This window comes from Eleutherodactylus coqui, unplaced genomic scaffold, assembly GCF_035609145.1.
Source record: "Eleutherodactylus coqui strain aEleCoq1 unplaced genomic scaffold, aEleCoq1.hap1 HAP1_SCAFFOLD_53, whole genome shotgun sequence".
Classification (NCBI taxonomy): domain Eukaryota; kingdom Metazoa; phylum Chordata; class Amphibia; order Anura; family Eleutherodactylidae; genus Eleutherodactylus; species Eleutherodactylus coqui.
Genome location: NW_027101708.1, coordinates 766,883 through 911,061, shown reverse-complemented (window position 1 = coordinate 911,061; position 144,179 = coordinate 766,883). Strand labels below are relative to the sequence as shown.

Sequence of the window (144,179 nt, the reverse complement as noted above, 5' to 3'; positions counted from 1 at the left end):
TATGGTAAATAAAATGTTGACCAGATTAATTATGTTTATTACAATTAAAAGTGATTTATAAGTTATACTAGAGACGCCTTATAGGGACTAGTCGACCAATAGGACCTACCTCGACTATGACTTTTCAAAATAGAATGGCACTAGGTACGATTTTAGCCAAAAAAGGGAGTGTCTGTAAGATGATAGGAGAGACTTGTACCTACATTCCAGACAAAACGTGACCCGCAGGTAAAGACGCAGTTGCCATTAAGAAGCTGACCGTACTAACTAAAAAGAGCTAACCTTAGTCTGTTTTCCTCAGTAAGGTACCTAACGGGAGAAGGAAAAAATATATAAAATAAGTTTTGAAACATTGTGTATTTAGAACACTGTGATAGGTTTTCGCTAAGATTTTGCTTTATTTTATCTGCAGTGCACTCGGCTTATGTCCACGCAACATACCGGTGTTACAACGCCCCTGGTCCTGTTACCTTGCTGCCTCTGGAAAAGGGAAGTGGAAATAATCACCTTGAAGCTCTTTCCAGATTGATATATATGATCATGCACTTACTAATGAGACAGGGGTTTAGTCATATTGATCAGTAATTAGATAGTTCTGATTTTGCACTCTTGTTGATGAATCGAGGTAACGTCAAGAAGGCGGGGTTCTATACAAGTTATGCAGTGTTTACCTGAAATAGTAAAAGTCGCACCTCTCCTAACCTAATTATGTTTGTCACCTTTATAGTCATCCTAATTTCTGTTTGTTGTTGCATACAGTGTATTCCGACCCTGATGACTGCCTGGTCCACCTGTCCCACTACGATGTCCAACAAAAAGCCCACTATCAGCGCAAACGTCGTCATCATGGATCCAGAATACGATGATGTCGAACCATCCTATACCCCCATGACAGCAATAGCTCCAGTGTACAACACAATGCGAGTCTAGGGTCAGCGGTGGGGGTGGGACGGAGCAGGGCGAGTTTAGTGAAACAGATAGTTTCAAGGGGGGTCTGTGGTGGAAGCCCAGTATATATCTATATGGATCGGTGGGCCTTGGCAGTAGACAGTTGTCAATTTAACATTCTGTATACATATTTGCTTTCTGTCTTGCTACAAATATAATGTTCTTACAGTTATGCAATAGGTACTTCCGCTCATATGAAAATATCTGTTTTATAACTCTGCTGACATGGGGAAGCCAACATGAAACTTCTGTTCTCAAAACGCTGACAAGATAATATATAGTATAAACACGTTACATTTTCCATCTGTTTTGCAATTTTGGAAGACAGTTAACTCAGACATGGACAACCGCAGTCTGAAACAGCTACCGCAGAAATTACCCAAGCAATTTTACTGGAAACGTATGCAAATAACATGGGAGGTTTGTGCAATTTATAGTTCATGATTAGAGATGAGCGAACGCGTTCGTCCGAGCTTGATATTCGTGCGAATATTAGGGTGTTCGGGATGTTCGTTATTCGTGACGAACACCATGCGGTGTTCTGGTTACTTTCACTTCCTTCCCTGAGACGTTAGCGCGCTTTTCTGGCCAATTGAAAGACAGGGAAGGCATTACAACTTCCCCCTGCAACGTTTAAGCCCTATACCACCCCCCTGCTGTGAGTGGCTGGCGAGATCAGGTGTTCGCCTAATATAAAAGTCGGCCCCTCCCGCGGCTCGCCTCAGATGCGGTGTGAGTTAGATGAGGGACAGTGCTGTTTATACCGGAGCTGCTGTAGGGAAAGAATTGGTAGTTAGTGTAGGCTTCAAGACCCCCCAAAGGTCCTTATTAGGGCCACTGATAGCTGTGTGTTGGCTGCTGTTAGCAGTGGGATTTTTTTTTCTTTCTCAAAATCGCCTCTGCAGACCGTTGCACCTGGCATTAGGGACAGAAGTGCTGCATAGGCAGGGAGAGTGTTAGGAGTGAGTGTAGCCTTCAAGAACCTCAACGGTCCTTTCTAGGGCCATATTTATCCGTGTGCAGTACTGTCCAGGCTGCTGTTGGCTGTGCTGCATTTTTTTTGGGCTTCTCAAAATCGCCTCTGCAGAGCATTGCACCCTCCATTGATACTGCAGGGAAAGAATTGTATAGGCAGGGCCACAACACAGTTATTATTCATAGAATATACGCAGTGCTGCCTGTTGGTGGGAAAAAACTGAAAAGAAATCTATTTGTCCAGCCTGTGTCCGTCCTTACGCCTGTGGAGACGTGTGAGCTGCGTGAAAAACATTGCTAAATCATACGCAGCCAGCTACGCTTTACTGCTGGGTTCGCCATTTGCTTTCCTTAATTGGGGAAAAAAATACCTGCTCTCCAAGAGTTATAATAACTCTGCTACCCTCACGTTCTGTGACACATAAGCAGGGACACAGCGCAGTTATTAAACTTCGCAGGTTCATTGAATATACGCAGTGCTGCCTGTTGGTGGGAAAAAACTGAAAACAAATCTATTTGTCCAGCCTGTGTCCGTCCTTACGCCTGTGGAGACGTGTGAGCTGCGTGAAAAACATTGCTAAATCATACGCAGCCAGCTACGCTTTACTGCTGGGTTCGCCATTTGCTTTCCTTAATTGGGAAAAAAAATACCTGCTCTCCAAGAGTTATAATAACTCTGCTACCCTCACGTTCTGTGACACATAAGCAGGGACACAGCGCAGTTATTAAACTTCGCAGGTTCATTGAATATACGCAGTGCTGCCTGTTGGTGGGAAAAAACTGAAAAGAAATCTATTTGTCCAGCCTGTGTCCGTCCTTACGCCTGTGTAGACGTGTGAGCTGCGTGAAAAACATTGCTAAATCATACGCAGCCAGCTACGCTTTACTGCTGGGTTCGCCATTTGCTTTCCTTAATTGGGGAAAAAAATACCTGCTCTCCAAGAGTTATAATAACTCTGCTACCCTCACGTTCTGTGACACATAAGCAGGGACACAGCGCAGTTATTAAACTTCGCAGGTTCATTGAATATACGCAGTGCTGCCTGTTGGTGGGAAAAAACTGAAAACAAATCTATTTGTCCAGCCTGTGTCCGTCCTTACGCCTGTGTAGACGTGTGAGCTGCGTGAAAAACATTGCTAAATCATACGCAGCCAGCTACGCTTTACTGCTGGGTTCGCCATTTGCTTTCCTTAATTGGGAAAAAAAATACCTGCTCTCCAAGAGTTATAATAACTCTGCTACCCTCACGTTCTGTGACACATAAGCAGGGACACAGCGCAGTTATTAAACTTCGCAGGTTCATTGAATATACGCAGTGCTGCCTGTTGGTGGGAAAAAACTGAAAAGAAATCTATTTGTCCAGCCTGTGTCCGTCCTTACGCCTGTGGAGACGTGTGAGCTGCGTGAAAAACATTGCTAAATCATACGCAGCCAGCTACGCTTTACTGCTGGGTTCGCCATTTGCTTTCCTTAATTGGGGAAAAAAATACCTGCTCTCCAAGAGTTATAATAACTCTGCTACCCTCACGTTCTGTGACACATAAGCAGGGACACAGCGCAGTTATTAAACTTCGCAGGTTCATTGAATATACGCAGTGCTGCCTGTTGGTGGGAAAAAACTGAAAACAAATCTATTTGTCCAGCCTGTGTCCGTCCTTACGCCTGTGTAGACGTGTGAGCTGCGTGAAAAACATTGCTAAATCATACGCAGCCAGCTACGCTTTACTGCTGGGTTCGCCATTTGCTTTCCTTAATTGGGAAAAAAAATACCTGCTCTCCAAGAGTTATAATAACTCTGCTACCCTCACGTTCTGTGACACATAAGCAGGGACACAGCGCAGTTATTAAACTTCGCAGGTTCATTGAATATACGCAGTGCTGCCTGTTGGTGGGAAAAAACTGAAAACAAATCTATTTGTCCAGCCTGTGTCCGTCCTTACGCCTGTGGAGACGTGTGAGCTGCGTGAAAAACATTGCTAAATCATACGCAGCCAGCTACGCTTTACTGCTGGGTTCGCCATTTGCTTTCCTTAATTGGGAAAAAAAATACCTGCTCTCCAAGAGTTATAATAACTCTGCTACCCTCACGTTCTGTGACACATAAGCAGGGACACAGCGCAGTTATTAAACTTCGCAGGTTCATTGAATATACGCAGTGCTGCCTGTTGGTGGGAAAAAACTGAAAAGAAATCTATTTGTCCAGCCTGTGTCCGTCCTTACGCCTGTGTAGACGTGTGAGCTGCGTGAAAAACATTGCTAAATCATACGCAGCCAGCTACGCTTTACTGCTGGGTTCGCCATTTGCTTTCCTTAATTGGGGAAAAAAATACCTGCTCTCCAAGAGTTATAATAACTCTGCTACCCTCACGTTCTGTGACACATAAGCAGGGACACAGCGCAGTTATTAAACTTCGCAGGTTCATTGAATATACGCAGTGCTGCCTGTTGGTGGGAAAAAACTGAAAACAAATCTATTTGTCCAGCCTGTGTCCGTCCTTACGCCTGTGTAGACGTGTGAGCTGCGTGAAAAACATTGCTAAATCATACGCAGCCAGCTACGCTTTACTGCTGGGTTCGCCATTTGCTTTCCTTAATTGGGAAAAAAAATACCTGCTCTCCAAGAGTTATAATAACTCTGCTACCCTCACGTTCTGTGACACATAAGCAGGGACACAGCGCAGTTATTAAACTTCGCAGGTTCATTGAATATACGCAGTGCTGCCTGTTGGTGGGAAAAAACTGAAAACAAATCTATTTGTCCAGCCTGTGTCCGTCCTTACGCCTGTGTAGACGTGTGAGCTGCGTGAAAAACATTGCTAAATCATACGCAGCCAGCTACGCTTTACTGCTGGGTTCGCCATTTGCTTTCCTTAATTGGGAAAAAAAATACCTGCTCTCCAAGAGTTATAATAACTCTGCTACCCTCACGTTCTGTGACACATAAGCAGGGACACAGCGCAGTTATTAAACTTCGCAGGTTCATTGAATATACGCAGTGCTGCCTGTTGGTGGGAAAAAACTGAAAACAAATCTATTTGTCCAGCCTGTGTCCGTCCTTACGCCTGTGGAGACGTGTGAGCTGCGTGAAAAACATTGCTAAATCATACGCAGCCAGCTACGCTTTACTGCTGGGTTCGCCATTTGCTTTCCTTAATTGGGAAAAAAAATACCTGCTCTCCAAGAGTTATAATAACTCTGCTACCCTCACGTTCTGTGACACATAAGCAGGGACACAGCGCAGTTATTAAACTTCGCAGGTTCATTGAATATACGCAGTGCTGCCTGTTGGTGGGAAAAAACTGAAAACAAATCTATTTGTCCAGCCTGTGTCCGTCCTTACGCCTGTGTAGACGTGTGAGCTGCGTGAAAAACATTGCTAAATCATACGCAGCCAGCTACGCTTTACTGCTGGGTTCGCCATTTGCTTTCCTTAATTGGGAAAAAAAATACCTGCTCTCCAAGAGTTATAATAACTCTGCTACCCTCACGTTCTGTGACACATAAGCAGGGACACAGCGCAGTTATTAAACTTCGCAGGTTCATTGAATATACGCAGTGCTGCCTGTTGGTGGGAAAAAACTGAAAACAAATCTATTTGTCCAGCCTGTGTCCGTCCTTACGCCTGTGGAGACGTGTGAGCTGCGTGAAAAACATTGCTAAATCATACGCAGCCAGCTACGCTTTACTGCTGGGTTCGCCATTTGCTTTCCTTAATTGGGAAAAAAAATACCTGCTCTCCAAGAGTTATAATAACTCTGCTACCCTCACGTTCTGTGACACATAAGCAGGGACACAGCGCAGTTATTAAACTTCGCAGGTTCATTGAATATACGCAGTGCTGCCTGTTGGTGGGAAAAAACTGAAAACAAATCTATTTGTCCAGCCTGTGTCCGTCCTTACGCCTGTGTAGACGTGTGAGCTGCGTGAAAAACATTGCTAAATCATACGCAGCCAGCTACGCTTTACTGCTGGGTTCGCCATTTGCTTTCCTTAATTGGGGAAAAAAATACCTGCTCTCCAAGAGTTATAATAACTCTGCTACCCTCACGTTCTGTGACACATAAGCAGGGACACAGCGCAGTTATTAAACTTCGCAGGTTCATTGAATATACGCAGTGCTGCCTGTTGGTGGGAAAAAACTGAAAACAAATCTATTTGTCCAGCCTGTGTCCGTCCTTACGCCTGTGTAGACGTGTGAGCTGCGTGAAAAACATTGCTAAATCATACGCAGCCAGCTACGCTTTACTGCTGGGTTCGCCATTTGCTTTCCTTAATTGGGAAAAAAAATACCTGCTCTCCAAGAGTTATAATAACTCTGCTACCCTCACGTTCTGTGACACATAAGCAGGGACACAGCGCAGTTATTAAACTTCGCAGGTTCATTGAATATACGCAGTGCTGCCTGTTGGTGGGAAAAAACTGAAAACAAATCTATTTGTCCAGCCTGTGTCCGTCCTTACGCCTGTGGAGACGTGTGAGCTGCGTGAAAAACATTGCTAAATCATACGCAGCCAGCTACGCTTTACTGCTGGGTTCGCCATTTGCTTTCCTTAATTGGGAAAAAAAATACCTGCTCTGCCACAGTTAATAACTCTGCTACCCTCACGTTCTGTGACACATAAGCAGGGACACAGCACAGTTATTAAACTTAGATAATTCATTCACTAGAGGCAGTGGGGCCTTTCGTTTTCCAAAAAGGGCAAAAATTATATTTGGCCTGCAGTCTTGCGCCAATTTATTTCCTGCCTGGGAAATCTAATCACTGGTAATACAGCATGCTGAGGGGTAGGGGTAAGCCTAGAGGACGTGGACGTGGACGTGGCCGAGGACGCGGAGGGCCAAGTCAGGGTGTGGGCACAGGCCAAGCTCCTGATCCAGGTGTGTCGCAGCCGACTGCTGCGCGATTAGGAGAGAGGCACGTTTCTGGCGTCCCCACATTCATCGCCCAATTAATGGGTCCACGCGGGAGACGGTTATTAGAAAATGAGCAGTGTGAGCAGGTCCTGTCCTGGATGGCAGAAAGTGCTTCGAGCAACCTATCGTCTACCCGCAGTTCTGCGCCGTCCACTGCTGCCAATCCGAATCCTCTGTCTGCTGCTCCTCCTTCCTCCCAGCCTCCTCACTCCACTACAATAACACCTGCTCAGGAGCGGGAGCACTCCCAGGAACTGTTCTCGGGCCCCTGCTTAGATTGGGCAGCAGCGGTTCCTCTCCCACCAGAGGAGTTTATCGTCACTGATGCCCAACCATTCGAAAGTTCCCGGGGTCCGGGGGAAGAGGCTGGGGACTTCCGCCAACTGTCTCAACAACTTTCTGTGGGTGAGGAGGACGATGACGATCAGACACAGTTGTCTTGCAGTGAGGTAGTAGTAAGGGCAGTAAGTCCCAGGGAGCAGCGCACAGAGGATTCGGAGGAAGAGCAGCAGGACGATGAGGTGACTGACCCCACCTGGTGTGCAACGCTTACTCAGGAGGACAGGTCTTCAGAGGGGGAGTCAAGGGCATCAGCAGGGCAGGTTGCAAGAGGCAGTGCAGTGGCCAGGGGTAGAGGCAGGGCCAGACCGAATAATCCACCAAGTGTTTCCCAAAGCGCCCCCTCGCGCCATGCCACCCTGCGGAGGCCGAGGTGCTCTAAGGTCTGGCAGTTTTTCACAGAGACGCCTGACGACCGACGAACAGTGGTGTGCAACCTTTGTCGCGCAAAGCTCAGCCGGGGAGCCAACACCAACAGCCTCACCACCACCAGCATGCGCAGACATATGATGGCCAAGCACCCCACAAGGTGGGACGAAGGCCGTTCACCGCCTCCGGTTTGCACCCCTGCCTCTCCCCCTGTGCCCCAACCTGCCACTGAGATGCAACCCCCCTCTCAGGACACAGGCACTACCGCCTCATGGCCTGCACCCACACCCTCATCTCCGCTGTCCTCGGCCCCATCCAGCAGTGTAGTTCAGCGCACCGTTCAGCCGTCGCTTGCGCAAGTGTTCGAGCGCAAGCGCAAGTACGCCGCCACGCACCCGCACGCTCAAACGTTAACCGTCCGCATCGCAAAATTCATCAGCCTTGAGATGCTGCCGTATAGGGTTGTGGAAACGGAGTCCTTCAAAAGTATCATGGAGGCGGCGGCCCCGCGCTACTCAGTTCCCAGTCGCCACTACTTTTCCCGATGTGCCGTCCCAGCCCTGCACGACCACGTCTCCCGCAACATTGTGCGCGCCCTCACCAACGCGGTTACTGCCACGGTCCACTTAACTACGGACACGTGGACAAGCACAGGCGGGCAGGGCCACTACATCTCCCTGACGGCACATTGGGTGAATTTAGTGGAGGCTGGGACAGAGTCAGAGCCTGGGACCGCTCACGTCCTACCCACCCCCAGAATTGCGGGCCCCAGCTCGGTGCTGGTATCTGCGGAGGTCTATGCTTCCTCCACTAAAGCACCCTCCTCCTCCTCCTCCTCCTCTGTCTCACAATCAAGATGTGTTAGCAGCAGCATGTCGCCAGCAGTCGGTGTCGCGCGGTGTGGCAGCACAGCGGTGGGCAAGCGTCAGCAGGCCGTGCTGAAACTACTCAGCTTAGGCGATAAGAGGCACACGGCCCACGAACTGCTGCAGGGTCTGACACAGCAGACGGACCGCTGGCTTGCGCCGCTGAGCCTCCAACCGGGCATGGTCGTGTGTGACAACGGCCGTAACCTGGTGGCGGCTCTGCAGCTCGGCAGCCTCACGCACGTGCCATGCCTGGCCCACGTATTTAATTTGGTGGTTCAGCGCTTTCTGAAAAGCTACCCACGCTTGTCAGACCTGCTCGTAAAGGCGCGCCGGCTCTGCGCACATTTCCGCAAGTCCCACACGGACGCTGCCACCCTGCGCACCCTGCAACATCACTTTAAGCTGCCAGTGCACCGACTGCTGTGCGACGTGCCCACACGGTGGAACTCTACGCTCCACATGTTGGCCAGGCTCTATGAACAGCGTAGAGCTATAGTCGAATACCAACTCCAACATGGGCGGCGCAGTGGGAGTCAGCCTCCTCAATTCCTTTCAGAAGAGTGGGCCTGGTTGGCAGACATCTGCCATGTCCTTGGTAATTTTGAGGAGTCTACCCAGGTGGTGAGCGGCGATGCTACAATCATTAGCGTCACCATTCCTCTGCTATGCATCTTGAGAAATTCCCTGCAAACCATAAAGGCAGCTGCTTTGCGCTCGGAAACGGGGGCGGGGGAAGACAGTATGCCGCTGGATAGTCAGGGCACCCTCCTGTCTATTTCTCAGCGCGTACAGGAGGAGGAGGAGGAGCATGAGGAGGATGAGGAGGAGGGGGAAGAGACAGCTTGGCCCGCTGCTGACGGTACACCGGCTGATTGCCTGTCATCCTTTCAGCGTGTATGGCCTGAGGAGGAGGAGGAGGAGGAGGAGGATCCTGAAAGTGATCTTCCTAGTGAAGACAGCCATGTGTTGCGTACAGGTACCCTGGCACACATGGCTGACTTCATGTTAGGATGCCTTTCTCGTGACCCTCGCGTTGCACGCATTCTGGCCACTACGGATTACTGGGTGTACACACTGCTCGATCCACGGTATAAGGAGAACCTGCCCACTCTGATTCCCGAAGAGGAAAGGGGTTCGAGAGTGTTGCTATACCACAGGACCCTTGCGGACAAGCTGATGGTAAAATTCCCAGCCGACAGCGCTAGTGGCAGAAGGCGCAGTTCCGAGGGCCATGTTGCAGGGGATGTGCGTAGATCGAGCAGCATGTACATCCCAGGCAGTGCAACAGTCTTTAAGGGCCTGGCCAGCTTTATGGCTCCCCACCAAGACTGTGTCACCGCTCCCCAGTCACGGCTGAGTCGGCGGGAGCACTGCAAAAGGATGGTGAGGGAGTACGTAGCGGATCGCACGACCATCCTTGGTGACGCCTCTGCCCCCTACAACTACTGGGTGTCGAAGCTGGACACGTGGCCTGAACTAGCCCTGTATGCCCTTGAGGTGCTTGCTTGTCCTGCGGCTAGCGTCTTGTCGGAGAGGGTGTTTAGTGCGGCTGGGGGAATCATCACCGATAAGCGTAGCCGCTTGTCAACCGACAGTGCCGACAGGCTAACACTCATCAAGATGAACAAAGGCTGGATTTCCCCAGACTTCTGTTCTCCACCAGCGGACAGCAGCGATACGTAAGCAATACGTAGGCTGCACCCGCGGATGGAAGCTACGTTCTCTCTCACCATCCAAAACGGGGACATTTCTGCTTCATCAATCTGTGTCTAATATTCCTCCTCCTCCTCCTCCTGCTCCTCCTCCTGAAACCTCACGTAATCACGCTGAACGGGCAATTTTTCTTAGGGCCACAAGGCTCACTCAAATAATTTTTCTGAACAATTTTTCTAAGTTTCAATTAGCTTAAAAGCGTTGGAACTTTAACTTGAACCAATTTTTCGTTACACTGGGCTGCCTCCAGGCCTAGTTACCACTTAAGCCACATTAACCAAAGCGATTCACCTGCCATCTTGATTGGGCATGGCCAATTTTTACTGAGGTACATTAGTACTGTTGGTACACCAATTTTTTGGGGCCCTCACCTACAGTGTAATCATAGTAATTTCTATGTTCTTCGCCTGCACTCATGGTACAGAAAGGTGTGTGGGGTTGGCCTACAGTTTAGCTACATAAATGTCACTTGTGCCTTGGCTATACTAAGGCTACTGAAATGGAACGAAGACTGCGCTCCCGCTATACTGCTGCTTCAGAATTGTTACTGGGGCCTGTCTTGAGTGCTACTATTGCTTACATGGAACGAAGACTGCGCTCCCGCTATACTGCTGCTTCAGAATTGTTACTGGGGCCTGTCTTGAGTGCTACTATTGCTTACATGGAACGAAGACTGCGCTCCCGCTATACTGCTGCTTCAGAATTGTTACTGGGGCCTGTCTTGAGTGCTACTATTGCTTACATGGAACGAAGACTGCGCTCCCGCTATACTGCTGCTTCAGAATTGTTACTGGGGCCTGTCTTGAGTGCTACTATTGCTTACATGGAACGAAGACTGCGCTCCCGCTATACTGCTGCTTCAGAATTGTTACTGGGGCCTGTCTTGAGTGCTACTATTGCTTACATGGAACGGACACGTGGAGAGGACACGTAGTGCCTCAAAAACATCCCCCTCCTCCTCCAACAGGGAAAACATTGTTGGCAAATGCCTTTGCATTGGTTCGTCTGGCGGCAGTCCAAGAATTTCACCTTTACCGACACTACTAGAGAGCCCCCCCACCATCCCCCCGCCACGGCCCACTTAATCCTGGCCACATTCCGAAAACCAACAAAATACAACCGTGGTACTAGGTCCGCAGTCACCACCACATTACCACCAACGCGGTTACTGTTAAGGTGCATATAACCACGGACACGTGGAGAGGACACGTAGTGCCTCAAAAACATCCCCCTCCTCCTCCAACAGGGAAAACATTGTTGGCAAATGCCTTTGCATTGGTTCGTCTGGCGGCAGTCCAAGAATTTCACCTTTACCGACACTACTAGAGAGCCCCCCCACCATCCCCCCACCACGGCCCACTTAATCCTGGCCACATTCCGAAAACCAACAAAATACAACCGTGGTACTAGGTCCGCAGTCACCACCACATTACCACCAACGCGGTTACTGTTAAGGTGCATATAACCACGGACACGTGGAGAGGACACGTAGTGCCTCAAAAACATCCCCCTCCTCCTCCAACAGGGAAAACATTCTTGGCAAATGTCTTTGCATTGCTTCGTCTGGTGGCAGTCCAAGAATTTCACCTTTACCGACACAACGAGAGCCCCCACACCATCCCCCCGCCACGGCCCACTTAATCCTGGCCGCATTCCGAAAACCAACAAAATACAACCGTGGTACTAGGTCCGCAGTCACCACCACATTACCACCAACGCGGTTACTGTTAAGGTGCATATAACCAGTCTGACTGGGGCATGCAGACACCTTGACAGAATGAATAGTGTGTGGCACATAGGTTCCCCATTGCTATGCCCACGTGTGCAGCTCCTGATGGCGGTGGCACAGGATTGTATTTCTCATTGCTTCTGTACAGCATTGTGGGCTATCGCCCCGCCCCTATTAAAGAGGGTCGCTACCTAGCCGTGCCAACCCTGTGCAGTGTGTGCCTGCGGTCCCTCGTCGTGGCAGACGCACTTCTAAATAGACGTGAGGGTGGTGTGGCATGAGGGCAGCTGAAGGCTGCGCAGGGACAGTTTGGTGTGCGCTGTGGGGGGGAGGGGGTGCGGTTGGGCAGCATGTAACTCAGGAGAAGTGGCAGTGGAGTGTCATGCAGGCAGTGATTGTGCTTTGTTGGAGGTAGTGTGGTGCTTAGCAAAGGTATGCCATGCTAATGAGCGCTTTTCAGAAGTAAAAGTTGTTGGGAGGGGGGGGGGGCCCACTCTTGCCGCTATTGTGGCTTAATAGTGGGACCTGTGAACTTAGGATGCAGCCCAACATGTAGCCCCTCGCCTGCCCTATCCGTCACTGTGTCATTCCCATCACTTTCCTGAATTGCCCAGATTTTCACACATGAAAACCTTAGCGAGCATCGGCGAAATACAAAAATGTTCCGGTCGCCCATTGACTTCAATGGGGTTCGTTGTTCGAAACGAACCCTCGAGCATCACGGGAAGTTCGTTACGAATAACGAACACCCGAACATTTTGGTGTTCGCTCATCTCTATTCATGATGTAACATCCAATCATATCGAAGGAACCACACGTGGCTCCAAGACAACCCACTCATTTCATCCACCACCTGATGGCCAATCACAGATGACCGGAGGATGGAAGAATTGCAAGATGCTTATCCAATAATTAAACAATACTTTGTATCTATGTAATCTTTGACCTGCCCAGATGGGCGGATATGTTAAACTCTTAAAACAGGCTACACGCCGATCATTAAAGTTAGAATTGAGGAAGCTATGCATGCTGAACCTTGTGTCAGTGTGAAAACTTCTTATGCGCATTATCAATTCAGAATTAATATGGAAGGGTGTAAACATTCCAAATTGAGTAAGCCGTGGTTCCGCAAAGGAGGGTTCCGCGACACTACAGGAATGTTACTGGGGTCTGCTTATACTACTGCTACTTAAATGTTACAGGGGTCTGGCCATACTTCTGCCACGTAAATGTTACAGGGGTCTGCCTATACTTCTGCTACAAGAATGTTACAGGGGTCTGCCTATACTGCTGCCACGCAAAATGTTACAGGGGTCTGCCTATACTTCTGCTACAAGAATGTTACAGAGGTCTGCCTATACTGCTGCCACGTTAATGTTACAGGGGTCTGCCTATACTTCTACTACAAGAATGTTACAGGGGTCTGCCTATACTGCTGCCACGCAAAATATTACAGGGGTCTGCCTATACTGCTGCTACAAGAATGTTACAGGGGTCTGCCGATACTTCTGCCACATAAATGTTACAGGGGTCTGCCTATATTTCTGCCACTTAAATGCTACAGGGGTCTGCCTATACTTCTGCCACTTAAATGATATAGGGGTCTGCCAATACTGCTGCTACAAAAATGTTACAGGGGTCTGCCTATACTGCTGCTTAAGGAATGTTACTGGGGTCTGCCTATACTGCTGCCACTTAAATGTTACAGGGGTCTGCCTATACTTCTGCTGCCACTTAAATGTTACAGGGGTCTGCCTATACTGCTGCTACAAAAATGTTACAGGGGTCTGCCTATACTTCTGCTACAAGAATGTTACTGGGGTCTGCCTATACTGCTGCCACGTAAATGTTACAGGGGTCTGCCTATACTGCTGCCACTTAAATGTTACAGGGGTCTGCCTATACTGCTGCTACAAGAATGTTACTGAGGTCTGCCTATACTGCTGCTACAAAAATGTTACAGGGGTCTGCCTATACTTCTGCTACAATAATGTTACAGGGGTCTGCCTATACTGCTGCCACTTAAATGTTACAGGGGTCTGCCTATACTTCTATTAAAGAAATGGTACTGGGGTCTGCTTATACTAATGCAACCGAAATGTTACTGGGGTCTGCCTATACTGCTGCCACTTAAATGTTACAGGGGTCTGCCTATACTGCTGCTACAAGAATGTTACTGAGGTCTGCCTATACTGCTGCTACAAAAATGTTACAGGGGTCTGCCTATACTTCTGCTACAATAATGTTACAGGGGTCTGCCTATACTGCTGCCACTTAAATGTTACAGGGGTCTGCCTATACTTCTATTAAAGAAATGGTACTGGGGTCTGCTTATACTAATGCAACCAAAATGTTACTGGGGTCTGCTTATACCTTTTCTACTGGAATGTTACAGGGGTCTGTTTATACTATGGGTGCACACAGACTTCCCATTGCGGTGTTTTACCTATCAGGCCCAAAAACACTCACTGACTAGGGCACGAATTGTGGGCCGAGGCCAATATGTATTTTCTCTCGTGTTACCTGAGTTATCTGTGAAACTCGTTTGGGCCACTGAAGAGGAGCGTTACTGGCTAAATGTGACGTTCACAGCTGTACTAGCACCGGAGTCCGCTCTATGCCCGCATTTGCTGAGGGTGTGTGCAGTGGCCTATGTCCTCGGCGGAGTGAAAGTCTGCCATGTTTGGGCACTGTAATTTTTTCATGTTTATTACTTTTTGGGGGGGTTCCTTTTGCTCGCCTATGCTGTGGGTGCACAAAGACTTCCGATTGCGATGTTTTACCTGTTAGGCACAAAGTCACTGACTGACTTGGGTAGGGTGCAGAGTGCAGATGGCTTTCCCCTTGCGGTGTCGATTGAGCTATCTGACACCAACACAGAATGAATAGTGTGAGGGGACCCGGATTGCCCATTGCTATGTAACTCGCGGCACCTTGGGTCACACAGTGTGTTTGCTGGGACCGAGCCTGACCAAGGGCCCACTCACATACTTCCCACACAGGCTACAGCGGGTCCTGGTCATGGTTTTTTGGCCTTGTAGGGCCACCTCTTCCTCCTGCTTGGGGTCAGGGGATCAGCACTGGGCATCATGCATTTGCTGTTGTGTTACCACAGTTGTCTGATACACTGGTTCGGGCAAAAGAAGAGGAGCGTTACTGCATTAACCCTTTGCAATCCAATTTTAGATTCAGGGTTTTCTAGGGGGCTTTCTCTTTCTGCCATTATACAATGGCGCCATCTGCTGGCTAGAGCCAGTACTGTGGTATGGGACATGCTGGAGAGGCCCCCGACAACAGAGCAGCCAGTAATATACAGTAAGAATACCCTGCTGGGCGTCTTCCGACATCGGAGCTGTACAGCCTTCAATCAGAATGTCTTTAGATGTCAGACAGTGGATTGGAAAGGGTTAATGAGACGTTCAATGCTGTGCTAGCATCGGGGTCCGCTTCATGCCTACGATTGCTGAAGCTGTTGGCCGAGGCCTAGGTCCCGGGGAAACTGCAAGTACACCAGGTTGGGCCTGTGGAACTTTTTCCTGGCTAATCCAGTCATTGGAGCGGTGAAAGAAAACGTAACTGATTTAATGAGCCTGTCGCAGATGAACTAGCATCGAAGTCCGCTTCATGCCTACGATTGCTGGAGCTGTTGGCCGATTCCTAGGTCCTCACCCGCAGAAAATAGAGCATGCTGCGGGTGAGGACGGGAGAAATCGCGGTGCGTAATTCCGCGCTGGAATTACGCATCGTGAGCATTGTGCTATTAGGTTCAATAGAACCTAATAGCTGCGGGCAACGCAGCGGATTTTCGCCGCGAATTACGCGGCGGAAATCCGTTCGTGGGAAGGAGGCCTAAATGGCTGAGTCATAACAATACTCAGACTGACCGGTCTATTACTGTTTATGGACAGTGGTATCAATATATTTTTATCGGTTCCATGGGTTTTCCTGGATCTAGATTTATGTGTGTATGTTCTTCCTTTTAGTTATTTCTTTAATAAAAGCTATATTTTATTATATTTTTCGGTCAAGGGTCCACATAGTCAGTTCCAGTCATTGGAGCGGTGAAAGCAAATGTAACTGATTTAATGAGCCTGTCGCAGATGAACTAGTATCGAAGTCCACTTCATGCCTACGATTGCTGAAGCTGTTGGCCGAGGCCTACGTCCGGGGGAACTGCAAGTACGCCAGGTTGGGCCTGTGGAACATTTTCCTGGCTAATCCAGTCATTGGAGCGGTGAAAGAAAACGTAAGTGATGTACTGAGACCTTTCGCAGCTGAACTAGCATCGAAGTCCGCTTCATGTCCTCGATTGCTGAGGGTTTGTGCAGAGGCCTATGTCCTCGGCGCAGTGAAAGTCTGCCATGTTTGGGCACTCTGATTTCTTCATGGTTCATGTCTTGTGTCTCCTAGGACCCACCTATGCTGTGTGTGCACACAGACTTCCCATTGCGGTGATTTACCTGTCTGGCACAAAGGCACTGACTGACTTGGGTAGGGGGCAGAGTGCAAATGGCTTTCCCCTTGCGGTGTCGATTGAGCTATCCGACACCTAGACAGAATGAATACTGTGTGGGCACATGGATTCCCAATAGCTATGTAACTCATGCCCACGTTTGCAGCTCCTGACGGAGGTTGGCACTTTATTGGAATAAAGATCGAACGTCAGTTTCTCATTGATTCTCAACTGCATTGTGGGCTGTCGCCCCCCTTTTTACAGAAGGTCGCTACCTGGCCCTGCCAACCCTCTGCAGTGTGTGCCTCCGGTTCCTCCTCATGGCAGACGCACTTGGAAATAGACATGAGGGTGGTGTGACTATGAAGCGAGCGTGTGGCATGAGGGCAGCTGAAGGCTGCGCAGGGACACTTTTGTGTGCGCTGTGGACGCTGGGTCGCGTGGGGGGTTGGGCAGCATGTAACCCAGGAGAAGAGGCAGAGGTGTGACCCGCCGGCAGTGATTGTGCTTGGTTGGAGGTAGTGTGGTGTTTAGCTAAGGTGTGCCTTGCTAATGAGGGTTTGTCCGAAGTAAAAATTGTTAGGGGGGGGTGGGGGCACACTCTTGCCGCTATTGTGGCTTAATAGTGAGACCTGGTAGCCTGAGATACAGCCCTGCATGTTGCCCCTCGCCTGCCCTATCCGTTTCTGTGGCGTTTCCATCACTTTCGTAGGTTTTCCAGATTTTCACAAGTGAAAACCTAAGCGGAGCACCTGTCATATACAAAAATGCTCGAGTCGCCCATTGACTTCAATGGGGTTCGTTACTCGAAACGAACCCTTGAGCATCTCGGAAAGTTCTACTCGAGCAACGAGCACCCGAGCATTTTGGTGCTCGCTCATCTCTAATACATATATTAAAAGGAAATGAGAGAAATATTCTTTTTTTTTTTTGCTAATAGTTTGTCTGAGGTATATTGTAGACTGTGGTAATTTTGAATTTATGATATTCTTTTTTGTTTTGTTGTTTTATAATGAAATATATATATCTATATATATAAAATTGAATGTATGTCTGCGTGTCTGTTTGTCCTTTATGCGCTACTACACCATTCATCCGATCGCCATGAAACTTTGGGAAGTTGTTGAGTACACTCCTGGGAAGATTATAGGCATAGTACAACTATCCTATGATAAATGGCGCACTTGCGAGCGTCGTCGACAGTTACGCCCCCCCACGTAGATCGTTCGATTTCCATCATTGCCACTAATTCTCTCCCTTCCCGATGTTGTAGAAACATGATATTTGGCACAAGCATTGATTATGTCATAAATAGGAAAAGCTAATGGGTCCCAACTCGATTATTCAATTCTAAGCGCAAAAGAATTAGCGTCCAAATTTTACGTACGGAATCTAATTTTCTCACATAGAAACTTGAAATTTGGCACGGGCATTGAATATGTCATAAATAGGAAAAGGTAATGGGTCCCAACTCGATTATTCAATTCTATGCGCCAAAGAATTAGCGTCCAAATTTTACGTACGGAATCAAATTCTCTCGCTTCTTAATGTAATAGAAACTTGAAATTTGGCACGAGCATTGATTGTGTCAAAAATAGGAAAAGTTAATGGGTCCCAACTCGATTATTCAATTTTATGCGCAAAAGAATTAGCGTCCAAATTTTACGTACGGAATCTAATTTTCTCACTTTCCGGTGTCATAGAAACTTGAAATTTGGCACGAGCATTGATTATGTCATAAATAGGAAAAGTTAATGGGTCCCAACTCGATTATTCAACTCTATGCGCAAAAGAATTAGCGTCCAAATTTTACGTACGGAATCTAATTTTCTCACTTTCCGGTGTCATAGAAACTTGAAATTTGGCACGAGCATTGATTATGTCATAAATAGGAAAAGTTAATGGGTCCCAACTCGATTATTCAACTCTATGCGCAAAAGAATTAGCGTCCAAATTTTACGTACGGAATCTAATTTTCTCACTTTCCAGTGTCATAGAAACTTGAAATTTGGCACGAGCATTGATTATGTCATAAATAGGAAAAGCTAATGGGTCCCAACTCGATTATTCAATTCTATGCGCAAAAGAGTTAGCGTCCAAATTTTGCGTACGGAATGTAATTTTCTCACATAGAAACTTGAAATTTGGCACGGGCATTGAATATGTCACAAATAGGAAACGCTAATGGGTCCCAACTCGATTATTCAATTCTATGCGCAAAAGAATTAGCGTCCAAATTTTACGTATGGAATCTAATTTTCTCGCTTCCCAATGTCATAGAAACTCGAAATTTGGCATGAGCATTGAATATGTCATAAATAGGAAAAGCTAATCGGTCCCAACTCGATTATTCAATTTTATGCGCAAAAGAATTAGCGTCCAAATTTTACGTACGGAATCGAATTCTCTTGCTTCCCAATGTAATAGAAACTCGAAATTTGACGCGAGCATTGATTATGTCATAAAGAAGAAAAGTTTATGGGTCCCAACTCGATTATTCAATTCTAGGCGCAAAAGAATTAGCGTCCAAATTTTACGTACGGAATGTAGTTTTCTCGCTTCCCAATGTCATAGAAACTTGAAATTTGGCACGAGCATTGATTATGTCATAAATAGGAAAAGTTAATGGGAAGTTGTTGAGTACACTCCTGGGAAGATTACTGGCATAGTACATCTATCCTAGGATAGGTGGTGTGCGTGCGAGCGTCGTCGACAGTTATGCCCCCCAGACAAAGATCGTTTGATTTCCATCTCAAGCACAAAAGCAAAAGGCATTACGAGCAACGGGATGCGTGTTCAACTACAAAATGATGCATCCGCCGAACGTTTCGCAAGACAATTCCTGGATATTGAGAATGCTGAGGTAAAATGAAAGCTGTGCTGTGATTGGTTGCAATTTCTTATACTGCTGAGGTAAAATGAAAGCTGTGCTCTGATTGGTTGCTATTTCTTATACTGCTGAGGTAACATGAAAGCTGTGCTGTGATTGGTTGCTATATATTATACCGCTGAGGTAACACGAAAGCTGTGCTGTGATTGGTCGCTATATATTATACTGCTGAGGTAACATGAAAGCTGCTGTGCTGTGATTGTTTGTTATTAGAGATGAGCGAACACCAAAATGTTCGGGTGCTCGTTATTCGGAACGAACTTCCCGCGATGCTCGAGGGTTCGTTTCGAACAACGAACCCCATTGAAGTCAATGGGCGACCAGAGCATTTTTGTATTTCGCCGATGCTCGCTAAGGTTTTCATGTGTGAAAATCTGGGCAATTCAAGAAAGTGATGGGAATGACACAGAAACGGATAGGGCAGGCGAGGGGCTACATGTTGGGCTGCATCTCAAGTTCACAGGTCCCACTATTAAGCCACAATACCGGCAAGAGTGCCCCCCCCTCCCAACAACTTTTACTTCTGAAAAGCCCTCATTAGCATGGCATACCTTTGCTAAGCACCACACTAGCTACAACAAAGCACAATCACTGCCTGGATGACACTCCGCTGCCACTTCTCCTGGGTTACATGCTGACCAACCGCCCCCCCTCCCCCCCACAGCGCACACCAAAGTGTCCCTGCGCAGCCTTCAGCTGCCCTCATGCCACACCACCCTCATGTCTATTTAGAAGTGCGTCTGCCATGAGGAGGAACCGCAGGCACACACTGCAGAGGGTTGGCACGGCTAGGCAGCGACCCTCTTTAAAAGTGGTGAGTCGATAGCCCACAAAGCTGTACAGAAGCAATGAGAAATAGAATCCTGTGCCACCGCCATCAGGAGCTGCACACGTAGGCATAGCAATGGGGAACCTATGTGCCACACACTATTCATTCTGTCAAGGTGTCTGCATGCCCCAGTTAGACCGGGCTTTTTAATTCATAGACACAGGCAGGTACAACTCCCTATTGTGAAGTCCCTGTGGACCGACAGCATGGGTGGGTGCCAGGAAGCCACCGGCGGTACATAGAAATATCCCATTGCATTGCCCAACACAGCTGAGGTAGTAATGTCGTGCGTAATACAGGTGGGCTTCGGCCCACACTGCATGCCCCAGTCAGACTGGTGTTCTTTAGAAGTGGACACATGTAGGTTAAACTCCCTGTGGACCCACTGCCTGGGTGGGTGCCAGGAAGCCACCGGCGGTACATAGAAATATCCCATTGCATTGCCCAACACAGCTGAGGTAGTAATGTTGTGTGTAATACAGGTGGGCTTCGGCCCACACTGCATGCCCCAGTCAGACTGGGGTTCTTTAGAAGTGGACACATGTAGGTTAAACTCCCTGTGGACCCACTGCCTGGGTGGGTGCCAGGAAGCCACCGGCGGTACATAGAAATATCCCATTGCATTGCCCAACACAGCTGAGGTAGTAATGTCGTGCGTAATACAGGTGGGCTTTGGCCCACACTGCATGCCCCAGTCAGACTGGGGTTCTTTACAAGTGTACAGATGTGTTAAAAACTCAGTGTGCACCTACAGCATGGGTGGCTCCCTGGAACCCACCGGCGGTACACAAAAATATCCCATTGCATTGCCCAACACAGCTGAGGTAGTAATGTCGTGCATAATGCAGGTGGGCTTCGGCCCACACTGCATGCCCCAGTCAGACTGGGGTTCTTTACAAGTGGACACATGTAGGTTAAACTCCCTGTGGACCCACTGCCTGGGTGGGTGCCAGGAAGCCACCGGCGGTACATAGAAATATCCCATTGCATTGCCCAACACAGCTGAGGTAGTAATGTCGTGCGTAATACAGGTGGGCTTCGGCCCACACTGCATGCCCCAGTCAGACTGGTGTTCTTTAGAAGTGGACACATGTAGGTTAAACTCCCTGTGGACCCACTGCCTGGGTGGGTGCCAGGAAGCCACCGGCGGTACATAGAAATATCCCATTGCATTGCCCAACACAGCTGAGGTAGTAATGTCGTGCGTAATACAGGTGGGCTTCGGCCCACACTGCATGCCCCAGTCAGACTGGGGTTCTTTACAAGTGTACAGATGTGTTAAAAACTCTGTGTGCACCTACAGCATGGGTGGCTCCCTGGAACCCACCGGCGGTACACAAAAATATCCCATTGCATTGCCCAACACAGCTGAGGTAGTAATGTCGTGCATAATGCAGGTGGGCTTCGGCCCACACTGCATGCCCCAGTCAGACTGGGGTTCTTTAGAAGTGGACACATGTAGGTTAAACTCCCTGTGGACCCACTGCCTGGGTGGGTGCCAGGAAGCCACCGGCGGTACATAGAAATATCCCATTGCATTGCCCAACACAGCTGAGGTAGTAATGTCGTGCATAATGCAGGTGGGCTTCGGCCCACACTGCATGCCCCAGTCAGACTGGGGTTCTTTAGAAGTGGACACATGTAGGTTAAACTCCCTGTGGACCCACTGCCTGTGTGGGTGCCAGGAAGCCACCGGCGGTACATAGAAATATCCCATTGCATTGCCCAACACAGCTGAGGTAGTAATGTCGTGCGTAATACAGGTGGGCTTCGGCCCACACTACATGCCCCAGTCAGACTGGGGTTCTTTACAAGTGTACAGATGTGTTAAAAACTCCGTGTGCACCTACAGCATGGGTGGCTCCCTGGAACCCACCGGCGGTACATAAAAATATCCCATTGCATTGCCCAACACAGCTGAGGTAATGTCAGCTGGAATGCAGGTGGGCTAAAAATTAATTTGATTACACTGTAGGCGAGGGCCCACAAAAATTGCTGTATCAACAGTACTAATGTACATCCCAAAAATTGGCCATGGCCAGCCAAGAGGGCAGGTGAAACCCATTAATCGCTTTGGTTAATGTGGCTTAAGTGGTAACTAGGCCTGGAGGCAGCCCAGTGTAACGGAAAATTGGTTCAAGTTACAGTTCCAACGCTTTTAAGCGCATTGAAACTTATAAAAATTGTTCAGAAAAATTATTTGAGTGAGCCTTGTGGCCCTAAGAAAAATTGCCCGTTCAGCGTGATTACGTGAGGTTTCAGGAGGAGGAGCAGGAGGAGGAGGAGGAATATTAGACACAGATTGATGAAGCAGAAATGTCCCCGTTTTGGATGGTGAGAGAGAACGTAGCTTCCATCCGCGGGTGCAGCCTACGTATTGCTTACGTATCGCTGCTGTCCGCTGCTGGAGAACAGAAGTCTGGGGAAATCCAGCCTTTGTTCATCTTGATGAGTGTTAGCCTGTCGGCACTGTCGGTTGACAAGCGGCTACGCTTATCTGTGATGATTCCCCCAGCCGCACTAAACACCCTCTCCGACAAGACGCTAGCCGCAGGACAAGCAAGCACCTCCAGGGCATACAGCGCTAGTTCAGGCCACGTGTCCAGCTTCGACACCCAGTAGTTGTAGGGGGCAGAGGCGTCACCAAGGATGGTCGTGCGATCCGCTACGTACTCCCTCACCATCCTTTTACAGTGCTCCCGCCGACTCAGCCGTGACTGGGGAGCGGTGACACAGTCTTGGTGGGGAGCCATAAAGCTGGCCAGGCCCTTAAAGACTGTTGCACTGCCTGGGATGTACATGCTGCTCGATCTACGCACATCCCCTGCTACCTTGCCCTCGGTACTGCGCCTTCTGCCACTAGCGCTGTCGGCTGGGAATTTTACCATCAGCTTGTCCGCAAGGGTCCTGTGGTATAGCAACACTCTCGAACCCCTTTCCTCTTCGGGAATCAGAGTGGGCAGGTTCTCCTTATACCGTGGATGGAGCAGTGTGTACACCCAGTAATCCGTCGTGGCCAGAATGCGTGCAACGCGAGGGTCACGAGAAAGGCATCCTAACATGAAGTCAGCCATGTGTGCCAGGGTACCTGTACACAACACATGGCTGTCTTCACTAGGAAGATCACTTTCAGGATCCTCCTCCTCCTCCTCAGGCCATACACGCTGAAAGGATGACAGGCAATCAGCCGGTGTACCGTCAGCAGCGGCCCAAGCTGTCTCTTCCCCCTCCTCCTCATCCTCCTCATGCTCCTCCTCCTCCTCCTGTACGCGCTGAGAAATAGACAGGAGGGTGCCCTGACTATCCAGCGGCATACTGTCTTCCCCCGCCCCCGTTTCCGAGCGCAAAGCAGCTGCCTTTATGGTTTGCAGGGAATTTCTCAAGATGCATAGCAGAGGAATGGTGACGCTAATGATTGTAGCATCGCCGCTCACCACCTGGGTAGACTCCTCAAAATTACCAAGGACATGGCAGATGTCTGCCAACCAGGCCCACTCTTCTGTAAAGAATTGAGGAGGCTGACTCCCACTGCGCCGCCCATGTTGGAGTTGGTATTCCACTATAGCTCTACGTTCATAGAGCCTGGCCAACATGTGGAGCGTAGAGTTCCACCGTGTGGGCACGTCGCACAGCAGTCGGTGCACTGGCAGCTTAAAGTGATGTTGCAGGGTGCGCAGGGTGGCAGCGTCCGTGTGGGACTTGCGAAAATGTGCGCAGAGTCGGCGCGCCTTTCCGAGCAGGTCTGACAAGCATGGGTAGCTTTTCAGAAACCGCTGAACCACCAAATTAAAGACGTGGGCCAGGCATGGCACGTGCGTGAGGCTGCAGAGCCGCCACCAGGTTACAGCCGTTGTCACACACGACCATGCCCGGTTGGAGGCTCAGCGGTGCAAGCCAGCGGTCGGTCTGCTGTGTCAGACCCTGCAGCAGTTCGTGGGCCGTGTGCCTCTTATCGCCTAAGCTGAGTAGTTTCAGCACGGCCTGCTGACGCTTGCCCACCGCTGTGCTGCCACACCGCACGACACCGACTGCTGGCGACATGCTGCTGCTAACACATCTTGATAGCGAGACAGAGGAGGAGGAGGAGGAGGGTGCTTTAGTGGAGGAAGCATACACCTCCGCAGATACCACCACCGAGCTGGGGCCCGCAATTCTGGGGGTGGGTAGGACGTGAGCGGTCCCAGGCTCTGACTCTGTCCCAGCCTCCACTAAATTCACCCAATGTGCCGTCAGGGAGATATAGTGGCCCTGCCCGCCTGTGCTTGTCCACGTGTCCGTAGTTAAGTGGACCGTGGCAGTAACCGCGTTGGTGAGGGCGCGTACAATGTTGCGGGAGACGTGGTCGTGCAGGGCTGGGACGGCACATCGGGAAAAGTAGTGGCGACTGGGAACTGAGTAGCGCGGGGCCGCCGCCTCCATGATACTTTTGAAGGACTCCGTTTCCACAACCCTATACGGCAGCATCTCAAGGCTGATGAATTTTGCTATGCGGACGGTTAACGTTTGAGCGTGCGGGTGCGTGGCGGCGCACTTGCGCTTGCGCTCCAACAGTTGCGCAAGCGACGGCTGGACGGTGCGCTGAACTACACTGCTGGATGGGGCCGAGGACAGCGGAGGTGAGGGTGTGGGTGCAGGCCAGGAGACGGTAGTGCCTGTGTCCTGAGAGGGGGGTTGCATCTCAGTGGCAGGTTGGGGCACAGGGGGAGAGGCAGGGGTGCAAACCGGAGGCGCTGAACGGCCTTCGTCCCACCTTGCGGGGTGCTTGGCCATCATATGTCTGCGCATGGTGGTGGTGGTGAGGCTGTTGGTGTTGCCTCCCCGGCTGAGCTTTGCGCGACAAAGGTTGCACACCACTGTTTGTCGGTCGTCAGGCGTCTCTGTGAAAAACTGCCAGACCTTAGAGCACCTCGGCCTCTGCAGGGTGGCATGGCGCGAGGGGGCGCTTTGGGAAACACTTGGTGGATTATTCGGTCTGGCCCTGCCTCTACCCCTGGCCACCGCACTGCCTCTTGCAACCTGCCCTGCTGATGCCCTTGACTCCCCCTCTGAAGACCTGTCCTCCTGAGTAAGCGTTGCACACCAGGTGGGGTCAGTCACCTCATCGTCCTGCTGCTCTTCCTCCGAATCCTCTGTGCGCTGCTCCCTCGGACTTACTGCCCTTACTACTACCTCACTGCAAGACAACTGTGTCTGATCGTCATCGTCCTCCTCACCCACAGAAAGTTGTTGAGACAGTTGGCGGAAGTCCCCAGCCTCTTCCCCCGGACCCCGGGAACTTTCGAATGGTTGGGCATCAGTGACGATAAACTCCTCTGGTGGGAGAGGAACCGCTGCTGCCCAATCTAAGCAGGGGCCCGAGAACAGTTCCTGGGAGTGTTCCCGCTCCAGAGCAGGTGTTATTGTAGTGGAGTGAGGAGGCTGGGAGGAAGGAGGAGCAGCAGACAGAGGATTCGGATTGGCAGCAGTGGACGGCGCAGAACTGCGGATAGACGATAGGTTGCTCGAAGCACTTTCTGCCATCCAAGACAGGACCTGCTCACACTGCTCATTTTCTAATAACCGTCTCCCGCGTGGACCCATTAATTGGGCGATGAATGTGGGGACACCAGAAACGTGCCTCTCTCCTAATCGCGCAGCAGTCGGCTGCGACACACCTGGATCAGGAGCTTGGCCTGTGCACTCACCCTGACTTGGCCCTCCGCGTCCTCGGCCGCGTCCACGTCCTCTAGGCCTACCCCTACCCCTCAGCATGCTGTATTACCAGTGATTTGATTTCACAGGCAGGAAATAAATTGGCGCAAGACTGCAGGCCAAATATAATTTTTTCCCTTTTTTGAAAACGAAAGGCCCCACTGCCTCTAGTGAATGAATAATCTAAGTTTAATAACTGTGCTGTTTTCCTGCTAATGTGTCACAGAACGTGAGGGTAGCAGAGTTATTAACTGTGGCAGAGCAGGTATTTTTTTTCCCAATTAAGGAAAGCAAATGGCAAAGCCAGGAGTAAAACGTAGCTGGGTGCGTATGATTTTTACAGGTTGCACACGCAGCCGACACGTGTCCACCGGCGCTAGGATGGACAGAGGCAGGACAAATAGAATTATTTTCCGTTTTTTTGCACCAAAAGGCAGCACTGCGTATATTCTATGAACATGAGAAGTTTAATAACTGTGCTGTTTTCCTGCTAATGTGTCACAGAACGTGAGGGTAGCAGAGTTATTAACTGTGGCAGAGCAGGTATTTTTTTTCCCAATTAAGGAAAGCAAATGGCGAAGCCAGGAGTAAAACGTAGCTGGGTGCGTATGATTTTTACAGGTTGCAGACGCAGCCGACACGTGTCCACCGGCGTTAGGACGGACAGAGGCTGGACAAATAGAATTATTTTCACTTGTTTTACAAGCAAAAGGCAGCACTGCGTATATTCTATGAACATGAGAAGTTTAATAACTGTGCTGTTTTCCTGCTAATGTGTCACAGAACGTGAGGGTAGCAGAGTTATTAACTGTGGCAGAGCAGGTTTTTTTTTTTCCCAATTAAGGAAAGCAAATGGCGAAGCCAGGAGTAAAACGTAGCTGGGTGCGTATGATTTTTACAGGTTGCACACGCAGCCGACACGTGTCCACCGGCGTTAGGACGGACAGAGGCAGTACAAATAGAATTATTTTCACTTGTTTTACAAGCAAAAGGCAGCACTGCATATATTCAATGAATAATAACTGTGTTGTGGCCCTGCGTATACAATTCTTTCCCTGCAGTATCAATGGAGGGTGGAATGCTCTGCAGAGGCGATTTTGAGAAGCAAAAAAAAATGCAGCACAGCTAACAGCAGCCTGGACAGTACTGCACACGGATAAATATGGCCCTAGAAAGGACCGTTGAGGTTCTTGAAGGCTACACTCACTCCTAACACTCTCCCTGCCTATGCAGCACTTCTGTCCCTAATGCCGGGTGCAACACTCTGCAGAGCCGATTTTGAGAAAAAAAAATGGCACTGCTAACAGCAGCCAACACACAGCTATCAGTGGCCCTAATAAGGACCTTTGGGGGGTCTTGAAGCCTACACTAACTACCAATTCTTTCCCTACAGCAGCTCCGGTACAAACAGCACTGTCCCTCATCTAACTCACACGGCATCTGAGCCGAACCGCGGGAGGGGCCGACTTTTATGTTCAGGTGACACCTGATCTTCCCAGCCACTCACAGCAGGGGGGTGGTATTGGGCTTGAACGTCACAGGGGGAAGTTGTAATGCCTTCCCTGTCTTTCAATTGGCCAAAAAAAGCACGCTAACGTCTCAGGGAAGGAAGTGAAAGTAACCAGAACACCGCATGGTGTTAGTTACGAATAACGAACATCCCGAACACCCTAATATTCGCACGAATATCAAGCTCGGAAGAACATGTTCGCTCATCTCTATTTGTTATATATTATACCGCTGAGGTAACTTGAAAGCTGCGCTGTGATTGGTTGTTATCTAGATATATAAAAACTATTGTATGTATGTATGTCTGTCTTCGCAGCAACGCGCGACAGGTACGCTAGTTTGGTATAAAAACTAATCAGACCTGTCATTATAATATGCAGCCCTTGTACAGGACAACCTAACTACATAACAGATCTGCTTTAATATCAAAGAATAGTATATTTAATTCTAAGAATGAGGAAAATTACTGTATTTCTGGCTTATGAACAGAAAAGTGCTTCTTGTTACAAAGACTGATACCGGTCATCAACAGGTGATTGTGATATGGCGATCTGTGGAGCAGTCAATTGCATCATTGAACCTCTTATGTACGTCATACTTAGCAAAGCAAATATGCTTTCTCCAGACGGGATATGTAAACCATTTTCCAACAAAGCTGATGGATATGGAAGAGGAGAAGGATGTGGTGTTGTTCTCTTAAAAGCTTTAAAAAAGGTACGATGTCTTACATTCAGTAAAGTGAACGAGTTATTTTACGGAGTTACATCTTGTAATACAGATCTAGCAAAGTTTAGTTTGACACTTAATATGTGAAATAACTGTGACACGGATCTTTTGCTCTTCCAATAGCTTTTCTTGTGTAAATGTTACTTGTTGCAGCAAGTTATCAGCATTGGGTTAAATTTGTTACATTTATAACTACTCAAAAGTTATTTCATCTCAGCATGAACCAACAGACAAGATCCAAATGTTCTGTGGAGCCAAATCATTTTGCCATCCAGTAGATAGCCTTGTGTGAAGGCAAACAGAAGTGATGCCAGGACTTCTGAACATGTAGCACAGAGGAAGGGCTCTTTCACACAGGGGGCTAGGCGTGCAAAAATCACGCACGTAAAGAACACGTGGCTATTAGAACCAATGGTTTCCTATGGGAACATTCATATGAAAGAATCTGAACATTCCCATAGGAAACCATTGGTTCTAATAGCTGCATGTTTTTTAAGCACTTGATTTTTGCATGCCTAGCTCCCCATGTGAATGAGCCCTAAGGATTGCACTCAGGTGTATTTACACAATACGCAAAGAATAGAACCCATTGGTTCAATGGGTTAGTTCACATGTTCGTGTTTTGTACATACATTTCAGTCGTGCTGGAAAAAAAAACTGCAGCATGCTCTAACTTCGTGTGACAAAAGCCCCATAGAGGTCCATAGGGATGCGCAAATGTGCACGCAATACATAAGAAGATTCAAGATTTGCGGCGGAATTCCACTGAAATACAACACATCTGGAATTCATTAGACTAATTAGCCATTTCAATTGGTGCATCTGCCTCTAGCAAATTAACATCTTTAAAAATACCTGGAGAACAGGAGAAATCCCAGAAGATAGGGATAACATTTGCCCTTTCCCAATCTTTTTTAAAAAAGGTAAGAAGGTGGATCCAATAAACTACAGGCCTGTGAGCCTGACTTCTATACCAGGAAAGATCCTTGAGCAAATTTTTAGAAGGCATGTATGCAAGTACTTGGATAAAAATGGAGTAATTAACCGGAGCCAGCATGTGTTTGCAACAAACACGTCATGCCAGACTAATCTAATTTCCCTCTATGATAGAATCACCAACTGGATTGATCAGGGAAATGCGGTGGATATAGTATATCTTGATTTAAGTAAAGCATTTGACAAAGTATCTCATAGCATACTTATTGAAAAAATGACCAAATATGGGATTCACAAGGCAACTGCTAGGTGGATTCCCAACTGCCTGAGTGATCGTATGTAAAGGAGCGGTCATAAATGGCTGCACATCCAAGTGGAAGAATGTATCAAGTGGGGTACCACAAGACTCTGCCTAGGCCCAGTGTTCTTTAACATTTTTTTAAATGATTTGCAGGAGGGAATTGATAGGAAATAGAGATGAGCGAGCACCAAAGTGCTCGGGTGCTCGTTACTCGAGATGAACTTTTCGCGATGCTCGAGGGTTCGTTTCGAATAACGAACCCCATTGAAGTCAATGGGCGACCCGAGCATTTTTGTATATCGCCGATGCTCGCTAAGGTTTTCATTTGTGAAAATCTGGGCAATTCAAGAAAGTGATGGGAACGACACAGCAACGGATAGGGCAGACGAGGGGCAACATGTTGGGCTGCATCTCAAGTTCACAGGTCCCACTATTAAGCCACAATAGCGGCAAGAGTGCCCCCCCCCAACAACTTTTACTTCTGAAAAGCCCTCATTAGCAATGGATACCTTAGCTAAGCACCACACTACCTCCAACAAAGCACAATCACTGCCTGCATGACACTCCGCTGCCACTTCTCCTGGGTTACATGCTGACCAACCACCCCCCCCACGACCCAGTGTCCACAGCGCACACCAAACTGTCCCTACCCAGCCTTCAGCTGCCCTCATGCCACGCCACCCTCATGTCTATTTATAAGTGCGTCTGCCATGAGGAGGAACCGCAGGCACACACTGCAGAGGGTTGGCATGGCTAGGCAGCGACCCTCTTTAAAAGGGGCGGGGCAATAGCCCACAATGCTGTGCAGAAGCAATGAGAAATCCAATCCTGTGCCACCTCCATCTGGAGCTGCACACGTGGGCATAGCAATGGGGAACCTATGTGCCACACACTATTCATTCTGTCAAGGTGTCTGCATGCCCCAGTCAGACCGCGGTTTTTTATAAATAGTCACAGGCAGGTACAACTCCGCAATGGGAATTCCGTGTGCACCCACAGCATGGGTGGCTCCCTGGAACCCAACCGCTGTACATAAATGTATCCCATTGCAGTGCCCTGGACAGCAGAGCTAACATCAGATGAAATGCAGGTGGGCTTCGCCCCACACTGCATGCCCCAGTCAGACTGGGGTTCTTTAGAAGTGGACACATGTAGTTACAACTCCGTGTGGACCCACAGCATGGGTGGCTCCCTGGAACCCACCGGCGGTACATAAAAATATCCCATTGCATTGCCCATCACAGCTGAGGTAATAATGTCATGTTTAATGCAGGTGAGCTTCGGCCCACACTGCATGCCCCAGTCAGACTGGGGTTCTTTAGAAGTGGACACAGATGCATTTACAACTCCCTGTGGACCCACAGCATGGGTGGCTCCCTGGAACCCACCGGCGGTACATAAAAATATCCCATTGCATTGCCCATCACAGCTGAGGTAATAATGTCATGTTTAATGCAGGTGGGCTTCGGCCCACACTGTATGCCCCAGTCAGACTGGGGTTCTTTAGAAGTGGACACAGATGCATTTACAACTCCCTGTGGACCCACAGCATGGGTGGCTCCCTGGAACCCACCGGCGGTACATAAAAATCTCCCATTGCATTGCCCATCACCGCTGATGTTACGTCAGCTGTAATGCAGGTGGGCAAAAAAATAATTGGATTACACTGTAGGCGAGGGCCCACAAAAATTGGTGTACCAACAGTACTAATGTACCTGAGAAAAATTACCCATGCCCAACCGAGAGGGCAGGTGAAACCCATTAATCGCTTTGGTTAATGTGGCTTAATTGGTAACTAGGCCTGGAGACAGCCCAGTTAAAATAAAAATTGGTTCAGGTGAAAGTTTCAACGCTTTAATGAGCATTGAAACGTATAAAAATTGTTTAGAAAAATTATATGACTGAGCCTTGTGGGCCTAAGAAAAATTGCATGTTCGGCGTGATTACGTCAGGTTTCAGGAGGAGGAGCAGGAGGAGGAGGATGAATATTATACACAGATTGATGAAGCAAAAAGGTCCCCGTTTTGGAAGGTGATAGAGAACGATGCTTCCATCTGCGGGTGCAGCCTACGTATTGTTTAGGTATCGCTGCTGTCCGCTGGTGAAGAAGAGAAGTCTGGGGAAATCCAGGCTTTGTTCATCTTGATGAGTGTAAGCCTGTCGGCACTGTCGGTTGACAGGTGGGTACGCTTATCCGTGATGATTCCCCCAGCCACACTAAACACACTCTCTGACAAGACGCTAGCCGCAGGACAAGCAATCACCTCCAGAACATACAGCGCGAGTTCAGGCCACGTGTCCAGCTTCAACACCCAGTAGTTGTAGGGGGCAGAGGCGTCACCGAGGACGGTCGTGCGATCGGCTACGTACTCCCTCACCATCCTTTTACAGTGCTCCCGCCAACTCAGCCTTGACTGGGGACCGGTGACACAGTCTTGCTGGGGAGCCATAAAGCTGTCAAAGGCCTTAGAGAGTGTTCCCCTGCCTGCGCTGTACATGCTGCCTGATCTCTGCACCTCCCCTGCTACCTGGGCCGCGGAAATGCGCCTTCGGCCACTAGCGCTGTCGGATGGGAAGTTTACCATCAGTTTGTCCACCAGCGCCCTGTGGTATAGCATCATTCTCGAACCCCTTTCCTCTTCGGGAATGAGAATGGAAAGGCTCTCCTTATACCGTGGGTCGAGAATGCGTGTAACGCGAGGGTCACGAAAAAGGCATCCTAGCATGAAGTCAGCCATGTGTGCCAGGGTACCTGTACGCAACACATGGCTCTCCTCACTAGGAAGATCACTTTCAGGATCCTCCTCCTCTAGCCATACTTGCTGAAAGGATGACAGGCAAGCTGCATCTGTACCCTCAGCAGTGGGCCAAGCTGTCTCTTCCTCCTCCTCCTCCTCCTCTGGCCATACACGCTGAAAGGATGACAGGCAAGCAGCATCTGTACCCTCAGCAGTGGGCCAAGCTGTCTCTTCCCCCTCCTCCTCATCCTCCTCCCCCTCCTCCTCAACGCGCTGAGATATAGACATGAGGTTGCTCTGACTATCCAGCGACATACTGTCTTCCCCCGCCTCCGTTTCTGATTCCAAAGCGTCTGCCCTTATGCTTTGCAGGGAACTTCTCAAGAGGCATAGCAGAGGAATGGTGACGCTAATGATTGCAGCATCCCCGCTCACCATCTGGGTAGACTCCTCAAAGTTTCCAAGGACCTGGCAGATGGCTGCCAACCAGGCCCACTCTTCTGTAAATAATTGAGGAGGCTGACTCCCACTGCGCCGCCCATGTTGGAGTTGGTATTCCACTATAGCTCTATGCAGCTCATAGAGTCTGGCCAACATGTGGAGCGTAGAGTTCCACTGTGTGGGCACGTCGCACAGCAGTCGGTGCACTGGCAGATTAAACCGATGTTGTAGTGTCCGCAGGGTGGCAGCGTGCGTGTGGGATTTGCGGAAATATGCGCAGAGCTGGCGCACCTTTCCGAGCAGGTATGACAAGTGGGGGTAGCTTTTCAGAAAGTGCTGAACCACCAAATTAAAGACATGGGCCAGGCATGGAACGTGCGTGAGGCTGCCGAGCTGCAGAGCCGCCACCAGGTTACGGCCGTTGTCACACACGACCATGCCCGGTTGGAGGCTCAGCGGCGCAAGCCAGCGGTCGGTCTGCTCTGTCAGACCCTGCAGCAGTTCGTGGGCCGTGTGCCTCTTCTCTCCTAAGCTAAGTAGTTTCAGCACGGCCTGCTGACGCTTGCCCACCGCTGTGCTGCCACGCCGCGTGACACCGACTGCTGGCGACGTGCTGCTGCTGACACATCTTGATTGCGAGACAGAGGTTGCGTAGGAGGAGGAGGGTGGTTTAGTGGAGGAAGCATACACCCCCGCAGATACCACCACCGAGCTGGGGCACGCAATTCGGGGGGTGGGTAGGACGTGAGCGGTCCCAGGCTCTGACTCTGTCCCAGCCTCCACTAAATTCACCCAATGTGCCGTCAGGGAGATGTAGTGGCCCTGCCCGTCTGTGCTTGTCCACGTGTCCGTTGTTAAGTGGACCTTCCCAGTAACCGCGTTGGTGAGGGCGCGTAACAATGTTGCGGGAGACGTGGTCGTGCAGGGCTGGGACGGCACATCGGGAAAAGTAGTGGCGACTGGGAACCAAGTAGCGTGGGGCCGCCGCCGCCATCATACTTTTGAAGGACTCCGTTTCCACAACCCTATACGGCAGCATCTCAAGGCTGATAAATTTGGCTATGTGGACGGTTAACGCTTCAGCATGCGGGTTCGTGGCGGCGTACTTGCGCTTGCGCTCCAACACTTGCGCTAGCGACGGCTGGACGGTGCGCTGACAGACATTGGTAGATGGGGCTGAGGACAGCGTGAGGGTGTGGGTGCAGGCCAGAAGACGGTAGTGCCTGTGTCCTGAGAGGGGGGTTGTATCTCAATGGCAGGTTAGGGCACAGGGGGAGAGGCAGCGGTGCAAACCGGAGGCGGTGAACGGCCTTCGTCCCACCTTGTGGGGTGCTTGGCCATCATATGTCTGCGCATGCTGGTGGTGGTGAGGCTGTTGGTGGTGGCTCCCCGGCTGATCTTGGCGCGACAAAGGTTGCACACCACTGTTCGTCGGTCGTCAGGCGTCTCAGTGAAAAACTGCCAGACCTTAGAGCACCTTGGCCTCTGCAGGGTGGCATGGCGCGAGGGTGCGCTTTGGGAAACAGTTGGTGGATTCTTCGGTCTGGCCCTGCCTCTACCCCTGGCCACCGCACTGCCTCTTGCAACCTGCCCTGCTGCTGCCCTTGCCTCCCCCTCTGAAGACCTGTCCTGAGCAGGCGTTGAAAACCAGGTGGGGTCAGTCACCTCATCGTCCTGCTGCTCTTCCTCCGAATCCTCTGTGCGCTCCTCCCTCGGACTTACTGCCCTCACTACTACCTGACTGCAAGACAACTGTGTCTGATCGTCATCGTCCTCCTCACCCACTGAAAGGTCTTGAGACAGTTGCCGGAAGTCCCCAGCCTCATCCCCCGGACCCCGGGAACTTTGCAATGGTTGGCCATCAGTGACGATAAACTCCTCTGGTGGGAGAGGAACCACTGCTGCCCAATCTGAGCAGGGGCCCGAGAACAGTTCCTGGGAGTCTTCCCGCTGCTGAGCATGTGTCATTGTAGTGGAGTGAGGAGGCTGGGAGGAAGGAGGAGCAGCAGACAGAGGATTCGGATTTGCAGCAGTGGACGGCGCAGAACTGTGGGTGGACGATAGGTTGCTCGAAGCACTTTCTGCCATCCACGACAGGACCTGCTCACACTGCTCATTTTCTAATAAAGGTCTACCGCGTGGACCCATGAATTGTGCGATGAATGTCGGTACGCCAGAAACGTGCCTCTCTCCTAATCGCGCAGCAGTCGGCTGCGATACACCTGGATCAGGAGTTCGGCCTGTGCCCACACCCTCACTTGGCCCTCCGCGTCCTCGGCTGCGTCCACGTCCTCTAGGCCTACCCCTACCCCTCAGCGTGCTGTATTACCAGTGATTTGATTTCCCAGGCAGGAAATAAATTGGCGCAAGCCTGCAGGCTGATAAGGGCCAAGAGGGGCTGTAAAGAAAGTAATAAATGTCGCTTATCAAAAATGAGTACCGTATATATGCTTATCAATCTATTTTAGCAAAAAGAATATTTTAGCAATATATTGTATGTGTAACAGAAGTCATGACTGTTTTAAGGAAGTACGTCTGATCTAAGTGGAATCAGGAAGTTAAGAGCAGATGTTGATAAATTTAGCAAAGATGGCCTAACCGCAAAGAAGATTATCAGCAATTTCTTAAAGATGTGTTTGTCTGAGTCATATGAAATCAGCTATTTCTTAAAAGTCATATATCAAGCCTAAATGTCATAAGTTTATTGTCAGATATAGAAGTCATGAGTTTAAGATGTATGGAAATCATGAGGTTATTCCTTGTATTACCAGAGGTCGCATCCCTGCGTGGGCGATCTTCTATATAAACTGAGACTATGCCAATAAAGACTTAGAGTTCATTACTTCACCATATACCGTGTGTAATGGTCAGTACTTTGACTCTCAAAGGAGCGCTCCTCCTGCTTAGGTCAATTTGGAACCGACAACATAACTGACCAGTCTGTTTGAACAAATTAACCCTCGACAGTTCTTGGCGCCCAATGTGGGGCGGGGCTTACCTTTACGGGACATCGCAACCAGTAGACTGAAACAAACTCCTGGCCCGTTGACGTGGATCCTGGATTCGGAGACCCCAGACTAAAACACCGGTGTACAGGTAAGAGCTTATCTTACTATTATACAGTCTGGATTCTTTTGATCTGTGTCTCTAACGGACTAGAGGTATGTTGTTGCCTGTTTCCTATATTTTCTGCCCCGTCCATATTTTAGAGTGAATAAGTTCATTTAACTGTCCTAGACGGAAGAACTCACTCATTGGGACTTAAAGAGTCATGTTGTCTGTATTGGAGATTGAAATAATTGTTATTGTTATAGTCTCATTTCTGGCAGTCATATTCTTACTCTGGATCTGTTATAATATTACTAAAAGTTCCCTAAGAGGCGAAGTCTGGTCTCCCCTGAATCCTAGTGTTTGAAGTTGACCACGTTTTAGTTCTGTAAATCTATTCCGGGACAGGGAACTGTGTGTTCCCAGATAGTCTCAGTGATTATCTTAGTTTACTGTGTGAAATATACGTCCTGTATACTTAGTGAAGAATAGTCGGAAGTGGTCAAGATGGGGTCTGAACAATCTAAGATATATCAGACTCCTATTGAGATAATTAAAGATAGAGAAGGGGAGGACATTTGCAGACAAGCCTATAAAGTTTACAAACGTATAGGCCTTAAGAAGGCGGGAACATTCAATTATGAATTTTGGTCACAATATGAGGATAAGCATAGAAAGGAAATAAGAAATAAGGGTTTGGAAAAAGGCATGAAGGCCATTCTGGACTGCTCTAAAACAGCAGAAGACGAACACTGGGACTCCGAGTCCCGAGGCGAGGGCATTTTAGTTTATTGTCCTATGCCCCGGCCACCAATAGACGTTCCCATGGAAACCCCTACGGTTCCATTAGTCTCTCCTGTCGTCCCGGCCGCTCCACCAATGTCTCCTAATAATCCCTTTAATTCTCTGTATCCCAATTTGCCACCCTTGCCTCCTACGTATCCACAGGCTACTGCCCAGATGGATACACCTCCATACAGCCCTCAATCAAGATCCCCGGGCCCTGAAGTAAATAGAGGTCCGGCTTGGGATTGTCCACGTTGTGGTCAACAGAATGCCTGTTTTAAAGAACTCTGTACAGTATGTGGGACTCCACGTCCCAGGGATCAGTGTAGACAACCGATTCCCTTATTCCCAGTTACAACCTCCACTACCCATTATAGAGAACCAAACCGACCGAGTCCACCATTGGGCACGGTCAGACAAGAGGACACTGACAGACCATCGTCTTCTAATGACAGACCTACGGACGCACATAGACCAACTCTCGGGTCTACAGTCACTACATGGCGACCCTGGAGCGCCACAGACCAGATGGCACTGTGTCAGCAACTGCCCGATCCCCAGACAGAGCCAGCAGCTTTCCATAGAAAGTTGGAAGTCATACAGAAAAACTACTCTGCCACTTGGACAGATATGGAATGTCTTATGAATGTAAAATGTCCTCTGGGCCTTTACAATAGTATTGCTCAATTTTGTGGTCTTGAAGATCGCCCAGATGACCCCCAGACATTACTTAGTGGTACTCAATATGTTGACAAGGTTAAAGCCTGGTTTAAGGACAAAGCCCAAGAGAGACGTACAGCCCTAACCCAGTGTAGACAGAACAAGGACGAGTCTATTGAATGTTACTTTGGCCGTTTAGAAGAAGTTGGCAGAGATCTGGGTTTATATGATTGTCCAAAAGCAATACGTAATACTGCTTTTTGTGAAGCCTTTATGCAAGGAATAGATAAGCGCCTGTCCGAACGCGTTAAAGCATGTACCCCCGATTGGCGACAGGCCAAACCGCGTGATCTATATAAGAAAGCTGTAGGATTTGTCATGGACACAGAAAACCACGCAAAGGGTGTTATGGTTAAACATTACACCATGGAGGGGGACACAGCCCGACTTAACGACCCCAGGCGGGAGACCCGTAAGTGTTATAACTGCGGGAAAACTGGACACTTGGCCCGTAATTGTAGAGCCCCTAAACGCCCTAGACAGAACATGTCAGACGAAAGGGGGCAACAGGGAAGTACGGCCACTACCACATCATCCCGCCCACAGGGAAACAACGGGTATACCAATTACCAATGAAGGTCTGGCACTCCTTCCCCCGTGTCCCTTATAGTTACTGACGCACGTGGGCCACAAATTTTTCAGCCTCTAAAAATCCAGGGGAAGGAGGTGCCCTTTTTAATTGACACAGGGGCTACTAAATCATGTGTCAGTACCTCACAAGTCAATGACCTTAGTATTCCCCTCTCAGACTCCATAGCCATAGCCGTTGGAGTGTCCGGTGAACCAACACCCATGCGTGAGACCGAGCCCATAGAAGTCTCCTTTCAAGGGTCACGAGTCCTCACTCGCTTCCTGGTGTCACCCGCTGGGGATTGCATCATGGGAACCGATGTGATGGGACCCCTGGGGTGCTGTATTCAGCTCCATCCTTCCGGTGAGGCTCATGTCAGTACCTCTGCGGCCGACCACCAAGTATTCTGTCTCATGGCAGCAGACTTGGTCACTCCGCCTCCTTCTTGTACTGTATATGTGTTGACCCCAGAAGATACACAGGTTCTCTCAGCAGTGCCAGAGACCCTATGGGCAAAAGGGAAGACAGACTTGGGCCATCTCCACGTACCCCCAGTCATGGTATATCTCAAAGATGGGGAAAAAGCCCCCATGATTCGCCAGTATCCCCTAGCCATGGCACAGGAAGACGCAATAGCCTCCACTATTACAGAGTTATGTGCCTTGAATGCTTTAAAACCTTGCGTCTCACCCGCTAACACGCCACTCTTCCCAGTTAAAAAGAAAGGGAAGAAAGGCGAACCTGATACCTACCGGATGGTTCACGATCTAAGAGAAATCAATAAGGTGACCATCCTAGAAACACCTTTGGTCCCCAACCCTTACACTCTGTTGTCCACCATACCATCCGGAACCTGTTGGTACACTCTGATCGATTTAGCCAATGCATTTATGTCCGTCCCGATCCACCCCGATTGCCAGTACCTGTTCGCCTTCACGTTCCGAGGAAAACAGTACTGCTGGACTGTCCTACCACAAGGGGCACAAAACAGCCCAAATCAATTCACCCGATGTATGAGGCTTGTACTTGATGCATGGACGGTCCCACCAGGTGTGGCCCTGCTTCAGTATGTTGATGATCTCCTACTGTGTGCACCGGACAGACCTACCTGCGTTGCGGCCTCACTCAGCCTCCTTTGTTTTCTTGCAGACAATGGGTGTAAAGCCAGTAAAGACAAATTACAGTTTTGCAAATCTCATGTTGTGTTTCTTGGTCACTGCCTAGGTCCTGGTACAAAACACCTCACGCCAGAACGTACCAAGGTGGTGGAGGACATGCCACTCCCTACCTCCCATGCTCAGTTGCGGACATTTCTGGGGTTAGTTTCATATTGTCGGCCGTGGATTCGCTCTGCCTCCATGACCATGCAGCCTCTGTACGACTGCCTGAGTTCCAAGCCATTTGCTTTGTCTCCGGAAGCCGAGTCAGCTTTCCATCAGCTGAAAATACAGATTACCAGTGCTCCAGCACTGGGTCTGCCAGACTATGATAAACCCTTCCAGATGTTCGTGACTGAGATGGCGGGACATGCTACTGCCGTCCTCACACAAGAGCATGGTGACAAAAAGCGCCCTGTAGCATACTACAGTGCACATCTTGATGCAGTAGCCAGGGGTTCACCCTCCTGTGTAAGAGCAGTTCTGGCTGTACAAGCACTACTTGAGAAAGCTTCTGAGGTGGTCCTAGACTACCCTCTTGTGGTCCTCACGCCCCATGACGTACATGGAATTCTGACACAGGTGAGCCGTAGACATCTTTCTCTTGCTAGACAGGTAAAATGGAACTTGCAGTACACTCTTCATCCAATGTCTCATTTCAACGTTGCACAACTTTGAATCCGGCCACCTTACTGCCATTAGGTGACACTGATTCAAAAGGGGGAGTAAGCACAGGGGATCAACTTTTTGTCAATTCCCTAGGCGAAGAGGAAGCTTTTGACACCGAGCACCAGCATGACTGTGCTGCTCTGATGGAGCAGGAGACAGCTGGATTTGCTCATGTCACAGATAAGCCTCTCCTGAACCCCCACCTTGAAATGTTTGTGGATGAATCACGATACCAGAATGAGATGGGCAGATTTGTGACAGGGTTTGCTGTAGTATCAATGAATGAAGTACTGATAGGCCGCGCCATGCCCCCACATATGTCAGCACAGGAAGCGGAGCTGTGCGCTCTGACCGAGGCCTGCAAGTTAGCCCGGGGAGTCACTGCTAATATCTACACGGACTCCAGGTACGCGTTTGGCGTTGCGCATGACTATGGGCCGATTTGGCGCGCGCGGAGCTTCCTAACAGCTCAAGGCAGACCGATAAAGAATGGTGAGGCAGTAAGTAGTTTAATGTCAGCTATCATGCTCCCGAAGCAGGTAGCCATAATAAAGGTAAAGGCACACACCCAAGGGGACTCCTTGGAAAGCAGAGGCAACGAGAAGGCAGACAGAGCAGCTAAGGCTGCAGCCCTGCTGGACTGGAGGGCACCCGTGTGCAGAGTTCAGACCAGATCCTGCCCAGCGGAGGAGGATCCTGATCCCCCTGCCGAGGACCAGACCCTCTCTGTCCCACCACAGAAGGAGGTGGACCTACTCCCCTCAGGGCAAGAGCAGGAGCGCTGGGCAAGTGCAGGGGCAGTAAAAGGAAATGAAGGTTGGATGATGGGTTCCCGTATGTGTTTACCTGCGGCTGCCTATCCTAGTATGGCCCTTTTGGCTCATGGAAAGGTGCACGCTTCTCGTAATGCCATGGTAGCCCTGGTGGAGAAAATGTGGTACGCTCCGGGATTTGACAGGATGGCAAAGGCATACGTCAAGGCTTGTGAAATCTGTGCACTACACAACCCCGGTCAAGTAGTAAAGACCCCTCGGAAGTGCACTCCGCGACCTTTGTACCCCTTCCAGAGACTACAGATAGATTACATCCAGCTGCCCAGATCAGGAAGGTATGAGTATGTCTTGGTATGCATTGACCTCTTTTCTGGGTGGGCTGAGGCCTACCCGGTCACGAAGGCCACTGCCCAGGCCACTGCAAAGAAACTTGTGTCAGAGTTAGTGTGCAGATTTGGGGTACCAGAGACCATTGAGAGCGACCGTGGTACTCACTTCACTGGTGAGGTGATGAAGGAAGTCATGTCCGCCTTAGGAGTAGAGCAGGCCTTTCACACCCCCTATCATCCGCAGAGCTCCGGAAAAGTAAAAAGACTCAATGGCACCCTCAAACTTAAGATACAGAAAGCCATGGTTGAAACAGGAAAACCTTGGCCCGAGTGCCTACCTCTGGCACTCTACTCAGTACGAACCACACCAAATAGGAAAACAGGACTGTCTCCTTATGAGATTCTCTTTGGCTCCGTGCCTAGGTTAGGACTGTATCACCCCCAAGCTCTATCCCTGGGTCATGATAAAGTTACTTCCTTTGTGCAGGACTTATGCAACAGGCTAAAAATAACGCACGACCTAGTCTTCTCTTCTATTTCAGACCCTGATAGTTTGGAAGGATCCCACTCTCTGAATCCCGGAGATTGGGTGGTGGTAAAGAGACACGTCAGAAAGACTTTGGAACCTCGCTTTGACGGACCATACCAAGTGCTGTTAACCACTCCCACCTCGGTCAAGCTAGAAGGCAAACCCACTTGGATCCATGCCTCACACTGCAAGAAAGTTCCAACGCCTCAGCACCACGAGGGGGGTGGAGAGTAAGCCCAACCCAGGGTGGGGGAGGAGGATGGCAACCTGGACACCAGCATTGATAGTCTGGATAGGTGTATTATTTACCCTTTGTTTTCTTGGACTACTCTCTTTTCGGGACAATTCTTCATCAACTGTCGATGTAAGAAGAAGATGGACTGTTTGGGCGGAAGGACACCCCAACATGTGGGAATACTTTGCAAAAGACGTACTGAATATTTCCCACATGTGCATGCCCAACCTTCGGAGTGGGGAAGATATTTTAGGGACTTGCTTACTGTCTATCCCCACCCCAGTAAAGACACTTCGCGATATATATTCAATAGTGCATAACGATAGTGATGTAGAGGAGAGCAATGTTATTCAGGAAAATACCTTTCTTAATGTATATGAATATTGTCCCCACTGTGATGCGGTCAAACATACACTTTATGTTTCACATAAATGATAAGAGATTTGTTTAGATTCATGAAAACAATAATACATTTTAAAAAGTCAGATGTCGGCTGTGATCTTGGGACTTGTTCCGATCGCCATATTTGGGGTCAGGAAGGAATTTTTCCCTTTTATACAAGAATAATTGGCTTTTTCCTAAAAGGGTTTTCGCCTTCCTCTGGATCAACTCAGCCTCAAAATTCCCCATAATTGTCATTCCTGTGTGTGACTTCCTGATGTCCAAAATGGGGGAATGATAAGGGCCAAGAGGGGCTGTAAAGAAAGTAATAAATGTCGCTTATCAAAAATGAGTACCGTATATATGCTTATCAATCTATTTTAGCAAAAAGAATATTTTAGCAATATATTGTATGTGTAACAGAAGTCATGACTGTTTTAAGGAAGTACGTCTGATCTAAGTGGAATCAGGAAGTTAAGAGCAGATGTTGATAAATTTAGCAAAGATGGCCTAACCGCAAAGAAGATTATCAGCAATTTCTTAAAGATGTGTTTGTCTGAGTCATATGAAATCAGCTATTTCTTAAAAGTCATATATCAAGCCTAAATGTCATAAGTTTATTGTCAGATATAGAAGTCATGAGTTTAAGATGTATGGAAATCATGAGGTTATTCCTTGTATTACCAGAGGTCGCATCCCTGCGTGGGCGATCTTCTATATAAACTGAGACTATGCCAATAAAGACTTAGAGTTCATTACTTCACCATATACCGTGTGTAATGGTCAGTACTTTGACTCTCAAAGGAGCGCTCCTCCTGCTTAGGTCAATTTGGAACCGACAACATAACTGACCAGTCTGTTTGAACAAATTAACCCTTGACAAGGCCAAATATACTTTTTTCCCTTTTTTTTAAAAGGAAAGGCCCACTGCGTCTATTCAATGAATAATAAGTTTAATAACTGTGTTGTGCCCCTGCAAATGTGTCACAGAACTTTAGTGTTGCAGAGTTATTAACTACAGCTGAGCAAGGAATTTCACAGGCAGGAAAGAAAGTGGCGCAAGCCTGCTGTAAAACGTAGCTGGTTGCGTCTGATTTTTTTACGTTCTCCACGCAGCACACACGTACCCAGAACGCTGAGGACTGACAGAGGCAGGCCAAATATACTTTTTTCCCTTTTTTTTTTAAAGGAAAGGCCCACTGCGTCTATTCAATGAATAATATATGTCTTCTGGCCCTGCCTAATCAATTCTGTCCCTGTAGTATTAATGCAGGGTGCAATGCTCTGCACAGCCGATTTTGAAAAAAAAAAAATGCAACACAGCTAACAGCAGCCTGCACAGTACTCCACACAGTTAAATGTGGCCCTAGAAAGGACCGTTGGGGTTCTTGAAGCCTACGCTCACTCCTAACACTCTCCCTGCCTAACCACCACTTCTGTCCCTAATACAGGGTGCAATGCTCTGCACAGCCGATTTTGAAAAAAAAAAAAATATATATACACTGCTAACAGCAGCCTGCACACGGGTAGATGTGGCCCTAAGAAGGACCGTTGGGGTTCTTGAAGCCTACACTCACTACAAACACTCTCCCTACAGCAGCACCAGCAGCAGCACTTTCCCTCAGCTAACTCACAAGGCATCTGAGGCGAGCCGCGGGAGGGGCCGATTTTTATACTCGGGTGACATCTGATCTCCCCAGCCACTCACAGCAGGGGGGTGGTATAGGGCTGGAACAACACAGGAGGAAGTTGTAATGCCTTCCCTGTCTTTCAATTGGCCAGAAAAGCGCGCTAACGTCTCAGAGATGAAAGTGAAAGTAACCCGAACATCGTGTGGTACTCGTTACGAGTAACGAGCATCCCGAACACGCTAATATTCGCCCGAGCATCAAGCTCGGACGAGTACGTTCGCTCATCTCTACATTTAACCCCTCCAGTGCTCGGGTAACACTACCATCTGGTGCAGCATTATTAGGAATGAAAGTACAACAACAACATCCTCCAATCATTTTACAAAACCTCTCCTTTTTCTGCTAGCAACATATCAAGAGACATTTTATTTTGCCATGAATGAGTGAGGTAGGTCCTAGTTGCTCTGCTGAGCCCTTGATTGCATTTCTTGTAAAATTAACGAATCTCTGTTGGTTATAGTATATGTAATTAATCCAGTCTACATATTTATTCACTGTTACCCACCATGCAAGAAAAGACTCAAACACCACAGTTATCTGATTCCTCGCCTCATACATGTTCAGTACCCCCTTTGGGCCCCCCAATTGCATCAATGTAAACATTGGCATCAAAGGAACCTTAGGGAGAGGTGTTCCTAGTTCTCCTGACAGGCCCTCGCTGAGGTCATGAGGTGCACAGGCATTATGAGCATAAAAGAACCGACGTCGACCATAATCAGACAAAAATTCCAATTTGACAATATATGTCATGCAACACTGCGCAAGTAATTTATTTAATTGAATGCCCTTGTAAACTACAATATATCGGCAGAATCATCAATAAATTAAAAACATGCATCAACAACCATCGGTTAAATAAAAAGAATAATCTGCGAACAAATAGTTTGGCGAAACACTTTACATGCAAGTGTCATTTTAAACAATCGTTAATCTACATCATTAGAGTGTGTTACAGGAGGTTTGTAAAGTGCCGTGCCTTTGTCTTTTTTGACAGCTCTGAATAAAGTTTCATTTGAATATATGGAACGCTTATTGCGTTCCATGTGTCGTCCCTTTACGCTGACGTCGATTTCGACGTCTGCATTCCATTGGGAGGAGCTCTCCTGCTCCCCATTCTAATCACTGCTGATTGTCTCCGGCGTGTATGAAGCTGGTCGCAGCATGTGAGTAAGCTGTATGTCTTCTATAAATGTATGTTTGTATTTCATTTTTGCAACTGAGCTTGAAAAAGGTGACTGTTGTTTGCCGAAACATGTCGCTCTTTGAATATTAATAAATTTGGTTAAAGTTACTTTTCTTTTTTCCCGACGAGCGCAAAGCGTTTTTTTCTTTTTACCGTGAAACTAGCAAATAAGGTATCTGTGTAGTTGCAGGTTATGTAACCTCGCCTCGAAGAGGGGAATATAAGTTGCAACTAAGCAGAACTCATATGGCCCTTCTACCAGAAGGGTGTAGAATTACAGTTAACAACAATTAACTTGATAGTCAAACGTGGCCTGAGCGGTCAGGCCCCATCACAGACGCGAAAATCGGATGCGTTCTAACAAACATTAGAGAGTAAAACATTACGGTATCAAGAAAATATCAGAAGATTAAGGTATATAATAGCAAACAACAATTCAAAGGTTTCAGGTTTCAACCGATAGAGCTTTTCAGTCCTTCAGGTGTCCTCCTACAGTGCTCCATCCTTGTTTTTCTTCTTCCTTCCGGGGATTTGGAATTCCCCGGTAGCTGCCCGGCCTCTGTGGAGGGTAACAGGGGGAAATTAGGGAGTTCGGGCAGCGGGAACCAGCAAGGTATGTCAATCGGTTCCATTTTGAGTTGATGCCAGCATTTTTGTAGGTCCTCCGGGGAGCGGATGTTGAGTCTAAGGCCTCTAAGATTTATCCCCAGTCCAAAGGGGAATAGCCAGGCGTATTTGATGTCCTTAGCTCTCAAGGCTTTGAACAAGGGCCGCAGCATGCGGTGTTTGGCTAGTGTTGCCGGAGCAAGATCTTGATAAAATTGTATGGCCACGCCGTCATATTGTAAATCTTCTTTGTTTCTGTCCGCTTCCATATTGCCAGGGAGTCTAGGAATGCTAGAAGCTTGCAAACTACATCCCTTGGGGGGTCAGACCCAGAGGGGGGAGATCTCAGAGCTCTGTGAATACGCTTGATGGAGATGTGAGAGGCTCTTTCAGGGCCCAGAAGGAGGGTGAACAGTTCTGTGGCTATCTTGGGCAGAGCTTCCAGTGCCCATGTCTCTGGAAGGCCTTTAATCCTCACATTATTACGCCTGTTGCGATTTTCAAGGTCTTCTTGCATAATCAGAGTATGGTTCAACTGGAAATGGTGGTCTTTAACTGCTTGCGCTAATTCTGTTGCATGTGTAATGATATTAGCTGAAGAGGATTCAAGGTCATCAATTCTCTTCCCCATGAATCTGATTTCCTCTTTAATTTCAGACAGGTACGACATAATCGGGTGCAGCACCCTAGTGATCAAGTCTCTCATAAAACTCTTAGAGATTTGCTCATTATCTTCCCTGTCTGACGAGGCATCTTCGTCTCTCTCTACGCTGTGAGATGTCGTTGCTGTTAGGTTCAATGTCTTCTTGCTGTTGGGGGGATCTGTAAACTCTTTCTTTAAGAAACCTTTGCATGTCAGATTGCCCCTTTACAGGCCGGGGTGTGCTCAATATGTAACTCCTCTTGTCCCTACTGGTGTTTCCCATAAAGCGCAATTGTTTGCTTCAACTTTAATCATGCGATGGGGCCCTACCGGCAGTGCTTCCTTTTCAGGGGGCCATCAAGTGCCATCGCCCGGCGTTGCTACTAGAGTCACTCTATTGAATGGGGAAGAGTTTGATGGCATCTAGTCGCGGCGAGGGAAGGTTCGCTTTTTTCTTTTTTAGCGGGATATGTGTAAGGCACAAATGGTAAAATAGCTTATTAGAGCTCCGTTGTAGGGATTCCAGAAAAATTCAGGAAAGACCTGTGAAAATTGCCAGACCGCTTGACTTGCCCGTACAATTGCGTTCTTGGCTCAGTAGTAAAGGTAGAGGGCAGAGTTCCTCACTCCTAACTCAATTTAGGCTTCACTCCTTTTAGATTATAGGTTGAGATCTGGGAGGCTTAAAGCGTGTGTGAGGGGATTGACAATGTGGTTGCAGTTATTAAATGGCGATCAAGTCCATTGGGGGTGGGTGGGGACAGCGTGAGATGGAGGAGCTGTATAAGATGTTAAATGAATCGGCCATCCAGTACAAGCCAGTGGCAAGCCTTGTTCCAGGCAGATATTTCTTGCACTGCGCAGAGAGGGCTCCTCTGAACTCTCTCTCTGCACTTCAGTGCGGGCCTTTTCCTCTCTCCCTGTTTTCGATTGCTGAAGAGGCTGCAGTCGCTGTGCTGCTTGATATCTCCCAGTCCAAGCACCCCCTAGTCCAACCTTGTAAAGGGGCTCTCCTAAAGTGTCCTTGGCTGCTGCTTCGTGATCGCGGCAGGCAGGGCTCCGATTGCAGCACACTTCCGGTCTGGTGCAGGAATCGAGGTCCCCATCTACCGCGGCCAAACGGAGCCTGGAACCTCTCTACACGGTCCCCGTCCTGCAGAGGAGCTAAAGCTTATGATGAACGGATTTTCCAAGGGCCGAGATCGCCGGTAGCCCGGTTTCTCTGCTATGGTTGCAGGAGCCCAGTCTCCATGCATCCGCTCCCTCTGCAGGTTAGGCCATGCACCCGGGGTTTCTTTTAACCAGGTTTCAGCAGCGGATAATCCATAGTTCTGCTGATTTTCAGCTGATTTTGTCCGTATTTGATCACATAACTCTTTACAACTAGGGACTTATTTATTTTTAAATCCATATTTATTTTCCCACTTGGCACAATATTTAACATAGTCAGGATTTAATTTGTGCATGTACTTCTTAACTCCTTCAAGGACTTACTGACATTGATGATAACAACAGAGACATGCACAAGAGAATGCCTTACAGTTTGTATTTCCAATTGTTAGTAATTATGTTCTTGACGTTCATTTAAAAGACAAACAACATAAGGCCTCATGTCCACGGGGAAAATCAGGCCCGCTACGGATTCTCCATGGAGAATCCGTAGCGGGTCCCTCCTGCCCCGCGAACATGAGGGCTGAAAATAACAATAAATAAGAATAAACTTACCTCCTGCCCGCTCCGGATACTTCCTTCGCTGCGGCGCCATCTTCTCTGCGTCGCAGCCGGATCTTCTTTCTTCGGCCCGGCGGATGCGCATGATGACGTCGGTGACGTGCCCCGTGCATGCGCCTGACCGAAGAAAAAAGATCCGGCCGCGACGGAGAGAAGATGGCGTCGCGGCGAAGAGAAGAACCGGAGCGTGTGAGTAAAATCTGATTTTTGTCTCCCGCGGATCCGGACTGCTTACATAGGCTTCAATAGAAGCCCGCGGGAGCTGTCCCTGCGGGAGACCCGCACGAAAATGGAGCATGGTCCAGTTTTTTTCATGCTCCATTTTATTAAAAATCACTTTTATTGACCATCCGCGGGTATTTATCTACCCCGCGGGTGGTCAATGCATCCCTATGGGGTGCGGATCCGCGGGCAGGAGAAGAGTTAAAATCTGCTGCGGATTTTAATTCTTCTTTTGCCCGTGGACATGAGCCCTAAAATGAGCTTTGGATGATGAAACATACAGCAGAACCACAAAAGGTCCTAACCAGAATCAGTGCTTCACAATATACACAAAAACTCCTTCTTACCTTTCCAAGTAGGGCCTGTGAACATCGAACACAATCAAGGGTCTTGTCTAGAGATGAGCGAGCACCAAAATGCTCGGGTGCTCGTTACTCGGGACGAAATTATCGCGATGCTCGAGGGTTCGTTTCGAGTAACGAACCCCATTGAAGTCAATGGGCGACCCGAGCATTTTTCTATATCGCCGATGATCGCTAAGGTTTTCGTTTGTGAAAATCTGGGCAATTCAAGAAAGTGATGGGAACGACACAGAAACGAATAGAGCAGGCGAGGGGCTACATGTTGGGCTGCATCTCAAGTTCTCAGGTCCCACTATTAAGCCACAATAGCGGCAACAGTGGGCCCACCCCAACAACTTTTACATCTGAAAAGCCCTCATTAGCAATGCATACCTTAGCTAACCACCACACTACCTCCAACAAAGCACAATCACTGCCTGCATGACACTCCGCTGCCACTTCTCCTGGGTTACATGCTGCCCAACCCCCCCCCCCACGACCCAGTGTCCACAGCGCACACCAAACTGTCCCTGCCCAGCCTTCAGCTACCCTCATGCCACGCCACCCTCATGTCTATTTATAAGTGCGTCTGCCAGAGGAAAAGCAGGCACACACTGCAGAGGGTTGGCACGGCTAGGCAGCGACCCTCTTTAAAAGGGGCGGGGCGATAGTCCACAATGCTGTACAGAAGAAATGAGAAATGCAATCCTGTGCCACCTCCATATGGAGCTGCGCACGTGGGCATAGCAATGGGGAACCTATGTGCCACACACTATTCATTCTGTCAAGGTGTCTGCATGCACCAGTCAGACCGTGGTTTTTTATAAATAGTCACAGGCAGGTACAACTCCGCAATGGGAATTCCGTGTGCACCCACAGCATGGGTGGCTCCCTGGAACCCACCGGCTGTACATAAATATATCCCATTGCATTGCCCATCACAGCTGAGGTAATAATGTCACATTTAATACAGGTGGGCTTCGCCCCACACTGCATGCCCCAGTCAGACCGGGGTTCTTTAGAAGTGGACAGATGCATTTACAACTCCCTGTGGACCCACAGCATGGGTGGGTGCCAGGAAGCCACCGGCGGTACATGAATATATCCCATTGCAGTGCCCAACACAGCTGATGTAATGTCGTGCTTAATACAGGTGGGCTTCGCCCCACACTGCATGCCCCAGTCAGACCGGGGTTCTTTAGAAGTGGACAGATGCATTTACAACTCCCTGTGGACCCACAGCATGGGTGGGTGCCAGGAAGCCACCGGCGGTACATAAATATATCCCATTGCAGTGCCCAACACAGCTGATGTAATGTCGTGCTTAATGCAGGTGGGCTTCGGCCCACACTGCATGCCCCAGTCAGACCGGGGTTCTTTAGAAGTGGACAGATGCATTTAAAACTCCCTGTGGACCCACAGCATGGGTGGCTCCCTGGAACCCTCCGACGGTACATAAATATATCCCATTGCAGTGCCCAACACAGCTGATGTAATGCCGTGCTTAATGCAGGTGGGCTTCGGCCCACACTGCATGCCCCAGTCAGACTGGGGTTCTTTAGAAGTGGACAGATGCATTTACAACTCCCTGTGGACCCACAGCATGGGTGGCTCCCTGGAACCCACCGGCGGTACATAAATATATCCCATTGCAGTGCCCAACACAGCTGATGTAATGTCGTGCTTAATGCAGGTGGGCTTCGGCCCACACTGCATGCCCCAGTCAGACCGGGGTTCTTTAGAAGTGGACAGATGCATTTACAACTCCCTGTGGACCCACAGCATTGGTGGGTGCCAGGAAGCCACCGGCGGTACATAAATATATCCCATTGCAGTGCCCAACACAGCTGATGTTACGTCAGCTGTAATGCAGGTGGGCCAAAAGTTAATTGGATTACACTGTAGGCGTAGGCCCGCAAAAATTGGTGTACCAACAGTACTAATGTACCTGAGAAAAATTGCCCATGCCCAACCAAGAGGGCAGGTGAAACCCATTAATCGCTTTGGTTAATGTGGCTTAATTGGTAACTAGGCCTGGAGGCAGCCCAGTAAAAATAAAAATTGGTTGAGGTGAAAGTTTCAACGCTTTAATGAGCATTGAAACGTATAAAAATTGTTTAGAAAAATTATATGACTGAGCCTTGTGGGCCTAAGAAAAATTGCCCGTTCGGCGTGATTATGTGTGGTTTCAGGAGGAGGAGCAGGAGGAGGAGGAGGAATATTATACACAGATTGATGAAGCCAAAAGGTCCCCGTTTTTGATGGGGATAGAGAACGATGCTTCCATCCGCGGGTGCAGCCTACGTATTGCTTAGGTATCGCTGCTGTCCGCTGGTGGAGAAGAGAAGGGCCTTAAAGAGTGTTGCCCTGCCTGTGCTGTACATGCTGCCTGAACTACGCGCCTCCCCTGCTACCTCGCCCTCGGAACTGTGCCTTCGGCCACTAGCGCTGTCGTATGGGAATTTCACCATCAGTTTGTCCGCCAGGGTCCTGTGGTATAGCAACACTCTCGAACCCCTTTCCTCTTTGGGTATGAGAGTGGAAAGGTTCTCCTTATACCGTGGGTCAAGCAGTGTGTACACCCAGTAATCCGTAGTGGCCAGAATGCGTGTAACGCGGGGGTCACGAGAAAGGCATCCTAACATGAAGTCAGCCATGTGTGCCAGGGTACCTGTACACAACACATGGCTGTCCTCACTAGGAAGATCACTTTCAGGATCCTCCTCCTCCTCCTCCTCAGGCCATACACGCTGAAAGGATGACAGGCAAGCAGCATCTGTACCCTCAGCAGTGGGCCAAGCTGTCTCTTCCCCCTCCTCCTCATCTTCCTCCTCCTCCTCCTCACCGCGCTGAGATATAGACAGGAGGGTGCTCTGACTATCCAGCGACATACTGTCTTCCCCCGGCTCTGTTTCCGAGCGCAAAGCGTATGCCTTTATGCTTTGCAGGGAACTTCTCAAGAGGCATAGCAGAGGAATGGTGACGCTAATGATTGCAGCATCGCCGCTCACCACCTGGGTAGACTCCTCAAACTTTCCAAGGACCTGGCAGATGTCTGCCAACCAGGCCCACTCTTCTGAAAAGAATTGAGGAGGCTGACTCCCACTGCGCCGCCCATGTTGGAGTTGGTATTCCACTATAGCTCTACTCTGCTCATAGAGCCTGGCCAACATGTGGAGCGTAGAGTTCCACCGAGTGGGCACGTTGCACAGCAGTCGGTGCACTGGCAGATGAAACCGATGTTGCAGGGTGCGCAGGGTGGCAGCGTCCGTGTGGGACTTGCGGAAATATGCGCAGAGCCGGCGCACCTTTCCGAGCAGGTCTGACAAGCGTGGGTAGCTTTTCAGAAAGCGCTGAACCACCAAATTAAAGACGTGGGCCAGGCATGGCACGTGCGTGAGGCTGCCGAGCTGCAGAGCCGCCACCAAGTTACGGCCGTTGTCACACACGACCATGCCCGGTTGGAGGCTCAGTGGCGCAAAACAGCGGTCGGTCTGCTCTGTCAGACCCTGCAGCAGTTCGTGGGCCGTGTGCCTCTTATCTCCTAAGCTGAGTAGTTTCATCACGGCCTGCTGACGCTTGCCCACCGCTGTGCTGCCACGCCGTGCGACACCGACTGCTGCCGACGTGCTGCTTCTGCTGACACATCTTGATTGCGAGACAGAGGTTGCGTTGGAGGAGGAGGAGGAGGAGGAGGGTGCTTTAGTGGAGGAAGCATACACCTCCGCAGATACCACCACCGAGCTGGGGCCCGCAATTCTGGGGGTGGGTAGGACGTGAGCGGTCCCAGGCTCTGACTCTGTCCCAGCCTCCACTAAATTCACCCAATGTGCCGTCAGGGAGATATAGTGGCCCTGCCCACCTGTGCTTGTCCACGTGTCCGTTGTTAGGTGGACCTTGCCAGTAACCGCGTTGGTGAGGGCGCGTACAATGTTGCGGGAGACGTGGTCGTGCAGGGCTGGGACGGCACATCGGGAAAAATAGTGTCGACTGGGAACTGAGTAGCGCGGGGCCGCCGCCGCCATCATACTTTTGAAGGACTCCGTTTCCACCACCCTATACGGCAGCATCTCCAGGCTGATAAATTTGGCTACATGCACGTTTAACACTTGAGCGTGCGGGTGCGTGGCAGTGTACTTGCGCTTGCGCTCAAACACTTGCGCTAGCGACGGCTGGACGCTGCGCTGACAGACATTGCTGGATGGGGCCGAGGACAGCGGAGGTGAGGGTATGGGTGCAGGCCAGGAGACGGTAGTGCCTGTGTCCTCAGAGCGGGGATGGATCTCAGTGGCAGGTTGGGGCACAGGGGGAGAGGCAGCGGTGCAAACCGGAGGCGGTGAACGGCCTTCACCCCACCTTGTGGGGTGCTTGGCCATCATATGCCTGCGCATGCTGGTGGTGGTGAGGCTGGTGGTGTTGGCTCCCCGGCTGATCTTGGCGCGACAAAGGTTGCACACCACTGTTCGTCGGTCGTCTGCACTCTCAGTGAAAAGCTGCCAGACCTTTGAGCACCTCGGCCTCTGCAGGGTGGCATGGCGCGAGGGGGCGCTTTGGGAAACAGTTGGTGGATTCTTCAGTCTGGCCCTGCCTCTACCCCTGGACACCGCACTGCCTCTTGCAACCAGCCCTGCTGCTGCCCTTGCCTGCCCCTCTGAAGACCTGTCCTCAGTAGGCGTAGCAAACCAGGTGGGGTCAGTCACCTCATTGTCCTGCTGCTCTTCCTCTGAATCCTCTGTGCGCTCCTCCCTCGGACTTACTGGCCTTACTATTACCTCACTGATAGACAACTGTGTCTCATCGTCATCGGCCTCCTCACCCACTGAAAGGTCTTGAGACAGTTGCCGGAAGTCCCCAGCCTCATCCCCCGGACCCCGGGAACTTTCCAATGCTTGGCCATCAGTCACGATAAACTCCTCTGGTGGGAGAGGAACCACTGCTGCCCAATCTGAGCAGGGGCCCGAGAACAGTTCCTGGGAGTCTGCCCGCTCCTCAGAATGTCTCATTTTCATGGAGTGAGGAGGCTGGGAGGAAGGAGGAGCAGCAGCCAGAGGATTCTGAGCTGCAGCAGTGGACGGCGCAGAACTGTGGGTGGACGATAGATTGCTGGACGCACTTTCTGCCATCCACGACAGGACCTGCTCACACTGCTCATTTTCTAATAAAGGTCTACCGCGTGGACCCATTAATTGTGCGATGAATGTGGGGACGCCAGAAACGTGCCTCTCTCCTAATCCCACAGCTGACGGCTGCGATACACCTGGATCAGGAGCTCGGCCTGTGCCCACACCCTGACTTGGGCCTCCGCATTCTCGGCCGCGTCCACGTCCTCTAGGCCTACCCCTACCTTTCAGTATGCTGTATTACCAGTAGTGCAGAAACCGAACGCTGTAATTAAATGTGCCGCTTATTTGCCTGTGGTTGGAGGCTAACTTCGCTTACGGAACGCCAGGAAATAATTTGGCGCAAGCCTGCTGTAACACTTAGCTGGCTGCGTATGATTTTGTAGAACTACTACAGCCAGCACACACAGACCCAGAACACTGAGCACAGTGACAGGCAGGCCAAATAGATTTTTTGCCCAAATTTTTTTAGCAAAGGACCACTGCCTATATTCAATCAATAATATTTATATGTCTTCTGTCCCTGCCTAACCACCACTTCTGTCCCTGGAGTATTACTGCAGGGCGCAATGCTCTGCATGGCCGAGATACCAAAAAAAAAATTTGCACCACTGCAAAAAGCAGCCTCCACAGTACTGCACACGGTTAGATGTGGCCCTAAGAAGGACCGTTGGGGTTCTTGAAGCCTACAATCACTCCTATCACTCTCTCTATACCAGCTCCAACACAATAGCACTTTCCCTCAGCTAAGTCAGAACGCATCTGTGGCGAGCCGCGGGAGGGGCCGATTTTTATACTCGGGTGACACCTGATCTCGCCAGCCACTCACTGCAGGGGGGTGGTATAGGGCTTGAACGTCGCAGGGGGAAGTTGTAATGCCTTCCCTGTCTTTCAATTGGCCAGAAAAGCGCGCTAACGTCTCAGAGAGGAAAGTGAAAGTAACCCGAACATCGCGTGATACTCGTTACGAGTAACGAGCATCTCAAACACACTAATACTCGAACGAGTATCAAGCTCGGACGAGTACGTTCGCTCATCTCTAGTCTTGTCCCAAAACAACTCACACACTGAGGCTGGTCCTTAATGTATCCAAGAGGTCAGTGCCCACGTATTGGCTTATCTTAATCACTCACACACAAGCTTCATGCAGTATAACACAGCAATACAAATATTACAATATGTTAGTAGGTCGCCACCCTCTTTGTATATTCTTAGTTACTCTATAACAAAAGAAAAAGAAGTGTTAGGAAGACAATAAGTGTAGTTCCTGACCCCCGTGTGACCCTTGACGTCATTTAACCTCTTCTTTCATGTGCTGCATGGAGTTATTGTTTCCTGTAGCCTTATCACCATGTCTATGGTCTCCTATAGACTACTGCTATTGTCCCTGACAACCAATTCATCTATATTCCCTTCTCTTTTTTAATACACTTTGTAAAATCTACTAACACTAAAGTATACAGAAGAAGAGAAAAGATGAGGTTAACCATCATTATACTTACTACACGTTATCTGGAAGGCTTCTAAATTCTCAGGCTAGTTCAGAAAAAATGTCTCTGTTTCGGACAGAATGCCCAACTGGCTTCTAATGACGTCTAAGCAAGATGGAGGTCTTTTAATGATCGGAGAGTGCTTCAGACCCACCTATTCACAGTCAGACTGTCCTTTCCCTCTGCAGTGAGTTTTTCTGGCTCAAAAGCCTAAAATGTAAGGAGAATTTGTGTGTTTACCAAAGAGAAGACAATCTCAGATCTTGTGTAGAAGCATAGGCCCATAAGAGAAATACAAATCACACCAGCCTGTTGCAGTATTAAATGATTTCTAATGTTTGCAAAGTTGCATGTGGTTCATATATCATAAATGGCATCACAGAAAAAAGTAAAAAAGTATATCCTCCAAACTAATAAGAATACATGATAGGGGGAGGGGCTAGCCAGCAAGACGGCTGGACTTGTTTGAGCTGAGCTTCCACAGACAGACACTAAAAGAAACTGGTAAAGCCATCTGAAAGGCAAATTAGACCAACCTCTGCATACCCTCTCTCCTCCGATCAAAGCCGCCTGTGGGCTCCGGAGGCGGCTTTGATCGGAGGAGAGAGACGCCGGGCTCAGTGTGGTGCCACGATCAGTGTCCTCGGGAGACATGGGCTGCGCTGAAGCAGGGACACTGCTGCCGTTGGACAGAGTTCCGCTGGCTCTCCCCAGTGCTTGCCGAGGGGAAGTCTGCAGAAGTGGCTGAGGAGAGCAGAGAGGCTGAAAGGACAGAGTGAAAGAGCCCCCTGCAGTGCCGGGTACTGGAGCAGCTGAAGTGCGGGAGCTGGTGAGCAGGGAGGTAAAGGAGGAAGGGGTGCTTATGGGGACTGCAGCCCCTGTACGGCCGCAGCTGTCACATACAGAGCAAAGGGAGAACGGGGGAGGACCGTGTAAAGCGCGGACGTTAACCCTGCGCCACGTGGAGCCGCCATTTTCTTTAAACACTAACCGCTGTTTAGAGCTGCCAGAGACAACAAAGCAGCCAGTAGAACACAGTAAATACCAGTCCCAAAGATAAAGGGCTGAAAGCAAGATTCAATTAGCATATCAGAAGGGTTCCTGCAATAAGTGCACTCCCTCCAGCGAATAAAAGCAGTACCTTCTTCTGCATACTGCTGTTGAGCTGAGATTTGCAGAGCCACACGGAGACAGCATGTACACAGCAGGAGAGTGGCAGAGAGACACATCACCTGACGGAGGGCCCTCTCCCTAGACACGGGGTTTTAGCAGACACCACAGACTCTGAGTGGTGAGCGGAGACTGCGGGGAGACACCATAAGCCCTATTATTAAAAGCGGAGGCTACCCCAGCGGGGCACAGTTACAGAGCCACCTGAGAAGGCTGCTACGGCAAAACGCTCATTAGAAGAAAGCCTCGGCTCCAAAAAAGAAAAAACACTGCCTCACGCCTAAGACAAATCTCCTCACCTAAACATATTATATCCAACATCTCCACACTTTTGAGAACTAGTTTATTACTCTATTTTACGGCGGAGTGGCTCAATTCTCTCAGTAATACTATAAATGGACTCTCACTCCATCTAGTGGCAGATTATAATATAACCACCTACTACAGTCTCTCAAAAACAAGATCAGAAAACGCTGTGACCTTAAAACGCGACATGTGAATACCACCTCATCCCACTCCTCCCAGCGTAATTATATCAAGACAGACAAAATGGGGAAACTCACAAAACCTATAGTTAACAGCAACGCCAAGGACCTCAAGACTCCCAAAAGACCTCAAGCTCTAGCGAAAAACTTTGGGATCTCCTCCCAAGACACTCCTTCTACAATCCGTTCCAAACAGATGTCTTTAGAAGAAGATAACCCAAATCACACCACCTCCTTGCAAGGCTCAGACAGCGAATCAGAAGAGGACTCACTAATAACCTCCAACTCCGATATAAAAGAATACATCAAGGTGTTGCCCACCAAGGAATGCATCAAAGACCTTTTTAAAGAATTCACCCAAATGGTGAAGGAGGAGATCTCGAATTTAAAGAAAGATGTCAAAGAAGTACATACCAGAATCAATACCCTTGAGGACTCTTGCTCAAAGATGATTAATCACGCAGAAAAAGTTAGATATCCTAATCGACAAACATAAAGAATTATATCTCCAACGAATACATATAGACGATCTGGAGAACAGCTCTAGACGCAACAATATCCGAATCCCAGAAACTGTTCCTGATAAAGAGATATCCATCAGCCTCCATTGGATCTTCAACAGCCTCTTGGAGAGAGACGAAGACGCAGAACTCGGTCTGGAAAGGGCCCACAGGGTTTTCAGGCCCAGATCTGTAAAATCAGACAGACCCCGGTACGTCCTCTGCTGCCTACAAAGTTTTAAAACCAAAGAAGAAATCCCCAACAAAGCCAGATCAGCAAAAAAATTGAATATGATAACAGCGAAATCCAAATCTATCAAGATCTCTCCAAACTCACACTAGACCTGAAGATACAACTACAACCTCTTACAAGAGAACTGAGAGATAAAAGCGTTCCATACAAATGGCTTTTCCCGTTCGGTTTGGCAATTTCTAGTCTGAACAGAACCTGGGTTATAAAAACTCCAGAGGATCTCCCTCTGGTTCTAACTAAGCTAAATCTCTCCCACATTCAAATTTTAGATTGGACATCAGTGGAGGATTCACTAGCTCTACCTGCTCTTCCCAGGATGGACTCTTGGAGCCAAGTTACCCCAAACAAGCCCAGAAAGTCAAGAAGAATGGAGCGGGATCCCACCAGGTCCCCCAGAAGAGGCCTTCCACCTGACGTCACCTAACAAGATGGAACTTTTCATACTGTATTATCTCCCTATTCTCCTGTGAGGAGATAAGTATGAGTCTTTTGTTACTTTCCAATTGCATGTTGTCTGCTCATTTTCATGTTTTTTCAAACTATTTTTAATTAAGCTGGGAGATCTGAAGGGAACAAACCCGTTTTGGTCCAGTCAGTTTTTCCCACCGTCACATGTTAGTGCGGGATACTATTTGATCCCCTCTTGGTTTGCGGGCACCCCCACAAACTTTGATTGTTTGCTTTTGAACCTGAGGGTGAGTGGCCATTGCCCATATACTCCCGCTCAACTGCAAAACGTTACCAGTTTTCTGTTTCTCAATCTCTTTTTGTGTTTTTTTGGTTTTTTTTAAGGATGAAATACTGTTTTGCTTATCCCCTTGTTACCCCCCCTACTCTAAATAATTTTGCTGATCCTACCATACGCCATATAGCCTCCCTCATAGAACCTAATGGCTAAACTACAAATCACCACCTTTAATGTTAAAGGTATCAAAGTTCCCCATAAGAGATCCCAAATTCTCCATTATCTAGAAAAAAAACAAAACAGATATAGCTTTCCTTCAGGAAACACATTTCAGGTAAAGCTATACTCCACTGTCCAAAAATAAAACTTTCACCAAATAGTACAACGCTTCTTCTCCACTCAAAAGACATAGAGGAGTTGCAATCGTCCTAAATAAAAATCTACCTTTCCAACCCATCAACGTCCAACCAGATCCTGAGGGAAGATACATTTACCTTAAAAGCACACTGTATGACAATATATATATATTAGCCAATAAATATGCGCCAAATAATAACCAAGTTAATTTCTTCCTCTCGGTTTTTGACCAACTAGAAAAATTTAAAGAGGGCCAGTTAATTGTAGACGGGAATTTTAATGTTCCTCTCCAACCCTCAATCGATACCTCAAACGGCTCTTCCTCAATCTCCTACTCCAAACTAAAAAAAATTAAAAGATGTCTGGTCTCAATTTGGTTGACCCTTGGAGGATACGCAATCCCGCCACAAAAGATTTCTTTTTCTACTCACCTGTGCATAAAAAATATTCCAGAATTGATTACTTATACATTCCACACCATTTACTCAGCTCAGTGACTATGTCCGCTTATGATGTAATTCTTTTCTCAGACCAAGCTCCCCTTTCCCTTGAACTGTACCTCACAACAAAGAAAAGATGTCCAACCAACTGGGTACTAAACAACAGCCTACTTCTCAACAAGGAGGACGTCGCCACTATTAAGCAGGATATCCAGTTATACTTCAATGACAATGCTCACTACTCCACAAAACCTGCAGTTTTATGGGAAGCACACAAGGCAGTTATCCGAGGTCTTCTCATACAAATAGGCTCTAGAAGGAAAAAAGAGAGGGAGAAAGAGAAAGTCGACCTCATTGAACAAATCAAAATATACCATTGGAACAGTCATAAATATGTGAAAACATCAAAATAGTCTAAATATGATGATTCTCAAAAAGAGGGAAATAAAGTAAATAGAGGTGTCACACAGTGCTCGCCTAGTGCAGTGCAAAACTGAGAAGAAAAAAAAGACAAGAGTATCCAAAAATATATACATCATGAAAGGGATACATAGTGAAAAAACAATAGGTGAGTAAAGGGCTGAATGCCCATCTTAAAACAAGTCAAACAATCCATTAGATGTTGCATTTGGTTCATCACCTGGAAGATAGAAAACATATACCACAGGGTGATAGTTTCATGTATATCAAAAATAAGGGAAGAAAAAAAAATTGAACGAGACAAAGAATACAATTGACTAAATTGGAGCAACATGACCAATTCAGTAATACACAAACAGTTTAAAAAAGTTATAGAAATTTTAAAAAGCTATTGTATAGAGATGAGCGAGCGCACTCGTCTGAGCTTGATGCTCGTTCGAGTATTAGGGTGTTCGAGATGCTCGTTACTCGAGACGAGCACCACGCGATGTTCGAGTTACTTTCACTTTCATCTCTGAGACGTTAGCGCGCTTTTCTGGCCAATAGAAAGACAGGGAAGGCATTACAACTTCCTCCTGTGACGTTCCAGCACTATCCCACCCCCCTGCAGTGAGTGGCTGGCGAGATCAGGTGTCACCCGAGTATTTAAATCAGCCCAGCCTGTGGCCTGCCACAGACACACACTGGGAGAGATCAGGGAAAGTGCTGCTGATGCTGCTATAGGGACAGTGTTAGCGTCTACAGGAACCCCAACGATCCTTCTTAGGGCCACAGCTCACCTAGTGCACTACTGTTGTGGGTGCTGGGAGCAGTTTGCCTTTTTTTTTTGGTATATCAGGCGTGCAGCCCCATTACAGCTATAGAGTTCTCAGGCTGCAGTCTGTACTAAGTAGTATAGGGGAAGTATTGGTGAGGCAGGGACAGTGGTAGTGTGGAATCCTGTCTACCTGTGCATTTAACTCCGTGGTTTCTGGGAGTTGTAGTACCTCAGCATTGCACTGCAAGGCATCAGTTCAGCCTTCAGTGTCATTTTTTGCTGGGGGCAGTTAGTGTAACGTGAGCGCTCTCTGCCTCCAAGTACACGTTTAAAAAGCACTAATATTTTTCTCCGCTCTGTGTTACCAGACAGCTGCTGGCGCAGTGTGCGGTGCCAGACAGCCATAGAGGGAGAGTCCAATACGCACTCCATTGCCTGCATTGCATTGAAAAAAAACTAATTTTAAAAAAGGACTTCTGTTTTACGTCTGCTTGTAACCCAGTGCATATTACTGCATGGCCTGTGGGACTTGAGGTGAATCTCAACTGCATAGTGCACTGCAAGGCCTCAGTTCAGCCTTCAGTGTCATTTTTTGCTGGGGGCAGTTAGTGTAACGTGAGCGCTCTCTGCCTCCAACTGCACGTTTAAAAAGCACTAATATTTTTCTCCGCTCTGTGTTACCAGACAGCTGCCGGCGTAGTATACGGTGCCAGACAGCCATAGAGGGAGAGTCCAATACACACTCCATTGCCTGCATTGCCTTGGAAAAAAACTAATTTTAAAAAAGGACTCCCTTTTTACGTCTGCTTGTAACCCAGTGTGCACATTACTGCGTGGCCTGTGGGACTGGAGGTGAATCTCAACTGCATAGTGCACAGCTAGTCCTGCTTGCATCCTTCCTTATAATTTATCTCTGGCTTCATTTAGCGTTATATTACCGCTGGCAGCCAGCAACTGACCGGCAATAATTCACAAGCATTTTTACACCGCTCTGTTTCTGCTCGATTCTTAATCCAGCATGCTGAGGGGTAGGGGCAGAGGATGTGGTCCAGGTGAATCGCAGCCGGCTGCTGCGGGAGTAGGAGAGAGGACAGTTTCTGGGGTCCGCAGCTTCATATCGCAATTTTTTGGGTCCACGTCATAGACCTTTATTAGAAACCGAGCAGTGTGAGCGGGTCCTGTCGTGGATGGCAGAAAGTGCATCCAGCAATCTATCGACCACCCAGTCTTCTACGCCGTCCACTGCTGCAACTCTAAATCCTCTGGCTGCTGCTCCTCCTTCCTCCCAGCCTCCTCACTCCATGAAAATGACACATTCTGAGGAGCGAGCAGACTCCCAGGAACTGTTCTCGGGCCCCTGCCCAGATTGGGCAGCAATGGTTCCTCTCCCATCGGAGGAGTTTGTTGTGACCGATGCCCAACCTTTGGAAAGTTCCCGGGGTCCGGGGGATGAGGCTGGGGACTTCCGGCAACTGTCTCAAGAGCTTTCAGTGGGTGAGGAGGACGATGACGATGAGACACAGTTGTCTATCAGTGAGGTAGTAGTGAGGGCAGTAAGTCCGAGGGAGGAGCGCACAGAGGATTCGGAGAAAGAGCCGCTGGACGATGAGGTGACTGACCCCTCCTGGTGTGATAAGCCAACTGAGGACCGGTCTTCAGAGGGGGAGGCAATTGCAGCCGCAGGACAGGTTGGAAGAGGCAGTGGGGTGGCCAGGGGTAGAGGCAGGGCCAGACCGAATAATCCACCAGCTGTTTCCCAAAGCACCCCCTCACGCCAAGCCACCGTGCAGAGGCCAAGGTGCTCTAAGGTGTGGCAGTTTTTCACGGAGATGCCGGACGACCGACAAACAGTGGTGTGCAACCTTTGTTGCGCCAAGATCAGCCGGGGAGCCACCACCACCAGCGTGAGTGGGACGAAGGCCGTTCACCGCCTCCAGCTTCCGCCACTGCCTCTCCCCCTGGGCCCCAACCTGCCACTGAGATCCAACCGCCCTCTCAGGACACAGGCACGACCGTCTCCTGGCCTGGACCCACACCCTCACCTCCGCTGTCCTCAGCCCCATCCAGCAATGTCTCTCAACGCAGCGTCCAGCTGTCGCTAAGAGATTTGTTGGAGCGAAAGCGCAAATACGCCGCCACGCACCCGCACGCTCAAGCTTTAAATGTCCACATAGCCAAATTGATCAGCCTGGAGATGCTCCCCTACAGGCTTGTGGAAACTGAGGCGTTCAAAAACATGATGGCAGCGGCAGCCCCGCGCTACTCAGTCCCCAGTCGCCACTATTTTTAACGGTATGCCATCCCAGCCCTGCATGGCCACGTTTCACGCAACATCGTATGCACCCTCACCAACCCGGTTACTGCCAAGGTCCACTTAACAACGGACACGTGGACAAGCACCGGCGGATAGAGCCACTATATCTCCCTGACGGCACATTGGGTGAATTTAGTGGAGGCTGGGACCGAGTGAGAGCCTGGGACCATTCATGTACTACACACCCCCAGAATTGCGGGCTCCAGATTGGTGCTGGTATCTGCAGCGGTGTATGCCACCTCCACTAAACCTTCCTCCTCCAACGCAACCTCTACCTCACAATCAAGACTTGTCAGCAGCAGCACGTCGCCAGCAGTCGGTGTCGTGCGGCGCGGCAGCACAGCGGTGGGCAAGCGTCAGCAGGCCGTGCTGAAGCTACTCAGCTTAGGAGAGAAGAGGCACATGGCCCACGAACTGTTGCACAGTCTGACAGAGCAGAACAACCGGTGACTTTCGCCACTGAGCCTCCAACCGGGCATGGTCGTGTGTGACAATGGCCGTAACCTGGTGGCGGCTCTGCAGCTCTGCAGCCTCACGCACGTGCCATGCCTGGCCCACGTCTTTAATTTGGTGGTTCAGCGGTTTCTGAAAGGCAACCCACACTTGTCAGACCTCCTCGACAAGGTGCGCCGGGTCAGCGCACATTTCCGCAAGTCCAACACGGATGCTGCCACCCTGCGCACCCTGCAACATCGGTTTAATCTGCCAGTGCACCGACTGCTTTGCGACGTGCCCACACGGTGGAACACTACGCTTCACATGTTGTCCCGGCTGTATGATCAGCGCAGAGCTATAGTGGAATACCAACTCCAACATGTGCAGCGAAGTGGGAGTCAGCCTCCTCAATTCATTACAGAGGAGTGGGCCTGGATGGCAGATATCTGCCAGGTCCTTGGAAACTTTGAGGAGTCCACCCTCATGGTGAGCGGTGATGCTGCAGTCATTAGCATCACCATTCCCCTGCTATGCCTCTTGAGAAGTTCCCTGCAAAGCATAAAGGCTGATGCTTTGCGGGCAGAAACGGAGGCGGGGGAAGACAGTATGTCGCTGGATAGTCAGAGCACCCTCATGTCTATATCTCAGCGCGTGGAGGAGGAGGAGGAGGAGGAGGGGGAGGAGCCTGAGGAGGAAGAGACAGCTGGGCCCACTGCAGAGGGTACCCATGCAGCTTGCCTCTCATCCATTCAGCGTGTATGACCTGAGGAGGATACTCAAAGTGATCGTCCTAGTGAGGACAGCCATATGTTGCGTCCAGGTACCCTGGCACAAATGGCTGACTTCATGTTAGGCTGCCTTTCCCGTGACCCGTGCATTAGACGCATTCTGGTCACTACGGATTACTGGGTGTACACACTGCTTGACCCACGGTATAAGGAGAACCTTTCCACTCTCATTCCCGAAGAGGAAAGACGTTTGAGAGTGATGCAATACCACAGGGCCCTGGTGGACAAACTGATGGTAAACTCCCCATATGACAGTGCTAGTGGCAGAAGGCGCAGTTCCGAGGGCCACGTAGGAGGGGAGGTGCAGAGATCAGGCAGCATGTTTAGCGCAGGCATGGGAACACTCTCCAAGGCCTTTGCCAGCTTTATGGCCCCCCAGCAAGACTGTCTCACACCTCCTCAGTCCAGGCTGAGTTGGAGGGAGCACTGTAAGAAGATGGTGAGGGAATACGCAGCCGATCGTACCACCATCCTCCGTGACGCCTCTGCTCCTTACATCTACTGGGTGTCAAAGCTGGACACGTGGCCCGAACTCGCGCTGTATGCCCTGGAGGTGTTGGCGTGCCCTGCGGCTAGCGTCTTGTTAGAGAGGGTGTTTAGTGCAGCTGGGGGAATCATCACGGGCAAGCGTACCCGCCTGTCAACTGACAGCGCCGACAGGTTTACACTCATAAAGATGAACAAAGCCTGGATTTCCCCAGACTTCTCTTCTCCACCAGCGGACAGCAGTGCTACCTAAAGAACTTTGTCAATCTGTGTATGGTATTCGTCCTCCTCCTCTGGCTCCTCCTCCTGAAACCTTTCGTAATCACCGCGAATGGGCAATTTTTCTTAGGCCAAAAGGCTCATATAAAACTTTTCTAAATAATATTTATCTGTTTCAATTCTCATTGAAGCATTAAAACTTCCACCTGAACCTATTGTCTTTTAGACTGGGCTGCCTCCAGGCCTAGTTAAAAATTAAGCCACAGTTTGCTAAGCGATTAATGGGTTTCACCTGCCCTCTGGGTTGGCCATGGGCAATTTTTCTGGGGTACATTTGTACTGTCGGTACAACAATTTTTCGGGCCCTCGCCTACAATGTAATCCAAGTAATTTTTATGGGCTTCGCCTGCACTCATGCTACACCACTGTGTCTGGGGTTGGCCTACACATTTGCTACAGAAATGTAACTCGGTTCTGCCTACCTATACTTCTGCCACAGTAATGCTACAGGGGTCTGACTATACTTCAGCAACAGAAATGTTACTTCGGTCTGCCGATACTTCTGCTCCTGAAATGTTACCTTGGTTGGTGTATACTGTTACTACTGTAATTTTACTAATACTGGGCTCTGCCCATCATGCTTCAACGGAAATGTTACTGGGGCAGGTCTATACTGCTATAACAGAAATGTAACTAATAGTGGGCTTTGCTCATACTACGCTCTCCCTATATTGCTGCCAGGGAAATTTGAATCTGCTGCTTTCTCTCTACTGCTTCTATGTTGCTGTTGCTGGGCCCTGTCTATACTCCTACTACTGAAATCTTACCAATACTATGCTCTCCCTACACTGCTGCCAGGGAAATGTGAATCTGCTGCTTTGTCTCTACTGCTTCTACGTTGCTGTTGCTGGGGCCTGACTATACTCCTACTACTGAAATCTTACCAATACCACGCTCTCCCTACACTGCTGCCAGGGAAATGTGAATCTGCTGCTTTGTCTTTACTGCTTCTACGTTGCTGTTGCTGGGGCCTGTCTGTACTCCTACTACTGAAATCGTACCAATACTACGCTCTCCCTACACTGCTGCCAGGGAAATGTGAATCTGCTACTTTGTCCATACTGCTTCTACGTTGCTGTTGCTCGGGCCTGACTATACTCCTACTTCTGAAATCTTACCAATACTATGCTCTCCCTACACTGCTGCCAGGGAAATGTGAATCTGCTGCTTTTCCCATACTGCTTCTACGTTACTGTTACTCAGGGTCTGTCTATACTGATACCACTGAAATGTTACTGGGGTCTGTGTATACTGCTGCAAATGAAATGTTAGTGGGGTCTGTCCTCACTGCTGCCAATGGAATGTTACAGGGGTTTGTGCATACTCTTACCTCTGAAATGTTACTAATTCTCGTCTCTCCCTATACTGCTGCTACTGCAATGTTACAGGGTAGTAGTAACGGAGGCTTCCAAAAGACATGATGGTGGCGAGGCCACGCTACTAGGTTCCACAGGTGCGACAACTTTTAAGCGACACGGTCACTGGGAAGGTGCATATAACCACGGACACGGGGACAGGACACGTACTGCCTCAAAAACTTTTCCGTCCTCCTCCTCCAACTATGAAAACATTCTTGGCTGAAGCCCACCTGCATTTAATCTGACGTTACCTCAGCTGTGCTGGGCAATGCAATAGGATTTATTTATGTACCGCCGGTGGCTCCCTGGGACCCACCCATGCTGTCTGTCCACACGGAGTTGTAACTGCATGTGTCTACTTATAAAGAACCCCAGTCTGACTGGGGCATGCAGTGTGGGCTGAAGCCCACCTGCATTAAATCTGACGTTACCTCAGCTGTGCTGGGCACTGCAATGGGATATATTTATGTACCGCCGGTGGGTTCCAGGGAGCCACCCATGCTGTCGGTCCACACGGACTTCACATTAGTGAGTTGTACCTGCCTGTGTCTATGTATTAAAAACCCCAGTCTGACTGGGGAATGCAGTGTGGGCCGAAGCCCACCTGCATTAAATCTGACGTTACCTCAGCTGTGCTGGGCACTGCAATGGGATATATTTATGTACCGCCGGTGGGTTCCAGGGAGCCACCCATGCTGTCGGTCCACACGGACTTCACATTAGTGAGTTGTACCTGCCTGTGTCTATGTATTAAAAACCCCAGTCTGACTGGGGAATGCAGTGTGGGCCGAAGCCCACCTGCTTTAAATCTGACGTTACCTCAGCTGTGCTGGGCACTGCAATTGGATATAATTATGTACCGCCGGTGGGTTCCAGGGAGCCACCCATGCTGTCGGTCCACAGGGACTTCACATAGGGGATTTGTACCTGCCTGTGTCTATGTATTAAAAACCCCGGTCAGATTGGGCATGCACTGTGGGCCGAAGCCCACCTGCATTTAATCTGACGTTACCTCAGCTGTGCTGGGCAATGCAATGGGATTTATTTATGTACCGCCGGTGGCTTCCTGGGATCCTCCCACGCTGTCGGTCCACACGGACTTCACAATAGGGAGTTGGCCCTGCCTGTGTCTATTTATAAAAAAACCCCAGTCTGACTGGGGCATGCAGTGTGGGCCGAAGCCCATCTGCATTTAATCTGACGTTAGCTCTGCTGTCCAGGGCACTGCAATAGGATATATTTATGTACCGCCGGTGGGTTCCAGGGAGCCTCCTATGCTCTGGGTGCACACGGAATTCCCATTGCGGAGTTGTACCTGCCTGTGACTATGTATAAAAAACCCCGGTCTGACTGGGGCATGCAGTGTGGGCCGAAGTCCACCTGTATTTAATCTGACGTTAGCTCTACTATCCGGGGCACTGCACTGGGACAAACTACAGGAGCAATACAGCGCTAATGAGACGTGCACAGCTACGCCAGTATAGGAGTCCGCTGTAGGCCCGCGATTGCTGAGGGTTTGTACAGAGGCCTATGTCCTTGGTGCAGCGAATGTCTGCTTCCTGCCTAGGATTGCTGAAGCTGTGGGCCGAGGCCTATGTCGTGGGCACGGTGCAAATCTGCCATGTTTGGCCGCTCAGATCAATTTTTTGTTCATGTCTTGGGCTTCCTAGGACCTCCCTATGCTGTTGGTGCAAACTTAGTTCCCATCGCGGTGTTTGACCTGTCTGGCACAAAGACACTGACTGACTTGGGTAGGGGGCAGAGCGCTGACGGCTTTCCCCTTGCAGTGTGGATTGAGCTATGCGACACCTTGACAGAATGAATACTGTGTGGCACATGGATTCCCCATTGCTATGCCCACGTTTGCAGCTCCGGACGGAGGTGCCACAGGATTGGAGTTCTCATTGCTTCTGTACAGCATTGTGGGCTATCACCCCGAACCTTTTAAAGAGTGTCGCTGCCTGGCCCTGCCAACCCTCTGCAGTGTGTGACTCCGGTTCCTCCTCATGGCAGACGCACTTATAAATAGACATGAGGGTGGTGTGGCTATGAGGCCAGCGTGTGGCATGAGGGCAGCTGAAGGCTGCGCAGGGACACTTTGGTGTGCGCTGTGGACACTGGGTTGTGCGGGGGGGTTGGGCAGCATGTAACCCAGGAGAAGTGGCAGTGGAGTGTCATGCAGGCAGTGATTGTGCTTTGTTGGAGGTAGTGTGGTGCTTAGCTAAGGTATGCGTTGCTAATGAGGGTTTTTCAGAAGTAAAAATTGTTGGTGGGTGGGCCCACTCTTGCCGCTATTGTGGCTTAATAGTGGGACTTGGGAACTTGAGATGCAGCCCAACATGTAGCCCCTCGCCTGCCCTATCCGTTTCTGTGTCGTTCCCATCACTTTCTTGAATTTCCCAGATTTTCACAAATGAAAACCTTAGCGAGCATCGGCGAAATACAAAAATGCTCGAGTCGCCCATTGACTTCAATGGGGTTCGTTACTCGAAACGAACCCTCGAGCATCACGGGAAGTTCGACTCGAGTAATGAGCACCCGAGCATTTTGGTGCTCGCTCATCTCTATTTATTACACAATACAAACTGAAAAAAGTCCAAGAAAAGGGTGTAAATGCTTTTAATAAACAGTTTATATATTTGTAGTTAATTTACATTAATAATTATCATCATAGTACATGGAATAGGCATACAAGTAATTCTTCCAATCTACTATAGGTTTTTCTCTCATTGTGTAAGGGTTATGTCAAACTTGCAATATTATAATGTAAAAGGGTCTGTGCAATAGAAATGGTTTAAGTGAATGTCCTAAGAGAATGGGATAGGTAGCTAACCATATACTTAAAAGGGGTTAATGAGTCAGTTATTTTTAATGATTGTTAATGGAGTTTAGTATTTAAATAAGTGGGCAGCGGCATTCAGATCAAGGTGAACAAGGCTGTTGAAAGCTGAAACGCGTTCTTCCTCTGCCTGTCTGACCATATGAAGCACAATACAATATAAAGCAAAGAATATACTCTATGTGTCCATATTCCCGTATATCTACTTTCACTGACTATAGGTGTGTCCATATTACTGACACTTTATATTATATTTTGGAATACTCTTATATAAATAACTAACACTATAATAGAGAGGGCAAACAGAAGAAAATGTCTCTGCATATTAGAAATGTTATACGCCTATTTAACGAGAAAAATCTAAGTCCTAGGGAAAAATGCCTAAGAGGGGAAATTAATACTGTGGTGCCTAAAAGTGTGTGAACGATTCTGAAGGTTCACTTTAAATTACTGAATCCACCTTTGCTCTAGTGCGCCCTCCATGGCTACTGTTCTTACTCCAATTTCAAGGAATCCAGGACACCACAGATTCCAGTAACATTTTCAATGTTTATTCATTCCATCATTAAAAACCAGTGACATTTTGGCCATATATGACATTTTTCAAGACAACGGCTGGATGTCACTGAAACGTTGTAAAGGATGTATTTTTAAGAATAAGGTGAAAAAATATACTGAACATTTTATTGAAATATATGGATCCTTGGATTTCTTCAAATTGAAGTAGTACTGCGGTGAACTGGAAGGCTACTCCTAGTTATATGGTTATTAAAGACTGAAGAAATCATTCACATCCATGTACTGTACTCAATTCAAATCACATGCGATGCTTTTATTTTCCATCTCACAGTTTTGTTTCCTATATTATTTCTCTTTCAAGCTCATTAGCGTCACAGTCGACTTCTTTCAGCATTGATACCAGCCAAGAAATTGTTGTATTTGGATCCAAAATGTTGACCACAGGTATTCTAATGCTCTTATCTCGGAAGATGCGATTCTGCATTGTCATAGCGACCATGGAATCAACACCCAGAGAACTGAGAAGAGTATTCATAGTGATATCACTAGCACTCACACCAGTCTGCTCACTAACTACTAGCAAAATGTAATCTTCAGGTTTTTCATACTTTATTTGGGTGGATTGTCTCACCTTCCAAGTTTTCTTTTACATCCAAGAAAACATTGCGAAACCTTTTCTTCAGCCCCGGGGTATAAGAAACCAGATTATTTTTCATGGTTTTAAAATCTAATTTTGCAATTGTTTGGTGGGTATTGTTTAATAAAAGACAATTCTTCAGATGAACTTGTATTTCTTCTGCATTTAATAGTAGGATTCCTTTTGCTTTTAAGCGTTCATGAATGTTGTGCTGGTTGAGTAATACCCCAAGATTGAGGGCACCCCAACTGATCGACTGTCCACAAAGACCCAGATTTCTTCTGTATTGACAGAACACGTCTAAAAAAGAGTTGGCAGCAGCATAACTTGCTTGCTTTGAATTTCCAACTGATGAAACAAGAGATGAATAACAAACAAAATAGTCAAGTTTAATGTTTTTAGTAGCATGGTGAAGATTCACAGCTCCATCTACTTTTGGACTCAGGACTTTCTCAAACAAGAGCAAGTTTAGGTTCTGCAGAATCCCATCATGAAAAACAGCAGCGCTGTGAAAGATACCTCTGATTGGAATTCTTGGAAATGTTTTTTGGATGGAATCTATGGCCTTTATGATGTCAGTATAGTTAGTTATGTTACATTGCAGGGTGACTATCTTTGTGTTTTCTTTCTCAACCTCAGCTATTTGTTGCACCATTTCAAGAGTGGGATTTCGTCTGGATAAAATGACAACGTTGTCACCACCATTCTGTAGAATGAATTTCACAGTTTCAAACCCAAGACCAGTCAGACCACCTGTTACTATATAAACACCACAGTGCTGAAAAAGCTTTTGATCAGGTGAGGAACCAGAAATCTTTGAGGTTATACTATTGTCTAGCTTAAGGAGAGGTAAGGCCTGAACTGTTGAGTAGCTGCACAGTGTATTCTTCCCTTCAGATGTATTGCATTGTAATTGGGTGATAGACTCCAGAATATTGATTTCAGATGGTATAGAATATAGCCATTTATGTAAGTCACTTGCAAACAGCTGTAGATATGATTTGTGAAGCACAACATCAAAATCAAGTACATGAACATGGATGTCTTGCCTAGTGTAAAGTATCATGTTTTTTACATTTTTCTGGTCTGATAGGATAATGACATATTTAAGAAGAGGTAGTTCAGTGAGTGCTTCTCTAGATATACCTTCTGCTGTGGGAAGAACTACCATAGCAACACACATTTTGTCTTTTATCATATTCTCATTGGATATCACAACTTCCCAGCCTGCTGGTTCTGCTGTTTTGCATAAAACTCTGCATAAAATGGACTTTGCATCTGATGTCACTATTGCCAGTTGTGGTTTATTTTTTGCACATGGTAGTTGGTGATGTAATATTTCCCAGGCTAAAACAAAGAAGGAGATACAGGGAGACTTTCTTAATACAACTGCTTCCTTAACCAAGTAGCAAACATTCTCGGGAACCCTTATTTTGGAGGCTGCAACAACTGGATAACATACGGCAACTCCATCCCCAACTTGAATTTCTTTGACATCTTTCCCAACTGCGCTAACAATTCCAGCAAAATCCAGCGCAATGAGCTCATGCTTTTCACTCATTGTCCAATACAAAGCACTTCCATATTTCCAACTTGAAAGGCTCACAGGAAAATAATCATCTGTGTGGGCACAAATTTTGTCAATATTAATCTCTATTTCTTTGCCCTTTAATTCAGAAAATGTGGAATTTGTAAGTTCAGCAGAAACGTCCCTTATTTTGTAGGGATCTGAGGTGTGCAGGGTAAAATGATCAGGATGCTGTAAAGATTCTATTTGCTGTGTTTTCTTTTCAGTGTCAGTGGGAATTATTTCATTGGTATAAATAAAACCATCATTAATCCAGATCTCTGGATGGTCCTCTGCATTATAGTTTAAGAGAACCTTGGCTAGCGATGCAACATCTCGGGGACTTGAGGAGCTAACGTCAATCAGCTGAAATGTAATGTCTGGCATTTCAATTACACAAGCTCTTGTCATTCCAACAAAAGCAAATCCAGGATTGATGTGATCCACTGTGCCTTCAACAGTTCTGAAGGTCACCGTCCGGATAGTAGGCTTGGGGCTTATTTGCCTCACTGTTAAGATTAGCTGACGATAGACATCACAACACTTTGCTAGGTATTGGGTGAGATTGCCTAGAGATTGCTCAGTAGGTTTGTGGACTCCCCACATAAACACAATATCTTTGCAGTTACTGTTAAATAGCTTTTCTGCCTGTAGAACTGAATCCCAGCTGTTGAAGGTTATGTAGCTCAGTCCATTTTGGATATATTTTGATAATTGTTCGCCAACTCCAAGATTATCAGAATAAACCAATATATTTGACTTGTTTTCTTGTATGTCTCTGCTTTCAGAAGATTGGGTCCATTTAACTTGGAAAAAAGTTTTCTCTTGTTTGTTTGCTGTTTGATTCAGAAACGCCATTTTAACACTTTTTATTTCTACTAAAAGGGAACCGTTGTTATCTACAAAGCATCCACATAATTCAACGTACGTCTGGGTTGTTCTTATTGTTTTTATGTAGATGACCATTTCATCTTGAATAGGCTGTAGAATGGTCAAGCTTTCTATGGATGATGGAAAGCCCACTAAAGATTCCTTGGTACAAGTTCCCACACAAACTGCCACTTGTAGGAAACAATCTAAAATGACTGGATGTATGTGGTACTCGTACATTGTTTCTTTGACTTCTTCATTCACTTTTACTCTGGCAATCCCTTCTTTGAGATCTTTTCCATAGTAAACATTGCCCAGCTGTCTGTAAATCTTCCCATATTCAAATCCAAATGTAAAGAGATGGTCATAAAAACTCTGTTGAGAGAAAATAGTAGAACATCTTTGGAAGATCTGTTCAGTTGAGATTCTTTTGCTCGTGTCTACAGCATGGTTAGTTTTTTCTATTTGCCCCATTGCAAAAATATGTGATGTTAGAACTTCAAAACAAATCATTTGATATTCTTGTTTCTGATGTAGTTTGACATTAAGGTCTACTGAATCCTGATGGAGAACACAGGGGCTAGAAAACATTACACTGATTTCAAGAGATCTTAAAGGCACTTTAGGTTTGAAGCTAGTAGCTGCTGCTGCCAATCCCAGTTCAACGTAGAGTGCACCTGGAATAAGGACGGAGCCCATGTTTTTGTGTTCATAGATAAAGGGTGTATTGTTTTTTGATATTTTACACCTGAACTCAGTGAAATCTTCACTCATGCTGTGGATTAATGGGTGGTTGGGACTTAATGCGGTTTGGTTTCCCTGTCTGATTTTTTCAAATTGAATATCTTGCTTGATGTGATCAAACCTGTATCTTGGAATTGTGGATGGAGCAGATTTATAGGCTTCAAATACATTACACCAGTTAGGATTGTATCCATGTACAAAAAGTGCAATTAGCATAGAAAAAATGGTCTCATACTCTTTTTGGGGCTGGATAACAGATAATACTGTTGTGTTGGCTCCTAATGTTTCAATTATGCTCCTGTCTAATGTTCTACGAGGACCGATTTCAAGAAAGAGGACATTTTCTTTATCTTTTGCTGAAGCTTCTACAGCTTGCTGAAAGGCAACTGGTTCAGAAATATTTTTAGCCCAGTAATCGCCAGTGGTGAAATCTCCTTTGGATGCAGGTTTTCCTGTCACTGTTGAAAGAAGATCAATTTCCATATTTTGTTCATGTAAATCCCTCATCGTGTCTTTTACCTCATTCAGTATTGGATCCATCATGGGGCTGTGGTATGCAGCACTGACATCAAGTAGATGGAGAAATATATTATTTGAACTGTAATCTTTGGTCAGTTCTTCCTTGAGCTGGTCTATTGTTTCACCATCTCCAGAAACTGTGCAGGAAGTAGGACTGTTATAAGCAGCAATGCAAACCTTTCCCTTGTAAGATGCAATTATTTTTGACAATTCTGTAACTTTAATATTTCTAACCACCAATATTTTCCCTCCAGTAACTCTGCATTGTAGTGCGCTTCTGTAATAAATGACTTTGACAGCGTCTTCTAGTGAGAGAATTCCAGAACAATGAGCTGCTGCAACTTCTCCAACTGAGTGTCCGAGGATGCAGTCGGCCCTCACCCCCCAATGTTTCAGTAGAGCCACTAATGACACCTGAACTGTAAAGAGCAGTAACTGGGCTACATCCGGCCTTGAGAAATCATCAAACTCGTTCTGCAACAACTGTATCACAGAAAGTGGAGTGTAGACTCTAATCATCTCATCTATCTCTTCACATTTCTTCCTGAAGACTGGCTCAAGTTCTAGAAATATCTTACACACCCCTTTATAAAGGACCCCATTGCTACACAGCACAAATACAATCTGGGGACTGGATTTAGCTGGAGCAGTGTCTTTTTTCACAATATGAATTTGTTGGTTTAATTGAGTTAACGAAGAGGCCAAAAATCCTGTTCTGTATTCATGATTTAGATGACTTCTTCTGCAAGCTGCTGTGTAGACCATGTTCTCCAGGGTTAAGGATGTGGTCTTGCTTAATATTTGTTGTGTATCTTCAATAGAAAGGTGAAGTGATTTTTCACAGGCTGCAGACAAAATGAAAAGTTCAACTGGTCTTTTTGAATGATATTGAGGATATTTTGGTTTATATTGTTTGACAACGACGTGAGCGTTCGTTCCCCCAAATCCAAAATTATTTATTCCTGCTATTCTTCCAAATTTGCTGTCCTCTTGCCATTTCTCAGGACAGGTTGGAATTTCTAGATTGGATTCCTCAATGATTTTGATGCCATTTTCTTTAGAATAACATAGAGATGGAAGAATAATTTCATAATGCATCATGAGAAGAACTTTTATCAACCCAGCAACCCCAGAAGCACATTCAGCGTGACCAATGTTCCCTTTAACTGATCCAATCTTCAAAGGCTTCATTCCACTACAACGCTTTTTTCCCATTATGTTTCCTAAGCTTGCAGCTTCAATTGGGTCAGCCATTGGTGTTCCAGTACCATGAGCTTCAACATACTGAATAGAACATGGATCTATAGTTTTATAGATGTACTGCAATAATTTCTCTTGTTGGTATTGAGATGGTTTGGTTATCGGTGTCACTGACTGACCATCTTGGTTAACTGCACTTTTATAAATTATTCCCCAGATTTTGTTGTAATCTTCTACAGCCTGTAAGATATATACAAAATTATAGAAATGTATAAAATATATAATAACATATGCAATGTACCATATAATTGTATAGGAACTTTAATCAAGTGTCATCCACATTAGTATGTTAAAGAGGGTGTCCCGTTACCAGACAACCACCAAGCGTGTCAAAATAACAAGAAGAGTAGTAATTACCCTGTTTCTCCCTGGGGAATTCAGCGCTGTAGCCCCGCCATCGTCCTGGTGTTTGTTGTGGAGATGATGTTACAGGAAGTCACCTGAACGCTGCAGCCAATCAGAGGCAGCATCATAGTCATTCTGAATTGCTCGTACCATGGCATCCAAGATGTGAGTGCTGATGCCTTGAGAACAGACTGTTATGCTGCAGAGGTCCGGTGACTTCTTGTAACATTATCTCCACAATAAATGCCTGGAGGATGGCACGGCTACAGCGCTGGATCCCTGTGCCAGAAGAGGGCTAACTTCTGCTCTTTTAACACAATTGGGGAATTGGAGTAATGTTGTTGAATAAACAGGCAACTTCTTTAAATGGGCAGTGCCTCTTTTCATTTTATTGAATGACATCTAGGTAATTTTTAAAAAATGAAAATCGAATATATTTTGAATTGACATAAGTATTCACACCCTCTGATATGACACTTATAATTTAGCTCTGGGGGGCCTCTATTTCTTTTGATCCTCTTTTAGATGTTTCTACACCTTGATTTGAGTCACTAGTGGTAAATTCAGTTGATTGGACATCATTTTATGTTTTATATAAGTTCTCACAACTCACAATACATGTCAGAGACAAAACCAAGCTATGAGAGAAGGAACAAAATTGCCACTGAGCTCAGAGACAGAATAGTGTGGAGGCACAGATCTAGAGAAGACTACAATACATTTCTGCTGCACTGAAAGTTCTCAAGAGCCCAGCAGCATTCATTATTTTTACATAGAAGAACAACTATGACACTTTCTAGAGCCTCCAACCCACCAACTAAGAGGAATGACCTTGGTAAGAGAAGTGACCAAGAACCCAATGATCCCTCTGGCTGACCCTAAAGATCCTGTATGCAGATGGGAGAGACTTCCAGAAGGTCACCTATCACTGCAGCCTCCACCAATCTGGGCTTTATGGCAGAGAGAAAGAAGCCTCCTCAGTAAGACACATAAAAGCAACCTGCAGTTTACCAAAAAGCACCTAAAGGACCTTCGGTCTGCGAGAAACAATATTCTCGTGTCTGATGACACCAAAATTGAGCATTTGGCCTTATGTCTGGAGGAAAGTAGACTCAGCTCATCACCTGCTTAATACCATCCCTACAGTGAAGCCTGGTGGTGGCAGCAGACTGGTCAAGGTTGATGGAAAGCTAAATGGAGCAAAGTACAGAGATATTCTTAATGAAAACCATGATTCAGAGTGCAAGAGGCCACAGAAGGGTCACCTTCCAACAAAACAATGACTATACACACAGCAAAACAACACAGAATGGGCTTCGGGACAACTTTGTGAATGTTCTTGAGCGGTCCAGCCAGAACCCTGACTTAAACCCAATCAGGCATCTCTATAGAGACGTAAAAATGGCTGACCACAGATGGCCCCCATCCAATCTGACAGAGCTTACGAGCATCTGCAGAGAAGAATAGCAGAAAATCCCCAAACCCGGATTTGCAAACCTTGTGGTATCACACCCAAGGAGACTGGAGACTGTAATCACTGCCAAAGGTGTTTCAATTGACTACAAGGTATGAATACTTATGTCAATGAAAAATAGATTTTCTTTTTTTCTTAATGTAGAAAGATTTCTAACAATCTGTTGTCACTTTGTCATTATGGAGTACTTAATGCAAAATGAGGGGAAAAACTTGATTTTCCTAGTCCAAAGTTGATAGAGGGGAGCTATATTCATGAGTGATATTTTCCATGTAAGCACGCTGCTACTACTTTAATATTTTTTTTTTTTGCGCAACCAAAATGCACACGCAAAATACAGACATATGAACCAACTCATTGCAATCAGTAGGTTTTATTCTCTGCGGATTGTGCACACAATTTTACATGTGCAAATACGCATGAAAATGCGCCAGTGTACACCCATCCTTACTCCGTACTACATGTCCAGAAGTCCTGGCAGCACTTCTGTTTGCCTTCACACAAGGCTATCTACTGGATGGCAAAATGATTTGGCTCCACAGAACATTTGGATCTTGTTCATAGGTTCATGCTGATATGAAATAACTTTTGAGTAACAGTTATAAATGTAATAAATTTAACCCAATGCTGATAACTTGCTGCAACAAGTAATGTTTACACAAGAAAAGCTATTGGAAGGGCAAAAGATCTGTGTCACAGTTATTTCACATATTAAGTGTCAAACTAAACTTTGCTAGATCTGTATTACAAGATGTAACTCCGTAAAATAAAATAACTTGTTCACTTTACTGAATGTAAGACATCGTACCTTTTTTAAAGGTTTTAAGAGAACAACACCACATCCTTCTCCTCTTCCATATCCATCAGCTTTGTTGGAAAATGGTTTACATATCCCATCTGGAGAAAGCATATTTGCTTTGCTAAGCATAACGTACATAAGAGGTTCAATGATGCAATTGGCTGCTCCACAGATCGCCATATCACAATCACCTGTTGATGACCGGTATCAGTCTTTGTAACAAGAAGCACTTTTCTGTTCATAAGCCAGAAATACAGTAATTCTCTTTATTCTTAGAATTAAATATACTATTCTTTGATATTAAAGCAGATTTGTTATGTGACTATGTTGTCCGGTTCAAGGGCTGCATATTATAATAACAGGTCTGATTAGATTTTATACCAAATGACACAAAGATATACTAATAGGTAGAGGCGGAGAGTGCTAGGGTCATAAATACAGCCGACTCTGGATTGCAACTGGGTGTATTCAGGTCCAGCACTTGCACTCAGCCAATCTAGGCAGATGTCAAGGCCCACCACACCTGGGGGAACCCACCCAGATCCTCCACAAGTGACAGAGCAAACAGGAGGAATGAGGATGTGAAGACCTGCATCGCTGTGGAGAGGATAAGGATCTGCAATGATGTCAGAAGGGGCGGAGCTTAGCAGTGAAGACCGAAAGTCCTGGAATAATGGATTTTTGGGTGAGACAGATCAAACTTTCAGTGACAATCTGGAGCCACATAAAACTAACTATCCAGCCAAACAAATCCCACATGGCATATCAGTTCAAGAAAATTACTGCCAGCAGCCATATTTACTAATATAAACTGCAAGGGCAGGTGAAGAACCACTTCCCTCAGCATGCGGAAAGCCAAGTTACTATATGGAGGAACATTACACAGTATGGCCGATGGCAATGATTTTCTTGACTTGATATGCCCTCTTTCTGTAGTTTGTTTGTGATGATAGTGTAGGGAACTGCAACAGGACGTGCACCCTTGACGTGGGCTTGTAGGCCTTCATATTTTAGCCCAAATATTAACTGACGCTTTGTATTTATCAGTATATGCTATTTTTGCAGCAATCTGTTTGGATTTAAATGCTGGGGGGGGGGGCATTTTTTGACATGTATAATAAAATATGTTGTATGTATGCATTTATATGGACATATTTTATCTCTTGATAAGCAGACCTGATGAAGAAAAACTAATGTCATTTTCAGAATCTAAAACTTCAAAATGCCCCAAAAATGTTCTAACTAGAGATGAGCGAACGTACTCTTCCGAGCTTGATACTCATTCGAGTATTAGCGTGTTCGAGATGCTCGTTACTCGAGACGAGTACCACACGATGTTCGAGTTACTTTCACTTTCATGAGACGTTAGCGTGCTTTTCTGGCCAATAGAAAGACAGGGAAGGCATTACAACTTCCCCCTGCGACGTTCAAGCCCTATACCACCCCCCTGCAGTGAGTGGCTGGCGAGATCAGGTGTCACCCAAGTATATAAATCGGCCCCTCCCTCGGCTCGCCACAGATGCATTCTGACATAGTTCAGGGAAAGTGCTGTCTTGCTGGAGTTGCTATAGGGAGAGTGTTAGGAGTTATTTTAGGCTTCAAGAACCCCAACGGTCCTTCTTAGGGCCACATCTAACCGTGTGCAGTAGTGTGGAGGCTGCTTTTTGCAGTGTTGCACTTTTTTTTTTTTGTATATCGGCCGTGCAGAGCATTGCGTCCTGCAGTAATTTTACATTGTCCAGGGCCAGTAGTGGTGAGGCAGGGACAGAAGACATATTTAGTGTATATAGGCAGTAGGCCTTTCCAAAAACATTTGGGAAAAAAAATCTATTTGGGCTGCCTGTGACTGTCCTCAATGTACTGGGTCTCTGCTGGGGGTAGTTGTCCTAATTCATACGCAGCCAGCTAAGTGTTACAGCAGGCTTGCGCAAAATTCTTTCCTGGCTCTGTGTTGCCTGTTACATCACCGCTGTATTCCTGTCCACAGTGAAACAGTCTGCAGTAATTTTACATTGTCCAGGGCCAGTAGTGGTGAGGCAGGGACAGAAGACATATTTAGTGTATATAGGCAGGGGGCCTTTCCAAAAACATTTGGGGAAAAAAATGTATTTAGGCTGCCTGTGACCGTCCTCAGTGTACTGAGTCTCAGCTGGGGGTAGTTGTCCTAATTCATACGCAGCCATCTAAGTGTTACAGCAGGCTTGCGCAAAATTCTTTCCTGGCTCTGCTGTGCGTTCCGTAAGCGAAGTCAGCCTCCAACCACAGGCCAATAAGCGGCACATTTAATTACAGCGTTCTGTTTCTGCATTACTGGTAATACACCATACTGAGGGGTAGGGGTAGGCCTAGAGGACGTGGACGCGGCCGAGGACGCGGAGGCCCAAGTCAGGGTGTGGGCACAGGCCGAGCTCCTAATCCAGGTGTATCGCAGCCGACTGCTGCGGGATTAGGAGAGAGGCACGTTTCTGGCGTCCCCACATTCATCGCACAATTAATGGGTCAACGCGGTAGACCTTTATTAGAAAATGAGCAGTGTGAGCAGGTCCTGTCGTGGATGGCAGAAAGTGCATCCAGCAATCTATCGACCACCCAGACTTCTACGCCGTCCACTGCTGCAACGCTGAATCCTCTGGCTGCTGCTCCTCCTTCCTCCCAACCTCCTCACTCCATTACAATGACACATTCTGAGGAGCAGGCAGACTCCCAGGAACTGTTCTCGGGCCCCTGCCCAGAATGGGCAGCAATGGTTCCGAATCCTCTCCCACTGGAGGAGTTTGTCGTGACCGATGCTCAACCTTTGGAAAGTTCCCGGGGTCTGGGGGATGAGGCTGGGGACTTCTGGCAACTGTCTCAAGAGCTTTCAGTGGGTGAGGAGAACGATGACGATGAGACACAGTTGTCTATCAGTGAGGTAGTAGTAAGGGCAGTAAGTCCAAGGGAGGAGCGCACAGAGGATTCGGAGGAAGAGCAGCAGGACGGTGAGGTGACTGACCCCACCTGGTTTGCTACGCCTACTAAGGACAGGTCTTCAGAGGGGGAGGCAAGGGCAGCAGCAGGGCAGGTTGGAAGAGGCAGTGCGGTGGCCAGGGGTAGAGGCAGGGCCAGACCGAATAATCCACCAACTGTTTCCCAAAGCGCCCCCTCGCGCCATGCCACCCTGCAGAGGCCGATGTGCTCAAAGGTCTGGCAGTTTTTCACTGAGAGTGCAGACGACCAACGAACAGTGGTGTGCAACCTTTGTCGCGCCAAGATCAGCCGGGGAGTCACCACCACCAGCCTCACCACCACCAGCATGCGCAGACATATGATGGCCAAGCACCCCACAAGGTGGGACGAAGGCCGTTCACCACCTCCGGTTTGCACCGCTGCCTCTCCCCCTGTGCCCCAACCTGCCACTGAGATACAACCCCCCTCTCAGGACACAGGCACTACCGTCTCCTAGCCTGCACCCACACCCTCAACTCCGCTGAACTCGGGCCCATCCACCAATGTCTCTCAGCGCACCGTCCAGCCGTCGCTAGCGCAAGTGTTGGAGCGCAAGCGCAAGTACGCCGCCACACACCCGCATGCTCAAGCGTTAAACGTACACATAGCCAAATTTATCAGCCTGGAGATGCTGCCGTATAGGGTTGTGGAAAAGGAGGCTTTCAAAGGTATGATGGCGGCGGCGGCCCCGCGCTACTCAGTTCCCAGTCACCACTACTTTTCCCGAAGTGCCGTCCCAGCCCTGCATGACCATGTCTCCCGCAACATTGTACGCGCCCTCACCAATGCGGTTACTGGCAAGGTCCACTTAACAACGGACACGTGGACAAGCACAGGCGGGCAGGGCCACTATATCTCCCTGACGGCACATTGGGTGAATTTAGTGGAGGCTGGGACAGAGTCAGAGCCTGGGACCGCTCACGTCCTACCCACCCCCAGAATTGCGGGCCCCAGCTCGGTGGTGGTATCTGCGGCGGTGTATGCTTCCTCCACTAAACCACCCTCCTCCTCCTCCGCAACCTCTGTCTCGCAATCAGGATGTGTCAGCAGCAGCACGTCGGCAGCAGTCGGTGTTGCGCGGCGTGGCAGCACAGCGGTGGGCAAGCGTCAGCAGGCCGTGCTGAAACTACTTAGCTTAGGAGATAAGAGGCACACGACCCACGAACTGCTGCAGGGTCTGACAGAGCAGACCGACCGCTGGCTTGCGCCGCTGAGCCTCCAACTGGGCATGGTCGTGTGTGACAACGGCCGTAACCTGGTGGCGGCTCTGTAGCTCGGCAGCCTCATGCATGTGCCATGCCTGGCCCACGTCTTTAATTTGGTGGTTCAGCGCTTTCTGAAAAGCTACCCACGCTTGTCAGACCTGCTCGAAAAGGTGCGCCGGCTCTGCGCACATTTCCGCAAGTCCCACACGGACGCTGCCACCCTGCGCACCCTGCAACATCTGTTTAATCTGCCAGAGCACCGACTGCTGTGCGACGTGCCCACACGGTGGAACTCTACGCTCCACATGTTGACCAGGCTCTATGAGCAGCGTAGAGCTATAGTGGAATACCAACTCCAACATGGGCGGCGCAGTGGGAGTCAGCCTCCTCAATTCTTTACAGAAGAGTGGGCCTGGTTGGCAGACATCTGCCAGGTCCTTGGAAACTTTGAGGAGTCTACCCAGATGGTGAGCGGGGATGCTGCAATCATTAGCATCACCATTCCTCTGCTATGCCTCTTGAGAAGTTCCCTGCAAAACATAAAGGCAGACGCTTTGCGCTCGGAAACAGAGCCGGGGGAAGACAGTATGTCGCTGGATAGTCAGAGCACCCTCCTGTCTATATCTCAGCGCGTTGAGGAGGAGGAGGAGCATGAGGAGGATGAGGAGGAGGGGGAAGAGACAGCTTGGCCCACTGCTGAGGGTACCCATGCTGCTTGCCTGTCATCCTTTCAGCGTGTATGGCCTGAGGAGGAGGAGGATCCTGAAAGTGATCTTCCTAGTGAGGACAGCCATGTGTTGCATACAGGTACCCTGGCACACATGGTGGACTTCATGTTAGGATGCCTTTCTCGTGACCCTCGCGTTACACGCATTCTGGCCACTACGGATTACTGGGTGTACACACTGCTCGACCCACGGTATAAGGAGAACCTTTCCACTGTGATACCCGAAGAGGAAAGGGGTTCGAGAGTAATGCTATACCACAGGACCCTGGCGGACAAGCTGATGGTAAAATTCCCATCCGACAGCGCTAGTGGCAGAAGGCGCAGTTCCGAGGGCCAGGTAGCAGGGGAGGCACGGAGATCAGGCAGCATGTACAGCACAGGCAGGGGAACACTCTCTAAGGCCTTTGACAGCTTTCTGGCTTCCCAGCAAGACTGTGTCACCACTCCCCAGTCAAGGCTGAGTCGGCGGGAGCACTGTAAAAGGATGGTGAGGGAGTACGTAGCCGATCGCACGACTGTCCTCCGTGACGCCTCTGTCCCGTACAACTACTGGGTGTCGAAGCTGGACACGTGGCCTGAACTCGCGCTGTATGCCCTGGAGGTGCTTGCTTGTCCTGCGGCTAGCGTCTTGTCAGAGAGGGTGTTTAGTGCGGCTGGGGGAATCATCACAGATCAGCATACCCGCCTGTCAACCAACAGTGCCGACAGGCTTACACTCATCAAGATGAACAAAGCCTGGATTTCCCCAGACTTCTCTTCTCCACCAGCGGACAGCAGCGATACCTAAGCAATACGTAGGCTGCACCCGCGGATGGAAGCATCGTTCTCTATCACCATCAAAAACGGGGACATTTTTTCTTCATCAATCTGTGTATAATATTTATCCTCCTTTTCCTAAAACCTCACGTAATCACGCCGAACGGGCAATTTTTCTTAGGCCCACAAGGCTCAGTCATATAATTTTTGTAAACAATTTTTATACGTTTCAATGCTCATTAAAGCGTTGAAACTTGCACCTGAACCAATTTTTATTTTAACTGGGCTGCCTCCAGGCCTAGTTACAAATTATGCCACATTAACCAAAGCGATTAATGGGTTTCACCTGCCCTCTTGATTGGGCATGGGCAATTTTTCTCAGGTACATTAGTACTGTTGGTACACCGATTTTTTGGGGCCCTCGCCTACAGTGTAATCCAATTAATTTTTAAACCACCTGCATTAAAGCTGACGTTACCTCAGCTGTGCTGGGCACTGCAATGGGATATATTTATGTACCGCCGGTGGGTTCCAGGGAGCCACCCATGCTGTGGGTGCACACGGAATTCCCATTGCGGAGTTGTACCTGCCTGTGACTATTTATAAAAAACCACGGTCTGACTGGGGCATGCAGACACCTTGACAGAATGAACAGTGTGTGGCACATAGGTTCCCCATTGCTATGCCCACGTGTGCAGCTCCTGATGGCGGTGGCACAGGATTATATTTCTCATTGCTTCTGTACAGCATTGTGGGCTATCGCCCCGCCCCTTTTAAAGAGGGTCGCTGCCTAGCCGTGCCAACCCTCTGCAGTGTGTGCCTGCCATTCCTCCTCATGGCAGACGCACTTATAAATAGACATGAGGGTGGTGTGGCATGAGGGCAGCTGAAGGCTGCGCAGGGACACTTTGGTGTGCGCTATGGACACTGGGTTGTGCGGGGGGGTGGGGGGGTTGGGCAGCATGTATCCCAGGAGAAGTGGCAGCGGAGTGTCATGCAGGCAGTGATTGTGCTTTGTTGGAGGTAGTGTGGTGCTTAGCTAAGGTATGCATTGCTAATGAGGGCTTTTCAGAAGTAAAAGTTGTTGGGAAGGGGGGGCCCACTCTTGCCGCTATTGTGGCTTAATAGTTGGACCTGGGAACTTGAGATGCAGCCCAACATGTAGCCCCTCGCCTGCCCTATCCGTTGCTGTGTCATTCCCATCACTTTCTTGAATTGCCCAGATTTTCACAAATGGAAACCTCAGCGAGCATCGGCGATATACAAAAATGCTCTAGTCGCCCATTGACTTCAATGGGGTTCGTTACTCGAAACGAACCCTCGAGCATCGCGATAATTTCGTCCCGAGTAACGAGCACCAGAGCATTTTGGTGCTCGCTCATCTCTCGTTCTAACATCTCAGTCACCAATTGTGTTCCCCAGTGTATTAAATATGGAGATACAATAAAACCCAAATTTTTAACATTTGCTACTCAAAATCAGTAATAAAGTACAGTAAATTGTTGGTGTATATGGTTATGACTTAGGTCTCACATAGCCAAGCAGCATGGGGGCACAAGCCACGTGGGGCTACCGAGCCTTTGGTTGGGGATTACTGCAGTATAGTATATGAGGATATTCTTATATTATACTTGCGATGTATATACCTTGTTGGATGGATTGGCAGGCGTAATGTAAAGCAACAAGAGAGGAAGAACAGGCGGTGTCGATGATCAGAGAAGGACCAGTCAGGTTGAAGCAATATGATATCCTATTGGCAGCCATACATAAGGCTGTACCAACTGCATTTAAACGATTAATGTTATCAGCGCAGTTATTGTAAATGCTGTATGCATCTCTGTTCATGATACCTGTAAAATGAAATATAGATAGAACTAATAGCTCCTATAGATTTAGTACAGCATCATTTGTAAGATACCAGAATCATCTGACCAAAAGATACAGGTTTACACCCAGACCATGGAATCCGGACCCCAAACTTTGTTTCCAGTGGTAGATAACTAGCATGGACAACTATACATGTAGCAAAATGAACCCTCTGTTACCCGGTCATTACTGGTCAGCCATCCATGTGCAGGACTATCCTGTAATACTACAGAGGAGATACCAATTTGGCCGCAGCTTTCCCCAGTACCATCAACTATTTGCATGGAGTGCCAAGAGCGGCCTTCAGGGTGAGAAGCTGTTCCCGAACTTTGGGTTCTGAAAGTATTGAGCATCTTGGCTCACCCCTTTTAAATGCAAACATTACAGTCTTAGGCCTCATTCAGGCGGTTGTAATGTGGCCACTATTTAGCTTTCATATTACAGCCACAAGATCTAAAACTCTCCAGGTTTAAGGGATCTAAATGTAACTCATCATACTCTACAGCATCCGCTACATGGGGCCCTAATCGTTTCCATTCTAGTATCTTAATAACCTCACCTATAAATACTCCAGTTTCACTTCCACTAATGCTTTCTGTAGGGTAGCCGCCATCTTCCAGGGCCCTGTATGTACATTCAAGCAGTAGTTTTTGCTGTGGATCCATATTCTCAGTTTCAAATTTGCGGATTCCAAAAAGTTTATGATCAAATTCATTAATTCTACAAAAATGATTAAAACATTAAAATGCTCTCAGTGATTAGATATTAAAGTGTATTTAAGCTCTAAATGTTTATCAAAGTACTGTTCATTTAATTACAACAGGAAGTTTTGGAAAGTGGTCAGTGACTAAAATAGACCCGACTGCACTCTATCATGCAATGTCCCAAAAGTCATACGACTGTCAAATAATGGGAAGATGTATAACCCAGAATACGACATTACACACATGTAGAATGGTTGGACATAAAAGTGACCCTTCAGTTTCAAATTTAGTCGCAGACGCGGAGGGGAAGCGGGGTATAGTACCTGAAGTTGTTCTTCCCTGCTATCCCTCTGATCCACCTTCATGCCTTCAGTCATCCAAGATGGTCAATACAATCTTCAGACTACCTAATCCTCACAGAGCATTGATATGTTACAACCACTAGTTCACTTACCTGCTTTTCTGATTGCCCAGAGCTGCTCATGTGATCAGTAGTAGCCAATCAAAGAGAATTGCATAATGTGCATTAGAAAGTTAGAAAATTGCTGCAGCCATCTTGGACAAGTAAAAAGTAGTAGAACTTGCAGATTGAGGGGCAGCAGAGAAGAACAACTACTGCAGGTAATACACTCCTCTGCCCCAGAAAAGAATTTTGCCCCAAAACCAAAGGGTCATTGTAATTCAGAGTTTCTAGTGCTATCATTTTGGGGTCATAAGACTTTTTTTGATCACTTTTTATAAACATTTTCTTGGAGACAGGCTGCTAAAACATCACATTTTATTTTCTGATCGCATTCACCATACAGGTTAAATATTACATTATTTTAATGGATCAGACTTTTACAGATATTGCGATAGCAAATATGCTTTAGTTTCTACTTTAGGTTAAAAATTGGAAAAGTGGTGTTTTAATCTTCTAGTATTTTTAAAATATTTAAAATTTAAGTTTTAATTTAATTTTGCAATATACGGTATTTCTACAGGCAGTATATTAACCCCTTAGTGACCAAACCTGTTTGCACCCTAATGACCAGGCCAAATTTTGGAAATCTGACGTGTCACTTTAAAATAGAATAGCTCTGTAAAGGTTTTGCATATCCAAGTGATTCTGACATTGTTTTTTACCACATGTTGTACTTCATTCAGGTGGTGAAAATAGTCATTTTGTCACATTTTCAATTGTTATATATCAAATACACTGTACACATTTTTGATAATATATACATTTTCATTTGTTTACTTTATTTTGGACGCATATTTGAAAAGCTTTTTTTTTTTAACCATTTAGGAGATGTACAAATTTAACATTGATTATCAACATTTTGAGGAACATTTTGTTTCCTGAACCAAGCCAAGATTGCAAAGGTTCATAGGAGTCAGAATGATAGATACCCCTACGAATGACCCCATTTTAAAACTACACCCCTTAATGTACTCACTGAGGGGTGTCATGAGCATTTTGACCCCATAGTTTTTTTCAGGAGTTAATTAGAGATGAGCGAACGTGTTCTTCCGAGCTTGATATTCGTGCGAATATTAGGGTGTTCGGGATGTTCATTATTCGTAACGAACACCATGCGGTGTTCTGGTTACTTTCACTTCCTTCCCTGAGACGTTAGCGCGCTTTTTTTGGCCAATTGAAAGAAAGGGAAGGCATTACAACTTCCCCCTGTGACATTCAAGCCCTATACCACCCCCCTGCTGTGAGTGGCTGGGAAGATCAGGTGTCACCCGAGTATAAAAATCGGCCCCTCCCGCGGTTCGGCTCAGATGCCTGGTGAGTTAGCTGAGGGACAGTGCTGTTTGTACGGGAGCTGCTGTAGGGAAAGAATTGGTAGTTAGTGTAGGCTTCAAGACCCCCCAAAGGTCCTGATAGCTGTGTGTTGGCTGCTGTTAGCAGTGCCATTTCTTTTTCTCAAAATCGGCTCTGCAGAGCGTTGCACCCGGCATTAGGGACAGAAGTGCTGCATAGGCAGGGAGAGTGTTAGGAGTGAGTGTAGCCTTCAAGAACCTCAACGGTCCTTTCTAGGGCCATATTTATCCGTGTGCAGTACTGTCCAGGCTGCTGTTAGCTGTGCTGCATTTTTTTTTGCTTCTCAAAATCGCCTCTGCAGAGCATTCCACCCTCCATTGATACTGCAGGGAAAGAATTGTATAGGCAGGGCCACAACACAGTTATTATTCATAGAATATATGCAGTGCTGCCTTTTGCTTGTAAAACAAGTGAAAATAATTCTATTTGTCCTGCCTCTGTCCGTCCTAACGCCGGTGGACACGTGTCGGCTGCGTCTGCAACCTGTAAAAATCATACGCACCCAGCTACGTTTTACTCCTGGCTTCGCCATTTGCTTTCCTTAATTGGGAAAAAAAATACCTGCTCTGCCACAGTTAATAACTCTGCTACCCTCACGTTCTGTGACACATTAGCAGGAAAACAGCACAGTTATTAAACTTCTCATGTTCATAGAATATACGCAGTGCTGTCTTTTGGTGCAAAAAAACGGAAAATAATTCTATTTGTCCTGCCTCTGTCCGTCCTAACGCCGGTGGACACGTGTCGGCTGCGTCTGCAACCTGTAAAAATCATACGCACCCAGCTACGTTTTACTCCTGGCTTCGCCATTTGCTTTCCTTAATTGGGAAAAAAAATACCTGCTCTGCCACAGTTAATAACTCTGCTACCCTCACGTTCTGTGACACATTAGCAGGAAAACAGCACAGTTATTAAACTTCTCATGTTCATAGAATATACGCAGTGCTGCCTTTTGGTGCAAAAAAACGGAAAATAATTCTATTTGTCCTGCCTCTGTCCGTCCTAACGCCGGTGGACACGTGTCGGCTGCGTCTGCAACCTGTAAAAATCATACGCACCCAGCTACGTTTTACTCCTGGCTTCGCCATTTGCTTTCCTTAATTGGGAAAAAAAATACCTGCTCTGCCACAGTTAATAACTCTGCTACCCTCACGTTCTGTGACACATTAGCAGGAAAACAGCACAGATATTAAACTTCTCATGTTCATAGAATATACGCAGTGCTGCCTTTTGGTGCAAAAAAACGGAAAATAATTCTATTTGTCCTGCCTCTGTCCGTCCTAACGCCGGTGGACACGTGTCGGCTGCGTCTGCAACCTGTAAAAATCATACGCACCCAGCTACGTTTTACTCCTGGCTTCGCCATTTGCTTTCCTTAATTGGGAAAAAAAATACCTGCTCTGCCACAGTTAATAACTCTGCTACCCTCACGTTCTGTGACACATTAGCAGGAAAACAGCACAGTTATTAAACTTCTCATGTTCATAGAATATACGCAGTGCTGCCTTTTGGTGCAAAAAAACGGAAAATAATTCTATTTGTCCTGCCTCTGTCCGTCCTAACGCCGGTGGACACGTGTCGGCTGCGTCTGCAACCTGTAAAAATCATACGCACCCAGCTACGTTTTACTCCTGGCTTCGCCATTTGCTTTCCCTAATTGGGAAAAAAAATACCTGCTCTGCCACAGTTAATAACTCTGCTACCCTCACGTTCTGTGACACATTAGCAGGAAAACAGCACAGTTATTAAACTTCTCATGTTCATAGAATATACGCAGTGCTGCCTTTTGGTGCAAAAAAACGGAAAATAATTCTATTTGTCCTGCCTCTGTCCGTCCTAACGCCGGTGGACACGTGTCGGCTGCGTCTGCAACCTGTAAAAATCATACGCACCCAGCTACGTTTTACTCCTGGCTTCGCCATTTGCTTTCCTTAATTGGGAAAAAAAATACCTGCTCTGCCACAGTTAATAACTCTGCTACCCTCACGTTCTGTGACACATTAGCAGGAAAACAGCACAGATATTAAACTTCTCATGTTCATAGAATATACGCAGTGCTGCCTTTTGGTGCAAAAAAACGGAAAATAATTCTATTTGTCCTGCCTCTGTCCGTCCTAACGCCGGTGGACACGTGTCGGCTGCGTCTGCAACCAGTAAAAATCATACGCACCCAGCTACGTTTTACTCCTGGCTTCGCCATTTGCTTTCCTTAATTGGGAAAAAAAATACCTGCTCTGCCACAGTTAATAACTCTGCTACCCTCACGTTCTGTGACACATTAGCAGGAAAACAGCACAGTTATTAAACTTCTCATGTTCATAGAATATACGCAGTGCTGCCTTTTGGTGCAAAAAAACGGAAAATAATTCTATTTGTCCTGCCTCTGTCCGTCCTAACGCCGGTGGACACGTGTCGGCTGCGTCTGCAACCTGTAAAAATCATACGCACCCAGCTACGTTTTACTTCTGGCTTCGCCATTTGCTTTCCTTAATTGGGAAAAAAAATACCTGCTCTGCCACAGTTAATAACTCTGCTACCCTCACGTTCTGTGACACATTAGCAGGAAAACAGCACAGTAATTAAACTTCTCATGTTCATAGAATATACGCAGTGCTGCCTTTTGGTGCAAAAAAAGGGAAAATAATTCTATTTGTCCTGCCTCTGTCCGTCCTAACGCCGGTGGACACGTGTCGGCTGCGTCTGCAACCTGTAAAAATCATACGCACCCAGCTACGTTTTACTCCTGGCTTCGCCATTTGCTTTCCTTAATTGGGAAAAAAATACCTGCTCTGCCACAGTTAATAACTCTGCTACCCTCACGTTCTGTGACACATTAGCAGGAAAACAGCACAGTTATTAAACTTCTCATGTTCATAGAATATACGCAGTGCTGCCTTTTGGTGCAAAAAAACGGAAAATAATTCTATTTGTCCTGCCTCTGTCCGTCCTAACGCCGGTGGACACGTGTCGGCTGCGTCTGCAACCTGTAAAAATCATACGCACCCAGCTACGTTTTACTCCTGGCTTCGCCATTTGCTTTCCCTAATTGGGAAAAAAAATACCTGCTCTGCCACAGTTAATAACTCTGCTACCCTCACGTTCTGTGACACATTAGCAGGAAAACAGCACAGTTATTAAACTTCTCATGTTCATAGAATATACGCAGTGCTGTCTTTTGGTGCAAAAAAACGGAAAATAATTCTATTTGTCCTGCCTCTGTCCGTCCTAACGCCGGTGGACACGTGTCGGCTGCGTCTGCAACCTGTAAAAATCATACGCACCCAGCTACGTTTTACTCCTGGCTTCGCCATTTGCTTTCCTTAATTGGGAAAAAAAATACCTGCTCTGCCACAGTTAATAACTCTGCTACCCTCACGTTCTGTGACACATTAGCAGGAAAACAGCACAGTTATTAAACTTCTCATGTTCATAGAATATACGCAGTGCTGCCTTTTGGTGCAAAAAAACGGAAAATAATTCTATTTGTCCTGCCTCTGTCCGTCCTAACGCCGGTGGACACGTGTCGGCTGCGTCTGCAACCTGTAAAAATCATACGCACCCAGCTACGTTTTACTCCTGGCTTCGCCATTTGCTTTCCTTAATTGGGAAAAAAAATACCTGCTCTGCCACAGTTAATAACTCTGCTACCCTCACGTTCTGTGACACATTAGCAGGAAAACAGCACAGATATTAAACTTCTCATGTTCATAGAATATACGCAGTGCTGCCTTTTGGTGCAAAAAAACGGAAAATAATTCTATTTGTCCTGCCTCTGTCCGTCCTAACGCCGGTGGACACGTGTCGGCTGCGTCTGCAACCTGTAAAAATCATACGCACCCAGCTACGTTTTACTCCTGGCTTCGCCATTTGCTTTCCTTAATTGGGAAAAAAAATACCTGCTCTGCCACAGTTAATAACTCTGCTACCCTCACGTTCTGTGACACATTAGCAGGAAAACAGCACAGTTATTAAACTTCTCATGTTCATAGAATATACGCAGTGCTGCCTTTTGGTGCAAAAAAACGGAAAATAATTCTATTTGTCCTGCCTCTGTCCGTCCTAACGCCGGTGGACACGTGTCGGCTGCGTCTGCAACCTGTAAAAATCATACGCACCCAGCTACGTTTTACTCCTGGCTTCGCCATTTGCTTTCCCTAATTGGGAAAAAAAATACCTGCTCTGCCACAGTTAATAACTCTGCTACCCTCACGTTCTGTGACACATTAGCAGGAAAACAGCACAGTTATTAAACTTCTCATGTTCATAGAATATACGCAGTGCTGCCTTTTGGTGCAAAAAAACGGAAAATAATTCTATTTGTCCTGCCTCTGTCCGTCCTAACGCCGGTGGACACGTGTCGGCTGCGTCTGCAACCTGTAAAAATCATACGCACCCAGCTACGTTTTACTCCTGGCTTCGCCATTTGCTTTCCTTAATTGGGAAAAAAAATACCTGCTCTGCCACAGTTAATAACTCTGCTACCCTCACGTTCTGTGACACATTAGCAGGAAAACAGCACAGATATTAAACTTCTCATGTTCATAGAATATACGCAGTGCTGCCTTTTGGTGCAAAAAAACGGAAAATAATTCTATTTGTCCTGCCTCTGTCCGTCCTAACGCCGGTGGACACGTGTCGGCTGCGTCTGCAACCAGTAAAAATCATACGCACCCAGCTACGTTTTACTCCTGGCTTCGCCATTTGCTTTCCTTAATTGGGAAAAAAAATACCTGCTCTGCCACAGTTAATAACTCTGCTACCCTCACGTTCTGTGACACATTAGCAGGAAAACAGCACAGTTATTAAACTTCTCATGTTCATAGAATATACGCAGTGCTGCCTTTTGGTGCAAAAAAACGGAAAATAATTCTATTTGTCCTGCCTCTGTCCGTCCTAACGCCGGTGGACACGTGTCGGCTGCGTCTGCAACCTGTAAAAATCATACGCACCCAGCTACGTTTTACTTCTGGCTTCGCCATTTGCTTTCCTTAATTGGGAAAAAAAATACCTGCTCTGCCACAGTTAATAACTCTGCTACCCTCACGTTCTGTGACACATTAGCAGGAAAACAGCACAGTAATTAAACTTCTCATGTTCATAGAATATACGCAGTGCTGCCTTTTGGTGCAAAAAAAGGGAAAATAATTCTATTTGTCCTGCCTCTGTCCGTCCTAACGCCGGTGGACACGTGTCGGCTGCGTCTGCAACCTGTAAAAATCATACGCACCCAGCTACGTTTTACTCCTGGCTTCGCCATTTGCTTTCCTTAATTGGGAAAAAAATACCTGCTCTGCCACAGTTAATAACTCTGCTACCCTCACGTTCTGTGACACATTAGCAGGAAAACAGCACAGTTATTAAACTTCTCATGTTCATAGAATATACGCAGTGCTGCCTTTTGGTGCAAAAAAACGGAAAATAATTCTATTTGTCCTGCCTCTGTCCGTCCTAACGCCGGTGGACACGTGTCGGCTGCGTCTGCAACCTGTAAAAATCATACGCACCCAGCTACGTTTTACTCCTGGCTTCGCCATTTGCTTTCCTTAATTGGGAAAAAAAATACCTGCTCTGCCACAGTTAATAACTCTGCTACCCTCACGTTCTGTGACACATTAGCAGGAAAACAGCACAGTTATTAAACTTAGATTATTCATTCACTAGAGGCAGTGGGGCCTTTCGTTTTCAAAAAAGGGAAAAAATTATATTTGGCCTGCAGTCTTGCGCCAATTTATTAGCTGCCTGTGAAATCAAATCACTGGTAATACAGCATGCTGAGAGGTAGGGGTAGGCCTAGAGGACGTGGACGCGGCCGAGGACGCGGAGGGCCAAGTCAGGGTGTGGGCACAGGCCAAGCTCCTGATCCAGGTGTGTCGCAGCCGACTGCTGCGCGATTAGGAGAGAGGCACGTTTCTGGTGTCCCCACATTCATCGACCAATTAATGGGTCCACGCGGGAGACGGTTATTAGAAAATGAGCAGTGTGAGCAGGTCCTGTCCTGGATGGCAGAAAGTGCTTCGAGCAACCTATCGTCTACCCGCAGTTCTGCGCCGTCCACTGCTGCCAATCCGAATCCTCTGTCTGCTGCTCCTCCTTCCTCCCAGCCTCCTCACTCCACTACAATAACACCTGCTCAGGAGCGGGAACACTCCCAGGAACTGTTCTCGGGCCCCTGCTTAGATTGGGCAGCAGCGGTTCCTCTCTCACCAGAGGAGTTTATCGTCACTGATGCCCAACCATTCGAAAGTTCCCGGGGTCCGGGGGAAGAGGCTGGGGACTTCCGCCAACTGTCTCAACAACTTTCTGTGGGTGAGGAGGACGATGACGATCAGACACAGTTGTCTTGCAGTGAGGTAGTAGTAAGGGCAGTAAGTCCGAGGGAGCAGCGCACAGAGGATTCGAAGGAAGAGCAGCAGGACGATGAGGTGACTGACCCCACCTGGTGTGCAACGCTTACTCAGGAGGACAGGTCTTCAGAGGGGGAGTCAAGGGCATCAGCAGGGCAGGTTGCAAGAGGCAGTGCGGTGGCCAGGGGTAGAGGCAGGGCCAGACCGAATAATCCACCAAGTGTTTCCCAAAGCGCCCCCTCGCGCCATGCCACCCTGCAGAGGCCGAGGTGCTCTAAGGTCTGGCAGTTTTTCACAGACGCCTGACGACCGACGAACAGTGGTGTGCAATCATTGTCGCGCAAAGCTCAGCCGGGGAGCCAACACCAACAGCCTCACCACCACCACCATGCGCAGACATATGATGGCCAAGCACCCCGCAAGGTGGGACGAAGGCCGTTCAGCGCCTTCGGTTTGCACCACTGCCTCTCCCCCTGTGCCCCAACCTGCCACTGAGATGCAACCCCCCTCTCAGGACACAGGCACTACCGTCTCCTGGCCTGCACCCACACCCTCACCTCCGCTGTCCTCGGCCCCATCCAGCAGTGTAGTTCAGCGCACCGTCCAGCCGTCGCTTGCGCAACTGTTGGAGCGCAAGCGCAAGTACGCCGCCACGCACCCGCACGCTCAAACGTTAACCGTCCGCATAGCAAAATTCATCAGCCTTGAGATGCTGCCGTATAGGGTTGTGGAAACGGAGTCCTTCAAAAGTATCATGGAGGCGGCGGCCCCGCGCTACTCAGTTCCCAGTCGCCACTACTTTTCCCGATGTGCCGTCCCAGCCCTGCACGACCATTTCTCCCGCAACATTGTACGCGCCCTCACCAACGCGGTTACTGCCACGGTCCACTTAACTACGGACACGTGGACAAGCACAGGCGGGCAGGGCCACTACATCTCCCTGACGGCACATTGGGTGAATTTAGTGGAGGCTGGGACAGAGTCAGAGCCTGGGACCGCTCACGTCCTACCCACCCCCAGAATTGCAGGCCCCAGCTCGGTGGTAGTATCTGCGGAGGTGTATGCTTCCTCCACTAAAGCACCCTCCTCCTCCTCCTCCTCCTCCTCCTCTGTCTCGCAATCAAGATGTGTTAGCAGCAGCATGTCGCCAGCAGTCGGTGTCGCGCGGTGTGGCAGCACAGCGGTGGGCAAGCGTCAGCAGGCCGTGCTGAAACTACTCAGCTTAGGCGATAAGAGGCACACGGCCCACGAACTGCTGCAGGGTCTGACACAGCAGACCGACCGCTGGCTTGCGCCGCTGAGCCTCCAACCGGGCATGGTCGTGTGTGACAACGGCCGTAACCTGGTGGCGGCTCTGCAGCTCGGCAGCCTCACGCACGTGCCATGCCTGGCCCACGTCTTTAATTTGGTGGTTCAGCGCTTTCTGAAAAGCTACCCACGATTGTCAGACCTGCTCGTAAAGGCGCGCCGGCTCTGCGCACATTTCCGCAAGTCCCACACGGACGCTGCCACCCTGCGCACCCTGCAACATCACTTTAAGCTGCCAGTGCACCGACTGCTGTGCGACGTGCCCACACGGTGGAACTCTACGCTCCACATGTTGGCGAGGCTCTATGAACAACGTAGAGCTATAGTCGAATACCAACTCCAACATGGGCGGCGCAGTGGGAGTCAGCCTCCTCAATTCCTTTCAGAAGAGTGGGCCTGGTTGGCAGACATCTGCCATGTCCTTGGTAATTTTGAGGAGTCTACCCAGGTGGTGAGTGGCGATGCTACAATCATTAGCGTCACCATTCCTCTGCTATGCATCTTGAGAAATTCCCTGCAAACCATAAAGGCAGCTGCTTTGCGCTCGGAAACGGGGGCGGGGGAAGACAGTATGCCGCTGGATAGTCAGGGCACCCTCCTGTCTATTTCTCAGCGCGTACAGGAGGAGGAGGAGGAGCATGAGGAGGAGGAGGAGGAGGGGGAAGAGACAGCTTGGGCCGCTGCTGACGGTACACCGGCTGATTGCCTGTCATCCTTTCGGCGTGTATGGTCTGAGGAGGAGGAGGAGGAGGAGGATCCTGAAAGTGATCTTCCTAGTGAAGACAGCCATGTGTTGCGTACAGGTACCCTGGCACACATGGCTGACTTCATGTTAGGATGCCTTTCTCGTGACCCTCGCGTTGCACGCATTCTGGCCACTACGGATTACTGGGTGTACACACTGCTCGATCCACGGTATAAGGAGAACCTGCCCACTCTGATTCCCGAAGAGGAAAGGGGTTCGAGAGTGTTGCTATACCACAGGACCCTTGCGGACAAGCTGATGGTAAAATTCCCAGCCGACAGCGCTAGTGGCAGAAGGCGCAGTACCGAGGGCAAGGTAGCAGGGGATGTGCGTAGATCGAGCAGCATGTACATCCCAGGCAGTGCAACAGTCTTTAAGGGCCTGGCCAGCTTTATGGCTCCCCACCAAGACTGTGTCACCGCTCCCCAGTCACGGCTGAGTCGGCGGGAGCACTGTAAAAGGATGGTGAGGGAGTACGTAGCGGATCGCACGACCGTCCTTGGTGACGCCTCTGCCCCCTACAACTACTGGGTGTCGAAGCTGGACACGTGGTCTGAACTAGCGCTGTATGCCCTGGAGGTGCTTGCTTGTCCTGCGGCTAGCGTCTTGTCGGAGAGGGTGTTTAGTGTGGCTGGGGGAATCACCACAGATAAGCGTAGCCACTTGTCAACCGACAGTGCCGACAGGCTAACACTCATCAAGATGAACAAAGGCTGGATTTCCCTAGACTTCTGTTCTCCACCAGCGGACAGCAGCGATACGTAAGCAATACGTAGGCTGCACCCGCGGATGGAAGCTACGTTCTCTCTCACCATCCAAAACGGGGACATTTCTGCTTCATCAATCTGTGTCTAATATTCCTCCTCCTCCTCCTCCCGTTCCTCCTCCTGAAACCCTACGTAATCACGCTGAACGGGCAATTTTTCTTAGGGCCACAAGGCTCACTCAAATAATTTTTCTGAACAATTTTTATAAGTTTCAATGCGCTTAAAAGCATTGGAACTTTAACTTGAACCAATTTTTCGTTACACTGGGCTGCCTCCAGGCCTAGTTACCACTTAAGCCACATTAACCAAAGCGATTAATGGGTTTCACCTGCCCTCTTGGCTGGCCATGGCCAATTTTTGGGATGTACATTAGTACTGTTGATACAGCAATTTTTGTGGGCCCTCGCCTACAGTGTAATCAAATTAATTTTTAGCCCACCTGCATTACAGCTGACGTTACCTCAGCTGTGTTGGGCAATGCAATGGGATATTTTTGTGTACCGCCGGTGGGTTCCAGGGAGCCACCCATGCTGTAGGTGTACACGGAGTTTTTAACACATCTGTACACTTGTAAAGAACCCCAGTCTGACTGGGGCATGCAGTGTGGGCCGAAGCCCACCTGTATTACACACAACATTACTACCTCAGCTGTGTTGGGCAATGCAATGGGATATTTCTATGTACCGCCGGTGGCTTCCTGGCACCCCCCCATGCTGTCGGTCCACAGGGACTTCACAATAGGGAGTTGTACCTGCCTGTGTCTATGAATTAAAAAGCCCGGTCTAACTGGGGCATGCAGACACCTTGACAGAATGAATAGTGTGTGGCACATAGGTTCCCCATTGCTATGCCCACGTGTGCAGCTCCTGATGGCGGTGGCACAGGATTCTATTTCTCATTGCTTCTGTACAGCATTGTGGGCTATCGACCCGCCCCTTTTAAAGAGGGTCGCTGCCTAGCCGTGCCAACCCTCTGCAGTGTGTGCCTGCGGTTCCTCCTCATGGCAGACGCACTTCTAAATAGACATGAGGCTGGTGTGGCATGAGGGCAGCTGAAGGCTGCGCAGGGACAGTTTGGTGTGTGCTGTGGGGGGGAGGGGGGGCGGTTGGTCAGCATGTAACCCAGGAGAAGTGGCAGCAGAGTGTCATCCAGGCAGTGATTGTGCTTTGTTGTAGCTAGTGTGGTGCTTAGCAAAGGTATGCCATGCTAATGAGGGCTTTTCAGAAGTAAAAGTTGTTGGGAGGGGGGGGGGGCCCACTCTTGCCGGTATTGTGGCTTAATAGTGGGACCTGTGAACTTGAGATGCAGCCCAACATGTAGCCCCTCGCCTACCCTATCCATTTCTGTGTCATTCCCATCACTTTGGTGAATTGCCCAGATTTTCACACATGAAAACCTTAGCGAGCATCGGCGAAATACAAAAATGCTCTGGTCGCCCATTGACTTCAATGGGGTTCGTTGTTCGAAACGAACCCTCGAGCATCGCGGGAAGTTCGTTCCGAATAACGAGCACCCGAACATTTTGGTGTTCGCTCATCTCTAGAGTTAATGCAATTTAGAGGAGAAAAAATAAAATTTCATATTTTTGCAAATATGTCATTTTAAAGTCAGTTTTTTTCTATAGTGCACATGCAAATGAGAATTTACAGCCCAAAATGGATCCCCTGTTTGTCCAATGTTCAGAAACATACCTATTGGGGCCCTAATATTATGTCTGTATGCACAATGGGGCCCAAACCGAAAGGATCAGCCAGTGGCTTTCAGAACAGACATTTTGCTTGAAGGTGATTTAGGCCCCATTGCCCAGTTGTAGAGCTCTTGAGTCACTAAAATGATGGAGAACCCCCACAAATTACCCCATTTTGAAAACTAGACCCCTTAAAGACTTTATCTAGGGGTTTACTGTGTATTTTGACCCAACAGTATTTGAATGAATTTAAGCAAAGTAGGAGGTAAAAAATTACCATTTTCATTTTTTTGGCTATTGTGTCATTTTAAAAACAGTTTTTTTGTATAGCGTACATAGGAATAATGACTTGCACCCCAAAATGGATACCCCTGTTTGTCCTGTGTTCAGAAACATACCCATTGTGGCCGTAATCTACTTACAGGACACATGGCTAGGCCTATAATGGAGGTAACAGTCGTTGGATTTCAAGGCACAACTGAATAAATTCCAGGCCCCATTGCCCACTTGTAGAGCCATTGAGCGGCCAAAACAATAAAGAACTCCCACAAATGACCCCATTTTAAAAACTATACCCCTTAACAAATTCATCTAGGGGTTTAATTGGTATTATGACCCCACAGTTTTTGAATGAATCTAAGCAAAGCAGAAGGAAATAATTACAGATTTTTTTTTGTACAGCGTACATAGTAATGAAGACTTGCACCCCAAAATGGATATCCCCCATTTGCCCCATGTTCATAAATATATCCCTTGTGGCCCCAATCTACTTACAGGACACATGGTTAGGCCTATAATGGAGGGAACACCCATTGGATTTCAGGCCACAACTGAATAAATTCCAGGCCCCATTGCTGACTTGTGCAGAAAAAAATGGACTCCCTAAAAATAATCCTCCATCCCCATTTTTTGGCATTCCCCAAGTCTTTGATAAAAGTAATGATATGGTATGGGATAATTACGGACGCTGGTTAGAATGGGCACATGGGGCAATAAAATCTGCTGTTCCTCCTCCTCTCATGTGTTTTTAGCCCCAGTGGCCGGAATGGAGTGTAAAGTGGCGCTCTGTGAGGCTTCGTAAGCTTGCTGAGGTGCGGCGTACTCACACAGGCGATCATTTGTTTATATTTCCTGTGCCGATGCTTAGCCATGTGGACGAGGAGGAAAAAGAGGGGTGGAGCAAAACCTGTACAGTTGTGTTTGTTGTGAACAATGATACTATAAAAGTCGGGAATAGAGTGAAGTGGTAACTTCAATAATGGAGGTCCTGCCTTACCAGATGACGCACCACCTGGGTGGGCGTGATAGCGTAAGAGAATAGAACTAAAAAACTGGCAATGGGGAAGGCGCAACACTACAGGTTAAAGCAAATAGGTAGTGGCCAAAGGTTTGGGAAACTTCTCCTTTTATTTAATAAAGTATGTGATCAGCTTATGCTGAACATATCTGCGACCATAGAGCACAATGGGCTCTATGTCATGGATATCCACAGTAAAATAGAACATGCTGCATTCAGTTTTCTGCAAGCGGATTACGCAGTTCTGACACGCGGAATTGTGTAATTCAATGCATTTGATTGATCCGCGGATTACCGCAGATCAAACGCATGCAGAAGCCGCAATTTATATCCAGTCATGTGAGACCGGCCTAATGTAGATTGCTACCTTTTTATCACATGACCGGGGACTGCTCCGGGCACTCTGCGACTGTTGGTCGCCAGGGGCAAGGAGATTTTAAATTTTCCAGGCTCCCCCGATTTCTGCACATGTGTCCGGCATGTGCAGAAGCCAGGGAAGGTCAGCGGAGGAGGATCGCATTGGGGTTCAAAAGTGAAGGCCTCTAGGAAGAAGTTTCATCTCCTCGCACCGATCACATCGGAGAGGTGAAATGAAACTTCAACTTTTTCTTTAAACTTTTACGTGATCACCATTATCCATTGGTTAAAGACAATCACCAATAACCGCATACCGTAGCCCCCCATGACATCTCAGCTACCTTAGGTTCCTTAAATTTCCCCGGCAATCCTTGACTTTTTTGAATGCATCCGCTATTATGCTGATGGGTGTATGCACTGAAGCCAGGTTAAGTTCCTTGGATATAGATCCCATCTGGCGATAAATCCGGGGACCTTAGTTATGTAATTTCATCTCCCCTCACAGATACGTTCCGTAAGGGGAGATGAAACTAAGTTTAAAAAGAAAAAAGGTTAAAAAGTTAAACTTTTCCATGTGACTGGGAACCGCATACAGCGGTCCTAGGTGACATCTCCCTGCACTCGGCTATCTTTGACAGCCGGGTGCAGTGGAATTTTAAATTTTCCGGGTCCCCCGTGCTTCTGCGCATGCGCACCACATCAGCTCTTGTGCAGAAGCCCCTAGCAAGTCCCAATCTCCAACGGACATCATGGGGGACCGGGGTGAGTATTTTCACTTCCCCTCATGGATCCGATCGATGAGGGGAGGTGAAACCTTAACTTTTTTTCACTTTTCTTTTTACAGTTTTCCGTCACCGCCATTGTCCATTGGTCACCGCGGTCCCCGTGACATCTCCTGCCTGAAGGTAGCCAGGAGATTTTAAATTTCCCGCCACTCCAAGCCTTCTGCGCATGCAGCTGACATAATGCTGCCTGGCACGCATGCGCAGAAGGATGGCATCTAGTTCTGGAGGACCAGATCAGCGGGGGGCAGCATGGAGGAAGGCGGTGAGTACTCTCAGCTGCCCCCATGGATCCGATCCACGAGGGCAGCTGAATCTTCAACCTTTTAAAAAACTTTTTTGCACTTTAATGCGATCGGCGGTTCCGTATAGAATCCTGTGGCAAATCGCTCTATATTTGCTGTAACTGAGGCTCTAGATCGTGCAGACGCATAGGCTATTGAAATTGGCATCTCAGATGGTTTCATACCTGTTCTATTGGCAACAAATCTGGCAACTGAGCAGGTTGTGGAAGTGTGACAATGTTGTAGAGGCTTCCTGTGACCCCCTTATGTGTGCAGCTAAGCTTAATCCTGCTGCCTCTTGGAAGCCGCCATGAGATTAAACACATGTGGCTGCAGGATGTCATGAGCATATCGCTGAGCTGTCCTTCGTACCACTGCTAAGAGTGATCGACTGTATGCAGTGGTCCACCAGACCATCATAGCAGCAGTGGGGGGCAGTGTGCTGCTCCACAGCAAAGGCAAGATTAAGTTGCTCACCCAGAGGTCTCCAGACACAAACATGCCCATCATCAGTGTAAAATAAACCTGGATTTGTCGCTGAAGACAACCCAGTGCCACTACGTAGCGTCCAGTTTCACTGCCCATAATACCACTCCAAATTGAAGCAACGGTTGGGGGTGTCAAAGGTCGTACACGTAATGGGAGCCATGAGACAAAATTTCCATCAGCCAAGCAGCTGGAAATAGTTCTGACAGAAACGATGATGCCACCTGTCCCTGGATGAAAACGAAACAGTTGGAGCTGATGGTGCTTGTTGGATGATCAGATGCTCCTCTTTACTAGTGGTCTGTCGGGGTGTCCTGAGCCCAGATGCTTTGTGTGCCCTCACACACCCACTGGTCCCAACAGCTCCTAACAGTCTGGTCAGAGGCTCCTCTCTACTGGTTGTCCGTATGGGGCGTCCTGAGCCGGTCGCGTTGTATGCCCCCATCCACTGGTCCCAACACCTCCTAACAGTCTTGTCAGACACTCCTCTCTACTTGTGCTCTGTAGGGGGCATCCTGAGCCCAATCACCTTATGTGCTCTTATCCACTGGTCCCAACACCTCCTAACAGTCTGGTCAGATGCTCCTCTCTACTGCTGGTCAGTCGGGGAGTCCTGAGCACCAATCAGGCCCACCCCAATGCCCCGCTGCCGGCGGTAAAGAAGAGACACCACACACGGAGGTCTGGTATAGTTCCTCACACGGGGACATGACTGCGCCCTTTATTACAGATTACATGGGATCCTATACCCTTTGGTCTCATCACTAGGAATGGGTGATGGTCTCATTGGCTCAAATTCACCGCATAACCATATATGTAAAGTCCGGATTTCCGGCTGAGGCACTGATAGTCATATACGTAGTTAAACAGTCGTTATCTTGATACGGCGCCTCTGGGAAGACAGCCAAGCACGCGGCCTTCGTGTTCAGTTCTGTATCATCTCTGAATTTCTGGACACATCTCTCTCAGCCTTGCAAACTTTTGGAATATCTGATGTAAGGCGACATATAAGTTTTTCTCATTTTAACTTTGGATAGAACTTGCATACTGGTATAAAAGCATAAAAAACATATGGCAATATATACACATACCCTCACAAACCCCCCTAAAAACTTATATGGAGATCAAGCACCAGACCTTGCACTCTCCCTCGGTCGCCTCTCCCTTGCATCAGGGTTTTCCCACTGCCCGTAAGGCCCTACTCCTAGGAGGGGGGAATCCCTATCTCACCTCAGAAGGAGGCCATGGATTCCCTGGGCTCATTTCCGGGCATCCATACCCTCTATCTGTACAAGTTAACACCCCACAGGGTGCGCCCTCGCCGGAACCTAAGGTCTTCTGCGCTATCCCTAGGCAAATGGGAATTCCACTGACAATCCATCTTAGGGGATCGGGGCAGGCGCAGTACTAGTACATTTCTCCATTCTTCTGGTAACGTACGTGGTTGGCACTATTGGAAATGGCTCTTCATCTTTTTCAAACAAGGGAAACGGTGTCACATTGTCCAGTCCCTTACTCATACTCTTTTTGATCAAAGGGATTATACACGTACAGGAAGTTACATACCCCACCTCTTTCTGCTAAAATCATATCCAGGGCCACTCTATTTTGGAACGCCATGGATGCAGTGGGCCCTAACTGGTCAGCTAACCCTTGCAAAGTATCCCTGGTGTAGTTTACAAACCTCTGCTGATTGTAATAGATATAATTCATCCAATCTACATTATTATTAACAGTGACAATAGCAAATAAGGATTCAAAACCTGCTTTAACCTGATCTCTAGAATTAAATTCATCTGCCACCCCCCTTGGCACTCCTATTGCATCTATGTATACATATGGATCAAAGTTACCACCTGGAGCGTCAACTTCTCTCTTAGCACGATGCGGTGTTGGGTTCTCACCCTCAGGGTGGTCTTATTGCACACTTGATTGTATTAATTTGTTCTGGTCCCTGAAACAGGGGACTAGTGTACAGTAGTTACAGGTGTACGTGGCTACTTGTGTGTGTTAGAGGAATTGTACCACATTATAGCATGTAAAGGATATGCAGGATCATGAGTTTTTTCAGTGCGAAGTGTGGATCCAAGTGGACTTTCTTTCGAGCTTGACTGCAGTTGGGGTGGTGAACAGCATCTGGTAGGGACCTTCAAACCGGGTTTCATTCTCAAACTTTTTTTCACATAGACCCTATCACCTGGTTTCAGATTGTGGCTCTTGTCTGTAGGACCTGGGATAAAAGCAGAGACTGCAGAATGCGTTATTGACAACTCCTTGGAGAAGCCTATGACAAAATTAACAAGAAAATCATTCCCCAAACTCAGCTACTGTGGCATGTACCCTCCAGAGAAAAAAAAAAACTATTAGAAGACCCTCAATTAAAAATTTGCCCATTTTCCTCCATTGTCTTTTGTATCTACTTTCCCACTACTCTGTGGATGGTAGGGTGTGTGAAAGGCCTTGGATATACCCAAGGCAGACATGATGTGTTGCATTATTTCACCTGTGAAGTGTGTACCTTTGTTTAACTCCATCACTTCCGGTGCCCCGTATCTGCAGATTACCTCATTCATGAGCTTCTGTGTGGTTACCTGCTTATTTACTTTGGTAGCAGAGTAGGTCTCCGACCTGAAAAGAAATCAACAACAACAAGCACATATTCATACTTCCCAACAAGTGGGAGCTGAGTGTAGCCAATTTGCAATCCCTGAAATGGGTAGAGTGGCCCCGGCAAGTGTTATGTGGCAAATTTACTTCTGCCCTGTTGCTTACGGCAAAGATCATGCAAAATTGGACAAATGATGCAGCAGCTACAGAAAACCCAGGAGCCACCCGTCCTTGTTCAAGCGTCGACATCATTGCTGCTTTGAGAGGTGAGTCTTTCCGTGCATCAGCTGGGCCATCATGGGCCACAGGGACTGTGGTAGGCAAGTTCTGTTGACTGTTCACCATACGCAGTCCCTTTTTAGTCCATTTGTCTTTTTCTTCCTTGCTGGCTTGTAACTGTAAAGTCTTTAGCATATCAAAGTCCAAAGTTTTTTGTCAATGTCCAAAGTTTTTATCAATGTCCAAAGTTTAGTCAAGGTCCAAAGTTATTGTCAAATTCTTCTTTTCTTTCACGGCTTCAGGGCCGCTGCCTTTGCTGTGTAGTCTGTGATGGCGTTGCCTCATGTTTCTCCGGTGTAGGAATTGGTGTGAGCTCTCCACTTTGACAGGTAGAAGTGGGGTCTCCATGAGACTCTGCACCGCTGCACCATTCTTAATTGGCTGTCCTGCTGAGGTAAAAACTGTCTGGCCTCCATGTTGGGCCGTAATCATGAGCTATGCCAAATGCATACCGGGAGTCAGTGTAAATGTTTGCCGTCTTACCTTCCTTCACTCTACTCGCCTCAGTGAGGGCCTTCAGTTCCGCTTCTTGTGCTGAGACATGCGGAGGCAGAGCTTCTGCTTTTAGGACATCTTGTTGTGTGACCACTGCATATCCAGTGTGGAGTCGTCAATCACCCTTGGTACCATCTATAAAAAACAACTCAAAATATGCATTGTCAACAAGGGGTTTCAGTGACTTTTTAAAGCTTAAATTTTCTTGTTGCATCAATGCTAGACAATCAGGCTGGTATTCTATTTCAAAAAGATCAGAATCTTGTTGCAAAAACCAGGGTACTCAATTGTAAGAACAGTAACCAGGTTCCAGGTAGTACAACATTGGAAAAAGATTTGATGGATGCAGATAAGGACTGTAAGATGTTAACACCAATAACAGAGACATGAGTTACATCGGGGCAGAATAATCTACAAACATCTATTAATATTTGAAATGTGATATCCTTTAAGCAAATTCATTATTAATCTCATCCTGCCTGCAATGTCTTAGCAAATTTGAGACAGGAGAAAAAAAAAAACAACTTTTACTAGCTGCTCAAGATTCTTACCCCCTCCTTTGTGGACAAGACTTTTACATCATCTAGCTCCACCCCCTCGATACTGGCTGCTTGCGTCTTTTTTCACACCTTCATTTAAGCTCCACAGTCTGCGCATCCACATCTCAAACAAGTAATGTCTTATGCATGGGGGGGGGGGGACTTTTATCCCCAGTCAATATCTGCATCACACATTTTACATTCATCACAGCCTGAACACTGGGCATTATCTCTCATCCATCCATGCGCTCAAGTCTGCCCCGTTACCCCCCATTGAAGGTGCACCAGTACATACAGATGCACAGTCAAAAAGTGTGACAAACATACATACATCAGTTGAAAAACATTGAGGTGAGTGCTATAATGTTATAAAGCACATGATTCTATTGAGATGAGATTGTGATGAGTGCTATTTTTGACAAACCATGTGAAAAAGCCTGCTGAGTGACCGAGACACTCTCTCTTTCTTATTTACTGAAACTATTATATGCTATATTAAATGCTGATATATTTTAGAATGCGTGGGTATCTTTCAGCCCCCCTTCCTTTCCTTCTCTGACGCTCTGTTATCGCTTGGCCTTGGAAGCTAGACACAAGCTGCAGCTTCAAGTAAACAATCCTTCTCCCACTAAAAGCGAGCTCAGTTAACCATTTGTACATATATACATATATGCACACATACATCTACTGTAATCTACCGTGCGGGTCCATGTCACACATTTTCATAATAGTTTTCTTACATTTTACAAATTGGGACCCTTGTCTCTCCTCCATCAATTCATCCACACGGCGGCGGCCCTTGAGGGGCTCCGTCTTCTTTAATAAGGTCTTACGCATATTAGAACAACAACAATAATAATAATAACACGCTCCATAGAGTGCATCCTTCTGACCCAAATTGTTAGCCCCTTATATACGGCAAAACAACCGAAGGCATCTCCTTCTATGGAACCAGTCCCATAGAGTGCATCCCTCTCAGCTAAACCATCAACAGCTAACTAAACTAAAACGGAGGGTTCCTTCGTCTGTGAGACCAAATGAAAAGAGAAAGAGAAAAAAAATTCTGCAGATACAACAAACAACCTCCACTATTTCTAAAATGCTATGGACTTCAAAGTACAAATAGACTACAGACTAGTTCCTTGGTGAGCGATTGGTGCACTTATCACGGTCAGTGGTCCGTGACGGCAAACTCGAAGCCCACACGAGTTACCGTGTAGAACTCTTAACCCAACCCGTCCGGTCACAAAACACAGATAGTCCCTCCTGCTGCAAGACTCTCAGTGTAAAACACAACATAAATATATGCTGGTCTTACCTGGAGTTCTGTGAGTTGATCAGGCTCGGTTTGCAGCAGGACGGCTTCCCCGTGGCGTGGATCCGGGTGGACTGCGCTGCACGGCTCCGGTTTTACCGCCCCACCTTTGGGCACCATTTGTTAGGGAAATTCCAAGTACAGCACCAATCAGGTCCACCCCGATACCCCGCTGCCGGCGGTAAAGAAGAGACACCACACACGGAGGTCTGGTATAGTTCCTCACACGGGGACATGACTGCGCCCTTTATTACAGATTACATGGGATCTTATACCCTTTGGTCTCATCACTAGGAATGGGTGATGGTCTCATTGGCTCAAATTCACTGCATAACCATATATGTAAAGTCCGGATTTCCGGCTGAGGCACTGATAGTCATATACGTAGTTAAACAGTCGTTATCTTGATACGGCGCCTCTGGGAAGATAGCCAGTATAGTTCAGGGAAAGTGCTGTCTTGCTGGAGTTGCTATAGGGAGAGTGTTAGTAGTTATTTTAGGCTTCAAGAACCCCAACGGTCCTTCTTAGGGCCACATCTGACCATGTGCAGTACTGTTGAGGCTGCTTTTTCCAGTGTTGCACAATTTTTTTTTTTGTATATCGGCCGTGCAGAGCATTGCGTCCGCAGTCTGCAGTCATTGTACAGAGTATAGGGCCAGTACTGGTGAGGCAGGGAAAGAGATATTCAGGCTATATAGGCAGTGGGCTTTTTCCAAAAAATTGATCGCTGTCATCCAGCCAGAGGGAAACAGTATACATAATATTATACGCTGCCTACAGTATCTATCTGCTGGGGGTAGTAGTCGTAATTAATACGCAGCTAAGCGTTACAGCAGGCTTGCGCAAAATTGTTTCCTGGATCTGCTATCTCTGTTACATGATCACCGTCATCCCGCCAGAGGGAAACAGTATACATAATATTATACGCTGCCTACAGTATCTGTCCGCTGTATCAGCTCAGCATTTTAAAAAAATAGAAGCAAAATACTTAAGGCCTACTACTGGCCTTTGGCCACTTGACTGCTTCTGCGCTGTGAATTCCACTAGCTCAGTCATACGCACCTACGTCTCACTACAGGCGTGAGCAAAATTGTTTCCTGGCTCTGCTGTGTGTTCCGTAAGGGAAGTCAGCCTCCAACCACAGGCCAATAAGCGGTACATTTAATTACAGCGTTCTGTTTCTGCACTACTGGTAATACAGCATGCTGAGGGGTAGGGGTAGGCCTAGAGGACGTGGACGTGGGCGAGGACGCGGAGGCCCAAGTCAGGGTGTGGGGACAGGCCGAGCTCCTGATCCAGGTGTATCGCAGCCGACTGCTGCGGGATTAGGAGAGAGGCACGTTTCTGGCGTCCTCACATTCATCGCACAATTAATGGGTCCACGCGGTAGACCTTTATTAGAAAATGAGCAGTGTGAGCAGGTCCTGTCGTGGATGGCAGAAAGTGCATCGAGAAATCTATCGACCACCCAGAGTTCTGCGCCGTCCACTGCTGCAACTCTGAATCCTCTGGCTGCTGCTCCTCTTTCCTCCCAGCCTCCTCACTCTATTACAATGAAACATTCTGAGGAGCAGGCAGACTCCCAGGAACTGTTCCCGGGCCCCTGCCCAGAATAGCCAGCAATGGTTCCTCTCCCACCGGAGGAGTTTGTCGTGACCGATGCCCAACCTTTGGAAAGTTCCCGGTGTCCGGGGGATGAGGCTGGGGACTTCCGGCAACTGTCTCAAGAGCTTTCAGTGGGTGAGGAGGACGATGACGATGAGACACAGTTGTCTATCACTCAGGTAGTAGTAATTGGAGTAAGTCCGAGGGAGGAGCGCACAGAGGATTCGGAGGAAGAGCAGCAGGACCATGAAGTGACTGACCCCACCTGGTTTGCTATGCCTACACAGGACAGGTCTTCAGAGGGGGAGGCAAGTGCAGCAGCAGGGCAGGTTGGAAGAGGCAGTGCGGTGGCCAGGGGTAGATGCAGGGCCAGACCAAATAATCCACCAACTGTTTCCCAAAGCGCCCCCTCGCGCCATGCCACCCTGCAGAGGCCAAGGTGCTCAAAGGTCTGGCAGTTTTTCACTGAGAGTACAGATGACCGACTAACAGTGGTGTGCAACCTTTGTCGCGCCAAGATCAGCCGGGGAGCCACCACCACCAGCCTCACCACCACCAGCATGCGCAGACATATGATGGCCAAGCACCCCACAAGGTGGGACGAAGGCCATTCACCGCCTCCGGTTTGCACCACTGCCTCTCCCCCTGTGCCCCAACCTGCCACTGAGATCCAACCCCCCTCTCAGGACACAGGCACTACCGTCTCCTGGCCTGCACCCACACCCTCACCTCCGCTGTGCTCGTCCCCATCCACCAATGTCTCTCAGCGCACCGTCCAGCCGTCGCTAGCGCAAGTGTTGGAGCGCAAGCGCAAGTACGCCGCCACGCACCCGCACGCTCAAGCGTTAAACATGCACATAGCCAAATTTATCAGCCTGGAGATGCTGCCGTATAGGGTTGTGGAAACGGAGGCTTTCAAAGGTATGATGGCGGCGGCCCCGCGCTACTCAGTTCCCAGTCACCACTATTTTTCCCGATGTGCCATTCCAGCCCTGCACGACCACGTCTCCCGCAACAATGTACGCGCCCTTACCAATGCGGTTACTGCCAAGGTCAACCTAACAACGGACACGTGGACAAGCGCAGGCGGGCAGGGCCAATATATCTCCCTGACGGCACATTGGGTGAATTTAGTGGAGGCTGGGACAGAGTCAGAGCCTGGGACCGCTCAGGACCTACCCACCCCCAGAATTGCGGGCCCCAGCTCGGTGGTGGTATCTGCGGTGGTGTATGCTTCCTCCACTAAACCACCCTCCTCCTCCTCCTCCAACGCAACCTCTGTCTCGCAATCAAGATGTGTCAGCAGCAGCACGTCGCCAGCAGTCGGTGTTGCGCGGCGTGGCAGCACAGCGGTGGGCAAGCGTCAGCAGGCCGTGCTGAAACTACTCAGCTTAGCAGAGAAGAGGCACACGGCCCACGAACTGCTGCAGGGTCTGACAGAGCAGACCGACCGCTGGCTTGCGCCGCTGAGCCTCCAACCGGGCATGGTCGTGTGTGACAACGGCCGTAACCTGGTGGCAGCTCTGCAGCTCGGCAGCCTCACGCACGTGCCATGCCTGGCCCACGTCTTTAATTTGGTGGTTCAGCGCTTTCTGAAAAGCTACCCACGCTTGTCAGACCTGCTCGGAAAGGTGCGCCGTCTCTGCGCACATTTCCGCAAGTCCCACACGGACGCTGCCACCCTGCGCACCCTGCAACATCGGTTTAATCTGCCAGTGCACCGACTGCTGTGCGACGTGCCCACACGGTGGAACTCTACGCTCCACATGTTGGCCGGGCTCTATGAGCAGCGTAGAGCTATAGTGGAATACCAACTCCAACATGCCGGCGCAGTGGGAGTCAGCCTCCTCAATTCTTTACAGAAGAGTGGGCCTGGTTGGCAGACATCTGCCAGGTCCTTGGAAACTTTGAGGAGTCTACCCAGATGGTGAGCGGCGATGCTGCAATCATTAGCGTCACCATTCCTCTGCTATGCCTCTTGAGAAGTTCCCTGCAAAGCATAAAGGCAGACGCTTTGCGCTCGGAAACAGAGCCGGGGGAAGACAGTATGTCGCTGGATAGTCAGAGCACCCTCCTGTCTATATCTCAGCATGTTGAGGAGGAGGAGCATGAGGAGGATGAGGAGGAGGGAGAAGAGACAGCTTGGCCCAATGCTGAGGGTACCCATGCTGCTTGCCTGTCATCCTTTCAGCGTGTATGGCCTGAGGAGGAGGAGGAGGATCCCGAAAGTGATCTTTCTAGTGCGGACAGCCATGTGTTGCGTACAGGTACCCTGGCACACATGGCTGACATGTTAGGATGCCTTTCTCGTGACCCTCGCGTTACACGCATTCTGGCCACTACCAATTACTGGGTGTACACACTGCTCGACCCACGGTATAAGGAGAACCTTTCCACTCTCATAGCCGAAGAGGAAAGGGGTTCGAGAGTAATGCTATACCACAGGACCCTGGCGGACAAACTGATGGTAAAATTCCCATCCGACAGCGCTAGTGGCAGAAGGCGCAGTTCCGAGGGCCAGGTAGCAGGGGAGGCGCAAAGATCAGGCAGCATGTACAGCACAGGCAGGGGAACACTCTCTAAGGCCTTTGACAGCTTTCTGGCTCCCCAGCAAGACTGTGTCACCGCTCCCCAGTCAAGGCTGAATCGTCGGGAGCACTGTAAAAGGATGGTGAGGGAGTACATAGCCGATCGCACGACCGTCCTCCGTGACGCCTCTGCCCCCTACAACTACTGGGTGTCGAAGCTGGACACGTGGCCTGAACTCGTGCTGTATGCCCTGGAGGTGCTTGCTTGTCCTGCGGCTAGCGTCTTGTCAGAGAGGGTGTTTAGTGCGGCTGGGGGAATCATCACAGATAACCGTACCCGCCTGTCAACCGACAGTGCCGACAGGCTTACACTCATCAAGATGAACAAAGCCTGGATTTCCCCAGACTTCTCTTCTCCACCAGCGGACAGCAGCGATACCTAAACAATACGTAGGCTGCACCCACGGATGGAAGCATTGTTCTCTATCACCATCAAAAACGTGGACCTTTTAGCTTCATCAATCTGTGTATAATATTCATCCTCCTCCTACTGCTCCTCCTCCTGAAACCTGACGTAATCACGCCGAACGGGCAATTTTTCTTAGGCCCACAAGGCTCAGTCATATAATTTTTGTAAACAATTTTTATACGTTTCAATGCTCATTAAGGCGTTGAAACTTTCACCTGAACCAATTTTTATTTTAACTGGGCTGCCTCCAGGCCTAGTTACAAATTATGCCACATTAACCAAAGCGATTAATGGGTTTCACCTGCCCTCTTGGTTGGGCATCGGCAATTTTTCTGACGTACATTAGTACTGTTGGTACACCAATTTTTTGGGGCCCTCGCCTACAGTGTAATCCAATTAATTTTTTGCCCACCTGCATTAAAGCTGACGTTAGATCAGCTGTGCTGGGCACTGCAATGGGATATATTTATGTACCGCCAGTGGGTTCCAGGAAACCACCCATGCTGTGGGTTCACTGGGAGTTGTAACTGCATGTGTCCACTTCTAAAGAACCCCAGTCTGACTGGGGCATGCAGTGTGGGCCGAAGCCCACCTGCATTAAACATGACATTACCTCAGCTGTGATGGGCAATGCAATGGGATATATTTATGTACCGCCGGTGGCTTCCTGGCACCCACCCATGCTGTCGGATCACACGGAGTTGTAACTGCATGTGTCCACTTCTAAAGAACCCCAGTCTGACTGGGGCATGCAGTGTGGGCCGAAGCCCACCTGCATTAAACATGACATTACCTCAGCTGTGATGGGCAATGCAATGGGATATATTTATGTACCGCCGGTGGCTTCCTGGCACCCACCCATGCTGTGGGTCCACATGGACTTCACAATAGGGAGTTGTACCTGCCTGTGTCTATGAATTAAAAACCCCGGTCAGGTTGGGGCATGCAGTGTGGGACGAAGCCCACCTGCATTTAATCGGACGTTACCTCAGCTGTCATGGGCACTGCAATGGGATGTACAGCCGGTGGGTTCCAGGGAGCCACCCATGCTGTAGGTGCACACGGAATTCCCATTGCGGAGTTGTACCTGCCTGTGACTATTTATAAAAAAATGCAGTCTGACTGGGGCATGCAGACACCTTGACAGAATGAATAGTGTGTGGCACATAGGTTCCCCATTGCTATGCCCACGTGTGCAGCTCCTGATGGCGGTGGCACAGGATTATATTCCTCATTGCTTCTGTACAGCATTGTGGGCTATCGCCCCACCCCTTTTAAAGAGGGTCGCTGCCTAGCCGTGCCAACCCTCTGCAGTGTGTGCCTGCGGTTCCTCCTCATGGCAGACGCACTTATAAATAGACATGAGGGTGGCGTGGCATTAGTGCAGCTGAAGGCTGCGCAGGGACATTTTGGTGTGCGCTGTGGACACTGGGTCGTGCGCGCGCGGGGGGGGGGGGGGGGGGGGGTTGGCAGCATGTAACCCAGGAGAAGTGGCAGCAGAGTGTCATGCAGGCAGTGATTGTGCTTTGTTGGAGGTAGTGTGGTGCTTAGCTAAGGTATGCATTGCTAATGAGGGCTTTTCAGAAGTAAAAGTTGTTGGGGGTGGGGCACTCTTGCCACTATTGTGGCTTAATAGTGGGACCTGGGAACTTGAGATGCAGCCCAACATGTAGCCCCTTGCCTGCCCTATCCATTGCTGTGTCGTTTTCATCACTTTCTTGAATTGCCCAGATTTTCACAAATGGAAACCTTAGCGAGCATCGGCGATATACAAAAATGCTCGAGTCGCCCATTGACTTCAATGGGGTTCGTTACTCGAAACGAACCCTCAAGCATTGCGATAATTTTGTCCCGAGTAACGAGCACCCGAGCATTTTGGTGCTCGCTCATCTTTAGTAACCATGTTTAGGGTCCCTGGTGACAAGACCATTCATCTAATCACTCCACACATCTCTCATCATTTACAGATCTGCCTGAGAAGGAACTGCATGCCGAATTTTGTAGCAAAAGGACAATTTCATCTAGGGCTGGATGTTTTTACAAAGAGTGTATATTGAAAAATTTAACATCGGTAAAGTACTTACCCCTCCACAAATGCAGCTCGCTTGGTACATATTTTTCCTGGCTCATTAGAATCAGAATCATACCAGTGTTTGATGTTAAATCTTTCTTCTGGTATCTCAGTGGTGCAGTTTTTTCCCTCAACAAGAACTTTCCAAAAGTTGTCAATTCCCTCACCTGTACAGTAGAAACATGACATTAGATATCCTTGAACGATGGTAGATAGAGTAATAAAAGGAGATAAATCTATCAGATCTGCAGTTAATGACATGATTTGGTTGGAATTGTATCTGGGCACTGTATTACTATTTCTCTGGGCTGTGTATCTGGGCACTGTGTAAGCATCGGCACATGATAGTTGTGATTTTACCCAAGTGAAAAGTGGCACTCTCAAAACCCCATCATACACTGCTAATGGCACTGGTCAACAAATTTTTACAAAAGTCATATTACTGAAATATAATTAGTCATTTCTTTTCAATTTTTTTATTCTCAACACGAATAGGACAGTCAAAATGCCAAATTGGCTCTATTTTTTGTAATCTGCAATAATTGTTAACATCACAAAATGCCTGCCAATAGTAATAGGCCTCTGGGTAGTACCTGTAAAAAAACAAGTCATAGACTACGTCTTAGATTTCTTTGCCGGTCTCTTGTCCAGCAGTTCGGGAGTGTCTCAGCGGAGGGTCCAGCAGTAGTCAGCCAGCATGGTAGTGGACCATGTTCCCTGGTATCTTTGTTCCATTGTTTTGATATCTTGAAGAAAACGTTCGCCATGTTCATCACTAACCATACCACAGTTGTCTGGAAAGAAATCCAGATGAGAATGAAGGAAGTGAATGTATGTTGCAGCCAAGTTTCTGATACTGTACTAGTTCCTTGTAGTTTTCTGCCCTAGCGTTCCTGAGAAAGTTTGTAGACATTGGTTAAAAGCATTCCATGCTTGTTTCGCATCACCCTGCAGCAAGTTGTTCAACCGGTCATCTTTGAAGAGCTCTCAAATCTGAGGACCCACAAAAACTCTCTCTTTGATCTTTGCATCGCTGATTTGAGGGAATTTTTCAAGAAGGTATCGGGAAGCTGGTGAAGTCTGATCCATGGCTTTCACGAGGTTCTTCATCAAACCTAGTTTGATGTGATGGGGTGGTAGCAGGATTTTATGGGCCTTGAGCAGAGCTGGGTGCTGGATATTCTTCTCTCCAACTGCTACATTTTGTCTGTGAGTCGATTCCTTATGCTAGTAGTGCAATTCCCTTGCTCGGCTATCCCACTCACATAATAAACATGTGTATTGTGTATATCCCTGCTGCAGTCCAATTAAAAGGGCATCCTTCAAATCACCACAGAGGTGCCAGCTGTACTTGTTATACTCAATGGATTTCAGTAGCTGCTTTTAAGTACATTTACACAGAAAAACACAGAAAATGAACTATCTGAGATATCTTCAAAACGAGAGCCAATAAAAAATTTTCATGGTCATATTTGTGTTCAGCACACCAAGATACTACAGATTAAGACCTTTTCTAAGTCAGTAACAATTTCAATGTTGACCAGTGTGACCTTATACTTAGTTCCTCTTTAATCTGAATCTCCCACTCCCAAACTGCACAAATCCTCCGGAATGCGCTACCCCAATTAGATTAGTTCCCAATGTTCACAGTATTAAGAGTGCCCTAAATGCATCTTTTTAGGGAGGGCTACCAAATTCCCTTATCTAACGCTTCTGTTTTTTCCCCACTTCTACAATCCCCCTCAGAACCGGACCTCCTTCGTCCCACTATATCACGTACACCTTAATTAGAGATGAGCGAACACCAAAATGTTCGGGTGTTCGTTATTCGGAACGAACTACCCGTGATGCTCGAGGGTTCGTTTCGAACAACGAACCCCATTGAAGTCAATGGGCGACCAGAACATTTTTGTATTTCGCCGATGCTCGCTAAGGTTTTCATGTGTGAAAATCTGGGCAATTCAGGAAAGTGATGGGAATGACACAGTGACGGATAGGGCAGGCGAGGGGCTACGTGTTGGGCTGCATCTCAAGTTCACAGGTCCCACTATTAAGCCACAATACCGGCAAGAGTGGCCCCCCCCCCCTCCCAACAACTTTTACTTCTGAAAAGCCCTCATTAGCATGGCATACCTTTGCTAAGCACCACACTACCTCCAACAAAGCACAATCACTGCCTGCATGACACTCCACTGACACTTCTCCTGGGTTACATGCTGCCCAACCGCCCCCCCTCCCCCCCACAGCGCACACCAAAGTGTCCCTGGGCAGCCTTCAGCTGCCCTCATGCCACACCACGCTCATGTCTATTTAGAATTGCGTCTGCCATGACGAGGGACCACAGGCACACACTGCAGAGGTTGGCACGGCTAGGCAGCGACCCTCTTTAAAAGTGGCGGAGCGATAGCCCACAATGCTGTACAGAAGCAATGAGAAATAGAATCCTGTGCCACCGCCATCAGGAGCTGCACACGTGGGCATAGCAATGGGGAACCTATGTGCCACACACTATTCATTCTGTCAAGGTGTCTGCATGCCCCAGTCAGACCGGGCTTTTTAATTCATAGACACAGGCAGGTACAACTCCCTATTGTGAAGTCCCTGTCGACCCACAGCATGGGTGGCTCCCTGGAACCCACCGGCGGTACACAGAAATATCCCATTGCATTGCCCAACACAGCTGAGGTAGTAATGTCGTGCTTAATGCAGGTGGGCTTCGGCCCACACTGCATGCCCCAGTCTGACTGGGGTTCTTTATAAGTGTACAGATGTAGTAAAAACTCCGTGTGCACCTACAGCATGGGTGGGTGCCAGGAAGCCACCGGCGGTACATAGAAATATCCCATTGCATTGCCCAACACAGCTGAGGTAGTAATGTTGTGCTTAACCCTTTCCAATCCAATTTGTATATGGTTTTCCTAGGGGGCTTACTCTTTTTCTGCTGTTATACAACGGCGCTATATGCTGGCTAAAGCCAGTACTGCATGAGCTGACACGTAGGATAGGCTCCGACAGCAGAGAGGCTGGCAATATACAGTAAGAGAACCCCGACGGACGTCTACCAACAACGGAGCTGTACAGCCTTAAACCCTAATGTCTTCACAGGTCACACAGTGGACTGGAAAGGGTTAATGCAGGTGGGTTTCGGCCCACACTGCATGCCCCAGTCAGACTGGGGTTCTTTACAAGTGGACACATGTAGGTTAAACTCCCTGTGGACCCACTGCCTGGGTGGGTGCCAGGAAGCCACCGGCTGTACATAGAAATATCCCATTGCATTGCCCAACACAGCTGAGGTAGTAATGTCGTGCGTAATACAGGTGGGCTTCGGCCCACACTGCATGCCCCAGTCAGACGGGTTCTTTAGAAGTGTACAGATGTATTAAAAACTCAGTGTGCACCTACAGCATGGGTGGCTCCCTGGAACCCACCGGCGGTACACAAAAATCTCCCATTGCATTGCCCAACACAGCTGAGGTAACGTCAGCTGTAATGCAGGTGGCCTAAAAATTAATTTGATTACACTGTAGGCGAGGGCCCACAAAAATTGCTGTATCAACAGTACTAATGTACATCCCAAAAATTGGCCATGGCCAGCCAAGAGGGCAGGTGAAACCCATTAATCGCTTTGGTTAATGTGGCTTAAGTGGTAACTAGGCCTGGAGGCAGCCCAGTGTAACGAAAAATTGGTTCAAGTTAAAGTTCCAATGCTTTTAAGCGCATTGAAACTTATAAAAATTGTTCTGAAAAATTATTTGAGTGAGCCTTGTGGCCCTAAGAAAAATTGCCCGTTCAGCGTGATTACGTGAGGTTTCAGGAGGAGGAGCAGGAGAAGGAGGAGGAGGAATATTAGACACAGATTGATGAAGCAGAAATGTCCCCGTTTTGGATGGTGAGAGAGAACGTAGCTTCCATCCGCGGGTGCAGCCTACCTATGCTTACGTATCGCTGCTGTCCGCTGGTGGAGAACAGAAGTCTGGGGAAATCCAGCCTTTGTTCATCTTGATGAGTGTTAGCCTGTCGGCACTGTCGGTTGACAAGCGGCTACGCTTATCTGTGATGATTCCCCCAGCCGCACTAAACACCCTCTCCGACAACACGCTAGCCGCAGGACAAGCAAGCACCTCCAGGGCATACAGCGCTAGTTCAGGCCACATGTCCAGCTTCGACACCCAGTAGTTGTAGGGGGCAGAGGCGTCACCAAGGATGGTCGTGCGATCCGCTACGTACTCCCTCACCATCCTTTTACAGTGCTCCCGCCGACTCAGCCGTGACTGGGGAGCGGTGACACAGTCTTGGTGGGGAGCCATAAAGCTGGCCAGGCCCTTAAAGACTGTTGCACTGCCTGGGATGTACATGCTGCTCGATCTACGCACATCCCCTGCTACCTTGCCCTCGGTACTGCGCCTTCTGCCACTAGCGCTGTCGGCTGGGAATTTTACCATCAGCTTGTCCGCAAGGGTCCTGTGGTATAGCAACACTCTCGAACCCCTTTCCTCTTCGGGAATCAGAGTGGGCAGGTTCTCCTTATACCGTGGATCGAGCAGTGTGTACACCCAGTAATCCGTAGTGGCCAGAATGCGTGCAACGCGAGGGTCACGAGAAAGGCATCCTAACATGAAGTCAGCCATGTGTGCCAGGGTACCTGTACGCAACACATGGCTGTCTTCACTAGGAAGATCACTTTCAGGATCCTCCTCCTCCTCCTCCTCCTCCTCAGGCCATACACGCTGAAAGGATGACAGGCAATCAGCCGATGTACCGTCAGCAGCGGCCCAAGCTGTCTCTTCCCCCTCCTCCTCATCCTCCTCATGCTCCTCCTCCTCCTCCTGTACGCGCTGAGAAATAGACAGGAGGGTGCCCTGACTATCCAGCGGCATACTGTCTTCCCCCGCCCCCGTTTCCGAGCGCAAAGCAGCTGCCTTTATGGTTTGCAGGGAATTTCTCAAGATGCATAGCAGAGGAATGGTGACGCTAATGATTGTAGCATCGCCGCTCACCACCTGGGTAGACTCTCAAAATTACCAAGGACATGGCAGATGTCTGCCAACCAGGCCCACTCTTCTGAAAGGAATTGAGGAGGCTGACTCCCACTGCGCCGCCCATGTTGGAGTTGGTATTCGACTATAGCTCTACGTTGTTCATAGAGCCTGGCCAACATGTGGAGCGTAGAGTTCCACCGTGTGGGCACGTCGCACAGCAGTCGGTGCACTGGCAGCTTAAAGTGATGTTGCAGGGTGCGCAGGGTGGCAGCGTCCGTGTGGGACTTGCGGAAATGTGCGCAGAGCCGGCGCGCCTTTACGAGCAGGTCTGACAAGCGTGGGTAGCTTTTCAGAAACCGCTGAACCACCAAATTAAAGACGTGGGCCAGGCATGGCACGTGCGTGAGGCTGCCAAGCTGCAGAGCCGCCACCAGGTTACGCCCGTTGTCACACACGACCATGCCCGGTTGGAGGCTCAGCGGCGCAAGCCAGCGGTCGGTCTGCTCTGTCAGACCCTGCAGCAGTTCGTGGGCCGTGTGCCTCTTATCGCCTAAGCTGAGTAGTTTCAGCACGGCCTGCTGACGCTTTCCCACCGCTGTGCTGCCACACCGCGCGACACCGACTGCTGGCGACATGCTGCTGCTAACACATCTTGATTGCGAGACAGAGGAGGAGGAGGAGGAGGAGGGTGCTTTAGTGGAGGAAGCATACACCTCCGCAGATACCAGCACCGAGCTGGGGCCCGCAATTCTGGGGGTGGGTAGGACGTGAGCGGTCCCAGGCTCTGACTCTGTCCCAGCCTCCACTAAATTCACCCAATGTGCCGTCAGGGAGATGTAGTGGCCCTGCCCGCCTGTGCTTGTCCACGTGTCCGTAGTTAAGTGGACCGTGGCAGTAACCGCGTTGGTGAGGGCGCGCACAATGTTGCGGGAGACGTGGTCGTGCAGGGCTGGGACGGCACATCGGGAAAAGTAGTGGCGACTGGGAACTGAGTAGCGCGGGGCCGCCGCCTCCATGATACTTTTGAAGGACTCAGTTTCCACAACCCTATACGGCAGCATCTTAAGGCTGATGAATTTTGCTATGCGGACGGTTAACGTTTGAGCGTGCGGGTGCGTGGCGGCGTACTTGCGCTTGCGCTCGAACACTTGCGCAAGCGACGGCTGAACGGTGCGCTGAACTACACTGCTGGATGGGGCCGAGGACAGCGGAGATGAGGGTGTGGGTGCAGGCCATGAGGCGGTAGTGCCTGTGTCCTGAGAGGGGGGTTGCATCTCAGTGGCAGGTTGGGGCACAGGGGGAGAGGCAGGGGTGCAAACCGGAGGCGGTGAACGGCCTTCGTCCCACCTTGTGGGGTGCTTGGCCATCATATGTCTGCGCATGGTGGTGGTGGTGAGGCTGTTGGTGTTGGCTCCCCGGCTGAGCTTTGCGCAACAAAGGTTGCACACCACTGTTTGTCGGTCGTCAGGCGTCTCTGTGAAAAACTGCCAGACCTTAGAGCACCTCGGCCTCTGCAGGGTGGCATGGCGCGAGGGGGCACTTTGGGAAACACTTGGTGGATTATTCGGTCTGGCCCTGCCTCTACCCCTGGCCCTGGCCACCGCACTGCCTCTTGCAACCTGCCCTGCTGATGCCCTTGACTCCCCCTCTGAAGACCTGTCCTCCTGAGTAAGCGTTGCACACCAGGTGGGGTCAGTCACCTCATCGTCCTGCTGCTCTTCCTCCGAATCCTCTGTGCGCTGCTCCCTTGGACTTACTGCCCTTACTACTACCTCACTGCAAGACAACTGTGTCTGATCGTCATCGTCCTCCTCACCCACAGAAAGTTGTTGAGACAGTTGGCGGAAGTCCCCAGCCTCTTCCCTCGGACCCCGGGAACTTTCGAATGGTTGGGCATCAGTGACGATAAACTCCTCTGGTGGGAGAGGAACCGCTGCTGCCCAATCTAAGCAGGGGCCCGAGAACAGTTCCTGGGAGTGTTCCCGCTCCTGAGCAGGTGTCATTGTAGTGGAGTGAGGAGGCTGGGAGGAAGGAGGAGCAGCAGACAGAGGATTCGGATTTGCAGCAGTGGACGGCGCAGAACTGCGTGTTGACGATAGGTTGCTCGAAGCACTTTCTGCCATCCAGGACAGGACCTGCTCACACTGCTCATTTTCTAATAACCGTCTCCCGCGTGGACCCATTAATTGGGCGATGAATGTGGGGACGCCAGAAACGTGCCTCTCTCCTAATCGCGCAGCAGTCGGCTGCGACACACCGGGATCAGGAGCTCGGGCTGTGCCCACACCCTAACTTGGCCCTCCGCGTCCTCGGCCGCGTCCACGTCCTCTAGGCCTACCCCTACCCCTCAGCATGCTGTATTACCAGTGATTTGATTTCACAGGCAGGAAATAAATTGGCGCAAGACTGCAGGCCAAATATAATTTTTTCCCTTTTTGGAAAACGAAAGGCCCCACTGCCTCTAGTGAATGAATAATCTAAGTTTAATAACTGTGCTGTGTCCCTGCTAATGTGTCACAGAACGTGAGGGTAGCAGAGTTATTATAACTCTGGCAGAGCAGGTTTTTTTTTTCCCAATTAAGGAAAGCAAATGGCGAAGCCAGCAGTAAAGCGTAGCTGGGTGCGTATGATTTAGCAATGTTTTTCACGCAGCTCACACGTGTCCACCGCCCGTAAGGACGGACAGAGGCTGGACAAATAGATTTGTTTTCACTTGTTTTTCCACCAAAAGGCAGCACTGCGTATATTCAATGAACATGAGAAGTTTAATAACTGTGCTGTGTCCCTGCTAATAAGTCACAGAACGTGAGGGTAGCAGAGTTATTATAACTCTGGCAGAGCAGGTATTTTTTTTCCCAATTAAGGAAAGCAAATGGCGAAGCCAGCAGTAAAGCGTAGCTGGGTGCGTATGATTTAGCAATGTTTTTCACGCAGCTCACACGTGTCCACCGCCCGTAAGGACGGACAGAGGCTGGACAAATAGATTTGTTTTCACTTGTTTTTCCACCAAAAGGCAGCACTGCGTATATTCAATGAACATGAGAAGTTTAATAACTGTGCTGTGTCCCTGCTAATGTGTCACAGAACGTGAGGGTAGCAGAGTTATTATAACTCTGGCAGAGCAGGAATTTTTTTTCCCAATTAAGGAAAGCAAATGGCGAAGCCAGCAGTAAAGCGTAGCTGGGTGCGTATGATTTAGCAATGTTTTTCACGCAGCTCACACGTGTCCACCGCCCGTAAGGACGGACAGAGGCTGGACAAATAGATTTGTTTTCACTTGTTTTTCCACCAAAAGGCAGCACTGCGTATATTCAATGAACATGAGAAGTTTAATAACTGTGCTGTGTCCCTGCTAATGTGTCACAGAACGTGAGGGTAGCAGAGTTATTATAACTCTGGCAGAGCAGGTATTTTTTTTCCCAATTAAGGAAAGCAAATGGCGAAGCCAGCAGTAAAGCGTAGCTGGGTGCGTATGATTTAGCAATGTTTTTCACGCAGCTCACACGTGTCCACCGCCCGTAAGGACGGACAGAGGCTGGACAAATAGATTTGTTTTCACTTGTTTTTCCACCAAAAGGCAGCACTGCGTATATTCAATGAACATGAGAAGTTTAATAACTGTGCTGTGTCCCTGCTAATGTGTCACAGAACGTGAGGGTAGCAGAGTTATTATAACTCTGGCAGAGCAGGTATTTTTTTTCCCAATTAAGGAAAGCAAATGGCGAAGCCAGCAGTAAAGCGTAGCTGGGTGCGTATGATTTAGCAATGTTTTTCACGCAGCTCACACGTGTCCACCGCCCGTAAGGACGGACAGAGGCTGGACAAATAGATTTGTTTTCACTTGTTTTTCCACCAAAAGGCAGCACTGCGTATATTCTATGAATAATAACTGTGTTGTGGCCCTGCCTATACAATTCTTTCCCTGCAGTATCAATGGAGGGTGGAATGCTCTGCAGAGGCGATTTTGAGAAGCCCAAAAAAAATGCAGCACAGCTAACAGCAGCCTGGACAGTACTGCACACGGATAAATATGGCCCTAGAAAGGACCGTTGAGGTTCTTGAAGGCTACACTCACTCCTAACACTCTCCCTGCCTATGCAGCACTTCTGTCCCTAATGCCAGGTGCAACGCTCTGCAGAGCCGATTTTGAGAAAAAAAAAATGCCACTGCTAACAGCAGCCAACACACAGCTATCAGTGGCCCTAATAAGGACCTTTGGGGGGTCTTGAAGCCTACACTAACTACCAATTCTTTCCCTACAGCAGCTCCGGTATAAACAGCACTGTCCCTCATCTAACTCACCAGGCATCTGAGGCGAGCCGCGGGAGGGGCCGACTTTTATATTAGGCGGACACCTGATCTCGCCAGCCACTCACAGCAGGGGGGTGGTATAGGGCTTAAACGTTGCAGGGGGAAGTTGTAATGCCTTCCCTGTCTTTCAATTGGCCAGAAAAGCGCGCTAACGTCTCAGGGAAGGAAGTGAAAGTAACCAGAACACCGCATGGTGTTCGTTACGAATAACGAACATCCCGAACACCCTAATATTCGCACGAATATCAAGCTCGGACGAACGCGTTCGCTCATCTCTAACCTTAATGCATCTCATATCTGTACATACATATAGAAGCAGTTTGTGGCTGGCTCATACAGCTTTATATATATATATATATATATATATATATATATATATATATATACTACTCTATTTATATAAAAGATGGCCAACCATCATACAGAACAAGCACTGCTACTTCTTGTGTCACCCCTATTTCCTCATAGATGTTTAAAATTGTCTTTTGGTTTAAAGAGGCTCTCCATTTGTAAACTACTGATAGCCTATTAGCAGGATATGGCATTAATAATAGAGCAGTGGGGTCTACCACCTTGAACCCCGCCCATCAGCTGTTTGGTGGGCCAGTGTGCTTGTGCACTGAACTTTTTCCTGTAGGGAGCATACAGATCTATTCTCACTGCAATGGTCAGATTTGGTATTGCAGGCCAAGTTTCCATTCACTTCAACACAATATGGGCCTGCAGTACCAAGCCTGGCCACTGCAGTGAGAAAGGACCTGTCTGCTTCCTGCAGAAATCAGCTTAGTGCATAAACCTGGTAAGGACACATCAGTATGCCCTACATCATTAATCAGCGTAAACTTCAAGCTGTACTCTCAAATTCTGGCTCGTAGATTACAACATTTTATCCCAACTCTCATGTATAGGAAACAATTGATTTTGTCGCTGATCAAGAGGCCAGAAACAGTATTATTAAATGTCCCTCATCTCCAAAGCCCACCACTCTATAAGTTCCCATTGTGTCTTGACAGTTGATGTGGAAAAAGCACTTGACAGGATTCATTGGAGGTTCTTGGAGGCAACCCTTCAGAAAACAGTCTAAGCCCATACATGAGGGTACGGATCATGGCCCTTTACCATCATCCCACTGCCCAGTTTAGGATCAATGACTTTCTTTAAATCCTTAAATCTACAGTTGGTTGAAAAATCTCTCAAATGAGTAATTTTAAGTGATGATTGTCGCATGTAAACACAGGACCCACACACCTCCATTCACTGAACAACTATCGCTTTGTATCAAAGCATCGGAGTGATAGTCGTCCCATGTACAGTACACTTAGGCAAAAGTCAACATTTGGAATTCGGGACCTGTTGCATTATTGCTTTACAAAGACGTGGGTAGAGAGAGCAGGATCTAGCTCTTACAGGGCTCAATGGTCATCTGGCAATATCCGGGCTCATATACAAAGTTACTTGACCTGTCCCCCTTTCTGACAACTAGTTGTAAATACAGCTGTAGCATGCACCCCCGTTTGGTGTGCCTCACTTTAACGAGCCAAACACTAATTCAACACATTCCATAGTTTGCAGGGCCATATAATTAATGTTTCAGGTTACACAAATTGCATGGACGCTACATTACTGGGGTTCATCACAATTGCAAGCTATCGCCTATCCACAGGTTAGGTAATAACTTGCTGATCAGTAGGGGGTCTTACTGTTCAGACCCCCAACGATTTTAAGAATGGGGATTCCGTGTCTCCTTTTCTCCTCACCGTGAAGTTACTGTAACCTGCACAGTGAGGAGGAAAAATTAAAGGAATAAATCTTTTGCTTTGATATTTGGGCTCTCAATATCCAGTAGGCTATAGGAACTTAAAGAGGTTTCCCATGACCTTAAATTGCTTTAATAGCGTTCTGTACTTCCTGGTTGCTGCTGTCCAGGACATGTGACTACTGCAACCAATCACTGGCCACAGCAGTGACCTTCTATAGTCAGTGATTGGCTACAGCAGTCACATGTTCTGGTCAGCAGCAACCCGGGAATGATTGTGAAGCAATTTAAATTACAGTGTAGGGCATAGGACCCTTGTTAAATGATTTCAACCGTATCCTTAGGTTTTACCCCTCTTCTGAAGGTGTTCCTCAGCTCCAAGTATAATGCTCCACATTTGGTGGTTGTGCTCCTCATCGACCCCCATGGTGGGAAATCTCTCTACTATACAATGTGTTGTGTAACGTCTTATTTACCTCCTGGGAAATTACATCCTATTCCAACAATTGCTATCTGGTCTTCTAGATCGCTCATTTCTGCAGCCCTGCAAGACAATAAGACATCATACTTAATAGAAGCATTACTGTTAGTATAGAACTGTTTAAAGGGAACCTGCCACGTCCTATAAGTTATTGTGGTTATAGGACTTGACGTTTTTTCTTTAAAGGGGTTGTCCCGCGTCGAAACGGGTTTTTTTTTTTTCAATAGCCCCCCCGTTCGGCGCGAGACAAACCCGATGCAGGAGTTTAAAAAAAAAACGGATAGTACTTACCCGAATTCCCGCGCTCCGGTGACTTCTTACTTACCTTGCGAAGATGGCCGCCGGGATCTTCACCCACGGTGGACCGCAGGTCTTCTCCCATGGTGCACCATGGGCTCTGTGCGTTCCATTGCCGATTCCAGCCTCCTGATTGACTGGAATCGGCACACGTGACGGGGCGGTGCTACGAGGAGCAGCTTTCCAGCACGAGCGGCCCCATTCAGAAGGGAAAAAACCGGACTGCGTAAGCGCGTCTAATCGGGCGATTAGACGCTGAAATTAGACGGCACCATGGAGACGGGGACGCCAGCAACAGAGCAGGTAAGTGAATAACTTCTGTATGGCTCATAATTAATGCACGATGTATATTACAAAGTGCATTAATATGGCCATACAGAAGTGTATACCCCCACTTGCTTTCGCGGGACAACCCCTTTAACCCCTTAGCGACTAGATATACAGGTTTTTACAGCAGTCACTAAGGGGACTTGGGCTAAGATGTTGTGTTTTAATAGCTGCCTAATCTAAGGCTGACATGGGAATACCATGCAGGGAAGAGCCGGCCCCAGTCTGACAGATGCCAGCTGGGATCCTGCACTAATGGCCGGGAGCAGAGAGCCATGATGCTTCTAGCACCCCTTGTAATTCTTCCTCTTGTGCCAACACTGCTGCCCATGATGATTCTACCACCAAAGATGAATTTGTTGCCTGCGGCAATGTCACCCATGCTTATTCTGCCTGCATTTGTGGCAACTTTGCTGTTCATAATGACTGTGTTACTCTGACCCCTTAGAAATGTTTACAGGATTGTCAGCCGATCCAGCATTATGCCCAGAAATATTGTGTAAAACTGCTGGATCCACAAATATGTTTTTCTAGACTAAAATATTTCAAAGCGTAACTTCACATGTTCACAACGACTGGAAAAGATGCTCTTCATTGTCCTTTGATAAGGAAAAAGAAATAGATTTAAAAAAATTATGAATCTTTGAAATTCCATACTACTAGAGAAGTTACTTTCATGGAAGGCATCTTTGCCAATGAGCGACTGAGTGAGAGAGTTACATGCACCGCCCTCTGAACACATGATGGTGACGTCATTACAGGTCCTTAAACATACAGAGCCTGACAGTAACCATGTGCCTACAGGACCTGTGATGATATCACTATCATGTGATCAGTCACCTGTCCTCAGCCCCTGAACACAGGATGGTGTTCACACAGAGCTGTGGGACGTGCATGTACCAGAGCTTTGTGTGTCTAACATGCGCATGTAGCAGAGCTGTGACGTGCATGTAGCAGAGCTGTGTGTGTGACATGTGCATGTAGCAGACTTGTGTGTGATATGCATTTAGCATGGCTGTTTGTGTGACGTGCACATAGGACAGATGTGTGTGTAACGTGCATGTAGCACAGCTGTGTGTGTGGCGTGCATGTAGCACAGCAGTGTTTGTGATGTGCATGTAGCACAGCAGTGTGTGTGACATGCATGTAGCACAGCTGTGTGTGTTATGTGCATGTAGCTGAGCTCTGTGTGTGACATGCATGTATCAGAGCTGTGTGTGTGACATATATGTAGCAGAACCGTCTGTGCATCACATGCATGTAGCAGAGCCGTCTGTGTGTGACATGCATGTAGCAGAGCCGTGTGTTTGTGACATGCTTGTAGCAGAGTCGTGTGTGTGTGATGTGCATGTAGCAGAGCCGTGTGTTTGTGACATGCGTGTAGCAGAGCAGTGTGTTTGTGACGTGCGTGTAGCAGAGCTGTGTGTGTATTTGCCATGCGTTTAGCAGAGCTGTATGCGTGACGTGCATGTAGCAGTGTAGTGTATATGTGATGTGCATGTAGCAGAGAGGTGTGTGTCTGTGTGATGTGCATGTAGCAAAGCTCTGTGTGCGACGTTCATGTGGCAGTGCTGTGTGTGTGTGTTTGACATGCATGTAGCAAAGCTATTATATATCAAACACCCTAGAGGTACAATGATGGTGATGTCATCATAGGTACTAAACCAGCAGTTCTTAAAACAGCAGCTGTGTGCTTACAACTCCAATCACTTTCACTATATTATATTAGTGGCGCATTGTGCCACCAAAAACAATGGTACTATAATTTCCTAATAGTTACTAGCCTAATTAAAAACACGAGCAGATAAATAATCACATAGAACTCTGGATAGCAATAACTAATGTGATGGTATGCCACCTTAAGCAACTCAAAGGCCTAGATCCTAAAAACTTGGAGACTGCCTTATGTTCCTATGGTACCAGACACTAGTGAAGGAGGGTGTGTCTGAAGAAATAGGAATCGCTGTCACACCTCTCGCTAAATACACATGCGTTTTTCAAAGTAGTACCCCCACCCTACCCAGCATTTATGTCTGCAACCGTGCAATTGGTCCTTGGTCCCATACCGTGCAGACAAAAAAAAGCGGTAAGTGACTCCTCCCTGCCACACAGCAGTAGTGGAATGCCGGTCTTCTCATATGCTTTGCAGCAGCCACGATGCCATGACGTGACTGAGTGGCCTTTTAGGGGGTTTCCAGGCTGGCAGCACTGAGGTGATGGACCCAAAAATTAACCTGGCGATCCTGAGCCCAAAAAATGTAAAAACGGTATCGCAAATCTAGGGTAGTGCAAATAAATAGAAAATAAGCGCTCAAACTATTCAATGCTCAGGCTCAGCGCTCAAATTAATTGACATCCAGGCTCAATGCGTTTCTAACAGACATGTATCTTGTCCTCAGGAGCCTAAAGAAAGCCACAGGATGCTTGCGAGTAAAATAATAAACCTGATGATCGGTGCCGTCACACCCAGATGGTAGGTGGACGGTCTCAATGATAATTATGATAATACTTATAAGGCCATGCATGCTCCTCTGAGTGGTGCTGCAGAGGTATTGTTCCATCTTCCTTATTAGCATATATTTCCCAGAGGAGTGTGAATGGCCTTATAAGTCTCCGCACGCACCTCCCAGGTGTTTCCCTAAGGAGTGACATTACCCCTCCCGACCCATGTCACAGGTCTTTCACTAGCCAAGCCAGAATCCTACTGCACACTGTGCAAACACCCAGAAACGGCTGTCTGTGTATGGGTTCTGGCTTGGTTTTCAATTCTTAATCAATTCTTATCAAGACCTGTATAAAGGGTTTGACATTGCTTTGCAGGAATACTGCCATCCAATAGGTGGCACTGCACAGGTATCGTTCCATCTTTCTTATTTCCATATATCTCACAGAGGCGCATGCATGGCCTTATAAGTCTCCTCCTTCAGCTTCTAGGTTTTCTGCTTAAGGAGAGATGATACCCCTCCCGTCGGGTGCTTTGTCTCTTATTGAAATCACTTTCCTTATCAATCTTGTTTAAACCTTTAACATATCTAATGGTCTCCATCACATCCCCACTGTAACAAATAGAAAGATTCCCATTGTGTTTTTCTTCTTCCTTCTCTCCTCCTGTAACATATATATAGGTTTTCAGAATTTCCCCCTCCTCCTTCTTTAGACACAACATTTCTCGCTCAAAAGACATCTTTTGAGCGAAAATCGTTGTCTCTAAATAGGCTTTTACTGAGGAGGAAGTGCAGAGTCGGGTAAAAAAGATTAAAATTAACAAATCGCCAAGCCCAGATGGAATACACCCAAGGTTTCTGTTAGGTCTGCTACCTGTGTCTGCCACCCTCTTGCTATTCTGGGCATCGCTCTGCTTCTTCTATTTGAATGTACTATTTGTTCTATTTTCTACCAGCAATAAGGGAGTTAACCCCTCTCAGTGCTCACAAGCCAGCTGCAGCCTAAATACCAATAAGCCTTCTATTTAAGTAAGCTGGGGACCTTCCTTCTTTGCCTCAGTATTGATGTATGTTTGATTCAGACACCCAGCACATCTAGGTCACCCGTCTTGAGACTGTTCTGTCTTTTGAGACGGTATCTTTATCTGTTTATTTTGTATGTTCTTTGCCTTATGCTTAAGCCTGTCTGCATTTGTCCATTTCTGTCCAGCCTGTGCATCTTTTCCATTTCTGTGGTAGTCAGTCCTGTTCTGTGCTTTGTGTACACTGTCCCCTGTTTCATGTCAGGAATATTCAACCCCAAGGTTTCAGCGAGGGTTCATTTTTATCAGGTCATCTACCCAGCTTATAGTCAGGAGTCTTCCCATCTTCCTGCTTAGCTAAAGGCCAGTTACCCATCTGAGTTTTCCCTGCCTCAGTACCTCTGACCACTAGGATCAGCTGCTAGCCTTGTCAGGTCTGGTCTAAAAGCCGGGTTTGGTTGGTTAGCACAATGGGTCCACACCCAGAGCCCTAACAGGTTTTAAGGGAATTAAGTGACGTGATAGACAGACACTATTTCTTATATTTAGGGAACTCTATTGAGTATGGGGTTGTACCACTGGATTGGCGCATTGCCAGTGTGGTTCCAGCATACAAAAAGGGGTCAAGAAGGGAGCCTGGTAACTACAGGCTGGTAAGTCTCACTTCAATAATTGGAAAAATATTCAAGAGGTTTCTGAGAGATGGTATTCTGGAATACCTCAAGGAAAACAACAGGATAACCTCTCATCAGTATGGGTTCATGAGGGGGTCAATTGTGTCAAACAAACTTGATCAGCTTCTACAATGAAGTAAGTTCTAAGCTGGACCTGGGAGAGTCTATTGATCTTGTATATCTGGATTTCTCTAAAGCATTTGACACCAAGCTGCATAATAGGGTAATATATAAAATGAGAGAACTCGGTCTGGGTGAAAATGTGTGTAGCTGGGTAAAGAACTGCCTCGGAGATAGAAAGCAGGGGGTAGTAGTTATTGGTTCGTACTCTGATTGGGCCACTGGTGTTAGCAGGGGCCACGGGGTACAGTTTTAGACCCCATTCTGTTCAATATATTTATCAATGACCTGATAGAAGAACTGCAAGTAAAAATATCAATATTTGCAAACGATACAAAATTATATAAGAAAATTCATATGACGGAGGACAATGTATGGCTGCAAATGGAACTAGATAACCTGAGGGCTTGGGTAGAAAAATGGCAAATTAAGTTCAATATTGATAAATGTAAGAAGATATGGATGTCACTAATATACACTAAATAGGGTACTGCTAGGAAAAAGAGAGATGGAAAAAGACCTTGGGGTACTCGTGGACTGTAGACTTAACTGGAGCAATCAATGCCAGTCAGCTGCTGTAAAGCTAAATAAAGTCTTGGGGTGCATTAAAAGAGGTTAAGGGGTGAAGGACAAGAACATTATTCTCCCACTATATAAGGCACTTTTCAGGCCCCAAATGGAATACTATGTACAGTTCTGAACACCGGTGCTCAGGAAAGATGTTGCAGTACTTGAGGGGGTTCAAAGGCGGGCAACTAAACTAATAAATGGAATGGGAGGACTGGAATACCCAGAGAGGCTATCAAAATTGGGATTATTCACTCTGAAAAAAAGACACTTAAGGGGCGGCTTAACTATTTTTACATACATTAGGGGACAATGCAAGAATCTTTCTCATTATCTGTTTATACCCAGGACTGTGACGGTAACAAGAGGGCAGCCACTCTGGTTAGAGGAAAGAAGGTTTCATCACCAACACAGAAGGGGATTCTATACTGTAAGAGCAGTGAGACTGTGGAACTCTCTGCCTGAGCATGTGGTGATGGCAAAATTAATGGCGGCGTTTAAGAGGGGACAAGACATATTTTTAGAGCACTACAACATTCCAGGACATAGACATTAAATAACCAGAAGGGTTATTGATTCAGGGATCTTCTGACTGCTGAACTTGGAGTCAAGTAGGAACTTTTCAAATGTTGATCCAGGGATTATCCTGACTGCGATTATGGAGTTTGGAAGTAATTTTTCCCACCAAAATGTGGAAAATTGGCTTCTGCTTCATTGTTTGGAGGTTTTTTTTGCCTTCCTCTGGATCAACATGGGGGGCTAGAAACAGGCTTAACTGGATGGACACTTGTCTTATTTCATGTCTGACCTGCAAAGTCCATCTTACCATGTATTGTGCCATCACCAGAGAACTACATACATCACACACCTCCTTTTCCAGTTTTTACACTTTCTGCAATGCAGTCTGATATGTATCATGCATCTTTCGATATGCACTCAACAGTATCCATTCTCTTCGACACAGAAACAAATTCTTTGCCCTTTACTACCTTTACTTTCTGCAGACATTTCACAACATTCAGAGGTTCTCCACCCTCCATCATATCATCCCAGGGCTCACCTAATCCTACACACTGCAACCACTCAGGGGCCAATATATTATAGGGTGCTTTATTCCCCCCTGCAATAACTGACAATTCAACAGACACTTCTTTGTTCTTAGACACCAACATTTTTGTACTATCGTGGAATTTCTTAAATAACAACTAAAGATGAGCGAACGTGTTCGGCTCCGCCCCTTTTCGCCCGAACACCGAACTTTGCGAGCAATTCCGTGCTCGGGCGAAAAAAGTTCGGGGGTCGCCGTGGCAGCGCGGGGGGGTGCGGCGGGAAGTGGGGGGGAGAGGGAGAGAGAGAGGGCTCCCCCCTGTTCCCCGCTGCTGCCGCCCGCGCCGCCGCGCCTCTCCCCGCCCCCCGGCGCCCCCCGAATCTTTAGGCGCGGACACTGAAGTCCTCGGTAAAGCCGGTGTCCGGGTGCGTAAGTGTTCGTTAAGAACACGTTCGCTCATCTCTAATAACAACATTTTTGCGCTACGTCTTATTATCAGGAGTTCTTTAAATTTCAATCAGAATTTTACTTTAAAATGACTTTATTACCCTCACTGAACGGCTAATCATTAAGCTTTCTGCATGCATTTACACCGGACGACTATCATTCAAACTCCCGTGGGAGTGCGGGTTTTGAACTACTCTAAACAATTATCATCCCGTGTAAAAGGGCCTTAAAAAAATATGGAAGGTTTAACAATAATAATTCAAATTAAGTGATAATCGAGCATAGTGGTGAAGGATGGTCCTTCTACTGTAAATTATTATATCCATATACAAAGCATAAAGGTTGCAGACATCACATCATTAGCTGCACATTATTAACTAAGAGGTTACAGCTTACATGCTACAAGGAACATCACTGGGAAGTCGACTCATCTGAACCAGCAGCCGGGGAAGCCAAACAGTACTAAGACAGAGTATCTTCTACTGTAGACCGACAGATATGACACCTCCTCATTCTGTCTCCAAAGCTTCCCATTTGACTTGAGTAATATGAAACTTTTATACTATTCTAATACAGGCCACTTCATGTCTGAGCTCCAAAGTCGTTTACACAGCGTATCTTGACATAAGTAGAGAACAAACACACATTATAAGTCTCTCTACACAAGACAAGATATATCTCAAAATACACACACATGTTGATTCTTCTTTTCTCTGCATACACCAATAAGTCGCTCTTCCCAAACATGACTATTTACCTTAGCTCTCTGTCCAGAACAATGATGGTTCAAAAGTCGGGATTAAGGGCAAACACATTTGGGGCTTGCGCGAATACTCTTGGCGCTATGGAGCCTATTAGCGCATGAAGCAGAGTAGGTTTCTTTTTTGGATTATTCAAACTCCATGCTAATGTGCGTGAGTTTGAAAAAAAATAGGAAGATCGGTCCTGTCCTATCTTTCTAAAAAAGTAGTGTTAACACACGAGAATCTCGATAGTCGTAATGAAACCATCGAAATCAATTGTTTCATTTCGGCTCGTTATACAGCCGTGATTATCATGGCCGCATAACGGTATAAAACATGCCCATCTGTTAAGATAAACATGTGGTTTGAAATAATTACATTTACAAGTAACTACTACATACCGGAACTCATGAATGATTAGTCATTTAAACAAACCGTAATAATTCTTTGATATTATGTTATGAAATATTGCAAGTCAAGTCAATGAAGTTTATAACTAGAGATGAGTGAGCATACTCATTAAGTACAATAACTCCAGCGAGCATCATCCTTTTCGAGTATCTGCCTGCTTGTCCGCAAAGATTCGGGTGCTGACGGGGGTAAGTAGTGGGTTGCGGGAGTGAGCAGGGAGGAGCTGGGGGAGAGAGAGAGACAGATCCATAGTTTTCCCCCAAAACAAAACCCAAATAACCATACCCTTGACAAACCACACATTTGCATTGCAAAAACTATAAGGCTGAGTTCACATGGGGCGGAATTGCTGCAGAATTACAGTGCGTACCCTCCGCATGAAAATTCCGCTGCATTTATATTAGCACTAAAGCAGATGAGATCTTGAAAATCTTGTTCACATGCTAAAAAAAAAAACTGCACAAAATCCGAGCAGAAACTTACCAGGCCACTGAGAATGAGAAACCAAGCAGCGCTGACAGCAGGAAGCTTCTGAAGGACGTCAGGAGGAGCGCCGCATAGTGTGAAACCAGTTGCAGATACCAATGGTAAGGATTTTGACTGGTTTTTGGATGCAGAAGTGCTGCGGAATTTACAGTGAACATTTCTGCTGCAGACATTCTGCAGTATTTCCTCTACATGTAAACATACCGTAAGTCACCTTGAGGTATGCTAGCACGTGCAGAGTGCCCTCAGTAGTAATAGTGTCCCCTGTATCAGCCCCAGTAGTAATAGTGACCCCCACAGTGTCCTCAGTAGTAATAATGTCACCTATTTTTGCCCCAGTAGTAATAGTGACATCCACAGTGGCCTCAGTAGTAATGTTGTTGTTGTTGTTAGCCATTTAGTCATTTGTGAACCTCAGTGTCCCTTAAGGCGAGCTCCCTCCATGTCTTTCAGTTTTGCACTGCTTCTTTCAGTTGTGTGATATCCATGCCAGCATCAGCTTTGACAGTATCAGCCATCGTGTCCTTTGGCTCCAGGTCCTCTTTTGCCACTGATCTGCCCAAGCATTATAGATTTTTCTAGCGCCTCTGCTCACATTTTATGGCTAAAATCTGTGAGTCTGTGCAGTGTCCAAGGAACGGGCTCACAGCCAAGGAGATAGATAAGGATAATTAAGTCATGGTGGCTCTACCATCTTCTTCCCTGGGGGTAGCTCGGGACCCGTCCAAGTTACTGCTGGGGGAGGTCACAAGGAAACGAAATCAGGAGTTACCTTAAAGTTCTTTGTCTCTCGTGACATCACCATTCCTTCCTCTGCAGTGAATCTCGGGGAAGCAAATAACTTAATCCACACACAGAGAAACTTTCTGGGCAAACCAGGAATGGTCGGCAATGTCTGTTTACTGTAACTTTGGCAAATCCCAATTTACAACAGTAGTTTGGCACAATTACAAGCACAGAAGGTGCTGTGACAGGAAGGACTCTTGGGGTAATTCGGACAATCCATAGTCCTAGTTATCTCTGTGATCCCGATCCCGCAGCAGTTGTTCTTTCTCTCTCTCTCAGTGCTTAGTGGTAGCACCTGCACATCCTGGGTAAGTAGGCCCAGGCCGAGCAGAAGGGAATCACTCAGCTTTCTTCATTCTCCACACACAGACTGATAAATGTCTGTGGGGGTCACTCACTGACTTGAAAGGAGAACCTCATGCACTCACACTCTTAGACTGCCTCTCTTTGACAGACACATGACATACAACATGATACATTTTCCAGACATAACCCAGATATTAACTCATTCAGTGCTGCAGAGGTGCAATACACATACCAAATGGACACTACACATAAGATACTGACAAGACAATGACACAAGACAGACATATAACTTTATGCAGGGGCCCCACTAGCTCTGGGTCACTACTTCTGAGTCTGGTCATCTTGCCCTCCAGTGATATATCGGGTCTTATACGATTCAGGACTTCTCTGTTTGTTATTCTCGCCATCCAGGGTATACGCAGTAGCTTTCGCCAGCACCACAGCTGAAATGCATCAATCTTCCTTCTATCAGCTTTTTTTGCAGTCCAGCTCTCACCTCCATACATGGCTCTGGGGAAAACGGTGCTTTGCACTATCCTGCATTTAGTTGCTATACCGATATACTACTTTTCTAGATTTTGGCCATGTTTAGCATTGCGCTTCACCCCAATGCTATCCTACATTTTATCTCTGGCATAGATTCTCCATCCTGGCTAATTTTTGAACCAAGGAAGATGAAGTCTCGAACGCATTTGATGTCCTTGTTGTCAATGGAATTGAATTTGGCCTTTTGTTTGCAGTTGTCATAATTTTAGGGTGCCTACCCACTAGCAATATTTTTTCCAGTGATGTGATAGCGAGTGAAAACACATCATTATGAAACCAATGATTTTTAATGGTTCCATACTCATTTGTGATTTTTACTTCTAATTCACTCATTTGTGATTTTTTTTAAACACAAACCATGGCTGATTTTCAAGCCCTTCCCTGAAATCACTGCCGGGGTGCCGGCATCCTATAGCTTTCATTTTGGCCACCGGCAGCATCCGCGGCCCGATTGAAAGCGTTGCTGCACGGACCTGCATTCACGCGTGTTTGTGCACGTATGTGGCTGTGCAGTGTGCTGCGCACCAATGTACACTGTGAGACAGTGACTGACAAAGTGCTGGAGGGTGGATACGTGCCACCGAGCGGCCTGGGCTCGGTGGAGGAAGCCAACATTTCTGTGTCCGTAACGTTATGTTACTGACACGTTGTAGTTTTGTAAGTGGCTCCAAGCCGCATAGTCCGGGCCGGCTTTTCCTGGAGTGGTCAAACCGAAGGGTGGGATGGCCACTCCCACGTCCCAGGTGAGGCTAGTACCAGGCCTTATAAAGCCTGGGCCTGCAGGTTAGAGAGAGAGAGAGAGCGCGTCTGGCTGAGAGCCAGAGAGAGGGCTCTGTGGAGCAAGGAGCCCGGCTAGCCCAGCGTGTGGGCTGAGAGAGCCAAAGGCGAGGTTAACAGGGTGACACCCCTAACCTCAACACCCAGGAGGGTGTGGTGAGACCTCCACAGGTCTGAGAACCGGACTGGCTATGTGACGTTTTGAAGTGAGTAGTCAGGGCCAGACTCTGTGTAGTTAGGGCTCAGACGAGCAGGTGATTATTTTATGTTGGCCTGAAGTCAAGGCCTGGTTTATTTGTGTTGTATGCTGCAATAAACCCAGGCGAAGCCTGGACTAAAGGACCCTTTGTTGCCCGGTGCCACTGTCTCTGGCCGCGGACGCCCACGCTGCTACTGACCCTAAACACTAATCCCCACAACACATACACATACACTCATGTGAATGCACCCTGATGCAAATAAAATTAAATTGAATCTAAATAATCATACATTCAGTATTCTCATTACACATGCCTACATTCATGAGTTATAAGGAGCTCCATCAGGTTCCATCAGAGTCTTCATCATTTTACCATGATTGTCTTGTCACAGCCTACAAAAGGAGTTCTGTTAGGAGCAGCCATATAGAAGGAGCCTGGACTAGGAATCATTTTTCTTAATTTGGTCTGTGGTCTGAATTTATTTGAGGGTCTGGTCTAAGATAATTTATCTGTTTGCGCAGGGTCTGAATTAGTTCAAGGAATCTGGTCTTGAGTTTGAATTAATTTGGTCTAGCTTGAGGACGAGATTATTTTGGAGTCTGGTCTAAATATATTGGGGTCTAGAAGTCAGAAATAATTTGAGGGTCTGAGGTCTAGGGTTTGTTTTTATTCAGGCGTCTATTCTAGGATCTGTATTAATTTTAGGTTTTGTTAAGGCTTAGGATAATTTTGAGGTCCATATTAGAGTCTGAATTTATTTAGCAATCTGCTCTGAATGCTGAAATAATTTTGCGATCTGAACTGAAGTAAATTGATTTAGAAGTGGGTGGTTCCCATTAATTTTGGCTTGTGGGTAGGGCTGCAATGTGCCCAATAATTTATTCTGAGTGGGGTCCCACTGCACTGCTACAGCCACTGTCATGTAATTGAGTGTATATATCTGTGAATGTGTGAAAATATGTGTATATGACTTTAAATGTGTTGATTAGATGTGTCTATGCTACCCAACCCTGCATGGCTTTGCAGAATACACCCTAGCCTGCTCTAGCACCTGTCAGTCACCCCTAGCTAGAACTGGGATTGAATAGTTTTATCTATTTTAGGATTGGTTGAGAAGAAAGATATAAAAGGTAGATAGTGGGTGGGTTAGTCAGTCTAGTCCTAGAGGTCGCCTAGCAAAGAGTTCCCAGAGATAGAGACCAGGGAGAAACAAAGAGAACATCTACGACAGCCAGTGCAGTGGGAAGCTAGAACATCAAAAGTGTGAGTACTCAAACTACAAAGAAATGTTCAGCAGACGAGAGAGATAAATAGAGAAAAGAACAGTTAAAGGCTAAACAGCAGCAAGAAGGTAGGACAGAGAAGCGAGCAAGAAGTAAAGTCAGCAAGTCATAGTTAATGCAATGGTCAGTTATTAACAGTTATTGCAAGTGAATGTAAATTGTTTTACTGCTGTAAGGCCAACAGTTTCCTCTCTCCCTGCAAATATAGAGTTAAATTGTTTTAACCATATAAAAAGTCTGCTTCCTGTAATATTTTCCAACTACAACCACTGCACTGAGGTACCATATGGCACTGCAGGAGTGGAAAGACTGTTACCCCCATAATTGCTTAGTTCTCCCCCTTTAATATTATTATTTCTGCCCAGAATAGGTCCCTACCCATATACGGACTGGCGTCACAACAAATAACATCTTACCCTACCAGACTCCGAGGGTAGTAGGCATTAAGATCAGTTAGACCCTAAGACAGGCAATTTTTCCATTTTGCCAGGATGGGTAGCAGAGCCACCATGACTACCATCACATTTTCCTCGCTGCTTAGCAACTCCTACGTCTGGGTTGCTACAATTTCAGAGGCCAGTGAGGGTTTTTATTTTTTACCAGGCATATTAATGGCCAGTAAAGAATAATTACCTGCTGTGAACACTTTCAGTTGGGCAGCAACCACTCTCAAGTTCAGGGCAGGACACTGCTGCAGTGCTCAGAGAAGATCTGCAATCCTCCCCCCAGTGTCAATGTTGCATGCAGTATATGCAGGAACGCAGTCGCTGGAGGGAAGAGTGAGGATCTTCACCGAGCAGTGCAGTGGCGTCCAAACCAGAACTTGAGAGTGAGTGATAGTGTCATGGGAAGGTGGTGCACAACGCAGGTTTCAGAATATGATGGAATCACAAAGTTAACAAAAACATCCAACATGTTATTGAAGAATACAAAAATAATGATTATACCAGTATGAACATAAGTAGTAACAAGGGTAAAGGGCCAATGAAAATGTGCAATAGTCATCGCGTCTAAATAAAAAAGCCATCGCGCACTTTTCATTCACTTTGCTTTTGTTGATCACTTTCAACCAGCAAAAAATTCATCACTGGTTCACTCACTTCTCGCTGCATCTAAATGCTTGCAGCTCTGTGAGGGGAGATGAAATTATTTACCTAAGGCCCCCAGATTTATCCGCACACCTTACCTCAGCTTCTGTGTGCGCCCATCGCCAAAATGGTGAACGCATGCGCAGAAACTCTGAATTGCTTGGGTAATTTAAAGTCTCCCTGCTCCTGGCTACTAAATGTAGCCAAGAACCTAGAGATTTCATGGGGTGGCGTGGTACGTGGTCCCTGTTCACATGATCACTGCTATCCAATGGTCAACAACAATCACTTGAAGGTAAAAAAAAAGTTAAAATTTCACCTCCCGTCATGGATCCGAATCCTGAGGGGAGGGGAAGTTACTTATCTAAGGCATTCGGTGATGTCGCCCAATAGAATCTTTACCCGTGGACCTTTCCCCAACGTTGGCGCATGTGCCATCCGCAAAATGGCAGATGCAAGCGCAGAAGCTGGGGAGAGCCTGGGAAATTTAAAATCTCCTGGCTACTAAAAGTACCTGAGAGCCTGGAGCAGTGACCGAGTGCTGCGGTGAGTGGTCCCCGGTCACATGATTGCCGTTATCCAATGGATAATGGCGATCACGTAAAAGTTTTCAAAAAGTTTAAGCTTAATGCTCCTTTCGGCTTGGGCCCCATTATGCATACGGACATAAGATTAGGGCCACAATGGATAAGTTTCTGAACACAGGGCAAACAGGAGGATCACTTTTAGGCTGCAGGTCTTCATTTTGATGTGTGCTGTGTAAAAAAAACTGTTTTAAAAATGACATAATTGCCAAAATTATCTCCTTCTGCTTTCCTTACATTCATTCAAAAACTGTAGGGTTAAAATATGCAGTACACCCCTGGATTCATTCATTAAGGTGTTTAGCTTTCAAAATGGGGTCATTTGTGGGGGTTTTCTGTTGTTTTGGAAGCTCAAGGGCTCTACAAGTGTGCTATGGGGACTAAAATACCTTCAAGTGAAACACTTTCAAGCGAAACACCTTCAAGCGAAACACCTTCAAGCAAGACACCTTCAAGCAAGACACCTTCAAGCAAGACACCTTCAAGCAAGACACCTTCAAGCAAGACACCTTCAAGCAAGACACCTTCAAGCAACCATCATGATCATCTGGACCCACACCAAACAAGAATTAATAAAATTCCACGAAAGATTCAATGCATTCCACCCCACCATAAAACTGACATTAAGCTACTCGCATACAGAAATCAACTTTTTGGACACCACCATAAAGATTTCAAACAACTCAATACAGACATCCCTATACCGAAAACCGATTGATCGCCCCCCCCCCCTCCCTCAGATGGGGCAGTTTCCATCCTAAACACATCAAAAAGTCCATTGTCTACAGCCAGGCCATCAGATACAACCGGATCTGCTCCAACCCAACAGACAGAGAGGAACATTTGTACCATCTTAAAAGAACATTTATAAATCAGGGCTACCATCCCACCTCAATTGATGACCAAATCACCAGAGCCACTAGGATACCCAGAAATCAACTACTCCAATACAAGGAGAAGGAAAGAAACAATCGTGTGCCTCTAGTAGTGACCTACAATCCGCAACTAGAGGTACTAAGGAAAACCGCAAGAAAACTCCACCATACCCTGCACAAGGATGACCGTCTGAAAACCATATTCCCGGACCCTCCGCTTCTGTGTTACAGGCAACCTCCTAACTTGAAGAACTTTATAATCAGGAGTACATTACCCTCCAACACACAAAAAGGAACATATCCTGTCGTAGAACTCCTTTGCGGAATCACGGCTTACTCAATTTGGAATGTTTACACCCTTCCATATTATTTCTGAATTGATAATGCGCATAAGAAGTTTTCACACTGACACGAGGTTCAGCATGCATAAGCTTCCTCAATTCTAACTTTAATGATCGGCGTGTAGCCTATTTTAAGAGTTTAACAAATCCGCCCATCTGGGCAGGTCAAAGATTACATAGATACAACGTATTGTTTAATTATTGGATAAGCATCTTGCAATTCTTCCATCCTCCGGTCATCTGTGATTGGCCATCAGGTGGTGGATGAAATGAGTGGGTTGTCTTGGAGCCACGTGGGGTTCCTTCGATATGATTGGATGTTACATCATGAACTATAAATTGCACAAACCTCCCATGTTATTTGCATACGTTTCCAGTAAAATTGCTTGGGTAATTTCTGCGGTTGTCCATGTCTGAGTTACTGTCCTCCAAAATTGCGAAACAGATGGAAAATGTAACGTGTTTATACTATATATTATCTTGTCAGCGTTTTGAGTACAGAAGTTTCCATGTCAGCAGAATTATAAAACAGATACTTTCATATGAGCGGAAGTACCTATTGCACAACTGCCAAGACAGAAAGCAAAATATGTATACAGAATGTTAAATTGACAACAGTCTACTGCCAAGGCCCACCGATCCAAAATATAGGAATACTGGACTTCCACCACAGACCCCCCTTGAAACTATCTGTTTCACTAAACTCGCCCTGCTCCGTCCCACCCCAATCCCCCACCGCTGACCCTAGACTCGCATTGTTTTGTAGACGACTGGGCCTACTACTGCCATGGGGGTATAGGATGGTTCGACATCATCACATTCTGGATCCATGATGACGACGGTTGCGCTGACAGTGGGCTTTTTGTTGGACGTCGTAGTGGGACAGGTGGACCAGGCAGTCATCAGGGTCGGAATACACTGTATGCAACGACAAACAGAAATTAGGATGACTATAAAGGTGACAAATATAATGAGGTTAGGAGAGGTGCGACTTTCACTATTTCAGGTAAACACTGCATAACTTGTATAGAACCCCCCCTTCTTGACGTTATCTCGATTCATCAACAAGAGTGTAAAATCAGGACTATCTAATAACTGGTCAACATGACTGAACGCCTGTCTTATTAGTAAGTGCATGATCATATATATTAGTCTGGAAGGAAAGAGCTACAAGCTGATTATTCCCACTTCCCTTTTCCAGAGGCGGCAAGGTAACAGGACCAGGGGCGTTGTAACACCGGCATGTTGCGTGGACATAAGCAGAGTACACTGCAGATAAAATAAAGCAAAATCTTAGCAAAAACCTATCACAGTGTTCGAAATACACAATGTTTCAAAACTTATTTTATATATATTTTTCCCTTCTCCTGTTAGGTACCTAACTGAGGAAAACAGACTAAGGTTAGCTCTTTTTAGTTAGTGCTTTTTAATGGCTACTGCGTTTTTACCTGCGGGTCACGTTTTGTCTGGAATGTAGGTACAAGTCTCCCCTATCATCTTACAGACACTCCCTTTTTCGGCTAAAATCGTACCTAGTGCCATTCTATTTTGAAAAGTCATAGTCGAGGTAGGTCCTATTGGTCGACTAGTCCCTATAAGGCGTCTCTAGTATAATTTATAAACCGCTGTTAATTGTAATAAACATAATTAATCCAGTCAACATTTATTTACCCTGATGATCGGGAAAATGGACTCGAATGTAGTTTTAACTTGGTCTCTAATTTTTAAAACTTGTCAGGTACCCCCCTTGGCTATCCTATGATGTCAATGTATACGTGTAGATCAAAACTATCACCAGGAGCCTCTCTTCTCACTCTAATGTGTTGTACTAGAAGTACATACTAGTAGTGTGCACAGGTACGCACGGCGTGGGACTCCCTAATCTTCACCCACACCATTGTCCCTCCTGGAGATAGTCCTAATGGTGAACACGTCCAGGTCGCCTCACCCTTGCGTCAGGGTTTTCCCACTGCCCGTAAGTCCCTACTCCTAAAAGGGGAGGGATCCCTACCTCACCTCAGAAGGAGGCCATGGATTCCCTGGGCTTATTTCCGGGCATCCATACCCTCTATCTGTACGAGTTAACACCCCACAGGGTGTGCCCTCGCCGGAACCTAAGGTCTTCTGCACTTTCCCTAGGCAAATGGGAAGTCCACTGACAGTCCATCTTATGAGACTGAGGCAGGCGCAGTACTGGTACATTTCTCCATTCTTCTGGTAACGTACCTGGTTGGCATTATCGGAACTGGCTCTTCATCTTTTTCAAACAAGGGAAACATTGGTCACATTAAAGGGAGAATACACGTACAGGAAATTACATACCCCACCTCTTTCTGCGAAAATCATATCCACGGCCACTCTATTTTGGAACGCCATGGATGCAGTGGGCCCTAACTGGTTAGCTAACCCTTGCAAAGCATCTCTGGTGTAGTTTACAAACCTCTGCTGATTGTAAGAGAAATAATTCATCCAATCTACATTATTATTAACAGTGACAAAGCAAATGAGGAATCAAAACCTGCTTTAACCTGATCTCTAGAATTAAATTAATCTCGCTTCCCCCTTGGCACTCCTATTACATCTATGTGTACATGTGGATCAAAGTTACCACCTGGAGCGTCAACGTCTCTCTTAGCACGATGCAGTGTTAGATTCTCACCCTCAGTGTAGGCTTCATATTGCACATTTGATTGTATTAATTTGTTCTGAAACAGGGGGCTAGTGTACAGTAGTCAAAGGTGTGTGTTAGAGGAATTGTACCACATTATAGCATGTAAAGGATATGCAGGATCATTAGTTTTTTTCAGTGCGAAGTGTGGATCCAAGTGGGTCCAAGTGGGCTTTCCTTTGAGCTTGACTGCAGTTGGGGTGGTGAACAACATCTGGTAGGGACATTCAAACAGGGTTTCTCTCTTAAACTTTTCCACATAGACCCTGGCACCTGGTTTTAGATTGTGACACTCATCTGTAGGACCTGGGGAAAAGCAGAGACTGCAGAATGCATTACTAACAATTCCTTGGAGAGACCTATGACAAAATTAACAAGAAAATCATTCCCCAAATTCAGCTACTGTGGCATGTACCCTCCTGGGAAAAAGAAAAACTAATGAAAGACACTCAATTCAAAATTTACCCATTTTCTCTATTGCCTTTTGTATCTACTTTCCCACTACTCCGTGGATGGTAGGGTGTGTGAAAAGCCTGAAATATACCCAAAACAGACATGATGTGTTGCATTATTTCACCTGTGAAGTGTGTACCTTTGTTCGACTCAATCACTTCTGGTACCCCATATCTGCAGATTACCTCATTCATGTATTTCTGTGTGGTTATCTGCTCATTTACCTTAGTATCCGGGTGGGCCCCCAACCTGAAAAAGACTCGAGCAACAACAAGCACATGTTCATACTCCCCAACAGGTGTGAGCTGAATGTGGTCAAATTGGCAATCTCTGAAATGGGTAGAGTGGTCAAGGCAAGTGTTATATGGCCACCTTACTTCTGTCCGGACTCGCATATGGCAAAGATCATGCTAACTGGACAAATGATGCAGCAGCTATGGAGAACCTAGGTGTCACCCATTCTTGTTCAGTGTCGCCGTCATCGCTGCTTCTGATTCTGCGTACCAGTTGGGCCATCATGGGGAACAGGGACCTCTGTAGGCAAGTTCTGTTGATTGTTCGCCATATGCCGTCCTGTTCTGTCGCTCCCGTCTTTTAGCCCATCTGCTTTCTTTCCTCGTTGACTTGTAACTGTAAAGTCCTTGACATATCAAAGTCCAAAGTTTTTATCAAAGTCCAAAGTTTTTATCAAAGTCCAAAGTTTTTATCACTGACTCATGCTGTCAGTATCTATTCTTCTTTCTTCCACGGCTTGAGGGCCGCTGCCTTTGCTGTGTTGTCGGTGAGGGTGTCATCTCTCGCTTCTCCGTTGTAGAAATCGGTGTGGATTCTCCATTGCCAGGTAGTAGTAGTAGGGTTTCCATGAGACTCTGCACCGCTGCACCATTCTTAATTGGCTGTCCTACTGAGATAACAAGCTGTCTGGCCTTCCATATTGGGCCATAATCATGAGCTATGCCAAATGCATTCTAGGAGTCAGTGTAAAGAGTTGCCATCTTACCTTTTACCACTCCACACGCCCCAGTGAGGGCCTCCGGTTCCGCTTCTTGCCCTGAGACATGCGGAGGCAGAGCTTCTGCGTTTAGGACATCTTGCTGTGTGACCTCTGCATATCTGGTTTGGAATCATCAATCCTCACCCTGATACCATCTACAAAAGAAAACTCAAAATATGCATCATTAACAGTGTGTACATCACTACAATAATGCTATTTTAAAAAAAATAGCTGATCCGCCATAC

At 47.7% G+C, this 144,179-nt stretch overlaps 1 pseudogene; it reads right to left on the bottom strand.

The window, feature by feature from the left end:
* Positions 1–67,918: 67,918 nt before the first annotated feature.
* On the bottom strand, positions 67,919–131,919 carry LOC136590906 (mycocerosic acid synthase-like polyketide synthase; annotated as a pseudogene).
* Between the last annotated feature and the right edge of the window lie 12,260 nt (positions 131,920–144,179).